Source organism: Mobula birostris, chromosome 3, assembly GCF_030028105.1.
Source record: "Mobula birostris isolate sMobBir1 chromosome 3, sMobBir1.hap1, whole genome shotgun sequence".
Lineage (NCBI taxonomy): Eukaryota > Metazoa > Chordata > Chondrichthyes > Myliobatiformes > Myliobatidae > Mobula > Mobula birostris.
The window spans coordinates 81,234,642-81,378,820 of NC_092372.1; the positions used below are offsets into that span (position 1 = coordinate 81,234,642).

General features: G+C 40.7%; 1 protein-coding gene across 2 annotated transcripts; it reads left to right on the top strand.

The window, feature by feature from the left end:
* The first annotated feature begins 6,257 nt into the window (after window positions 1-6,257).
* Window positions 6,258-107,175, top strand: LOC140195135 (coiled-coil domain-containing protein 149-like). 2 transcript variants are annotated; one of them, XM_072252950.1, is made up of 12 exons: window positions 6,258-6,448; window positions 27,872-28,033; window positions 44,016-44,054; window positions 44,983-45,090; window positions 55,028-55,144; window positions 58,242-58,414; window positions 66,829-66,901; window positions 69,385-69,469; window positions 75,555-75,699; window positions 80,971-81,047; window positions 90,038-90,139; window positions 102,973-107,175. In XM_072252950.1, exons 1-12 carry the CDS (start codon window positions 6,401-6,403, stop codon window positions 103,536-103,538), a joined length of 1,695 nt encoding a protein of 564 aa, XP_072109051.1. In that variant the 5' UTR covers window positions 6,258-6,400; the 3' UTR covers window positions 103,539-107,175. The 2 variants fall into 2 exon arrangements, with proteins under 2 accessions (XP_072109051.1, XP_072109052.1); XM_072252951.1 differs by lacking the exon at window positions 6,258-6,448 and adding an exon at window positions 8,576-8,679.
* The last annotated feature ends 37,004 nt before the right edge of the window (window positions 107,176-144,179 follow it).

Below are 144,179 nucleotides of genomic sequence, written 5' to 3' on the forward strand. Positions count from 1 at the left end.
TATCCTCTTCTATCCTGACGTCCTTCCAGGCCTATGCGGGAGCCCGAGAGTTTTGGGCTCCAAGGATTTTAGGGCACCTAAATTGGTTAGTTGTTGTTTAAAGGAAGTTGTTAATCATTTAGAGTTCATTTTGTTTTTTTCTTGAGTGACTTGCTCTTTGAAATGAAGTCACCTGTTGCTCTCTGTATAAACATGTTAAGTTTATTTTGATAGGCTCAGGGATTCCCTGTTACCTGTATTAATTAATGGACACCCAATTAGCACTAACTGTGGATTCCTAGCTTTGAGAATATTACATCTTGTGGTGTTGCTCAGCCAATGTTCTGTTGGAATGCTTATGAATAAACATTGGTCACCATCTCTGCATTGGAGTCTGTCTTTCTTCTGCACTTGGGCTCCAACATTGCCAGTGCATGTTGTAACAGAAGAACCCTGTCAAGTAATGGACCCAGTGGAGGTTGAACAGTGGTGTTTTGACATCAGTCGGCGTTAGGTGAGAATGTCATCTATTCTCAAATCCACGTTCTGAGTGTCTCTTGTCTACATTCCGAGTTTCTCAAGTCCACCTTCCGAGTCCACATTCTGACCTTTTCTTGTCAATATTTCTATTTTCTCAGGTTCATGTTTTAAGCTTCTCTAGGTTTTTTCTGGGTCTCAAGGCTTTTTCTGGTCTAAGCGTCCCCAGTTCAAGGTCCTCAAGGTTTTCCAAGTTACCGAGGTTATTTCAATGTTTCCAAGGTTTATCCAATGTTTCCAAAGTTTTTTTTTAATGTCCTCCCTGTCTTGTGGTTCCCAAGTCTCTCTTGAGGTTCCTGAGGATCCCAAGTCCATCTTGATCTTCCCTAGGTCCCTCTCAGAGTTTTCAACTCTCCTTGGGCCATCAGGTGCCAGCTATAGGGAGGAAAGGTACTGAGCTCTTTGGGCCTATGCGGGGAGCCAGAGAGCATTGGGCTCTGAGATGTTTAGAGTACCTGAATTGTTATTTAATGAGTGAGTGTTATTAATTGTTGTATTTTTTCCTCTAACGACTCACTCTTTGTTATGCAGTCTCCTGGTACTTTCTGTTTAAATTTGTGAAGATTATTTTGACAGGCTTGGAGATTCCATGTCATTTGTAGTATTTAAGTGGACACCTGTTTAGTGCTAATTGTGGGGTCCTAGTTTCGAGAATGTTATGTCTCACGGTGTTGAGCCACTGATGTTCTGTTGGAATTCTTGTGAATGAACTCTGGTCGTCGTCTCTACATTGGAGTCTGTCTTTCCTTCGCATTTGGGTTCCAACATTGCCAGAACACATCGTAACAGTCCTACCCTCACTCTAGTAATCACCTTGTTCATTACATACATAGGTGTAGAACATCTTGGCATTTTCCATAATCCTACCGACCAAAGTCTTGTCATTCTCCCTTCTAGCTCTCCAAAGTCATTCTTTAAGCTCCTTCCTGGCTACCTTATAACTTTTAAGAGCCCTGTCTGATCCTTGCTTCCTAGAGTTTAAGTTTGCTTCTTTCTTCCTCTTTACTAAATGTTCCACTTTTCTTTCAGTCATGGTTCCTTCACCCTGCAATCCTTTCTCTACTTCAATGGGATAAATCTACTCAAAATTCCATGCAAGTTTTACCTAAACAACCTCCATGTTTCCATTGTACATTTCACTAAGAACATCCGTTCCCAATTCACACTCCTAAGTTCCTGCCTCATAGCATCATCATTTGCTCTCCCACGATTAAATTCTTTTCCATACCGTCTGCTCCATCCCTGTCCAAGGCCATGCCAAAGGTCAGGTGGTTGTGCTCACTGTCTCCAAAATGCTCCTGGCACTGAGAGATCTGCCACCTGACCAAGCTTATTGCCTAATACTAGATCCTGTATGGCCTCTCCTCGACTCGGTCTTTCCACTTATTATGTCAGGAATCCCTCACAAATCACATCTCACAAATTCTGCTCCATCTAAACCCCTTTCACTACGAAGGTGCCAAACAATATTAGGGAATTGAAATCACCCACCACAACAACCCTTGTTATTTTTGTACCTTTCCAAAATCTGCCTACCAATTTGTTCCTCAGTGTCTCTGCTCCTGTTGGGGGTATGGGGGAAAAGTGAATGTAATTTCCAGATTAAGTGGAGTACAGCTCTGGACTGCCGCCAAGTCACAATTACTGGTGGCTTTTGCGTTAGGGATTGCTCCCTCCATAATCCCCTGATCTATTTGTCCCTCCCTACTAATCTCCCTCCAGGCACTTATCCAGGCAAGTGACCCAAGTGCTACACCTGCCCGTAGACCTCCTCCCTCATTTCCATTCGGGGCCCCAAACAGTCCTTCCAGGTGGAGTAACACTTCATTTGTGAATCTGCTGGGGGTTGTCCATAGTGTTCAGTACACCTATTGCAATTTCCTCTACATTGGCGAGACCTGACGTAAATTAATAGATCACTTCGTTGAGCACCCCTGCACCATCCACCACAACCAGGATTTCCCAGTGGCCAAACACTTTAATTCCAATTCCCATTCTGACGTGTTGATCAATGGACTCCTCTCGTGCCAAGATGAAGCCACCCTCAGGGCGGAGAAGCTACACCTTATGGGTTTCTTCCAACTTGATGGCACGAATATCAATTTTTCCGTTCCAGTGAAGAGAAACTCTACCTCCCCCACCCCTCTCTTACCTACTCTGACCTTTCACTTCTTCTCACCTGCCTATTACTTCTCCCAGGCCCCCTCCTCCTTCCCTTTCTCCTACAGTCCACTCTCCTCCCCTACCAGATTCTTTCTTCTCCAGCCCTTGACCTTTTTCACCCACCTGGCTTCACCTATCACCTTCCAGCTAGCCTCTTTTCCGTCCTCCATCTTCTAATTCAGGCACCTTGCTCCTTCCCTCTCTGTCCTGAAGAAGTCTTGACCAAAAACGTCAACAGTTTACTCTTTTCCATAGATGCTACCTGACCTGCTGAGCCCTCCAGCATTTTGTTTGCACTGCATAAGAAGAAATAGCTGCCCATTGATTTGATAGCCTCATTTCGGGCACGTCAAGCAGGAATCTGATAGATCTGGGTTTTAGTCCATATTTTGACAACCCCACCCCAGCTGAGGTTCTGAAATTCCTGTCATGGAAGGATATAACGTAGAATGTCACCCTGGTTTTCTGTAACATTCTGTGAAAGTGCATATTACACTCAGGACGATTAAAAACTGCCCTGGGATCTCTCAAGAAGTCATGCCTGTTAATTGGTGGATGCATGCTCAGTACTACGTTGCACAGTCGATGATTTATGGTGATCGAATAAATCAAACTGCAAAAATTTATTTTAGAATACTGTAGAAGTGTCAGTGATACTTTCTAGCTCCAGTTCTATAATTAGGTGCATACTTCCATAAAAAACTATAAATCAATGGCCAAGATTTAATAATAAAAGTGCATTCATCCATGTTGTTTTATTTTATCTCATCTTCTTAAAAACTCGGAATGCAGAGCAAACATTTTTTGATTGCAGCTATGGACAAGCTGGATTCCATTGCGAAGTAACAGAGAGGAGTTGGAATAGGCCATTCAGCCCTTCCAGTCTGCTCTACTATTCAACATAATGATGACTTACCTCATATTTTTAAGATTTACTCCCATACACTTCACATACTCCATGCTACCTTTTTAAGGATCTGTGATGAAGGAACTTGTACAGCAGGAAAAGGAAGATCAGTGATGAAATCTAGTGTTGGTAGGAACCATTAGTAGCAGGAGGCCCTTCGGGTCTTTATTGTTGGAAATCTCGGTTGATTCTATAGTTAATTTTCTGCTCAATCCTCTTATACATTGATATCTTAGTAAACAAAATATTAACTATTTCAGTTTTGAATAGTTTTAGTGATTGAGAATGCAGTTTCCTCTTGAGTACAAAAATCCAAAGATTTATAACATAAGACCACAAGACATAGGTGCGGAATTAGGTCATTTGATCCTGCTAATACCTCAGTGTAAATCCCCAATGTAATAAAATATTTCCTTATTTCATTCATAAATGGCATACTCTTTATCCTGAAATAAGACCATAAGGCAAGAATTAGGCCACTCTGCTCTTTTTTAGACTCTTTTACTGGAGGAAACACTCTCTTGCCAATTCTTCTCAGAGTTTTGTGTGTCTCCAGTTCGCATAATGGATAAAGTTGAAGCTATTGAAACATTTTCATGAAAACTCCTGAATTATCTTTGAATTCTGCTCTCCTTGTGGACCACATACCATTAACTGCTAACGTCACCTTCATGTTCACTTTCTGTATCTCATGTACCAGCACACCAAGATTCCTTTCTTGCAACGAATTTAGTATTTTCTAACTATTTTGGATGTACTCAGTTTTTTCATTCTTCCCACCAAAGTGAAGAACTTCAGATTTCCTCACACCTACTACGTTCTTCTTAACCAGTCAAAGAATACTTTTTTTAAAATCGCACCTTGAATGCTCCTCACTTTCACTTAGCTTTGCACTTTCAGCAAGCCTGGATATGTTAAATTCTGTCCCTTCCTATAAAGTGTGATATAGAGGTTCAAATGACCCAACTTATAGAAAACCAACTTTATGCCATTAACCTCCTTACATTTTAAAATATCTTTAAGTAAGTGATAATAATAATGTTTCATGGTGTCCGATAATGACTGGATGAAGTACATACTCCACTAGTTTAACTGGGGGCAATGTTGGGTGTTTATTCAATGAAATGACATAATTATGGTCACTGCATAATGTGGGTGGTTATTGAAAATGGATGTTTCAGCTTATAGAGAAATTGGTTTATAGTCAGGATCTGGGTTATTTTTGTAACCCAGGGACTGTCTGTACTGATTCACATGTCACCAACCTGCGAATCTGTAAAAGAAAACAGAATCTTAGCCCGAAACATTGACTGTTTATTTTCCTCCATGACGATGCCTGACATGCTGAGATCTTCCATCATTTTCTGCATGTTGCTGTTTAATACAACTCTATGATTTCTATAACTTGATGCTCTATCTGTGCCAATGTATTACTAGCAATAGAGTAATGCAAATCAGAACTAAGTCCTTCAGCCCATCTGGTCCATGCCACCAAGATGCTGATCTAAGTTAGTCCTATCTGCCAGTACTTGACCCATATTTGTCTAAACCAGGGGTAGCCATCTCGGGGTGCATGGACCCCTTGGTTAATGATATAAAAACAGTTGGGAATCCCTGCTCTAAACCTTCCCCATCCATGTACCTGTCCAAATGTTGCTAACGTATCTGACTCAACAACTTCCTCTGACAGTTCATTACACAATATCCTCCGAGAAGAATTGCCCCTTTTAAACTTTTCTGTCTCGTTTTTTAAACCAACACCCTCTCGTGTTTTTCCCTTCCCCATGCATTCACCTTATTTATGCCCCCCCATGATTTTATACACCTCTGTAAGATCACTTCTCAGTCTCCTTGTCACAATACTCTTGAGTCCTCATTTTATGTGACAATCCATTGTGCCCTCTGAAAATCCAGACTCACTGCTTTTAATGCGACACAGTAGCACAGCTAGCAGAGCTTCTGCCTCAAAGTACCAGAGACGGGGATTCAATCCTGGTCTTGGTCGAGTTTGCTGTCCTGTGACTGTGTGGGTTTCCACCGTGCGCTTTGGTCTCCTCCGTCATCCCAAAGGCATGTAGTTTGATGGGTTAACCGGCCACTGTAAATTGCCCGTCGGAGGTGAGTGGTAGAATCTGGAAAGGACTGATGGGAACATAAGAATATAAAAAAATAGGTTGAGTGTAAATGGGGATTGATGGTCAGCACAGACTGGGCGGGCCGAAGGTCCTGTTTCTGTGCTATATCTCTTTATGGCTATGTTATTTTTTTATGACGTTCGTTATAATCAAAACAAAATCACTAGATTTGATAACACGATTTGCCCTTCATAAAACGATGTGGACTCTTCCTAAATATATTATGATTTGCTAAATACCCTATTAACTAATCCTTGTTGATAGGTTGCAGCGTTTGTCACTAACAGCACTTGCCACATAACTAGACCACAAAACTGGATTCACATAAGACAACCAAATCAATACATTTAAGAATGGAAGGTGGGGGAAGGGCTGATTTCCTACAGTATTTAAATCAACCATTTGTTCCTCCTTTCCACATAGTGGTACTGCGATATGAGAAGAGCGGACAGTCGTGAAATTGCCAGTGTTGTTCGGCTCACTTCCTTGCTGAGTTTAACCTGGCTCGACCTGACGTCGAGCTCCGTTTACACATGGAAGTGAGGTAGTGCAGCTGGCAGGAAGCGACTGCCCGTGGCTGACTGATCCCAATCGTCACGCACATTTTCTCTTTGGTAGCTTCTGCCGGCTGTGTTTATTTAAAAAACACACACACACACATATCCAGATTGGTAATAAGATGACCTCCAAGAGGAGCGAAGGCGAATGGCAGGGGCTAGTGAACGAGGTGAGCCTGCATAAAATAAATTAATCCAAGCAAGGCTGGGGTCCGGAAGGGAAATGTCATTCAGCCATCTGGTAGGAATTATATTCAAGATATATTGGTCCTGACGGGGACAACACGGAAGCTCGAGTAATTACGCGACCGAAAGCTTCCTTTTTTAAAAAATTATTATTCATTGCTATGGTGTTAAATGTACTGGGGGTTAGACGTAAGAACTGGCGGGGCTGCGGTTCTCTTCCTGTCTCGGTTAGTCGAGAATGGGAACTACGCGCTCTGGAACCAGGGATCAGGGTTGAGCCCGAGTGTGGGGCGGCATCCGGAACTACCCCTTCAGTGTGGGACGACCCCAGAATGTATGGCAGTGTGTGGGACTGCCTCAGATTCAAATTGAACCCCATGTAGCGCCAGCGTTTCGGCCAATCCCAGAGTATGGGTCAGTGAGGAGAACGCATCCAGATTGTGATTAGGATAGTACGTGGGTCTGTGTGGAACTATTTCAGAGAGTCGGGCAAGTGTGGAGGTGTTACTGCCCTGGTGTGCGCGAACAGTGCGTGGGGCAGCATTATAGTTTAGTTCTGTATAAGCGGATCTATCCCACAGGGAAGAACCGCGGGACTGGGTTATTAACCCGGTGAGCCGGTTCCATCTTCAGCGTGATCACCACTGATCTTAATTTTCTTACCCTATCTCTATATTGCTTGTTTCCTCTATAAATAGAAATTTATTAACTACCTTTGAATGGAATCATTGAGACTTCCAAAGATTCACCACTCTCTGAATGAGGAAATGTATCCTCTTTGTCTACCCTTTATCTTGTGACTAACTCCTGGGGTTAATCCAGCCAAAGGAAATATCCACCACCATGCCCCATGCTAACCCTTCCCCATCTACCCTCTTCAGCCTGCTAATTATTTTGCATACCTCAATGAGGTCACATCTTATACTTTTGAATAGGAGCTTTCAAATTTCCTTCATTTGACAAATCCATCATCCTGGCAACCAGTCTGGTGAATCTTCACTGAACTGTCTCCACAGCTGCTATCTCTGTTAAGTGGAGACCAAACATGTACACAATGCCAGGTGCAATCTCTTTAATTATAGTAGGGTATCTTTCCTGTTGTACTCAAATCCTTTTGCAATGAAGGCCAAATAATTTGCCCTCCTGATTGCTGCACCTGTGTTAGCTTTCAGTGATTTATGTTTAAATCCTTTTGAAAAGCAACATTTCCAAAATCTCCACTATTTAAAAATACAAGCTCAGCTGTAGGGACATGTGTCATCAGCAAACCTGGAAATGCTGCATTTGCTCCACTCACCCAAAATATCGATAAAGACTGTGAATAGCTGGGACACAGACAGTAATTCCTCTGGTACCCTACGAGTCACAGCCTGCCGATGTTTATCCTTACTGTTTTGTTTTCTGTCTGTTGACCAACTCATTCCTCCAGCATTTTATGTGTATTACTCTCATCCCTTGAATGTGTTTTATCCCCATTTCTTAGACTTGTTCACCAGTCTCCACACCCGTGACTGTTAAACACCATGTATAAATTTGCCGATGATACAACTGTTGTTGGCAGAATTTCAGATGGTGACGAGGAGGTGTACGGGAGTGAGATAGATCAGCTGGTTGAGTGGTGTCACAGCAGCAACCTTGCACTCAACATCAGTGAGATCAAGGAATTAATTGGGGACTTCAGAAAAGCTGAGTCGAGGGAATACACACTAGTCCTCATTAAGGGATCAGACCCGGAAAGGGTGAGCAGTTTCAAGTTCCTGGGTGTAAACAGCTGGGGCCCAACATACTGATGCAATTTCAAAGAAGTCACTTCAGCGACTATATTTAATTAGGAGTTTGAGGAGAATTGAGGCAAAGACGCTCACAAATTTCTACAGGTGTACTGTGGAGAGTATTCTAACTAGTTGGCTCACCGTCTGGTATGGAGGGGCCACTGCACAGGATCAGGGGGGAAAAAACTGCAGAAGGTTGCCAGCTCCATCATGCTAGCCTCCCCAGCATCCACAACACCTTCAAAAGGCAATGCCTCAGAAAGGCGGCATCCATCATTAAAGGCCCCCATCACCGAGGACATGCCCTCTTCTCATTGCTGCCATCAAGGAGGAGGTGGAGGAGGTACAGGAGCCTGAAACACACTCCCAACATTTCAGGAACAGCTTCTTCCCCTCTGCTATCAGACTTCTGAATGGACAATGAACCCAGGAACACTTTCTCGGTATTTTACTTTTGCTCTCTTTTTGCACTATTTAATTTTTTAAAATATACTTCCTGTAATTTATAGTTTTTATTACTATGTATTGCAATGCCCTGCTGCTGGAAAACAACAAGTTTCACGACAGGTGCCGATGATTTTAAACCTGATTCTGATTCCGGAGTGGGGAGCTTATCTGTGGTCTCTGAACAATGTGAATGCACCACATCCATGTTCCAACACTGTGCATAGAACTGCCCCAGAATGCAGGTCCTACATGGCGCGGGCAGCGCACAAAACTATCCATAGTGCACGGCAGTGCGTGCAGCAATCCCAGATGAGAGAGCAGTCCACGGGTCTGTACCATACTGCATTGTCAGTACATATAATTACCTCAGAACGTGTTATCGATATACAGTAAGTTGGACAGTTCGTGGAACTACTTCCGGGCGTAGTGCCAGTTGATGTGGAACTGCACTTCAGGATCTCTGGGCCGGTTTGGACTGCAAATCCGGCTTTGGTTCGGATTCTCTACGTCATGGTTAGTGGTGCAGCCAGTGCGCTTGCGCGCAGCTGGGACAGGAGGGTGTGGATGGGCCCGGGGAACCGGTTGCGCTCCCTGCATTGCCGCGGTGGCCCGGCACTGGGTGCTTGTGGCAAAAAAAAATTTGACCAATTGCCTGGACGGCTTGATTAATTCACCAGCGGTTGGTTTTCAAAATCTCCTGAAGTCTAGTTGTTTCCCTTCGGTACTGGATGCAAGTTACCAAATTATTGGGAAAAAAATTAAGAAAGTGGCTTTAAATCGTAAGATGCTAGAAATACTCAACAGGTTGAGGGGCTTCGTAGAGAACACAGGAGGCTATTCAGGCCAGCTCCCAGCAGGTTAAGCTTACCATAATCTTGTCACTAATAATCAGCCGTGAAATTTGTTTTGTGGCAGCAGTACAGGCATAAGAAATTACTTTAAGTTACAATATTAAAAAAAAATACAAAGAGGAATCGTGAGATGAGTGTTCAGGGGTTAATGGACAGTTCAGAAATCTGAGGGCAGAGTGGAAGAAGTTGTTTCTAAAATGCTGAGTGTGGGCCTTCACGCTCCTGTACCTCCTCCCTGATGGTAGTGATGAGAAGGGGCATATCCTGGATGGTGAGGGTCCTTAATGATGGATGCTGCCTTCCTGAGGCACCGTCCTTTGAAGATAACCTCAGTGGTGGGACATCTTGTGCCCATGATGGAGCTGGCTGATTCTACAACCCCTAAAGCCTTTTACACTCCTGTTTATTTTGTGCCTCCATACCAGATGCGGCAGACAGAATGCTGTCCGCTGTACAGCTGTAGAAATTTGCTAGTCTTTGGTGACATATCAAAGACTCTTTGATTCTTACCGTGCTCTCTTTATTTCCATCTACCATCTGGACAACCAATCAAGTTAATGAGCAAGTGAACTAGTATAATATTTTGCAATAATCAAAATAAAGATTGATGCATGCACAAAGACGTGTGGAAGAAGCTAAAGTATCTTAGACATAAAATAACTTTTTTGCATTATTTTTCAGTTATGACAATCTATAAATGTTATTGTGATGGAATGATACAAAATTAGGGCTTCATGTCTGGAAACCCTTATGAGCACTGCATTGTTTTTAAAAGTAAAATTGCACTTCCACACAGAATTTCAGGTCAGCTATTAAGGAATGTCATGTGCTGCTGACCTTAGTGAATCCGCCCTATGATGTGGATTTCCTAGTTCTTGATTTTTGAATAATAGTCTGGTGCCTTCTCAGAGATGGGATGTAGTATCCAGCGATGGTGATTATTACTCGGTTACTGACTAAGATTGTTTAGTCATAGTTAATAACTGGCATAAAAATATTAGTTATAGCTCATTCAACAACATTTTTACTGTTTTGTTCAGAGAGATTAAATTCCCTTCACTATGCTGATCCTGTGTTGCTTGCAAATCTGAGGTCTGTAAAGCCCTTCCTGTTAGTGATTAAGCAATTTTGGATCTTCATAATTTATTGGTATAACTGCATACTCAATTTATGCCAAGAATTCTTCTTGTGTCTTAATTAATGTTGTGGTGCCGAATACAGCAAATCATCTGCTTATTCCTGGACTTGTGATCAATAATACAGAATAATAACAGGAAGCATAGAGGGTTTCACCATCATTATTAATACCTCACTTGCCTCTCCTACTGTGCTTTGAGCATTTTATTGTAGAATTAGCCTGTATGTTTAATGCAGCTGAAGGGCGTATTAGCCATTATATGCTTTCGGAATTCTATTCAATTGGAGATGGAGCCTGGAACTGTCCCAGAATGAATAAAAGTTTCTGTATGGATTACTTTTCATATTCAACAAATTGTATAACTATGGAATTATAATGATCCCTTCTAAAATAAGTTTTGTGTTATTTAATGACATAGGATGCCAGCTGGTGGTATAGTAGCTTCAGCACCGGACTTTGAGGCAAATGGTCCCAGGTTCAAATCCAGCCGGCCCCTTGCATGGTTTCCATCTGTGCTGGGTTAGCAACTCAGCCTCATAAAAAGGACGGACAAACGCTAAGGAAATGGCAAAAAAAAATGCTGCCTGATGCGCCACAAGCTGTGAAAAAGAACAATAACAATGACAAAAGATGGGTCAATAAGTATTTCAGAAACAATCCCTAATCTGTTGCTGTACTATTTCTTAATTATTCTTGTACAGCACTAGTTCATACTATGGTAGTTCAAATATGTAGTGGCTTTTGAGTAGGAGTCATTGCTAATGAGTTGAAGAAGGATAAGGTGGGGTATTCAAATTTATTTTATTGGTGATTTCATTATCATAGCATGCAGGTATTTTTGGTATCGTTTTCTATTTCATTGTGGTGGATAATTAAAATTATTTGCATTGACATAACTTTGCCTATAATATATTTCATACATAGCTACATAGAATAGTACAGCAGAGTACAGGCCCTTCGGCCCACATTGTTGTGCGGCCCCTCAAACCCTGCCTCCCATTTAACCCCCCCCCCACCTTAAATTCCTCCATATACCTGTCTAGTGTATTTCCCTTTGTGGTATTCATTTCAGATATCTAATTTCTATAAAAGTTGCCCTGTCTGTAGCTGGAAACAACTAAGTGAGTAATTCCAATTCAAATTTTGAAGTAAGTTTATTAACAAAGTACATATACGTCACCCTGAGATTCATTTTTTTCTGGGCATAGTCAAAAATCCATAAAAGAATAATAACCGTAATACAATCAATGAAAGAATGCACGAATTTGGGCATTCAACCAGTGTGCAAAAGACAACTAACTGTGGAAATACGAAAAGAAAGAAGTAATAATGATAAGTAATAAATATTGAGAACATGAGATGAAGAGTCCTTGAAAGTGAGGCCATAGGCCGAGGGAACATTTGAATGATGGAGCAAGTGAAGTTATTCCCTTTGTTTCAAGAGCCTGATGGTTGAGATAACTATTCTTGAACCTGGTAGTGTGATTCTTGAGGCTCCTGTACCTTCTTCCTGATGGCAACAGCAAGAAGCATGACCTGGGTGATGAGGATTCCTGACAATGAATCCTGCTTTCCTGTGACATGTTTTGTGTAGGTGTGCTCAGTGGTGGGGAGAGCTTTACACGTAACGGACTGGGTTGAATCCACTACTTTTTGTAGGATTTTCCATTCAAGGGTATTGGTGTTTCCATACCAGGCTGTGACGCAGCCAGTCAATATAATCTCACCACCCATCTATAGAAGTTGGTTAAAGTTTTAGGTGCCATGCCGAATTTTCGCAAACTCCTAAAGAGTGGAGTTATCTTCAGCATTTCAAAGTGTGAGATTGTTTCTGTTTATATTGGAAAAAAGCATTAGTTTGAAATAGTGGCTTTACTGACTGAAAATCATCTGAAGCAGTCATTAACTGAGCAACTGATTCCATGGTTGATGCTTTGCAGAAGCTCTACAGTGATTTACTATTCTCCTTGGATAGGCATCAGTTGAGTTTGTCTATGCCTTTACAGAGGCTCATACCAAGGGTTTGGGGGAACAGCAAATGAACCTTTTCAGAGTATAAATATTTTGATGTAAACAAACATAAACACCTCTTTTGGAGCATTATTTAGATATTTACCCATTATAAGCTGACGTATAGTTTCCAACATTTTGTTTAAAATTACCATGTTACTAAAGCCGAGGCTCTATAATGCATTGGTCAGACCGCAGTTGGAACATGGTGAGCAGGTTTTGGCCCCTTATTTAAGAAAGGATGTGCTGGCATTGCAGAGTTTCCAGAGAAAGTACACGGGAATGGTCCCAGGAATGAAAGAGTTGACGTATGAGGAGTGTTTGATGGCTCCAAGCCTGTACTCGCTGGAGTTTAGAAGAATGAGGGGTTATCTCATTGAAACCTATAGAATATTGAAAGGCCGAACAGCGTGGACATGGAGAGGATGTTTCCTATAATGGGGGAGTCTAGGACCAGAGGGCACAGCCTCAGAAAATAAGGATGTCCCATTAGAACAGAGATTAGGAGAATTTGTTTCACCAGAGGATGGTGCACCTGTGGAGTCCATTGCCACAGATGGCTGTGGAGGCCAAATCATTGGGTATATATAAAGTGGAGGTTAATAGGTTCTTTATTAGTAAGGGTGTCAAGGTATTGGGGAGAAGGTAGAAGAATGGGGTTGAGAGGAATAATCAATCAGCCATCATTGAACAACCGAGTACTCAGTGGGTTGAATGACCTAATTCTGCTCCTATGTCTTATAGTCTTATGGTCTTTTGGGTATTTTTACTAACTTGGAATTAACAAAGTATAAATAATCTTTCTGATAATGGGTGGTATGACTAAATATAAATTTGTCCTTGAAGAACAAAAGCAGGACCTCAAGGGTGGTAATCTCAGGATTGCTACCTGTGCTAGGTGCCAGTGAGGGTAGGAATAGGATGCTCTGGAGGAGGAACAAGTGGCTGAGGAACTGGTGTAGGAGGCAGGGTTTCAGATTTTTCCTGTGGAAGTGTTTTCCTGTGGTTTTTGGTCTGCAAGATGGTGTAGAATAATGTCATCACTACTTTGTTGCCAAGGTTGCAGAGCTTGTCAAAATTCTTTTGCAAACATTTTGTCAAAAATAATGTTTAGCTTGTTGTTATAGAGAATCAACAATTTTACATTGGCAATTAAGCTAAGTATTGGCAAACATCAGAAACAGTATTTCAAAGATAATTATTTGTCATTGACAAAGCTGTACAATGTCCCAGTGGTACCTGAGATAATATAAAACAAGAGGAGAAAAGAGGCTGCTGAACTTGAACTTCCCTGGCTCCCTGGAAGTAGAGCTGTTGTGGTTATGTGCTAATCCTAGAATATGAATGATTGAGGGAAGTATTGAAAATAATAATGTTTGTTAAACATTCCAACCATCAAAGTGTTCGTGGCATATTAGCTCACCATGATTCAGTCCAGCTAAATCCCAAATCATAGAATTATAGAATAGTCACAGCATATAGGAGAGGGAAGAGGAAAGGGCAGGCAGAGCAGGGTTCCCCTGTGGCCATTCCCCTCAACAACAAGTATACCGCATTGGATACTGTTGGGGGGTGGGAGGATGACTTACCTGGGACTAGCTGCAGTAGCCGGATCTCTGGCACTGAGTCTGGCTCTGCAGTGCAGAAGGGAGGGGGGAAAAAGAGGAGAGCGGTAGTGATAGGGGACTTGATAGTTAGAGGTGCAGGTAGAAGGTTCTGTGGTCGTGACAGAGAATCCAGGATGGTTTGTTGCCTCCTAGGTGCCAGGGTCAAGGATGTCTCTGATAGATTGCATGAAATTCTGAAGTGGGAGGGTGACCAGCCAGATGTCGTGGTGCACATCGGTACCAATGACGTAGCAAGGAAGAGTGAAGAGGTCCTGGACACTGAGTATAGAGAGCTTGGTAGGAAGTTGAAAAGCAGGACCTCAAGGGTGGTAATCTCAGGATTGCTACCTGTGCTAGGTGCCAGTGAGGGTAGGAATAGGATGCTCTGGAGGAGGAACAAGTGGCTGAGGAACTGGTGTAGGAGGCAGGGTTTCAGATTTCAGGATCATTGGGACCTCTTCTGGGGCAGGTGGGACCTGTACAAGAGAGACGGGTTACACTTGAACCACAGGGGGACCAATATCCTTTCAGGGACGTTTGTTAGTGCTGTTGGGGAGGCTTTAAACTAGATTTGCAGGGGGATGGGAACCAGAGTGCCAGAGCTGACAGTGTGGCTGGGGTGAAAATAAATGATGTTGAAAGTTTAAGCAAATCCGCTGATAGAAAGGTTGTGAGTGGTGGTAAAAATCTTCTGAGGTGTATATATTTCAATGCTAGGAGTATTGCGGGGAAGGCGGATGAGTTGAGGGCGTGGATTGACACGTGGAATTATGATGTTGTAGCAATTAGTGAAACTTGGCTACAGGAGGGGCAGGACTGGCAGCTTAATATTCCAGGGTTCCGATGTTTCAGATGTGATCGAGGCAGAGGAATGAAAGGTAGGGGAGTAGCATTGCTTGTTAGGGAAAATATTACAGCAGTGCTCAGGCAGGACAGATTAGAGGGCTTGTCTACTGAGTCCTTATGGGTGGAGCTGAGAAACAGGAAAGGTATGGCCACATTAGTGGGATTGTATTACAGACCACCCAATAGTCAACGAGACTTGGAAGAGCAAATCTGCAGAGAGATAGCAGGCAACTGCAGGAAACATAAAGTTGTGGTGGTAGGGGATTTTAATTTTCCATACATTGATTGGGACTCCCATACTGTTAGGGGTCTAGATTGTTTAGAGTTTGTAAAATGTGTTCAGGAAAGTTTTCTAAATCAATATATAGAGGGACCAACTAGAGGGGATGCAATATTGGATCTCCTGTTAGGAAACGAATTAGGGCAAGTGACGGAAGTCTGTGTAGGGGAGCACTTTGGTTCCAGTGATCATAACACCTTTAGTTTCAATTTGATCATGGACAAGGATAGATCTGGTCCTAGGGTTGAGGTTCTGAACTGGAAGAAGGCCAAATTTGAAGAAATGAGAAAGGATCTAAAAAGCGTGGATTGGGACAGATTGTTCTCTGGCAAAGATGTGATTGGTAGGTGGGAAGCCTTCAAAGGGGAAATTTTGAGAGTGCAGAGTTTGTATGTCCCTGTCAGGATTAAAGGCAAATTGAATAGTAATAAGGAACCTTGGTTCTCAAGGGATATTGCAACTCTGATAAAGAAGAAGAGGGAGTTGTATGAAATGTATAGGAAACGGGGGGTAAATCAGGTGCTTGAGGAGTATAAGAAGTGCAAGAAAATACTTAAGAAAGAAATCAGGAGGGCTAAAAGAAGACATGAGGTTGCCTTGGCAGTCAAAGTGAAGGATAATCCAAAGAGCTTTTACAAGTATATTAAGAGCAAAAGTATTGTAAGGGATAAAATTGGTCCTCTTGAAGATCAGAGTGGTCGGCTTTGTGCGGAGCCAAAGGAAATGGGGGAGATCTTAAATAGGTTTTTTGCGTCTGTATTTACTAAGGAAGCTGGCATGAAATCTATGGAATTGAGGGAATCAAGTAGTGAGACCATGGAAACTGTACAGATTGAAAAGGAGGAGGTGCTTGCTGTCTTGAGGAAAATTAAAGTGGATAAGTCCCCGGGACCTGACAGAGTGTTCCCTCGGACCTTGAAGGAGACTAGTGTTGAAATTGCGGGGGCCCTGGCAGAAATATTTAAAATGTCGCTGTCTACGGGTGAAGTGCCGGAGGGTTGGAGAGTGGCTCATGTTGTTCCGTTGTTTTAAAAAGGATCGAAAAGTAATCCGGGAAATTATAGGCCGGTGAGTTTAACATCAGTAGTAGGTAAATTATTGGAGGGAGTACTAAGAGACAGAATCTACAAGCATTTGGATAGACAGGGGCTTATTATCAACATGGCTTTGTGCGTGGTAGGTCATGTTTGACCAATCTGTTGGAGTTTTTCGAGGAGGTTACCAGGAAAGTGGATGAAGGGAAGGCAGTGGATATTGTCTACATGGACTTCAGTAAGGACTTTGACAAGGTCCCACATGGGAGGTTAGTTAGGAAAATTCAGTCGCTAGGTATACATGGAGAGGTGGTAATACTGGATTAGACATTGACTCGATGGAAGAAGCCAGAGAGTGGTGGTAGAGAATTGCTTCTCTGAGTGGAGGCCTGTGACTAGTGGTGTGCCACAGGGATCAGTGCTGGGTCCATTGTTATTTGTCATCTATATCAATGATCTGGATGATAATGTGGTAAATTGGATCAGCAAGTTTGCTGATGATACAAAGATTGGAGGTGTAGTAGACAGTGAGGAGGGTTTTCAGAGCCTGCAGAGGGACTTGGACCAGCTGGAAAAATGGGCTGAAAAATGGCAGATAGAGTTTAATACTGACAAGTGTGAGGTATTGCATGTTGGAAGGACAAACCAACGTAGAACATACAGGGTTAATGGTAAGGCACTGAGGAGTGCAGTGGAACAGAGGGATCTGGGAATACAGGTACAAAATTCCCTAAAAGTGTCGTCACAGGTAGATAGGGTCGTAAAGAGAGCTTTTGGTACATTGGCCTTTATTAATCAAAGTATTGAGTATAAGAGCTGGAATGTTATGATGAGGTTGTATAAGGCATTGGTGAGGCCGAATCTGGAGTATTGTGTTCAGTTTTGGTCACCAAATTACAGGAAGGGTATAAATAAGGTTGAAAGAGTGCAGAGAAGGTTTACAAGGATGTTGCCGGGACTTGAGAAACTCAGTTACAGAGAAAGGTTGAGTAGGTTAGGACTTCATTCCCTGGAGCATAGAAGAATGAGGGGAGATTTGATAGAGGTATATAAAATTATGATGGGTATAGATAGAGTGAATGCAAGCAGGCTTTTTCCACTGAGGCAAAGGGAGAAAAAAACCAGAGGACATGGGTTAAGGTTTAAAGTTTAAAGGGAACATTAGGGGGGGCTTCTTCACACAGAGAGTGGTGGGAGTATGGGATGGGCTGCCAGACGAGGTGGTAAATGCGGGTTCTTTTTTAACATTTAAGAATAAATTGGACAGATACATGGATGGGAGGTGTATGGAGGGATATGGTCCGTGTGCAGGTCAGTAGGACTAGGCAGAAAATGGTTCGGCACAGCCAAGAAGGGCCAAAGGGTCTGTTTCTGTGCTGTAGTTTCTATGGTTCTATGGTTCTATAAGGCCTATTGTGATTGCACCAATTCTCTGCCAGAGCAATTCATAAATTCCACTTCTCTGTTTTTCTCCATAACCTTGCAAATTTTCCTTTACTGTTTATTTGTGCTTTTCACCCTTGAAGTCCCAATGAAAGCTGCCTCTAGCCACACATCAGCAGACAGTCCTTTCCACTTCCCAACTCCATACTTCCTAAAAAAATCTTTTCCTCATGTCACTCTAAATTCTCTTGCTCTTTAATACCTGTGACCTCTAGTCCACAACCCTCTACAAAAGGAAATACCTTCTCAGTACCCACTCCATCCAGTCCCTTCATCATTTTAAAAACTTCCATAAAATCTCTCATCACCCTTCTCTTCCCGAAATAAAACAGCCCCTCTAATCTACTTATCCCAGGAATTATCCTCATAAATTCTTTCTGAACCATGTCCTATGTTTCACATTCTTATTATGAGGAGACAACTCAAGCCAAAACTTTAGTTCAGGGCAGACCAATATTTCATTAACATTCAACATGATTTTCCTGTTCCCCTGTTTCAGCTGATAACATCCAGACTTGTTCATCCATGTCAGAAGGTCCACTACTTCTGTGTTCCTTTGGACAAATATCCTACATCCTATACAGTTATTCTATTCTTCCTACCAGAATGCATCACCTTCCATTTCTCTGCATTAAACTTCGTCTGCTACACATCTGTTCATTCCACCAACTTGTTTATATCCTGCTGTAGCTTATCACTATTCTTTTCACAGTTTGCAATATTGCCAAGTTGTATGTCATTGGCAAATTTAGAAATTGTGGTTGATACGTTCAGTTCTAAGTCATTAATACAGATCAAGAAAATGAATGGCCCTAACTTTAATTTCTAGCAAATGCATTACTCACTTTCCCTCAGTTTGAAAAGGAACTGTTCACCACAACACTGTATTGCCTGTTACTTCGACAACTTAGTATCCATGCTACCAATGTCCATTTTAGGGCCTATGATTCAATTTTACTTGAGAAACCTGTTATGTGGCACCATATCAAAAGTACGCAGACCACATCAACTATATTAACCTCATCAACTCTTTCTGTTATATGAAATTAGTTAAACATGATTTACTCTTGATAAATCTGTGCTAGCTTGCCATAATTAATCTATTCTCCTCCATGCAACTATAAATTCTGCACTGAATCACTATTTCTGAAGCTTTCCCACCACTGAAGTTAAACTGACTGATCTGTAGTTGCTAGGTTTATTCTTGCTCACTTCTTGAACAAGAAAGTAGAACTTACTACTCTCCTGGTTACAAAGAGTATTACAATGTTGCAATTCCCTCCCATATTTCCCACAAAATCCTAGCATGCATCCCATACTCTCCTGGTAATTTACTCATCCATTTCAAATTTAACTATCTATTTCCATAGTATCAATGTTTAACACATCAAAGAACTTGAGTATATGCTCCCTGTCTATTAATTTGAAAGCATTTTCTTCCCTGCTGAAGATACAGTACTCATTTAACACCTTAATAGTGCCCTTACATTCCATGTGTATGTTCCCATTCTATCCTTAATAAGTTCCTCTTCTCCCTGCACTACCCGTTTACTATTTATATGCCTCTATAACACTTGGATTCTCATTGTTTAGCAAGTGATCTTTTCTCATATCCTCTCTTAGTCTCTCTTATTTTTGTTTTAACTTGCCCTCAACTTCTTCTGTAATCAGCCTAATTCTTGTTGGTATTTACAATCCAACAGCTGCATAAGCAATTCTTTTATTGCTTTATCTTCCTCTATTTATACTTTATACTATATTGTCGCCAAACAATTGAGACTAGAACGTACAATCATCACAGTGATATTTGATTCTGCACTTCCCACTCTCTGGATTACAAATATTAAATATTAAAAATATTAAAATAGTAAACATTAGTAAATATTAAGAATTTAAATTATAAATCATAAGTATAAAATAGAAAAATGGAAAGTAAGGTAGTGCAAAAAAACCGAGAGGCAGGTCCGGATATTTGGAGGGTACGGCCCAGATCCGGGTCAGGATCGGTTCAGCAGTCTTATCACAGTTGGAAAGAAGCTGTTCCCAAATCTGGCCGTATGAGTCTTCAGGCTCCTGAGCCTTCTCCCGGAGGGAAGAGGGACGAAAAGTGTGTTGGCTGGGTAGGTCGTGTCCTTGATTATCCTGGCAGCTGTTTGGTCATCCAGAGATGTTATTTATTGGTTGGTGTCTTAGTTGTACATAAACCATCTCTTCATGAAAGGTAGCCCAATTGTTATGCTACAGCTTTGTCTGCCAACTTTTGTTTGCCATTTGCCATTATCATCCCATTGAAATTGGCCCTCCTCCAATTAACAGCTATTATATTTATACTGATATTATAGCAGAAAAGTCCATGAGCAGATGTAGATTCGAATTTATGCTAACAGCATTATGGTTACAATTGTAATGTGCTAGAAAGACACTATGAAGATCCAACTGTTCCCTGTGGCATAGGGGAACCAGGGCTAGACCAGGATACAATAGGAAGCAATAAGCAAAGGGAGAAATAATGGAAGAAAAATCATTTTATATATAAATATATATGCAGGATTTTAATTTCATTTCCCTTTCTCCACCACATCCACCTCCCTTACTCAAGAGACTTCCTTATTGGAACATTATTCTTAGATTTCATTTATCTTCTAACAACATTTGCCTTCATCCTTCTCTTATCCAGGGATGTTGCCTTTTTTCCCCCAAGCTTAGATTTCCAAGAACTTCATATCCAGTTGCCTAGAAACTCCAGTGCACCCAACTTCAAGCCTCTTAGCTCAACACCCCATTTTAAAGATGATCTTCTTCCAACAGTGCCCAATAACTTGAGACCATGGTGCAAGTTGCCCTGCGGCAATATTTTGGCAAATGATGTTGTCACATATATCACTGACTCAGAAGCTTTGGAAGTTTTGTTTGGGTCTCACAATACTTTGTCAATTTTTTGATTGTCTAGTTTTGAGCTGGAATTGTTTGGCAGTGTGATTCACTTTGGGTGAAATCGATCTTCAGATGGGCTAAGAAGCAGCACTATAAGATACAATATTTAGGTAATAACACATATTGGTAGTGCTATAGTAAATGTGGATCTGGAGGTCAAAATATCGGCATTTTTAAACTCAAACAAGAGAAAATCTGCAGACACTGGAAGTCCAAGCAACACGCACACAATACTGGAGGAACTCAGTGAGTCAGGCGGCATTTACGGAAAAGAGTACAGTCGATATTTTGGGCTGAGACCCTTCATCAGGACGAAGTAAATCAGTAATCCCAGTAAACTACTTACTGGTATTTAAATTCAGTCTACCTTTCAAATTTGTTGTGTGATTTGTAGTGTAACATGGATCAAGTACCAAAAGATGTTAAATTGTTATTAAAGGAAATAATTCCTCCGGCTATTTTTTTGATAAATGCTGTTAAGGTATTTGTTCTGGAGCTGAAATTATTGCCAAGTATGCATAATATTTCTGATCGATCAATGCAATTTAAAACATTTGAAATCTTCCTATTGCAGGTCTATCACTTTGCAGTAAAGATATTGACTATGTATTCTCTCAAATTTGAGAAGAACAATTATATTCACTGAATTGTTCAAAGGCAATTTTATTGCTTTACAGGCTCTTTAGATAGGATGGAGCTGCTGATTCTACTGGAGGTTGTTTGAAAAAATACGTTCTCTGTAACCTTTGAGGCTGACTATCAGTGAACTATCATTTGGGTTGAGTTTTACCCTTTTGCTATAATTGCTGACCTCCTTCAAGTATGCAGGTGGAAGGAAATTTTCATGGGATGTAAATGTAGCCAAGGGCTCCCCCCCCGATCATAGATTGGTTACCAGACTAAAGGTCATCTGGCCCATTATAGCCACGGCAGCACTTTACCAGAGCAACTCTGGTGCTTTCTCTGCACCTTAGCAAACTTCTTTCCAATTTATTTTTGATCCTTACTAACCATTTACCACCATCTCCCTTTGACTCCATCCCAATTTATTCCAACGTTCCATCAGGTCATGATTGATCACGATTATTCAACGTATAACCATCTTGTCTCCAAATTTATTTTGGTAAACAAAATAAAGCCAGATTTAGATTCAACAGCAAAAATCTGGCATTTGCAAATGAGGTCCAAATTTCTTTTGACTAAACATGAATCATTGCTTGTCTCATGAAAGGGCCAGCTTTTATTTGAATGTTCTGTTGCCAGTAATAAGGTCTCTAATCAATAGTAACCATTTCTAACCATTTAGTTCCCCTTAATGATTTCACTTTTTAAAGTTCTAAATTACAAGAAGTATGACCCATGTTATATAATCACTCCTCATAATTTAATACTGTAAGACCTTATATCATTCAGGTTAACAAGACCAATATATCCTTTCTAAGGTGCAAAATCCAGAACTGCATTTAATACTAGGTGTTGCTTAACTAGAGCTTTGTATTGCAGCAGCTTAACTTCCCCTTATATTCAAGTGCTCTGTTGTAAAGACCTGCATTCCAATTAATCTAAAAGCAAAAACATGTAAATATTAGAAATCTAAAATAAATCAGAAAATACTGGGGTCATTCAGCAAGTCAGGTTTATTATGAAGAGGAAAATGGACTTAGTGTTTCAGCCTCTCATCAGAATTGGAAGAGTTGATAGATTAATTCCAACTAGACTTTTGGATTAATTTTTCTATATATTTTAAAGATCTACATACATGACTACTAAATCTGGTTGGACAGATCTTTCCCTTTCCGCATTCTGCCATTTAACCTAATTTTTCATTTTTAGTCCAAATAGATTACACTGAAGTCTGTCTTCCTTTGGCATAATCTACTGATAACCATCTGTGATGTTGTACTATCATCTACACTGCTTCCAATGTCTCATTTATTTATGCCACTACTTCAGGAATTTAAAAATATGGCAAATAATTGTAAACACAATGTAAGGCCGTACATTGCCCAGTAACCTAATCATCCCAGTAACTTAATTATCTCCTCCAGAAACTCAGTTTTCTCAGGTTAGAGATCTATTCTGTCTCTGATCAGTTGAGTATTTTCATGGTTGGTCTCTTTGGTTTTAATTATAGACTCCACTTATTTCCTAAGAACTGATTTTTAGCTGATTGATCCACGATATTCACTTCTCATCTTATTTAACTAGCAAGTAGAATGTGAAATTTTCCAATTTAAAGGGATGGAATCTGTATCAAGAGAACTTTGGATGATTATACCAAAGGTATCTTTAACTTCCTCATCTATTTCTTTGAAACCATGGGAGGAAATCACCTGGCCCAGGGCATGTGCCATTCTTGTTATTGTTAACTTGGTGAAATTTGAGATCTATTCAACATATTATTTCTTTAATTATTCATGTCCTGCAAATTTCTTTTCATAATCCTTTTCTGTGTACTTTGCCATTTGTTTTATTACCTTATACTTTTTTTGTTTCATTCTTTATAGCAGAAGACAAAAATTTGTTAAATAATCATACAAAGTAGAATTATAGAATTATGCATGACAAAAATGGGCCTTTATGACCAACCTTGTTCATGCTAATCCCATTTGACTGAATTAAGCTCATATCCCTCTCTACCCTTCCTATCTAGGTTCCTACCCAAATGCTTTCTAAACGTTGTAACTGTAAGAGCCTCTACCACCTCTTTTGGCAGTTCAGTCCAGATAGGCTTCCCCTTCTGATTTCCTTTAAATTTCTTTCATCTCACCTTATACCCTAGACTCCCCTGTTCTTAGAAAAATGCAATCTACCCTATCCTTGCCCCACATATTTTATAAACCCTGTAGATTACCACTCAGCTTCCAGTACCTCCTGATAACTACAGCCCTCTATTCCATGCAACATTCTGGTAAATCGCTTCTGCACTTTCTCTATTGTTGCTACATCCTTCCCAATGATCAGAATTGTACATGATATTCCAAACGCGGGCTAACCAATGCTTTGCTCAACTGCAACATGGCATTCCAAGTTTTATACTCAATGACTCATTCCATGCCAAATGTCTTCTTCAATACCAAATCCAGCTTTTACTGAGCTATGAATTTGCACCCCAAAGTCCTTGTGTGTATCATCGCTCCCGCCATTTATTTTATTTGTTCTACTAGAATTTAACTTCCCAAAGTGCATTACCTCAATCTTATCTGGATTAAGTTCCATCTGTCACTCTTCCACCACCTTTCCAGCTGATCTATATTCTGCTGTATCCTTCAACAACCCTTCTCACTATCTACAACTCCACCAATTTCCCTATTGCCTGCAAACTTACCAGTTGGACCTCCTGCATTCTCATTCAAGTCATTTATATATACTAAATACAACAAAGTCCCCACCATCAATCCCCACAGCACACCACTTGTTACAGATATCCAGTCAGCAAAACACCCATCCACCATTGCCTTTTGCCTCCTATCGCCAAGCTAATTCTGAAGCAAGTTTGCAAAGCTGTACTCTAACCTTCTGGACAAGCCTACCATACCCTTGTTGAAAGCCTTGAAGAGGTCAATATAAGCCACATCTATCTTTTTTCCTTCATCAAGTATCATAAGTTAGTCGGTTCCCGATTGGTCAGGGTGGCAACAGTTATGCGGAGAAGGCAGGAGAATGGGGTTGACAAGGCTGATAGATCAGCCATGGTGGAATAGTGAAGCAGACTCAATGGGCCGAATGGCCTAGTTCTGCATCTATGTCTTATGGTCAACCAAAAATCTAGTATTTTAAATAATTAGTAACAGTAGAAGTCTAAATACTGGTACCTTATAAGGGGTGACTTTAAACGTATGTATGCATTGGCTTTGTATTTCAGATTCCCCCATATTTTTGAATGGTGTCAATTGATTTAAGAGAGGAAACTTAAATATGTCAATCATGAAATTATTTTCATGAGAAAACAGACAAATATAAAATATATAGAAGAAATATTGCAATATAATATTAGAGGAAAAGAAACTAGATCTTTAAAATCTAATCATAACATAATTGTGAAGTCAGTGCAGAGTGATGAAAAAGAAACTATGCTTGACAAATTGATTGAAGATTTTTGAAGTTGTAACCAGCAAAATAGGTAAGGGGGAAACAATGGATGTAGCACAGTTGGATTTTCAAAATGCATTTGTTTTGGCTTTGTACTGGAAATTGTTATAGAAGATTAAAACTCATGGGACTGAGAATAATAGCATGGATTAAGGATTAATTAACATTCTGAAAAGTAAATTATTTTGGCATTGGCAGGTGCTAAGTAATGAGGTAGAAAATGGATCAATGTCTGGGCATCTGCTGTTTACAGTCTAAATCAATGATATTTGCATTGATAAGGAGAATTGATTGTAATGCATCCAGAAGTAGGTAGGAAAGAAAGCTCTGAGCCTGGAAAGGAATAGGGGAAAGTTAAATGAATGTGCAAGAATGTGACAGGGATAATGCAGTGTGGAGAAATATTACCTACATTAATGGAAAAATAAGAGAAGCAACGTATTTTTGAGTAGTATAAAATCTTACGTCCGGATATCCTTTTACATCAGTCACTTGAAGTTATTTTGGATGCAGCAACCACTTGGAAAGAGTTTCTTGGCACTTCACTGAAGCTTAAAAATACAGAAATTGCTTCAAATATACCAAATTTTAATAAAATTGCACTTGGAATACAATGTACAATGCTGGTATCTTTGCCTAAGGAAGGCTACATTTCCTTTAGAAGTCGTCCACTGAAGGTTCACTGGAAGTTTGGTCCAGGATAGATTTTTATCCTATAAGGAAGAATAGGACAGATTTGTGTTCTCTACAGATTAAAAGAACAGAAGGTGACAGCAGCATACAGAAGTCTCAAGGGATTTGGCAAAATAGTGGTTGAGGAGTCTGAAGCAGATTTTTCCAAACCTTTCTTTATGGCATAACTCTTCCACACTTGCCAGCTTTCCAGAAATCCTACTACTCTATATTTTATGTTTTAATATTTTAAACTATCATCTGTCTGACTCCAAAGAGGACAATCTTCCTTTCTCCTCACTACAAATCTTAACCACCTACACCTCTATTTCTCAATCCACCATTACACAATTCCTGATATCTACTCTCTGGAAATATTGAGTGTACCCTGAGAGTATATCTGGTACAATTTGGGATTTTTTGATCGAGAAGGTGTAAATATCTCATGTCAGACTAAGACATGAGATACTTAGGAAGGAGAAGAAAATATTCTCCGTTTCAAGGGCTGCATTGATGTTTGGTTGTTGGGTATGTTTCAAACCCCTCCTGAATTATTGTTTGAATACTTAGCGCATCAGGGGATGTGGGGAAAGTGAGGGAAGGAGGAAGTTGGAAGGCAAAGTTGAAATGCAAGATTGGGAGTGATTTTTATTGAATGACAAAGTATTCTCAAATGGCTGAATGAGCCACTTCTGGTTCCATTTATAGTGTTGTTATTGATCAAATAGATGACAGCTGTATTACAAAGAGTGTCAGCAGGGTACTGGAGCCATACAGTACCCCTGCATGCATCACCATATAGTATAATATCTAATCAGCCAAGCTTTGTGAGTATAGATTTTTTTTGCTGTCTTGGTCCTCGATCTAAATTAACTTTATAGCCATGCAGAAATGGTAATGAGACTCTGTTACAATGGTTGGTCACCTAAATTGATGTTCATTAAATGGAATGTTTTACTGTGTTTGAATAACGAATTATGGATATCCAAGAGCGAATGGAAAGCTGAAATCCCATCAAAGCTCTATTTATGTTTTCACGAACCAGGAGGTTGAAGCTTGAATGAGTTTCAGCAGTCATTTTGAACCCCAGTATTTTTCCATCGTCATTTTGTTGTGTTAGCTGACAACAGGTGGAAAGAGGCTGCTGAATTTTCCATCCATTGGGGGCATAGTGATTTCACACTTGAGAAAAAGGTTGCCCTGAGTTTATCAGGGGACAATCAAGAATTAGTGACTAAAGTTGAATGCATTGGACATAATGAATGAATTGAAAGAGTGACTGCGTGTCTTTCCAATTTTAATATCTGTCAACAATTTGCAATTGAAAAATCCCTTTATGAACACTGCATAACTTGAATTCATTGAAGACTCCTTTAGATCTTTCTCCTAGACCTTTGTCGGTCTCATTTGACAGTATTGAAATGAAGAGCAAATGAATATTATACGAGGAGGACATTTTAAACTAGTACACCTGAGTTTATTTAGTCCTTGGGATAAACACGGTGAAAAATCCAGCTCGCATCCACTGCATCTCCAACATGGCAGGGCCAGATATTAACCTGGAAATTAGGCTGAATTCCAACCTTGTGCTAAGGTGATGATTGTAAGATCGGTTTGATAGGTAGAATTGCAGCTGAAATCTCCCAAAAAAGGGAGGTGGAATATTAACAGAGGAGTGTACATGCCCCAAGGTGGCCAGGCTGACTTGAGTACTAGGAAAGTAAAATTAAAATGCTTGTGACATTTCACCATTCCCTGCTCCACACCAGGTGGTGGAAGGGAGCATGTGTTTTACCAAAATAAATCCTACATTGCCCAGTTCTCTTCATTACCATATTATCCATTTCAGAATTAGCATGGAAGTTCAAGCAATTTTCCCTTCATCCTGATCCCCCATGATCAGGAGAAAAAATGATTGCTTTAATGGAAAAATGGGTTTGGAACATCCCAGCATTTAGCTCAGATGAAAAATAAGCACATATCATCTGCCTCTGGATGTTTCATTGGTGTGCACTGAAGGCCTTGTTGATACTAAATGCACTTGATTTTCTGTGGCATGATTGCTTAAAAGATGCAGCAATTATTGTAGTGTTCTAATATAGTCATTTGAAGAAAACAGGGTAGATTTTTTAAATGGTAGCCTATCTTTCAGTGGATAGTGGAAGCTACCTGTGGTACTTTTGAAAGTGCTGCCTGCTTCTATTGTAAAGAACAAAGCCTAAGCTTTGATCACTTTTACTCCTTGCTTTAACCTGACTTTAAAATGTTTCTTTTGTTCCAGTATTTGATTTGCAAAAGGAAGCTGGAGAGTAAGAAGGAGGCTCTGTTGATTCTCTCCAAGGAACTTGATACATGTCAACAAGAACGGGACCAGTACAAGCTAATGGCTAACCAGTTACGGGAACGCCATCAATCACTAAAGAAAAAGTACAGGGAATTAATGGTAAGTTTCTACATAAATCTACAAAACCCTGCTCACCGGAGGAATTTTGGGAGGACGTAGGACCCCTGTGTCGATTTTATAAGCTGCTTTTTGAAGTGTTTTCCCATTTTTTGCAAACTGAAAAATGCAACTTAGCAGAGAGTATAAAGAGGTGCAAAAATTTAAACATTTTCTCATAAATCAAATAAACCTGTTTAGTACTTGAAATCATATATAGCTTTTTATGCCTGTTATATATAATCTCTAACAGTATATGTGAAATTATTAAATCTTCTACAAACCCACATCATTAGCATCATCACAGATAAATCCTCCCATGTTTTCCTCTCCATGTTTGCTGAACATATAGAGAAGCTTAATGCCTGACAGCTGAAACACAAACATCATTATAATTTCTACCTATGATTGCCTCAGTTAAGAAGCACAGAATTAATAATTATTCACATTCTTCTTACTGTGCTCATTTTTAAAAAAGTGAATAAAGATGAATTGAGGAATATCCTTCAATCCTCTTTTGCAGTCAGTAGGTTCATTACGAACTCAGATCAGTTAATCTTCTGAGATCAGTTCTCTGCTTCCGTAGGTAAAATAAGCAGAACTGCAGTGGAATATTTAATCTTATGCCCTGCGCTATATCCTCGACTAATTGTTTTCCTTGATGCATTTTTAATATCCCAGCAGTCTTGAAATTATATTCTATGCAGTATTTTGTTAACTGATCTAACATGCAAGGTATTTTTCAACTCTGTGAGGAGAAGATAATTTGTAATCTTGTCTTACTGAAGGCTTAATGTTTCAGGGTATACATACACCAGCTTTAGCATCATTAGACTTGATTTGCGAATCTCTGGTGGAGTTTGTTATATAAACCAGTTTGCAGCCTAGAGGCTTTGGAGTGATTAACACAGAAGCAATTGCAAGTAAAGCCCATTGTAGCCTATGGTTTTGTACCACCCTGCAAATGACAGACTGCATCATAAATATGGCTTGCCACAATTTATATTTAAAATACAGTACAGAAATGTCCCATCCAAGGCTTTTGCCATATCAGGGTGTAAGAGGTCATTTACAACATCAGTAGACTGGAATCAACTAGGGAGATGTTATAGATCAGAACTTCAAATGTGCAATAAATTGGGAGGAACTTGTGGACTATTTGCTTCTTGAACTATAAAGACATTCTGTCTTTATCTTCTGTTTCTTCAATCAAAACGTCAAATGCATCACACAATCTGCTCAAGAAACTCAGCGGATTGAACAGCATTTGTGGAGGGAGAGGATTTGTCAGTGTTTGAAGATGAAATCTCAGTCAGAACTCAGGGTTTTTACCCAAAATAGAGTCCCACTCAATCAGCCCCCCCACAGTAGATTGTTTCGTGCTCCAGATTCCAGCATCTGTAGTCTCTTGTATCTCCATCAAATGCATTCTGAAAAACAATTTTCATTCCAGCTTTGTCATTTTAAAAAAATTAATATTAGTGATAAGTCTTGATTTTTGCCCCAACAATTAAGTTTAGGCTAACTGGTTAAGTTGAAAGTTCATGACAGGTTCCTAATTTGAATAATTACAATTATTTAATACAGTTTTACCCATTTCCTTGTCCATACCTAGATATTCCAGTAGACCAATCTCCACTTATTTGACCAAATTAGAATTGCCAACTTTTTATTTGAGTTAATGAGAAAAAGTATGGCTTAATTTTCTATGCACAGGACACCTTTAGTATCCAACCTTGTCCATTTGATTTTTGAATAAATATGCTCCTAGGATCAAGAAACAAGATATTGATCAAAAAATTCAAGTATATTATTTTGGTTTTGGTGTCAAGTAATTAAAACTAGCTTTAGTCAAAGTGAAATGCAATAAAAATGGGTGGTTGTTTCCATTTGTTTCACATTACTCAGGAAATTCATCCAGGCGCTCTCCGAAGTTATTTACCTTCACATGATTAATGCCATTTCAGTATCAGCTTTTCCCACACCCTGATTGTCACTCCCTCATTCCCTGAACCTTAATCTTCCATGGTGATTTTATCATGGAAAGTCTACTCTTGTCTGGAGATTTCTTTTGTAACTGTTGGCCTTGACTTTAATTATGGTGTCAACTATAATTGTACTCAGTAATTACTGGAACCCATGTGTTCACTCAGTTTGAGTTTACTGATCCGATACTAAATTGCTAATACTCAGTACAATATAGGCCCTGCTTTTGTATTCTGTTATCCCTTCCTAAGAGGGAAATTACATTAACAAATTTGTTTGTCCCAGTTTTGGTTCCAGTTTGAAGGATGAAAAGCTTTTCTGATAGTCACAACATAGTTTCCTTTTGCTTCTCATACTTAAGAGAAGAGAACTCTCAGGCCAAAGAGAACTGTCACGGAACAAAGTATTTTTATGTGAAATTTACTTTATAAACACAATAATCAGACACTGGATTTGATATCATTTGTGTAGATGAGACTAGCAAACATTGAAACAGGTCTCAACCCAGGAGATAAGTTGTGCTTCAACACTCATCCCTACCTGAGCTGTCCTAGGAGTACGGTGCATCCACCTGTGTTCATGGTTACTGACCACCTCTGTCTCCCCATTGCTACTGATGCCCTCCTGCTCCCCAATTTTCTGTCCACCAAAACTCCCTCTTCATCCCCAACACCCCAGTCAAACCTCATCACCACAGAACCACAAATGGCGTGGAAGAAGCTAATTCTGTCCATTGTTGCTCTGCTGGGACTGTTTAAGAATAACCCAACTTCTACCCCTATCACAAAAGTCAAGCAAATATTTTTGTTTATTTCAGACCAGCTCTCTTTTAAACACTACAGGTGGATCTGGCAGTGCCTTCTAATCCCTGGCTACTTGCTATATTAAAAAAAAAGCTTTTCCCTCATAATACCTCTGGGGTTTTTTTGTTGTTGCCTTGACCCCTTCCAGCATTGGAAACAATTTCTCTATCTGCTCTATTTATACTGTTCAGATTTTAAATTCCTTTATCATCCCCTCCTTTCCAAGGAGGATGGTGCCAACTTTTCTGGTATATTTATTTAACCTGCATCCCTGAATTTATTTTGGTAAATCTGTTCTGTACTGTCTTGAAAGTGTGGCATCCAGTGGTTGAAGAAGTGTTTTTTTTAAATGGTTCATCAAAACTTCATTGCTCCGGTATTCATAAGAACATGAGAAATAGAAGCAGAAGTAGGATATTTGATCCATCGAACTTACACCGTTCAATAAGATATTGGTTGTTCTGTCCATAAGCTCAGCTCCACTTACCTGACTTTTTCTCACAACCCTAATTTTTTCTGCTATGTAAAAAATCTAATTGTTTTTAAATATACTTAATGAGGTAACCTTTACTGGATCCCTGGCAGAAAATTCCATAGACTCACTCCTCTCTAGGGAAAAGCAGTTTCTCCTCATTTCCGTACGAAATTTATTCCCATGAATTTTGAGGCTATGTCCCCCTAGATCTAGTCTCATTTATCAGTAAAAACAGCTTTTGTGCCTCTCTCTTATCCATCCCTTTCATAGTCTATATGCTTCTATGAGATCCCCTCACATTCTTTTGAATTTCAGTGAGCATAGCCCCAGGTGACTTAATCTCTCCTTGTAGGCTAACCCCATCATCTCTGGAATCAATCTGCTGTACCTTATCTGCACCAGCTCCAAAGCCACACATTTTATGCCTCTATTTGTAAAACTCTAGTTTTTGTATGTTATAAAATGTTAATTTTATACATAAGACCTGCCTTCTACCTTCTAAAGTAGATTTCCTTTCTAGTCTCTGCTCACTCTACTACGCTGATAGTTCATAGTTCAAGTTTAATTATCATTCAACCATACCCAAATACCCATGAATACAGCCAAACGAAACAGTGTTACTCCGGGGCCAAGGTGCAAAACACAGTAGCAATTGTCTCACATAGTAGCACAAGGCACATATAGCACATATAAGATATCAGTAAGATTCAGTCACACAAAAAATATAGTCCTAGACCCCAAGTCCATGAATGTTGCAGCAGTCTGCAGTTGAACACAATGTGGCTTGTCGTCTGCTGAGTGAACACTTGGGGGCAGCACCAACTCCAGCTTGGACGCTGTATCATGTTGCCGCCAGTGCTGTGGTGGGGCATACCGACTTCAACGCCTCTCTCCTGGAAGACTGTCATGAGGCAACACCACGGCTTGAGGTCTAGTCTGTCAATAAAGCAGTGAATCGGACTTGCAGCATTTCGTATCAACAAATTCCAAATAGGTCTTGTGAACACAAAAAAAGTGGAGAAGACTGCTGCTCGCTGTTAGATCGCAAACTGCCTTCACGCACCATCTCCTCCAACGCCTCTCTGACACAGGCGCCAGCACAGTCCCACCAAGCCCAGCTCCTTTCTTTCCTCTGCCAATGTGCAACTTGCTGATGGGGTACCTTTAAGTTCTTAATGTCCAGCAGGGCCTTGTGATCATAAAAAAGTATGTTTACAAAAGACAATAACACCTTTGGTTGGCTCCATTGAAGCCACTGGAACTGAGCACACCGCCATCTTACTGGAACTCTTCCAGCCCTTCCATTGTTTATTTTGAATTCTTTATGTTTGCTGCTGGCCTTCTCTCATAACCTGTCATTCCTCATTTTCACTTTTCCACCCACTATAACATCCCCATGAATTGCTCCTCAATACCCTTCACTTAGAACCATCCCAGCAATGTAAATACCACTCAATTGTTTCTTTACTCACAGCAAATAGATGGATTTTGGTCTTGATCATCCTTTTCATCCTCTCACTCCACCACTGTAGTATTCTCCTAAATTAATACTGCCCAGACCCTGCCCTGTCTCCCCACAAACTCCTCCTTCCTTTACCGATCTTTTCTAAACGTCAGGGATAATTTGAGCCATCGCCTACATATTTTAGCCAGGTCTTTATTGCTACCACAGTACCGTAATCCCAAGGGGTTAATTGTGTTTACAGCTCGCCATGCTTATTTAATGCACTCTTTGCAACTATATGCATGCACTGCAAATTAACATCAGGACTCTCTCATGCTTTGGTCCTATCTAATCATTTTCTGTTTCTTCATCTGGTGCTGTTTGATTTTCCAATTCCATTTGCACCCTTTCTCTGCTTGTTAGCTCCACCTTGCAGTGCTCATCCCTCATCAGTTTCAAACACATTCCCTAAACTTCAGCAAAATGTCCTAGTACCACTGACATGCAGTCTTTTCAGGTTTCGCCTTCCCCCGAAATGGCCCCAGTGCCCTGGAATGTGAATCACTCTCAACAGTTTGGCTCATCTGTTGTCCAGATATCTTTTTCCCTATTCTGGTCTCAACTCATTGCCTCCAAGGTGGCCGTCATCCACAATGCTAGGAAGGCATGGAGGCCAGGCTTTTGCTCACACTTCCTTATGATATGCCTATGCCACCCAGTGGCACTTTTGCACAATGATTAATCAAGCCTGGGGTTATTGCACATAACTCATGTAAGCCTTACAGACAAATATAACTCTCATTTTAAAAGCTGTTGCAGTTTCTGCTCTGTAACATACTGCATAGAAACATGTCATTGGGTCCACCACATCCTCGTTGACCAGTGAGCACCCGTCTGTATTAATACCATATTCTAGTACTTGACCTGTAGTCTTCTCGTGTGATTTAAGTGCTTGTCTGCCTACTTTTTAAATGCTTTCAGTGACTCTGCTTCCACCTCTCTCTCTCTGTAGCACTGAATTCCAGATAACTCAGCACTCTCTGCGTTAAACAGCCTGCCCTTAAATCCCCTGTTAATCTGTCACATCTTGTCCTATATCTACATCCCATAACTTTATCCAGTCTGATAAAGGGAAAAATTTATGCAATCTATCATATCGAGAAACATCATAATTTTATATACCTTGTAGCAGCCATTTGAGCAAACCAACGCTGCTGTCGGAGACAAAGCATGGGGAGTTATCCTGAATGGCACACCCTCTGATCCAATCCAATAATAATGTTCAAAAAGTCAAAGAAATGTATTTGATCCTTAATTATCAACTAGCAAAACATACAATCTTGAAGCAATGAAACTAAAGCCAGCAATATTAAACATACTTAAAGTTAAGTAACTTCAAGTGTAATTAAGCAATTAACAAAAGATATCACACCAGGCAGTCTGCAGCTCTGAAGCTGACTGAAACATCGCAAGGATAGGTAACTGTTCCCTTCAGTTTTATCACGTCCCACCCCCCCCCACGTAACTAACTACCGTAATAAACGCACGGCACAGAATGCATTGCAAATAGAAAACTTGGCACATGGCTTCTACATCCCTCGGTCATGCCCTATTTTAACTTCCTCTGCTCCAGGGAAAATGGACTGAGCCTCAGCACTCCCTCCTCAGAATTGAAACTTGAGCTAGCATTAGGAGTTCACAAATAGTACTTGTGGCATTGAACAGAATTGCTTTTCATCCTTATAGCTACACTTGCCCTTCCTCTCTTTATCTTTCCTTTTAATTGCATACCTTATCCTCCATTATATTTTGCTCCACCTCTCTTGGTTGTAGAGCAGTATACAGTCCAATTCTTGCCCATCCCTTTTACTTAGTAAAATTGGGTCTAATGAAGAGAAATGCACGTAAAATGCTGGAGGAACTCAGCAAATCAGGCAGTATGTATGAGGGGAAATATAGAGTCGATGTTTCATGCCACAGCCCTTCATCAGGCCTCAACCCAAGACATCAACTGTTTATTTCCCTCCATAGGTGCTGCCTGACTTGCTGAGTTCCTGCAGTACTTTGTGTGTGTATTGCTCACAATCTCCAGCATCCGCCAGATCTCTTGTGCCTTGGCCTTAATGTAAAGACAAGAAATATCTGGAAACACTCTGAAAATCAGGCAGCATCTGTGGAAAGGGGAAGTGCAAATACTTCAGATCAAAGACTCATTGTCTATTGATACTATCTGCCCTACTGAGTGTTTCCTGTTTCCAACTTCAGCAGTTTTTCAATTCTCAGGAGTAGGAATAATTTCAGAGGGTCGTTCTTTGAAGACATACCTATCCACAAACAGCCTCCAAAAAAAAGTTAGAAAGGGGAAACCACTCATATGTTTACTTGTCAGTATGATTTAGAATATAAGACATTTGGATTCAGCTTGCAGAGTAGATTAGAAATACTTTATCTAGTAAAACTAGAAGCCCTCAATTATGAGATGCTGATGCAGTGCATATAATGCACACAAATGAGTCGTATGAATTCTGGTCATGCTGCACACTGCATGCAAATATTAACTTCAGTGCTGATCATGCCATGGAAAGCTGCTTTATTCTCTTTTGAGACTGACTACACATCATACATTTTTAATATTGGACATAATCAGAATGTTGGTAATCCACGCTATTTATGCACTGACATTTAATATAATTGTGCTGCATTCGATATTAGATCAGGAAAATTGCTTCAATTGCCAGGTAAGCTAAATGATTTGTTTTTTTTCTGTCTTTAATAGTAAGATGATTAAAATTGGCTTTTTTTTTGACAAAGAAAAGTCACTGCATTGGTTTATTTTATAATAACATTTACTGTATTTCACTCTCGAGGGAGTAATTTCCACAAATGGCTTCCTTGTTCTTTTCTATTTCCCAATTCCTTCCGTGTACCTTCTATGATTTTACATGTGCTCATTCTATTTTGCAGTGGTCTTCTATGGCAATGGGGTCCTATCAGTAGTAAGAGGAGGTGGTGCTGGGATTGAGACAGTAACTTCTTAGCTTTAGGGCTGGGATTGATGTTCTTGGGATCTGTGGTAATATTGGAATGCCAGGAAGTTTGGAGAGATTTAGCTGAAATACTAGATTATCTGGAAATGTGCGAGACTTTTGGCCTAATATGGAATTGTGATTGTGGAGACTACATAAGCTCACGATGTGAGTTGTCCAAATGATACTGAAAATGGCCACAGAAAGGATGGAATGGAATGAGGAGCTTATAAAGACCTCTGATGCCCAGATGATCTCAGGTGTAGAAGGAGCCAGGGGCAGCCTGATAGGAAATGTGAGGAGAGCTTCAGAGAGAGAGAGGAGACAGGAGGCCAGGCCACATCAGAGGTGCTGAGTCGAGTAGCTGGGTGGCATATGATGGAAACATAGGGAAAATGAGGGGCAAGCAAAAACGAAGCTGATGCAATTGTTTGGGTTTAGGGTTGGCCTCCTTCAAGCTCTTTTGACCTATCACAACCTTAAGCTGAACTTTTGACCATGCATCCACATTGGCCATATACAGTATACGATTGTCATCTTCATCTGAATACTCCCAGCAGCACTATTGAGCAGCCATCCGTCTGGGGTCTGGTATATTTATGTTTTTAACCTCTGGTTTGATTATAGCCATTAGTGTCACTTGTGTCGCTTGGCACTAATAACTACAGTCAAGCCAGAGACTTAATCGCTTCAGCCCTCATGATACCTGTATCCGAGCAGGGTCTGAAGCCCAGTGTCTTCAGCTCATCCTCTACCACTTCTTCCTCAGCACTCGTTGTCTCTTGTGTGATTTGGGTTGGAGGTAATTGTCAGTGAATCTCCACCGGTGCCTGAATTGATAATGATGCCAAGAAGGAAGTGGTGATGGATAGTCCGTGGTATTATTTGTGGGAGGAGCTGGCACAGAAGGATAGGGTGGATTCTCAGGACTAGAAAGTATCACCATGTCAGACGGATGAAGGACCCCTCAGAGGCATTATAAAGATGGAGACATGTCATTCAAAGCTACTAGGAAGTAATGTAACAAACATTTTGTGGTTACAGTATCAAGAAACACAAAAGCAAGCCTTCAGCTTACCATGTCATTACCTGTCTGTACCAATTCTGATTACCATCTCTTGGTTCACAACCTATACCTTGGTAATTCCAGTACTCTCACAGTTGCTTCTCAAATGTTATGAGAGTACCTACATACGTCACCTTCTCAGACAATGCAGTCCAGTGTGCAACCACACTCTGGTTGAAACATTTCTTCAGAACCCCTCTAAACCTTTACTGCTCGCCTTAACTCAATGCCCGAATGCCATTAGGAAAAAGTTTTGTAGTATCCACACTATCTTTGCCTCACTATAATTGTGTGGACCTCTATCAGTTCCTCCTTCAGTCTTCTCTGCTTTAAAAACTAGTCCAGCCTATCCAGGCTCTCCTCATAACTGAAACATTCAATTCTGGGCAACATTCTGGTGGATCTCTAATATACCATCCCCAGTGCAATCAAATACTTCCTCTAGTGTGGCGACCAGAACTGCACATAATATACCAGAGGTGGCCTAATCAGTATGTTTTAAGGAAGAGATTTATCAGTGAATGCACAATATTCATGCATATCGAAAGGCTCCAAAAATAACTTTGAAGGTCACTCACTTTAACCAAAGCATAGCATTGAAATTATGAAAATAATTTTTATCAGTGATTTTTGATTGGATGAAACAGCTGAGTCTTCTGGATACACGTTCACACATCATGTGAAAGTGGCCTTGATGTAATTATAGATAATAAAAGTGAGCACTCATCAATTAGATTTTAATTTAGTGCATTTTCAGGGCACCCATATCCCATTCAGCTTATGTTTTAGATTCACAAGCAGATCTTCCTTTTTTTAAGCTCTTTGTCCTAGTTAGATTTACAAACGTTTGTAAATGCAAAATGAGGGAGTATTTAAAGTTCCTTTGAATCAAAATAGTGAAATGTACTAGGTTTTAATTACCATTGTGCCATCAGTGTCTCGTCACTTTCCACCAAGCATCTCTCAATGTATACGATGAAAAGGCACAATCAATACTATTTTATAGTCATTGTCTCATCATCTGAATTGTTACCTAAAGAACTGATTTAGATTTAAATGACCCTTCACTGTTTTTGGTAAGTAAATTGAAAGATAAACAATTCCACAAGCAATTATTGATGAAGTCATTTCTGTTTACTGAATCTGGCAGAACAATCAATAGGGGGGCTACATCTTCTGTGACTATGACTACCATTATTGGTTCTTGACTCTTCAGATCTACTACCAATATCCTTTTCAGCATTCTTTTCTCTACATTTAGTGACTCACATCTCTGCTGAGTCTTCGCCAATACCTTTCTTTATTCCCAGGTGATGACTGTCATCATCTCTGTTAGGAAAGTGAGGCTAGAAATGCCATTGATTGCAGAGATATCAAATAATACTGCCCTAGCATTCATTAACATCATTGATGAGCTACTGATAATATTTTTGTAATACTGCTATTGTTTGCTTCCCTGAGGTTATCAACCACCTTCTGACCTTGTCTAGATGTTCTGCTGTCTGTCCTCAGGGTTTTATCAACTTTGTGATGATGCTATCTGAAAAAGTGGAGTAAATAGAATACAGAATAAAAAGTGCACTCTCTAGTGTTATTAATAATACCAATATTTAATTAAACCTATGTCAATCTGGGGCTTCAACTTATTAAAAAACACATACAGTAATACTAGAAATTCAGTATAAAATGCGGAGGATGTTCAACAGTCAGACAGCACCTGTAGAGAGAGAAACCGTTAACATTTCAGATTGATGACCTTTCGTCAGAATCTATTTTAATAATTTTGATTTTGCTGAGTTAGATGTTATTGGATGGCGGGCTTATAAGGAACGAACTGGAGCGAAAATAGGTTGCATGGCCGTCAAACCTGCATCATTATTCAAAAAAGTTGTGAGTGATCTGATCGTGGTCTCAGCTCCACTTTCACCCCTGTTCTCCTGAATAGTTGATTCCTCTACCAACCAAAAACCTGTTTATTTCACTTTTGAATATTTTCAATGATTCAGCCTTCACAATTCCCTGGGATAATGAGATCTAAAGATTTATGACCCTTTGATGGAATGAATTTCTAATCAATCCATCTTATATGGGCAATACCCCAACCAAGGCAAGCATCCTTTCAGCTTCTACCATGTTAATTCCTCTGTGAATCTTATATGTTTCAATAAGGTTACCTCTTACTCCAATGCATATGACCCTATCTCAACAATTCCTCCTACACTAACCTCTTCATCCCATGAAACAACCCCATAAAATGTTTCTTGTCGGTAGTGCAAGGATAATCATCCTTAAATAACAGAAACCAAACTGAGCAAAGTACAAAATCTGTGATCTCACCCGTTTTGATTATGCAAGATTTCCCTATGTTTGTACTCTATACTTGTTATGATATAATCCACTTGCCTTCCTGGCTATCTGCTGCACCTTAATGTGAAACTTGTTTTGTTTCATAGGTGAGGATAAGCAGATCTCTCCATGCAATTGTACTCTGCTGTCTCCATTCAAACAGTACTCTCCTGTTATATTTTTTTAAGAAAATGTATAATGTCACATTTCCCCTTATCATGCTTCAACTGCCAGTCTTTGCATCATCAGTAAAATCAGCTACCACATACTCCATCTTTCACTGAGATCAACTTTAAATAGTTGAGGCTATTGTGCTGATCCCTATGGTACCCAGAATAATTCAGTTTACCATCCTGAAAATGATCTGTTTATTCTGACTCTATTTTTTTGTTACTTAATTGATCAACTATACCCATGATAATATATATAACACCCCTCTCCGTGTTTGTTGAAAGTAACCTTTTATGTGGCATTTTATCAAGTATCTTCTGAAAATCCAAATACGCTACTTTTACTGATTTCTGCAAGAAATCTAATAATTTCGTTTCACTAAATCATGTTAATTCTGCTCAGTTTTTCTAAACATTCTGTTTCTACATACCTTCTTGATAATAGATTCCAACATTTTCCTGATAATAGATGTCAGCCTAACTGCCTTATAGTTTTCGTCTATCTGTTGCCCTCCTTTACTGAAATACATTTATAGATTTTCAGTCAGGTGGCTTCTTTCTGGAATTTAGGGGATTTTGGAAGATCGCAATCAATTTTGCACTATCACGGCAGTCATTTTCTTTAATTCCTGAGAAGACTGACTTTTGGGTGTAGAGGACCAATTAGTCTTCAATCCCTTGGCTTCTTGAAATGCTGCACTATCATGTGCTGTGTGGTACTCCCACAGCAGGGACATCCATGTTGGAATAGGAAAGGTATAAAGAAGTGGAAAGGTTTTTAAGTGTGTCTGCATTCTCTTGATGAAGAAGTTTTGTGTTTGGGATGAGTGTTGATTCACAATTGAAAGCTTCTTGGCACAAACCTTCATTCTCCAGGTGATTATCTTTTATTTAATCTTCCCACTGCCTCAGTAAAGCAGCCAGCATAATCAGAAATCCCACCCGCCGTAGACATTCTCTCTTCTCCTCTCTCTCATTGGTCAGAAGATATAGACACCTAACAGCAGTTACCAGAAGGTTCAAGAGTAGCTTAATCCCACTGTTATCAGACTCTTAAATGGACCTTTTGTATGAAAAGATGGGCTTTTGGCCTCATAATTTACCTTGTTATGATCTCACACTTTATCATTTACCTGCACTACACTTTTCCAGTAGCTTTTACACTTTATTCTGCATTGTTACCTTATTGTAGCTCAATAGACTGAGTAATGATTTCATCTGTATAAAGAGAATGCAAGATGGCCTTTTCACTGTATCAATAATAAACCAATACCAGTACTATTTCCCCCTTTTTTTTTTCTCTCCTTTGTTCTTCAAAATGACATTAATGAATCAATCATCAACAATTGCGATCTGCTTGGTGCCCAACAAAAATGCATCAAGAATCTAAATTGAGGTCAAATCTGTAAATATAGGAAAGGATCTTAATGTCGTGGTGGTCCACTGAGGAAGAAAGCATCAAAATTGTCAAACAAGCAACCAATGCATTGTCAGAGGAATTTATTGTATGAATGGATGATAATAAACATTAATCACAGGCAGAAAGTGGCTGCTTTAAAGTTCATTTAAACAGCATCTTCAAATTTGCCACCCAATGATTCCACACGACAAATATAAATTAAAGCTTCCCAATGAAAACTCTGTGATTTTTGTCTGATATAAAATCACTCACATACATTGATGATGCTATGAAAATGGATATATGCAGCTATTAGAAACATCAACTATAGATTATATCTCCAGAGCGAACATAGGTGTATGAATAAACGGTATTACCTTATCATCCTGACAAAACTGAACATAGCCGCCATTCCTAGATATAGTCTGGCACAGGAAAGTCAAACAATTTGACTTTAGAAAACAGAATTAAGCTGAATGCATACAGAGCTACAGATGGAGGAGGCTTTGACTGAAATGATGTGGAGTGCTGTCCTTACTTCTCAAAAGTTATATATTGCATTTGTAATCCTTAATATTATCAAAACCTCTCCAAAGCAAGGGAACAAATGAATAAAATGCTAATTCTGATTCAAACTTCAATTATATAAGTAGGCTTTAAAGATACCTTTTCTGCAGTAAAATAATAAAATTAAACTAACAGCACATGTAATAAGATGTCCCTTATTCTATTATCTATTGGCCTTTGATTTTCTTTTTGTAATAATTATCAACATTCACAGTGCCTACCAAACAACTGGCCCGGTGGCAGTGAAAAGCAGAAAATGCACATATAGATTAGGCTGAGAATATCGTATTTCTAGATGTATCATTCTCCTGACTGCTACTCAAGCAGGTATTAGCAGTGTGTCCAGTACAACAAAACTGAGAATATACAGTAACTATAAAGTGTGTTTGAGATACAGTATAGGAACAGCAAGCAGCAAGGTGTTTTCAGGTAAGTTCAGTTGAATTGTGTATTTCACCTGGTGGGTATGTTGATTTGCCCAAAACCTCCTGTCCATTTCTCTTTTATTTTCATCACTATTGGGAAGGTACTAATAAACGTTGGATCTTTCACTTCATTTAGTGAAAGCTCTAAACATATCTTTGTGCATAGAAGAGTCTTCTAATGAATAACAGTAACCGGTGCAAGTTAACAACTCAATTATCGGTATCCATGTCCATGGTTCAAATTAATAACTGTATTAACATACTTACCCACTCTATTTTCTTTTCCCTTCACGTTTTCCAGAACCCTGCCAACCCCCCGGATTGGGATTTGCTATTTTGTCTTTAGACTCCAGGCTGTGTGCTATTACAGCAAGTTTACTTTTATTCTATATTTTGCTAATTATTTGTTACTTTTTAAAAGCATATAGATAAATCCACATGTAGTAACTTAGGTTATTTTGCAATGGGGACGGGCAAAATGCCAAGTACAAATGAGTGTGTTTAATTCTTGACATTGTTTGGTGCAATATTGAACAAGTACGAAAGGTTCACTTCGGATCCCTAATTTCTTACAGCAATACCTAAGCATAGAAATATGAACCAATTAGCTAACACTGTTCCTGTTCAGTTGCACTCAGGATCGACTACTTACTTCTGAATACCAGGAGGTAACAGTTTGGACTCAACTCTGGTTACGCTGTCCTCATGTTTAAATAGCCTGCTAGGTTGTCACTGAGTTGTTTTCTCACAATTGAGGAGCAGCAACTCAAGTGATTTAAATGGGGGTTGCCATTTTAAATGGGGGAACCACCACAGTACAAGCCTTAGGAACGAAGAAGACATTTTAAATCAAATGTATAAAGTGACAGAAAGAGCTGAAACTAGAAGAAACAGGCAACATGAGAGAATAAAAAGTTATAAGAAAAGAAAACATGAAAAGCAACATAGTGTATAATGTAAGTGTGAGGATGAAACAAGAGATACAGACATAAGATGCAAACAACAAGCAAAACAAAAAGAGTCAATAGTTTGATGAAGGAAAGAGGGGAGAAAATAGCTGAGGTGAGATCAAGGAATCAGTTTGTGTTAGTATTGTATCTGCATTAAAATATACTGGGGGTAAATTCATTTGGGTCCAAAAAGGAGCAGTAGGATCCAGTATGTGATTATCTCGCCCTGTTGACAGCAGTGCTAACAGACTCGTCTGGTCAGTGCTAACTAGGCTGCTGATTGGCTGTAAGCATCATTGTGGGGACCAATATCCCGAGTAGCATCTTCAGTTAAAGCTAGTCTCTGTCTATAATAGGAGATGTTGCAGACTTGGAGCATGTACTAAGGATCATTCTATGAGTAGAATACTGATGTGGGCAATGCTGAGCCACGATAGCTGGTGGGAGTGCGTGGGATCCAGTTGGCAGCATAGTGGTGCGGCTAGTACACCTGCTGTCTCACAACACCAGAAACCCAAGTTCAATCCTGAACTTTGATGCTGTTGGGGTAGAGTTTGCATGTTCTCTCTTTGACTAGGTGATCCAGTTCTCTCCCAGGTCCAGAGATACAGTATGTAGTTTAGTGGGTTAACTGTCCACTGTAAATTGCCCCTGTTTGTAGGTCTGTGGTAGACTTTGTGGGGAGTTGAAGGGTATATGGGGGATTAAAAATAAAGGATAGAACCAGCGTAGATGGGTGGGATGGGCCCAGTGGGCCAGAATGCCTGTAGCCTGCTGTACCATTCTATAATGCTGTTAGCCTGCTCCCTTTCACTTCCTCCCTTTGTCCCATCACTCAGTTACCTGCCTAGAAGCACTTAGAGCATCCTAGTTCGAAAAAAAATTAACTTTTCCAATCATAATTCTGTTCCCTGTCAATTCTGATTTTTTAAATTGAATCTTTATCTTGTATCTTAGAAAAATGATGATCATTTTGTTTCTAGAATGCCATTTGTAAATGGCTTGCTAAAAGATCTGATGGGAGTGACCCATGAACGTCATTGAAATTTGCCTTCATGGGTTCGTATATGTGCAACAGCTCAGATTGGAATTACCATACCTATGACACTGCTTTTGGTATACCTTCTTAACCGTCTTGGAACCTGTTGAGAGTCATTTGGTATTGTTGCTTTGCTTTCTCAGATGGAATAAACCCATGCTGCAAAGAACATGGAAAAATACAAATGAAAGTGCATTTCGACATTGTAACTGAAGTGTTTTATAGATGTTGCATCTAGAATAATTTGTGAAAAGAGTTGATTGTTTAAATTTCTTTTAAAACTCCTTAGGATGGCGATCCCACGCTCCCTCCAGAAAAACGGAATCAGGTAAGATGTGAGATAACGGAACTGCTTTTGACAAAATCCGGTTGATAGTGGCTGTAATCCCGTTACATAATTAGATGCTGCACCAATTCTGCAAAAGTGAATCAGACACAGCATGCATCAAATGGCAATAAGCCTTACCTAGCATTTGAAATAAATGCTAGCTGTGATCAAATTTGCTGCCAATTGAGTTCCTAGGATAAAACATGAGCACTGCCTGTTATTGAATGCCAATGAAAAAGATACTCTAGGTAGAAAATTGCAAACAAAAACTGCACAACATCTGAATTTAAATCAAGAAACAATAGAGTGAAGAATCATTCCAAGAAATATTTATTTTAGTAATAAATTAGAAGGTATTTTTAAATATAGATGCCTCCTATTTTAGTGTAAGCTGTAAACTGTGAGCATGCTTTATAGATAAAGTCTGTTGATTTACTCTGATTAAAGATCCCATCGATAAAGCATGGAGGGTGTATGTAGTTAACAATGATTCTGGCTGTTTTGCTGATGCTGAGATCTGATGACACAGCTTGTCAATAATAATACATACCTCAGACTCTGCAAACACTCCCTTACTTTTATCAAGTCCCTTTTGTCATGGTCTATGATGCAAACGGACATGACATTTCATTCTGACCTTAACTATCTTTGTTAATATTGATTTTGTAGTTAAGGTTTCAACAGCAGTAGAAAAAGCAATTCAGCATAATCTTAATACACAAGTAGTTTACATAACAGTTCATGCTATCTGTCAGTTATTTCTCTCCCCCCCACCAACACTTTCAATTAGATAAGTTATATCAGCAGTGCATTTTGTCTGTCTGTGGTGAGAAACACACCATTGAAACTGAAGATAAACAAGTTCGTGTCACAAGTGAGCAATTACAGCGTGGAAGCAAATGAACTCAAACTACATTTCATTCCCCAGGCAAACCTGGCACAACTACTGAGTAGTTCTCGAGAGCGGAATAAACAACTCACAGAGGAAATCAAAGAAATGCAGCAGAGACTGACTGAGGCTCAGGGTGATAACAAGGTATAGTTTATAAGGATGGTTGGTGATGGAGGGAAGAAAATCATGAATCTCGTCTGCCTGAAATAATTCAGAGAGAGGAAAGGAAGCCTTTAATTCACTATAACAATAGTGACAATTGGAAATAATTTCTTTTAAAGTTGCATGAGGGAAGTTCATGTGATACAAAGGATGGGAAATAAATAACTATAGCTGTGCAAGTGATTAAAATGTTCCAGTTGACTACCTCTTGTTATTAGAAGCAGTATGCACCTCAGTCCAATAAACATACTCAATTACTTGGGAACTGTCAGAAATTCACTATCAATTGCTGGAATGTTCAAATGCTTATGCTGCATGTTGTCAGTATCTCCCTTCAGGTCTGCTGAACCTTACAGCCCATTTGCTTAGTTTGGATATCTGATTGAAAGCTGCCAACAATTCTGTTGGAGCTTGCTTTTCTGATGATTGTGCAAATTTCCCTCCATCAAATAAATGATTGCAAATGACAAAATTATTAATTACTACAAGAAGCCAACAAGTACAAACTCTTTTTCTGAGTTTATGTCAAGGGCAGGTAGTCTCCTGTACTAGCAGCAAATGTGAGAAATTTGGGGATGCACTGCTCATCTGCTATCAGAAATTTGCAACCTGCTCATGCCTTCATTTTCAATGTATGTTGGCAGCATTGAAGACCCTTGTAAGAAAATTATTCCAGCTGATGTGGAAATTCATTGCTCATGTTCCTGTGAAATCCTTGGAGATGAAGGAAATTTTTGCTGAGCAAAATTTCCCTTCTCAGTTATTAATGGTCAACAGTTCATTGTCCCAGCTTGTCTCGTTATAAACTTTATTTATTATTAACATTGAGCTAATAGACTCATCATTGCCTTTTTCAATATAGTAACTACATGAATTGCAATTAAGAGAAATTTTACCAACACATAGTATTTCTTCCATAGCAAGAAGCAGCTGCCACATATTTCTTCTCTGTGCTCCTTCATTGTGCTAAAATATAAACTTACTTACTCACTTACTGTCCCTGTCTTGATGGTGGAGTTGGCCTCTCTTTTCATCACGTGCCCAATTCATCTCCAACATGTCCTCATGATGATTACAGCCATGTCCTCTTGATGACACTGAAGGAGTAGGGTGTGGTTTGAGATCTTTCTTGGCCAGAATATAAGGAGGATTTTCTGGAGGCTCATGAGTGGAATGATGGCAAGGTGGCTCTGTGTTGTGCACCAGCTTTCTGACCCATATTAGAGTGTATAGCCCAATGGTCTCTATCTGCTACCTTACCAAATAGCCTTCCAATGTTAATTCCAAAATCTTCAAGGAGTCTGAATATCATAAAGTCAATATATTAGTCATTTAGTAATTCTGCTAATGTTACGTCTACAACTTTCTCTTCATTTTCATCTGTCAAATACTCTTGTACTGTTATGTTGCTGTAAAAACTTTTGAGTGCTTACTTTGGATTTTTAGTGATTCTCGTCTCAAATGTCCTCTTTATTTCAATATCTCTTTTATCATGAAGTTTGAAGTCCCTTCCTTCAGACTTAGCTTGTGTTTTTAACAAATGTTCTCTTTTGAATTTATTCAACCAGTTCAGAGGATGTTGTAGCGATGTGCTACACACAGCACTAGAATAACCACACGGAGTCGGTGAGTTAGAGTTGCGATGAAAGAGATTTATTCAAACTTCGCGGCCCGCTTTAAAGCCTTCCCGTTCCCGCCCTCCCTGGGGCGGGACTGCTGTGGGGAATGCATATTCCCAGACCCTTTCTGCGCGCGGGATTTTCCCCCTGCTGGTGAAGATGGCCTGGCGCCCTTTTTGGGGCCGGCCCTCTGCCTGCACGCGCTGTTGTGAGCCGGTTCGTGTGTACCAGAAAGTGGGTCACCACAATGTCTATTTAATATGCATGCTTCTTCTTGACTATAAACATCTTGCAAACTTATTATTCTGAAAGTCTTTCAATTTCCTACACCAAGATAACTTTCAATAATATTCTTCAATTTATTTTCAGCTTTCATTTCAAATGTACAAAATTTTCACATTAAAAAAGATGCTGTTTTACTCTGCACTAAAGATTATGGAAGTGACTATTCAAACCTTGAACCTGTTCTGCCACTCTTTTGAGTTATGCCTGATCAGTATAGCAACATTACAAAACTTTGTCTTGTTTCCATGTTCCTCAATTAGCCAACTCTAACAAAATATTGTGTTGGAAATAACATGGTGTTCTAAAGCTCATTGTTATTTTAGATAGATCTAATGTCATCAATGTTTTGAGGAATTCCAGATTTTCATTATCCTTTGTGAGAAGATGCGCATTCTGGCATAACCACTGATAATCTAACTTTATGTTTATGCACTCTGGGTCTGGGCTTCTAATTTTCTCCAACAACTATGTAACTGCTTTAGTTATATAGAATTTGTCCTCTGATCACTCCCTGAAATTTCAAATGAAAAAGTACGTAAATGTCCCAAATCCATGTAACCTAATCTAACCCTTAACAATTTTAGCCATGTGTTATTCTGATCAAACTGTGCTACATCTTCTTGGAGACTAACATATGATTGTAGAACTCCAAGGGTGTAACCAAAGGTTTATTAGTCATTATTAATGTTGACTGCCTGATCACTTGTGATATTATTCTTGTGAGGTTTGATATTCTTTCCAACAGATGCTTTTCTGCTCACTTGATACAATTAGTGTATGAATAAGGATTTACACACAAAAAGTTCTTTAATACTGATAAAATCACAGCTCAGTTCCTGCTTCCATTCTGTTGTAACATTTCCATTTGGCCCATTGAGTGAAACCTTACTGAATGATGCCCATGCTTTGCATCATCTCCTGTGCAATTTCTGCAGCTGCACCTGTGCTTCAGATGGCTCCCGGGACAAATGGTACTTCAGGCCTCACTGCCACGAATATCTGTGATGCAGAGTGACCTACAAGTGATGATTCAGCCTCAGACAATGGATCTTGAGACTTCATTCTGACTCTCCTGATAGCCTTCGGCCTTTGCAACTGTTTGTAAATCTCTTATAATTAGACATTGAAAATTGGATAAATGAATTTAAACATTTAAATGTTATAAACTGTGTAAAAATGATAAGAAATAAAACATTTATTAAATAACATATTTCCCTGATAAACAAGCTCAACTTAAATTTTGGGTTGACCTTCAACATCTCGAACTGAGTTGAGACAAAGACAGACAAGGTTAAACGGAGCCTTGTTAATATCTAATTGTGATAACTTACATCAGTCAGGAGGCATGTCTATTTTTGGGGGTGAAATTGACTACAAAAATGCCATTATTAGTTCTTAAACCATGCCTTAAGAATGTTTTACCTCAGTGACAATACATTTTCTTCAATACTCTTCCCTTGCTGCATTGTGGTTAATTTCTCCAGTCCACGAGCATGATTGGTTTGACTTGTTTGGTGTGCTGCTGAAACGCTGAGACTGGCCTATGGAATTGGGCAGCCAGACCACAAGCCCTGGGAATGGGGGAGAAGAAGCTCAGAGGCACTGGAAATGAAAATAGGTCAGATGATCAAGCTCACTGTAGTTGAGATCCAATGTTACGGTATCTGCAAATTAGCTTCATTTATCTTCTTCCTTCAGACCAAATTCAAACAAAAGGGGCCGTGTCTCATAACGGTACCGCCAGTGGTTCAAAAATAAAAAGAATATAGCGTCCTCAGCTCAACATGACTGAATTCTATCTCAGTCTAGGTGGTCGAGTCTAGTACTTGAGTAGGAAGTCAGATGCACTGCATCTGACCTCCAGTATGTTCTTGCCTCCCTTCCTACTATGTATTGGTGTGGAAGTCATAAACACATGAAAAGGTCCTTGTTGGTGTTCTCTTCTGACCTGCCAGCAATAGATATGTATGTTTCAGACCATTAGTCAACGTAATTGTGTGCTGGAGCACTTTAATACTTCAAGGGTACAGTGAAAGGAAATATTTGTTACTTTTTACAAATCTCTTCACTTAAAAAAGGAGGTTCAGTGATAAACATTACCAGTCATTAGAAATGTTAATTAAATTCTGGTTGGAATAACACGGTTGAATTGTAGATAGAAATGGAGAGAGAACATCAACTTTCTTTCTCCAGTGTCCATTATATGAGAAATTACTCTAGTTTTCTATTATTAATGCAGAGGAAGTCATGACCTAGAACACATTGTTCAAACGGAAAATCATTTTTTCCAAGCGTAACATACATTAAAGACAAAGGCGGTGATGCAGTAATGGGAAATGATGTAGTCATTATTAACACAAGAGGTGGTGAAGGTACGTGGGTGATAGAAGCATGAAAAATGGTAGATAGAAGATCATTTTGTTATGCACTTTCAGTTTGGACTTCTTTTCCTTAGTATTTATGATTGAAGATTATTCATATTCATATTCTCATTAGATGAATTATGTTCCTCTTACACTTCTACTTCTCACTTTTTTTTATGTTGTTCAGAAAACAGTACACCTGTATCATTCTGGAAATGTTAATTGGATGTCTCCAGATTGTCCAGCATTTGAATTGCAGCTTGACTAATGAAGATGGCTTGCTCAGTTTTTAAAACGGGTCACATTTTAATGGAGAGTTCATTCGTGGAGTTGTCCTGCATATTAGCAGCCAGATTCATAGTCAAAGGCTGTTGTTAAAAGATGTTCCAAGCATAAACAGATTGGGAATTCGGTCCATCACAGTATGATAGTTGCTGCAAGCAGGTCTGACATAGACGAGGATGAACTTGTGCTTGGTTTTGGACGTCAGCTGAAGATTGATGAGCCTGGTTGATTTGAAGGTACTTGCATTGTCGTGTGGCTGCAGTTGATAGTGGAAATTTCAGCCAGCGATATAAATCCATGCGCCTTGTTGTTTTGGTCATTGTGATCACAGGGGACAGTACCTAACCCTGCAGTACTGGAAAGCAATCCATGTCTTATGCACACATTTGCATCTGTCTCTAAAACTCATGATGTCTCTAATATCATCCTGAAAGATGCTGGAGGCAAAATAAAACCTTGAGAGTGGTGGTGTTTTTGAAAGCATTAGATAGCCGTTAGGTCTTCTTAGAAGCTTCTAATCTTTGTAGTCAGTCCCAACTTCCAGAGACTAGGAAGAGGAGAAGCTGTCTCCGGAATACCTGGATGTGTAATTACACACTCTGTAATTCTGGAATACAGAATGGTGTAATACCCCTGTGATATTGATTTTTCTGTTGCTCCCTTCTCCCTCATTAATATATTTATGCTGCTTCAACAGAGGAAATCAAGTGAAAGTAACCATTCTGCCATGAATGTTGATGTTGTCAACTGCGTAAACTCTCTCAAAACAGGTACTCTCTCCAAAACAAAACACTCTCCAAAAGTAATTGAGTGGCTGTGGTTACTAAACCTTCCTTGACCACTAATTATTCCCATGAAGAACTGCTTTATCTGACTTCTTTTACTGAAGAGATTCCTAAACCTTGGAATAACCATAAAACCTAGGAGCAGAATTAGGCTATTCAGCCCATCAAGTCTACTCCACCATTCCAATATGGCTGATCCCAGATCCCACTCAATCCTATACATCTGCCTTCTCGCCATATCGTTTGATGCCCTGACCAATCAGGAAACCATCAACTTCCGCCTTAAATATACCCACGGACCTGGCCTCCACCACAGTCTGTGGCAGAGCATTCCACAGATTCACTACTCTCTGCTAAAAATAAATTCTTCCTTACCTCTGTTCTAAAGGGTCACCCCCTCAATTCTGAGGCTGTGCCATCTAGTTCTGGATACCCCCACCGTGGGAAATGTACTCTCCACACCCACCCTACCTAGTCCTTTCAACATTCAGGAAGTTTCAATGAGATCCCCACGCATTCTTCTAATTCCAGTGAGTAAAGGCCCAAAGCTTCCAAACACTCCTCATATGTTAACCTCTTCATTCCTGAAATCATCCTCGTGAACCTCCTCTGGACTCTCTCCAATGACAACACATCCTTTCTGAGATAAGGAGCCCAAAACTGTTGACAGTACTCCAAGTGCAGTCTGACTAGTGTCTCATCAAGCCTCAGCACTATCTCTTTGCTGTTATATTCTATTCCCCTTGAAATAAATGCCAACATTGCATTTGCCGCCTTTACTACAGTATCAACCTGTAAATTAACATTCTGGGAGTCCTGCACAAGGAATTCTAAGTCCCTCTGCACCTCTAATGTTTGAACCTTCTCCCCATTTAGATAGTCTACACTATTGTTCCTTTTACCAAAATGCATTATCGTATATTTCCCAACACTGTGTTCCACCTGCCACCTTTTTGCCCAATCGTATTGCTTCCTCAGCACTACCCACCCCTCCATCCATCTTTATATCATCCACAAACTTTGCCACAAAGCCATCAATTCCATTATCCAAATCATTAATGAACAATGTGAAAAGTAGCGGTCCCAATACTGATCCCTGAGGAACTGTGGTAAACCATGTATATAGGTTGTAACTGGGTTACCTGTCTGGACATGCCTGGACATGCCCCTCTGCTGGCTGCTCCTGTGGCTCCTCCCACAGACCCCTGAATAAATGCCATTGTGTCACCGCTGCTCCCACAGTCCAGAATAGACATACAGCATGGACATGGATCCATTCTTTAAAATTACTCTTAATAAAATTGATGCACTATCAATTACTCCAAAAGACTGGAAGTAGAGTAAATACTGAAAGGCTTTTATTAACAGTAAATGGACCAACGTCCATGCTGAGTATCTGTCCTGGACTGTGGGAGCAGCGGTGACACAATGGCCTTTATTCAGGGGTCTGTGGGAGGAGCCACAGGAGCAGTCAGCAGAGGGGCATGTCCAGGCATGTCCAGACAGGTAACCCAGTTACAGCCTATTTCACCCCTATCAGAAAAGACCCCCTTTATTCCCACTTGCTGCCTCCTGGCTGTCAGCCATTCCTCTATCCATGCCTGTATATTTCCTGTTATGTCATAGGATTTTATCATGTTAAGCAGCCTCATGTGTGGCACCTTATCAAATGCCTTTTGAAAATATTCTGACTGTGCAGGATTTCCAAATTCACAGGAAAGGTATCCAATTTAAATATTGTAATGAAGTACCTTGCATTCCTGGTTCAAGTGCCATGATGGTTGGAATAAAAGTGGGTGGGCCTGCATTGGGTTGGAGACAACTTTAGCAGATTCAATAACCCATTCCTTGCCTGCTTAACATGGAGAAGGGTTAGTTAAAATTTCCCAATCATTCTCATAGGCTGTACAGTTTATAATCCACCTTTTCTGTTTTACAGAGTAAGGAAAAAAATAATTTCTATTCGGTCAATTTAACATACTGGGAAAGTATTTACTAATAAATGAAAGGGTTACTGTATGAGGTCAGTCCTGGGTATGACTCTAAACTGCAACCGGTGATGAGGCTCTGATTGGGGACTTTCAGAGCTTTGGGGTAAGTGGAGTTACCCCTTAGTCATTCATTGTTCCCAGGAATGGTAGCACCTGCAAGGGTTCCTGCTCAGGATACGTGCGAAGGCCAACGGCAGATCCGGCAGGTTCAGTAACTGAACTTATGATGGAGAAGGTGGATGAGCTACGACCTCAAATGTCAACGGCTATAGTATAGGCAGATGAACATTTGGGAAGAGAAATGGCGATTTCTTTAGTTAGCCCAAAGGTAGGCGATAGCAAATCACCATTGCTATTTGCTAAGAAAACCATGGTCAAACTCACAAAATGTATCATACAACAACAGGGTCAAGAGGATCTTCAAGACAATTCTGAAGATGCTTCGCTCGGTATGGTTGATTCTGGCCAGCAGGGAATCCCCGACCGTCATCAAGCTACTGCTCATAAAATTCAAGCAACACAAAAGAAAATTATTACCACTTGGAATGTAAGAACGTTATATCAAGCAGGAAGATTGGACAATGTGATAAATGAAATGGAAAGACTAAAGATTAACATCATGGAAATTAGTGAAGTTCATTGGATAGGTGCTGGAACATGTCAGATTAGAAATAAAACACTAGTTTATTCTTGTGGAACACCCCATACTGATGGAGTACGAATTCTTATGGATGAAAACATGGCAAAAGTGTTTTAGGACATTGGGCAATATCAGAAAGAGTGCTCCTTGTTAGATTCAGAGGACGACCATTTGATTTAGCAATTATACAGGTATATGCACCAACAACAGATGGAACAAATGAAGATATAGATAAATTCTACGAAGAGCTTGAACAAGCAAAGAATGGATGCGAATCTCAAGATACTGTTATTATCATGAGAGATCTAAATGCTAAAGTAGGACAAGATGGAAATACCAGAGGAAAATTTGGACGAGGGGAAAGAAATGAAAGAGGTGAGAAATGGATAGAATGGTGCAAGATGAATAATCAGGTCATTATGAATACCTACTTTAAAAACCATCCAGGACACTTGTGGGCCTGGAAAAGTTCAGGTGATAACACTAGAAATCAAATTGACTTTATTACTATAAACCAAAGATTTAGAAACTCAGTGACTCAATGCAAAACATATCCAAGTGCAGGCTGTAATAGTGACCATAACCCAGTAGTATGTCATGTAAAAGTAAAACTTAAAAAACTAAAGAAGCAAAAACCTGAACAATCCCTTGACCACTTGCAATTAATTAAAGAAGAAAACTTAAGACAAAAATTTACAATTGAAGTAAGGAATAGATTTCCAAGTCTAGAAGTAGAATCTGTTGAAGATGATAGAAATCATGTAGAAATGAAATTTAACTCTCTAAAGGATGCCTTGGTAGAATCAGCAAAGTCAGTGATTCCTAAAAAAGAAAAAAGCACAAAGAATAAATGGATGACAGATGAAATCAAAAATCTAATAGAAGAAAGGTGACGGAAGAAAGCAAATCCTATAGAATATAAGTCCTTACGTTTATCCAGTTATGTTATATGGCTCAGAATGTTGGACAATATCTAGTAACATGAGGAAATGAATTGTAGCAACAGAGGTGTGGTTTTTGAGGGGGATGCAAAGAATATCATGGACGAAACGAATATCTAACAAGGATGTCATGAACAGAGCAAACTCAAAAAGAGAAATGGCAGTCAAAGCTCAAAGTGGGCATGGCACCTAATGATGATGGTGACCGTATGAGGAATGTCTGGCAGCTCTTGCGCTGTATTCCCTGGAGTTCAGGAAAATGAGGGGGGATCTCATAGAAACATTGCAAATGTTGAAAGGCCTGAACAGATCAGATATGGCAAAGTTACTTCCCATAGTAGGGGACTCTCGGACAAGAGGGCATGACTTCAGGATTGAAGGACGTCAGTTTAGAACAGAGATGCGGAGAAATTACTTTAGTCGGAGAAATTACTTTAGTCAGAGAGTGGTAAATCTGTGGAATTTGTTGCCACGAGCAGCTGTGGAGGCCAAGTCATAGGGTGCATTTAAGACAGAGATAGATACATTCTTGTTTAGCCAGGGCATCAAAGGGTATGGGGAGAAAGCAGGGGAGTGGGGATGACTGGGAGAATTGGATCAATCTTTGATTGAATGGCAGAGCATACTCGATGGGCCGAATTGCCTACTGTTCCTATATCTTATGGTCTTAAATGCTATCTCAAAATTAAGATTTTTAAAAATTTTTGCACATTACATCGGTGAACTACTTTAGAAAGTTCATAAATCAGTCTATGGTTAGAAGACCATTGATCTTTACAAGCAATTAATATCAAAGGTTGTAAAGTGACCAGTAATCATCCTCCTGAAAATCAAAGTGTTGCACAGACTAAAACTCTGGTTTTGATGATCAAAGCTATTAGTTTGTTTTAAATGAATAGTTAACTGAAATGCAGACTGCAGTCACCGAAATGCTGCTAAGAACTCTGCGCTCTGAAGATTGAATTGGACTTTCAAGCAGGTGATGACTCTCTATTTTCTTTTTCCTTGAGCTCCTGAGAATGACTATTGCAAAACAACGTTTAGGTGATGAAGAAGTTGGATCTCGCCATTTTCCTGCACATGAACGTGAAGATCTTGTTCAGCAGTTGGAAAAAACACATGAGCAGGTAAAAAAAAAGAAACTACGCTGTTAAGTTAAGAGAAAACTTTATTTCTCGAGAGGAAATTAATGTTGCTCAGTCTGAAATATATACTTTAAGATACAAAATGTAAGCATTGTGGTACAAAAAAATACAAAATGTGTATTAAAAAGTGAAAGCGTATACTTCTGTACTTAAGGAGGAGGAGTTGTAGGGTCTCATGGGCACAGGGAGAAAGGATCTCCTGTGGGGTTCAGTGGTGCACCTCACTGGATTCAGTCTGTTACTAAAGGTGCTCCTCTGTTTGTCCAGTATGTCACAGAGGGGTTGAGAGGGATTGTCCATAATGCTCTGTAGCTTCTGCAGCATCCTCCTCTCAGACACAACCACCAGGGAATCCAGTTCCACTCCGCAGAACGGAACCAGCCTTTCTGACGAGCTTATCGATCTTCTTGGCGTCAGCTGTTCTCACCCTGCCGCCCCAGCAGACTACAGCGTAGAATAGAATGCTGTTCAATGCTGTTACTGTAAATAAAGTTATAAACTACTATCCAGTCTCTTGTTACCTTCCTCCCTACTTCACTATCCCCTAGCAACTCAGTCTTTACCAGAGCAGCTAGCTAGTCATTACCTGTTAAGATAACTTTTAACATCCCATGTACTTTAATACGTAGGCATAAGGTTAATGTTTAGTTCTGCTCCTTCCATTTTCCAGTTTTGTTATTCCCAAACCAACTCTACAGCATTAAAATCTGGATCAAACAATTTAATGTACAGTAGATTTCACTAATATCTGCTTGCATCTGTATCTTTCTCTGCCAACTTTGCAGTAGCCACAACTTCAGTCCAAGTCATAAATATAAGCTACGGCAGTGTGCCAAATCCGACCTCTGTGATGGATCTGGCCGGCCTGTGTGTTCATACTTAAATAGTCAACATAGAGTCTTTCCGGTTGAGTGGTTCAATGAAAAATGAACAGACCTTATGGAGCCACCAAATCAGATCCAGTTTTATGGAATCTGGTTGTCTGCCAAATGGGATTATTCAGTTTAAAAATATACCCTCTCCTGAGCAATCAAAGGGATTGCAGAATCTTAAAAAGAACATGGAGAGCATGAAGTTCATTGGCAAGGTAGGTAGGAACTTTGCATGGGGTGAAAGTGGGGAGCAGAACGTGGTTGTGAGGTATTGGTTGATGCAGAGGGACAAGGTGGGAAAGTTACCACAGAAGAAAATGTGGACTGAGAAAGGAAAGGTGTCCAGCAGAGCAAGCGTTATTGGAAAAAAGGGCGGAAAATGATCACCAATGACATAAGTTCCATGAGGCTCTTTTGGAAGAATACTGCTTGCCAAAACAAAACATGTTTAACGTAAGTGGCTGACGGAAGTGTTTTGCATTGATGATTTGGTCTTCTTCACAAAAACATTGTGCACAACAGATTTAGTGTATTGCTTTGTAAGTGTGATGGTCATTTCATGCCAGCTATTCTTTCATGTGACTCTGTCATTGAATTTTTTTATGCTTCCTCATTACTTAATCATTGTCATAATGGTTAAGAGGATGAGGATGGAGGTAGTTGTGGGTGGAGGGGTGTTGGTGGGGGAACTGCAATTGCCTGTCGTGCCTATTCTGACTGTACCTTTGAATCATGCAAAGAGCAAGGGCTCCCGGCATGTGCAACTCTGACGACCTGCATGCACCCCTCCAAATTCCTCATCACTCTGATTTGGAAATGCGTCACTATCCTTTTATCATGATGAACCTCAATCCTGGAACACTGTACCCTACCACACTGTGGTAGTACCTTTGCCAGATAGACGAAGGGCTAATTTATAGTGGCTTAGCAAAAACCCTGAGCTTAAGGTCTTCCAGACTAGAGCTGCAGTCTCCGTCGAGGTCTTTGTTCAGATTTAGTTATTTCTTAGGCTTAAAGGGAAGGTTAAGGGGACAGTGAGAGGAGTTAGAGGTCAGTTTAAAGACAGGGATGTGGGGTAGTAAAGGTCAGGCCAGAGTCTAGTCCTCCACTCTGCACTTTGCATTCAAAGACCAGCAATGTGGATGTGTGATAAAGGATACCTGTGGTCAGATGTTGGGCCGGCAGACCAATGAGGATGAGGGCTGATGCCTTCACTCGCTACCCCCAATCCCAGTTATCAAGTTGATAGTGAATTCCAGGATCTGGGTTCCTTGTGGGCAGGAGGCACGAGGGTTGGTGAGCCCTTAGTTACACATCGGTGAGACTGGAGTTCAAGGCTTAGTGTTTGGGATCCCATCGTCAGGGAGTCCAGAGTTCGAGGCATGGAGCTCAGGGTCTACGTTCATTGCCATTGGCAAATTCTGGGGTTAATACTGAGGATCAAAGCCCAAAGGTTGATCAGAAGTCCAGAAGTGACACCTAGTGTCTGTGAATCCAGGAGTCTGCTGGAGGCTCAGAAACGATCTGTCCTGATGTTCAAAGACCGTTTGTATGTGTGTGTAGATGTGTGCTTGTGGGTGGGAGGGAGTTAAGGGATTTGTTTCACGGTTGTTTTTTGTGACTGTTGTTGTTACTTGTGTGTTCTGCAAACATCATGGGCAACAGAATGTGTGGCGACACTTAGATTGTATTGGTTTCTGATAGAAATGACACATTTCATTGCATCTTTCAAAGTACATGTGTTAAATGAATCTTCGTATGAATCTGAAAATTATGTTAGCCTACATGGTCATGGGAAGAACCTACAAACTCCCCTCAGAGAGCAGCTAAGATTAGGATTAAAACCTGGATCCCAAGAACTATGAACAAGCAGTGGTAGCTGCTCTGCCACAGTACCATCTATATTACTGACAAGTAATTGTGTTTCTAATTAGAAGACCAGGATCCCAATAAAATTTCCTAGTTATGCAGCTGACCACATGCATACAAATGCAAACTCGCTGTCCTGCAGCTGGACTTCGGCTGAAGGAAATTGTTGCTGAATACAGACGTGTAAGAAATTATTCGGTTTTAAAAATGGATGCTTTTATTAGAAGAGGTCTGCAATTTAAAATTTATGTACAAATCTGTTTGCAATGTTTCGGGTAAATGGTCTGACTTTGTCTTCAAGTATAGAGTAATTTGCCAATAATTTTATTTTGTTACAGATTGAACGGTTGGATCACGACTACCAAGCAGCAATGGATGAGCTTCAGGATGTTAAGGTTGAGCGCTCTTTTTACCAGGAGAAATCTGACCGTCTAAATCAAGAGATTAACCATATTCTTGGAGGACATGAAAACCGTATAATTGATGTTGATGCATTGTGCATGGAGAACAGGTGATTCTGAGCCATTCTCTTTTGTCTCATTCTTTTGGCAGCTAGGAAATGACAACTACTTCATACTATATGTGTGCTCATTGTCAGAGAATAGAAATGTATGATATATTATTATAAATGCATGAGATAACTTGTATTTTCCCTGTACAACAACTCTCTGACTTATTGTTTCCCCTCCTGAGATTGGCTGTTGTTAGCACATGGTTGCATAACATCCACTCACTGTTGGCACTTTACTTGCTGTTCATTTTTCACCCGTGAGTTTGGCCACAGAGTGCTGGATATGAAGCTTAACATATAAATTACTATGGGCAAGTCTAGTCTTGTCCTCATCAATTTACCATGTAGACTTAATTTCCAGTGGATATTGATGAGAACTGTTAAATTAGCTCCTTTCCTTTTTTTTGTCCTTAGGATATTAAGATCTCTGAAACTATCTTTACTGAGAGCTGGTCTGCTTCGCACAGACCACTGATTGATCCAGGTCCCTCAGTCAAGCTATCTCCATTTAGAGGCATTTTCATTTGGCGTCTCCTCAGGAAGAAAATGAAAGGCAGGACATGTAGTCTACAGAAAACCATCAGGGCACGCTCTGTGCTGCAATAGTGTCAGTTCTAAAAAGGAATTAAAACAGAACCATACATTGTATAGATACTCAGTGGGAAGCAAAGGAGAATTATTTCATTTATGAGAAAGGTGTCGCATATTCCTCACTCATGGAGTATATTCTTTGTTCCACATTTTCACACTGAAGATTATTTTTACTTTTGGCGCAGGCATGACCTGTACAAAAAGGACGGGTTACACTTGAATCCTAGGGGGACCAATATCCTGGCAGGGAGATTAGCGGGGGCTACTGAGGTGACTTTAAACTAGAATGGTTGGGGGGTGGGAATCAAATTAAAGAGGCTAGGCGTGAGGAGGTTAGTTCACAACAGGGGGATGGGAACCAGTGCAGAGAGACAGAGGGGTGTAAAGTGAGGGTAGAAGCAACAAGTACGAAGGAGAAAAGTAAAAGTGGCAGGCTGACAAATCCAGGGCAAGCATTAAAAAGGGCCACTTTTCAGCATAATTGTATAAGGGCTAAGAGAGTTGTAAAAGAGCACCTGAAGGCTTTGTGTGTCAATGCAAGGAGCATTCGTAATAAGGTGGATGAATTGAAAGTGCAGATTGTTATTAATGATTATGATATAGTTGGGATCACAGAGACATGGCTCCAGGGTGACCAGGGATGGGAGCTCAACGTTCAGGGATATTCAATATTCAGGAGGGATAGACATGAAGGAAGGGGAGGTGGGGTGGCGTTGCTGGTTAAAGAAGATATTAACGCAATAGAAAGGAAGGACATAAGCCGGGAAGATGTGGAATCGATATGGGTAGAGCTGCGTAACACTAAGGGGCAGAAGACGCTGGTGGGAGTTGTGTACAGGCCACCTAACAGTAGTAGTGAGGTCGGAGATGGTATTAAACAGGAAATTAGAAATGTGTGCAATAAAGGAACAGCAGTTATAATGGGTGACTTCAATCTACATGTAGATTGGGTGAACCAAATTGGTAAAGGTGCTGAGGAACAGGATTTCTTGGAATGTATGCGGGATGGTTTTTTGAACCAACATGTCGAGGAACCAACTAGAGAGCAGGCTATTCTGGACTGGGTTTTGAGCAATGAGGAAGGGTTAATTAGCAATCTTGTCCTGAGAGGTCCCTTGGGTAAGAGTGACCATAATATAGTGGAATTCTTCATTAAGATGGAGAGTGACATAGTTAATTCAGAAACAAAGGTTCTGAACTTAAAGAGGGGTAACTTTGAAGGTATGAGACGTGAATTAGCTAAGATAGACTGGCAAATGACACTTAAAGGATTGACGGTGGATATGCAATGGCAAGCATTTAAAGGTTGCATGGATGAACTACAACAATTGTTCATCCCAGTTTGGCAAAAGAATAAATCAAGGAAGGTAGTGCACCCGTGGCTGACAAGAGAAATTAGGGGTAGTATCAATTCCAAGGAAGAAGCATACAAATTAGCCAGAGAAAGTGGCTCACCTGAGGACTGGGAGAAATTCAGAGTTCAGCAGAGGAGGACAAAGGGCTTAATTAGGAAGGGGAAAAAAGATTATGAGAGAAAACTGGCAGGGAACATAAAAACGGACTGTAAAAGCTTTTATAGATATGTAAAAAGGAAAAGACTGGTAAAGACAAATGTAGGTCCTCTGCAGACAGAAACGGGTGAATTGATTATGGGGAGCAAGGACATGGCAGACCAATTGAATAATTACTTTGGTTCTGTCTTCACTAAGGAGAACATAAATAATCTTCCAGAAATAGTAGGGGACAGAGGGTCCAGTGAGATGGAGGAACTGAGCGAAATACATGTTAGTAGGGAAGTGGTGTTAGGTAAATTGAAGGGATTGAAGGCAGATAAATCCCCAGGGCCAGATGGTCTGCATCCTAGAGTGCTTAAGGAAGTAGCCCAAGAAATAGTGGATGCATTAGTGATAATTTTTCAAAACTCGTTAGATTCTGGACTAGTTCCTGAGGATTGGAGGGTGGCTAATGTAACTCCACTTTTTAAAAAAGGAGGGAGAGAGAAACCAGGGAATTATAGACCGGTTAGCCTAACGTCGGTGGTGGGGAAACTGCTGGAGTCAGTTATCAAGGATGTGATAACAGCACATTTGGGAAGCGGTGAAATGATCGGACAAAGTCAGCGTGGATTTGTGAAAGGAAAATCATGTCTGACGAATCTCATAGAATTTTTTGAGGATGTAACTAGTAGAGTGGATAGGGGAGAACCAGTGGATGTGGTACATTTGGATTTTCAAAAGGCTTTTGACAAGGTCCCACACAGGAGATTAGTGTGCAAACTTAAAGCACACGGTATTGGGGGTAAGGTATTGGTGTGGGTGGAGAATTGGTTAGCAGACAGGAAGCAAAGAGTGGGAATAAACGGGACCTTTTCAGAATGGCAGGCGGTGACTAGTGGGGTACCGCAAGGCTCAGTGCTGGGACCCCAGTTGTTTACAATATATATTAATGACTTGGATGAGGGAATTAAATGCAGCATCTCCAAGTTTGCGGATGACACGAAGCTGGGTGGCAGTGTTAGCTGTGAGGAGGATGCTAAGAGGATGCAGGGTGACTTGGATAGGTTGGGTGAGTGGGCAAGTTCATGGCAGATGCAATTTAATGTGGATAAATGTGAAGTTATCCACTTTGGTGGCAAAAATAGGAAAACAGATTATTATCTGAATGGTGGCCGATTAGGAACAGGGGAGGTGCAACGAGACCTGGGTGTCATTATACACCAGTCATTGAAAGTGGGCATGCAGGTACAGCAGGCGGTGAAAAAGGCGAATGGTATGCTGGCATTTATAGCAAGAGGATTCGAGTAGAGGAGCAGGGAGGTACTACTGCAGTTGTACAAGGCCTTGGTGAGACCACACCTGGAGTATTGTGTGCAGTTTTGGTCCCCTAATCTGAGGAAAGACATCCTTGCCATAGAGGGAGTACAAAGAAGGTTCACCAGATTGATTCCTGGGATGGCAGGACTTTCATATGAAGAGAGACTGGATGAACTGGGCTTGTACTCGTTGGAATTTAGAAGATTGAGGGGGGATCTGATTGAAACGTATAAGATCCTAAAGGGATTGGACAGGCTAGATGCAGGAAGATTATTCCCAATGTTGGGGAAGTCCAGAACGAGGGGCCACAGTTTGAGGATAGAGGGGAAGCCTTTTAGGACCGAGATTAGGAAAAACTTCTTCACACAGAGAGTGGTGAATCTGTGGAATTCTCTGCCACAGGAAACAGTTGAGGCCAGTTCATTGGCTATATTTAAGAGGGAGTTAGATATGGCCCTTGTGGCTACGGGGGTCAGGGGGTATGGAGGGAAGGCTGGGGCGGGGTTCTGAGTTGGATGATCAGCCATGATCATAATGAATGGCGGTGCAGGCTCGAAGGGCCGAATGGCCTACTCCTGCACCTATTTTCTATGTTTCTATATACTGCAGAAATAGGCACCTAATTTTTGCTGATGGGGGCATGCACAGTGAAGCACCTGAAATTTAATTCCATCCTCCTACTGATTTACATTTATCCCTTGGTGTTCTGATGTGGGATCATAAAATTCAAGCAAGGTACACTAGCAAGTTCTGTAAATGGAAATGGAAATTCCATCAGGGGCAAATTGACATGTGCAGCTGTCTGATATATTCTTTCAGTAGCAGTTAACGTTGGAATTTAAATTTACACAACTTTAAATAAAGCTAATTTAACCTGAATGCCTCAATAGGCTCAATATTATACAATAAGAAAATATGGTTCAGGATGAAATTGTCCTATTATCTAAATAGCCATGATTAAATTTTCTTCTGGTAATGCAGCTACATATGTGGTACTGGTTAATTGCCATATTTGCATTACTTGACTACAGACATTTTAACCAATGTTTATAGACAATTTTAGCACAAAATTTCTAATTTAAATGGTGACCCCCTAATCTGTGGAGATAAAGGGAAGTTACTGAGTAGTTAGACTTAAATGTCCTTTGTGCACACCCACAAAGATTAGGGTGCCTAGTGTCCTCAATGAGAACACAGAATATATTTGAAACTTTCCAAAAACCTCATAGTACCCAATTACTAAAAGAAGATGGCAGTCACCATTGTCAGTATCTTCTCCTGTTGTCCCAGTCCTTATGTTTCATTTAAGGATTTGCATTCACACCCAAGATAAAGGCCCAGTGTCCTATTTTTAAACTTAATTTTCAGATCTTGATTTTTTTTCTTTCTGTTTAAAAGGTCACATCTCACAATAAGACTCATCTTTCTTTTGACTTCCTTTTGACAGTTTCAGTCCCACTTGAATATTTCAGCCAGTGAGTGATGCTTTGTAAGAGTATAAATGTCACACTTAAATAACAAAAGTGTGAGTTTCCTGAGACGAGTGCAGTTTACACCCATCTGATTTTGAACAGGATTAATTCTAGTGTGAATCAAACAGTGCTAGTTTCACTTAGCTTAGTTTCAGAGATAACTTCCCTATCATAATTATATAGCTTCAGGAAGAATAAGTGAGGAGGCATTGCTGTTGGATATATAACAGAAAGAGAATCTACAGTCAGAAGATGCCATGTAAGGCACTTTATAAGCTTCCATTGTGTAGACATCCCACCTCTCCCGGAAGTTCCGGGAGTGTCCCACATATTAATAGTAGCTCCCTGATGCCCACAAATTATATGCAATGTCATGGAAATCAATTTTTTGAGAGCAAGTGAGAGAAGGCAAGAGAGCGCACGAGAGCGACTATGAGAGAGAGAGAGAGAGTGCACGAGCAAGAGCGAGAGAGAAAGCAAGCGAGAGCGACCACGAGAGAGAGCGCACGAGCGAGAGTGACTGTGTGAGAGAGAGAGAGAGAGAGAGAGAGAGCGAGAGTGCGCCATGACAGAGTGTTCCAAAAAAAAAAGAAAATGTAAAACGTACGTCTCCCCAGACTACCCTAAAGTGTACCCCTGCCTAATAGGGGTCAAAAGTAATGACAGTGTTGCTCACTGCACTGTTTGCAACAGTGACTTTTCTATTGCCCATGGTGGGTTAAGACTGTAAAAAACATGTTGAGGTGAGTTTAACAGGTGTCATTCGTTCATTAGCATAGCTAACATTACTTAAACTAGCTGACTAGCTGTTGAGGAGTTACTCTATTGCAGACATCCCACCTCTCCCGGAAGTTCCAGGAATCTCCCGCAAATTGATGGTGCTACCTCCCTGAAATGAGTTTTTGCAGGGTGGGATGTCTGCATTGTGGAGCAAATGTAAATGTGCGCACCAAAAAGGAAAGGTTTTAAGACTCTTTAGCTCTTAGTTTCCATTCACAAAACTCCACTGAAGTAACCTATCTACCCACTTCTCTCCCTGTTCCCTAACTTGCTTGGAAGTCAGTTTTGTAAAAGAGATCTGTTTTGTTTTGAAAACAGTCTAGTTTATAGCCTTGTCTTCAAAGTAGTCCACAGGTCAATTCATGCAATAAGCATTATCTATGGGTCTGTCTCTGAGTTAGATCTTGCATATAGATCTGTCTCGAGGATAGATTTTTTACATAGGTCTCTATCTGTAATCGATCTTATTTAAATGTCTATCTGTCTCTAAAAAGGAACTTGGCTTCACGTCTGCCTCTGTGATGGAGTTAATCTGTTTGTTAGGGTCAAGGTGATAAAGCAATTAAAACTAAAAACCCCTGCTGATTACGCTGAATGAAACTTAGTGTATCAGTTCCAATCATTCGAAAACAGGTATGGATAGTATTGTTTATTCTGATGAGAGATGAGTTGACATGTGATTGATGAAATTCCAAAGGAAGCAGAACCTCACATGAATGATCTCATGGTGGCTGTCTTCAGGCCTACAATTGTGCTAGAAAGTTGTGGTCCCTGTAGAGTTTTCTCTATTTCTGCATAAGTATGACCTAAAATGTGATCAGATCTTCATCCTAAGTCCTAAAATTAGATAAAAAGAGCCCAATTAAATAAATAACACAAAAAAAATTATACTTGTTCATTTACTTATTGAGAAAACGATCCAACACGTATTTGTTGGAAAAAGTATGTGAACCTCTGGGGTAATGCCTTCTACGAAAGCTATTTGGAGTCAGGTGTTCCAATCAATGAGATGAGATTGGAGGTGTGGGATGTAGAGGCGTCCTGCCCTATAAAAAAAATACACACAAAGTCAGGTTACTGTCAGAGCCTCCGCTTCTCAAGAAAGATTTATTTATGTGAACCCTGCCGCAATCGAAACAGCTTTAGGAAGTCCTTAGAAAAAGAATTGTAGAGAAGCTGGAAAAGGCTACAGAAGCATTTCTAAAAACCTGAATGTTCATCAGTCCACAGTAAGAGACTCTATAAATGGAGGAAGCTCAGTACTTAGCTACTGTCCCTCGGAGTGGGCATCCTGCAAAGATCACACCAAGAGCACAAGGTGCAATGCTGAAGGAGGTGAAAAAGAACCCAAGGGTAACACCAAAAGACCTGCAGAAATCTCTAGAACTTGTTAAAGTCTCTGTTCATGTGTCCACGATAAGAAAAACACCGAACAAGAGTGGCGTTCACAGAGAAAACTACTGCTCTCCAAGAAACCCATTGCTGCACATCTCAAGTTTGTAAAGTAGCACCTGGATGTTCTACAATACGTCTGGAACAATGTTCTGTGGACAGATGAGACAGAATTTGAACTTTCTGGCAGAAATGCATATTGTTATGTTTGGAGGAAAAGGGGCACTGCACTCCAACACCAAAACCTCATCCCAGCTGTGAAGCAAGGTGGAAGGAGCATCATGATTTGGAGCTGCTTTGCTGCCTCAGGGCCTGGACAGCTTGCAATCACTGAGGGAACAATGAATTCAAAATTGTATCAAGACATTTTACAGGAGAATGTCGTTAGCAGTCCATTACCTGTAGCTTAATAGAAATTGGATGATGCAACAAGATGGTAATTAGAAAGGCCAGAGTAAATCAACAACAGAATGGTTTAAAAAGAAGAAAATTTGTGTTTTGGGCCGGCTGGTGGCGCAATGACATCAGCGCTGGACCCGGGAGCAGAGGTTCCCAAGTTTAAAACCAGTCAATCCACTCCCGAGTACACTTTCCATCCGTGCCGGGTTGAGTGTCAAGATCGCAACTCGACCTCGTAAATTAAAAAGGGAAAAATACTGCGAAAATGTCTGTGTGAGGAGTGGTGCCCAACACAGTCTCTCTCTCACTCCACGCCTTGTAAAAAGCTATGAAAAAAACATCGTCATGCATGCACGCACACACACGCAAACGCACATGCACAGACTCGCACGAATGCAGGCACACGCCTAAAAAAAAGAAAATTTGTGTTTTGGAATGGGCAAGTCAAAGTCCTGACCTTAATCTGATGCAAATGTTGTGGAAGGACCTGAAGCAAGCAGTTCATGCAAGGAAGCCCACCAACATCCCAGAGTTGAAGCAGTTGTGTAAGGAGGAATGGCCTAAAATTCCTCCAGGCCGATGTGGAGGACTGATCAACGGTTACTGGAAATGCTTGATTGAAGTTATTGCTATACAAGTGGGTGGGGGAGGGGTGGTCACGCCAGTTCCTGAAAGCAAAGGTTCACATACTTTTTCCAACAAGTACATGTATTATTTGATTGTTTCTTCGATAAATAAATGAACAAGTATAATGTTTCGTGTGATTTATTTAATTGGGTTCTCTCTATCTAGTTTTTGGACTTGTGTGAAGTTCTGATCACATTTCAGGTCATATTTATGCAGAAATAGAGAAAATTCTACAGGGTTCACAAACTTCCTAGCACGACTCTACTTTGGAAGCTGGCTAGTCTGCTTTGACATAATGGAGCAAAGAAGCAAAACTATCTTATTTTTTCTCTATGTCCAGATATCTGCATGAGCATTTGAAGCAGATCCAGGAAGAAGTCAACATCCTTAAGAATAACATTTCTAAATACAAGGTATTGTTGTGGAATACTGATTAATGCATTAAATCTCATGCCAACACATTTGGAATAAGTAATAATGGATAAGATTTATAATCATTTCAAATTGTATTCTTTATTTGTGTTGTCGTTCTTTTATTATGGAAGTCATTTTGTCCCATGCTACTGAAGTTTATGGTACCGAATAACCAGCATAATACCTGACCGCATTCATCATTCCCTCTACAGTAATCCAGATTACAAAATCCTCAGGCTGCCCTGTATAAATGTGTATTCCCTTGGTGTACATACATCTAGATTAAGGACAAAATTGGAATAATAAAAAAATTGATCTTTGATAATGTAGCACATAAATTAAAAAAATCACTTCAATTTCTCTTTACTAGTTCTTGCTGTGAATTTACTTTGGTAGATTTCCATGGCTTCATAAATATGTGCCCAAGGTTGTACTTTGGTAAATTGGCTTTTTTTTTAACCTGCTGTCAGATTTTCAAATTTGTGTTTGAATCTATGGAAGTTAACTGATGCTTTCTATAAAGTGAGCATTACTGCTTCATTGAACTTCTGCATTCCTGTTTATAGAACCAAAAACCCATGTGCCTATCTTTAGAAATATATTGGGTTTCAAATGCTTGTTTTCACTCTGGTAAGGAATTATTGTTTCTTGTCCTGCTTTCATTTCTCTCTTAGCAAAGAAAATGTCGATGCCTTATAAAAACAGAAAAACATAAAATATTCAGTAGGTCAGGCATCAGCTACATAGATAAACAAGAGTTGATGTTTCAGGTCTATAATATTTTGTCAGAGCTTTTCTGGTGGAAAAGTCATCAGAGTGAAATGTCAGTCCTGTTTTGTTCTTCACAAATGTCTCACTGAGAATTTTTAGCATTTGCTGTTTTTATTAAAAAAAATTAACTTATTCCTTGCCTGACTTGCTGAATATAGTCATTATTTTCTGTTTTGGTTTCTAGATTTCTGTAAAATATGGACCATATTGCACTGGCCAGGCCAGTCAGCCCAGGATGTTGTGCCAGTCGCAATGCCAATTTGTACTAAACGTCCTTCTGTGTATCACCCATGTCCCTCTGTTCCCTTTGTCGTCTCCTTTCTATCTAAAAGCCTCTTAAACTCCACCAAACTTTCTGCTTTCTATTACCCCAGGGAGCCTATTCCAGGCACCTATCACCCCCTGCATTTTAAAAAAAAATTGCCTATCACATCACCTTTAAATTTCACCCCCCCCCCCCAACCCATAAAAGCATGTGCTCTGTTAAGACTTTTTTTGCTGGGGAAAAGATTCTGACTGTCTACCCTATCTATGCCTCTCATTTTAAAAGTTCTCTATCTGGTGTCCCACAGTCTCTGATGCTATATGGAGAACAACCCAAGTTTGTGCAACCTTTCCTTGTGGCTCATACCCTCTAAAACAAGTAGCAATCTGGTAAACCACGTCTGCACCCTCTCCACATCCTTCCCATAATGGGGCAACTAGAACTGCACACAGTTCAGTCTGGCTAATGTTTTGTGTAGCTGCAGCGTGACTTCCTTTCTTGTATACCTACCAGTGATGGCAAGCATGTCGTACTCCTCTTTACTACTATTCAAATGAACTATGGACCTGGACCCCAGTATCCCGCAGTACCTCCATACTATTAAGAGGTCTGCCATAAACTGTACTTCCTGCTTTCATTTGACCTCCCAAAATGAAACACCTCACACTTGCTCAGAATAAACTCCACCTGCCACTTCTCAGTCCATATCTTTTAACTGATCTATACCTGCTGTATTACATGATAGTCCTTTAGTCTGTCCACAACTCCAACAATCTTGATGTCATCTACAAATTTGCTAAACCACCCATCTCCATTTTCATGCAAGCCATTGATAAGCATCACAAACAACAGAGGTCCCAGCAGTGACACTTCCGGAATATCACTGATCACAGATCTTTAGCCAGAGTAACAGCCTTCCACCCCTACAGCCTGACTTCTATGGGCAAACCAGCTCAGAATCCAAACTCGTAATTCACCCTGGATCCCATGTGTCTACATCTTTCAAACCGACCTGCCATGAGGGACCTCATCAAATGCCTTAATAAAGTCCATGTAGTGACAGCCACTGCCCTGCCCTCAAAACTCCTTTGTCTGTAGTTTGATTGTTTTTAGAAATTATCTTGCCTTTGGTTGTCCAATAATATAAGCAGTCCTGAGGAATCACAGGACAACCCGGTATCTGTCCATAGTTAGGATACCTCACTAAGAATGCTTTTCCTATGTATCTGTTACTGAAATCTGTTTTGAAGATTGCTATATCTTTAATTCTCTGAGGGTAATTTGAGTTTATAATGGTAATTAAGAACAGGAATGAACTCTTGATTCATTTACATCTCAACTGAACTCTATTATTCATTTAATGGTGTAATCTGTATGTTAAGATTGGATTAAACTATTAAAATAAATGATTTCCTTACCACATTACATCATTTCTCTTTCACATAGAATGCTCTTGAACGTAAAAAGAACACAAAGTCAAATGGAAGAGGCAACAGTAGTGCCCTTACAGGGGTTCTTTCTGCCAAGCAAGGTGAGGCATGTCCAGCGTGGTCGGGATTGTTAGTGGAAATCTGAACCATTATCTACCATTACTTATTGTAAAGAAGAGCAGATTAGAAGGATTTAACCTTCAAAGGTGAATCAGAAACCCTCTACGCAGCACATGTTAGCACTCTTCAATTCAAATTCCATCTGATCCTCCTTCGAAAAATTATCCCGGCAGTTGATTTCTCCTATTTTAAGGATGCAGCAAGGGAGGACATGGACCCGCCCCTCCACACAAAGCCTTTTCCAAAGGGCCTTTAGTGAGCAGAATTCCTGATCACTTTCCCACACAGCTAATTTGAATCTGGAAAGAAAATAACAAGTGTTATTCAGTGGATTTAATGGTTTACATTTAAAATAGATTTTTCTTTTATGTTGCTCCTGAAATAAATGTAGCTCAATTTTGTATTCTCTTTCATAAAGTATTGAATAATAATGATATAATGCTCTTGGTGTCATTTGCTGTTAGTTACTCACTGAAATATCTGCTATTATTTGATCCTCACTTATGAATATTGATTATCTAATTCAGGTCATTGTTGCAGCCAAACCTGATTCCATCCACATCCAGACATTGACAAAATGCAGATGAAAACTGTGCCGTAAGATAGCGATCAGGAGCAGAAGCCGTCAGGAGCTCCCCCCAGACCTCTACTAACTAACTCAGAGCTCAGAGGATTCATTATAGAGCCTCCGTTTCAATGAGCCGTCAGTGCTGGGAATCAAATTTTGACTTGACAGATTATATTGTTCAACATTTCACTGGATAAATGTGCAGAACCATTGATAAAGCTTTAACTCCATATGTTTTTCACTCTGCTGGCCATAAATGTCAACATCTTTGAAATGTTGGTGACAGCTCTATTTTTGAGATTAGATCTGAGTTTTCTCAATGAACTTGCATACCCCTATCCTTAGAAACCTGTTTAGAAATTACAATAAGAATGAAGTTGCTGATCTATCCCAATAGAACTTTAACAATAAAATTGCCTTTCAAATCTCCTTAACACCTCACCCCTATCCACTCACAAATTTCACCCCTTCCCACCTCAGTGATGCCCTTCCCTGAAATTCCCATGCAGGATTTCTCAAACTGCAGGCAGAATACTGTATCTGCAGCATTATAGCTCCACGGTTCAGAAATTAGCACTGGTTTGTTATCATCTCAGGTACTGAGATACAGTGAAAAGCTTTTGTTTTGCATGCTATCCAAGCAGATCATGCAATGATTAACTACCTCGAGGTAGTAAAAAGAAGACAGAATGCTGACTATACTGTGATTACGAGGAAAGTGCAGTGCAGGTAAACAAATGAAGCCCATGGAAAAGACAAGGTAGACTGGGAGTGGGGGAAGGATCAAGAGTTCTGGAGTTCATCTTTTAGTGTATGAGGTTCACTTAAGAATCTAATAACAGTGAGAGAGAGCTGTCCTTGAATCTGGTAGTTAGAGTCCTCAGACGTTTATACCTTCTGCCCGATGGGTTTCATGATGGACTGAGCTGTATTCACAATTCTCCGCAATTTCTTGGACAGAGTAGTTGCCATACTAAGCTGCAATGCCTTCAGATAGTATTCTTCCTATGGGGCTTCTAAAAAATTGGTAAGAGTCGTCAGGTCACACCTCCTTATGAGTCAGTAAAAATATAGTGCTTCATCCTGTACTTCAGTTCTGAGGGTTCAGTATTGTTGGGTTTCCCTGGGTGGTTCTGTATTAAAGATGATTTCATGGGCATTCCCTATTGCTATATTGCAAGTTCTTGGAATAATCAACAGAGTCCAACAGGTGTAATTTTTCTGAAGTGAACACCTAAGGGGACCTACAGAGATACAAGAAATGTTTTTCCTGCTGCTGTTTTGATGGCAGAGGTGAGGACAGTACTCTTGAAGGGTCAGGAGGACTGAGAAGGGTTACTGAAGAACAGTGCTGCTCTTTGTGTAAGTGGGCCAGAAATGAAACCACGCACCCACTTTGCCTGTGGGCCGATGATAAATAGCTGAAGTCTCCTCTCCTTGAGTCTGGAGATCAGGTGATCTCTCTAATGCACCCGTGAGCAGCAAACTGTGAAATGGCTCGAAAATCATCAGCAACAGCCAGGAATGATCCTTACTTGAGAAAGCTGAGAGTGACTGTGGCCCTGACTTTACTGGCCAAGCAGACAAGGCACACTTGAGATTCTATTTGAGATCATGGGAGGTCTTACTAATCAAGTTTCCCTGATACTGTGGTTTGAAGGGGTCAACATTCAGACAGGGTTGACTCAGCGAGGACAAATAATGCAGTTTAATTGTTGCCACTTTAAATGCATGGCATTAGGGAAATCTGGATTAGTAAGACCAGTGTGTTCTAAGAATAAATAAGAACTGTGCTTTTTTGCACCATAAAGCTTGAAAATCCGCTTGCAGATGGAATTATTTTGTTGCACCACTGTCATTGCCATTTTATTCCAAAAAATATAGGGGCACACTGTCGCGTAACAGGTAGTAACAGTGCCAGTGACAATGATTCAATTCTGCTGCTGTTGGTAAAGAGCATGGGTTTCTTCCCACATTCAAACAAAGTACAGGTTCATAGGTTAATTGGTCACATGGGTACAACAGAGCGGCATGGGCTTGTTGGTCTGGAAGGACCCGTTACTCTGCTGTATTTCTAAGTAAATAATTTTTAAAATGTGCTTAAAACTTAAAAGGAATAGGGAATCAAATTTCCAAAAAGGCCAAGACACCTAAAAATGTGGAGAAAATTCATCTAGTGTCAGTTAACCTGAGTTTCAACATGTGAATGTCAGTTGTTTTCATTGTTATGAATACAGATTTCTCTTCCTTGCATCTGAAATAATGTCATTTTCCAATTTTCTCCATCCAACTTATTTTTAAAAAGTTGCACTGTATATCTGAGTAATTGGATACAGGTGGGTTAGGAGTTTAATTGGCTTTGGGACTGCTGAATGGCACAGTCTTATCTTGCTAATGACTTGTGTTTCTGTCCTTAATGGTTAGAGGGAATGCTATTATAGTAATAGTAATTGCTTGAAAATTAGATTTTGTGTTGTTTTATGCAAGCAGCTAACAGTAATAAGTTGTGTTTAAGAGATACGAGTTAAAGTTGTATTGATTGGTCTGTGGATAGCATTTAGTGACCAGAAACAACGGAAATAAGTTTTGGAATAAAAATGCTTTGTGATCTTGCAATAGGATAGAGTTCAGTATTTTTCCGAAGAAAATTACTTGTGCCTGTATTTAAAATTGTTAAATCAATATTGTGATTCTTCCAAAAGCATGTTATCTGCCTTTTAAGTCATACCTGAACATAGTATTGGAACATAAATCTTGCCCTAATTGCAATCTGATGGAAAATATACAGTGTTAGACTATAAGGCCATAAGATATAGGGCAGAATTTTACCATTTGGCCCATTGAGTCTGTTCTGCCATATCATCATGGCTGATCCATTATTCCTCTCAGCCCCGTCTCCTGCCTTCTCCCCATATCTCTTCTTGCCTTGACCAGTCAAGAATCTATCAACCTCTTAAATATTCATAAAGACTTGACCTCGACAGCTGCCTGTGGCAATGAATTTCAGAAATTCACCGCTCTGGCTAAAGAAATTCCTTCTCATATCTGTTCTAAAAGAACACCCCTCTATTCTGAGGCTGTGTTCTCTGGTCCTAGACTCTCCCACTATAGGAAAGATCATCTCCATTCTATCAAGACCTTACAAGATTCGATAGGTTTCAATTAAGTCACCCCTCATTCTTCTAAAATCTAATGAATATAAACCCAGAGCCATCAAATGCTCTTCTTATTACAAGCCATTTCAATGCTGGAATCATTTTCATGAACCTCCTTTAACCCTCTCCAGTGTCAGCACGCTGTAGAAATATTCTCTTCCAGTAACGTAAGTTCGTTGGAATTATTATCAATTATACAATGTGTTTTATTTTTGATATAGTTTAAGTTACTGAATAGATTGATCTTTTTGTGAATGCAACAATTTTGAATTAGCAACAAAATTCTCCATGGTGACATTCAGGCTGTGGTAACCCAGCAATTGTAATGTCTCTTAACCTGGCGTTTGCTCTGCAGGAAGCCTTATTATAATATTACGTTTTTTTATAAGAGACTATTGGAATCCATGCGACTGCTTAATAGTACCAGATGTCACCTCAAAATGAAGAAAGAAAATTAGAAATTTTAATGCAAGTGGTTGAAGGGAGACTGGGCATCCCAAGGATCTGAAGCACAGCAATAATTTTGAGATGTTCTTTATATTGTTGATTTTTTTTTCATTCTTTCTATTACTATTGCATGAGAAACATGCATGTACAGAATATACAACTATCTATGAATCTGACCCAGCCATTCCTCAAATAGTGACTTGTCATATGACTTGTCAATGTTCTATACAAAAAACAAGCTCAGGCTCTTACATTAAACTATAGTCTTGATCTGTAGGGAGGACACATTCACAAATGTCCTCTCTCTACAGTGGCAACACATGTTAGGAATACAAGAAAAGCAATCAACAGCCAGTTTTGCTATGCCATGATCTGGTCTAAATGCCTGCATAGGCTCCATGTCCTTTCATATCTTTTCAAAAGTAGATATTTGCTGATCTTGGATTTTAACATCTTGAGTTGGAAGCTATTTCTTTTGCAGGAGGCATTTCACACTTCAGCCATCTTTTCTGTATTAGCCTATTACTAAATTTCTTTTTGTAGGAGGAAGGATCAAATTTGAAAATTCAGTCCACTTGGCCTTTACCCTCTGATCAATACAAAATAGATCTTCTAACTGACCACCACATTGTAGTGCTCTGCATACGAAGACCGCTGGATATCTCTGGATCTTCATTTTTCCCAGTTTTCCACTATTTAAATAAGACTTGGATTTGTCCTTGGTGTGAATTTTTTGAAGTAAAGGTTAAAGTTACCCAATGTTGATTTATAATTTTATCTAACATGAAATCATTCCCCTCAAAAATCTGCTATGTTTAGAAGAAGGAAAATAGTCAGAACATGTAGATCTAAAATTGAAAGCAGTTTAAAATAAAACAGTATTTCTTCTTTCCACAAAAATCTGGGCATGAGTTGGAAATAGAAAAAAATGAGTCCAGCTTCTAATGACGTGAATTTGCTATCCACCACCCCCCCCCCCCCCCACCCTCACCATCTATTCTGGATGGCAAGACTGCATTAAAAATGTGAGCTATTTGATGGAAATTAAAGTTGATGTAGCATGCAGCCTCTTAAAGGCAGATTTGGAAAGTTAATTTTTTTTAACGAAAAGAATTACAACTCGTGTAACATTTTGATGAGTGACCTGATGCTAATTTATGCCAAGGGGAGTTTGTCCCAGTTGCCAAAAAAAAATTTTGTGATGTTCAATGTGGAAGTGTAGCAGGATGGTTATCCTTGAATAAGTCTATGGTGCAGCAACATCACTGAAATACATTATAAATGTGATGCAGTGAAATTTGCAGGGTTGCTTGTCTCACGTTGCTCGTGGGAAGTTGTACTCAAAGAGAATATGGTTCAGAAAAATAATTTTGTTTTTAGGCATGCCTGCAACCCATGACCCTTTTGAGCACAGCTCTTCACCAAGAATATTTGATCAGTGAATTTATTTTAACAGTTGAAGCATCTACCATGTCAGAATCAGGTTTACTATCACCGGCATGTGTTGTGAAATTTGTTAACGTAGCAGCAGCAGTACAATGTGTGGTAATATAGAAAGAGAGAAAAAAAGTAAATCAATTGCAGTAAGTATATATACTGAATAGTTAGATTAAAATAGTGCAAAAACAGAAATAATCTATATTAAAAAAGTGAGGTAGTGTTCATGGGTTCAATGTCCATTTGAGAATCGTATGGCAGAGAGGAAGAAGCTGTTCCTGTTCACCAGGAAGTTCACCTGAAATGTTACCATGTGTGCAAGATGGAAAAATCTGATTTTAAATTTACTGAGTTTATTAAGATAGGCAGGAAGAATTTCAGTCCCAAAATAGCTTTTTTTTTTTTAACCTGTATGTATCCTCAATATAATTGACAATATTTTATCCACTTTGGTTTCAGTGCAAGAGCTTTTGTCAGAAGATCATGGCTGCAGTCTGCCAGCTACACCACAGTCCATCTCAGATCTGAAATCATTGGCGACTGCTTTACTTGAGACAATTCATGACAAGAACATGGTCCTTCAACATCAACGCCAGACTAACAGGCACGTGTTTAATTCTGCTCGATAACTAGGGTTCTTTTGTGCTGCAGTTTTAAATCTGTTGATTCCATGACAGCAAAGATAACTAAATTATTATGGGTTGTTACATTTTTCCTGGAAACAAGCAGATTGAATTAAGGAATAATTGCTATGATAGCTGATGTAATACTCTGCCACGACTGAACTGAAAACCAATGACAAAGTGGTTGTCTTTTTATAGAATAAAGGGTCTTCATCAAGCAGAAGAGCCTTTCCCTGATTTTTCTAAATGAAAGTTGTCTCAGAAATAGAAACTGTTTTGGCACGGATAGTAACTTCATCTCCCTTGGAAATACATTACCTGACATTAGTAATTTATTTTGATATTTGCAAATAGGTCATAACAATCTTATTGAAGGTTTTAAAACAATACAGTGGATTCCAGTTAATTGGGACACATCATGACCAGTACACTTTGGCCCAAATAAGCAGCTGCCCCAATTAGCCAAAGTTTCATGGAAATAGTTAAAAAGGTATAAAAATGACAAATTACTGTATATCTGAGTAATTACGTATTTAAATGAAATACAGAACAAATTAGAGCACTGCCAATACTACTATAGTACTGTAAAACTGTGTATTAGTTCCTAATAGTTTTCGATGGAGCATGTTTTTCATTTCATCGACAGTAAGTGGACAAAATCAGCACAGACACTGAGTGCAGAATAAAGACTGCCTTCATAGAATGCTTTCAATGATTGCATCCTCTAAATCTTCATTTTCATTATAACATTTACGATGATTGTTAATGTCCTAAAACTCTTCATCGTTCTGAACTTGTTGAAGTGGCATTGACAATCATTATTTTTTACTTACGGTCCTTTCTGATATCTCCAAGCTGGAATGCTTGAAACTGCAGTGAGCAAAACAGTTCTGAATTGTCTTACTGCTTATTTCTTGCCAACTATCAGTAACAAAAAGCACTCCTATTTGAACACAAACACATGCAACTGACACTATTTAAAAAAAAACATTTTGCTCTCAGCATGATGTAGTCCCTAATGGCCACATAAATGCTCCCAGTTGATCCTAGTTCGAAGCTGTTCGGCAGCCGTCTCCTGCCCCAATTAATCAGCATGGTGTCCCAAATAAACAAAGGGAATCCGAACTATTTTCTCAATTAGTTTCTTTCTTTTAAAGTTGTACCAGGTAAACAGCTGCCTCGATTAACGATGACCCAATTAACTGGAATCCATGTACTTAATATTATAAATGAACAATCAACAAAAGGCTGCATTCTGAGAAAAAAATCTGTATCACTGTTTTCCAAAATGCAGACTCTTTATTCCCATTCAGTCCCATGTTGTAAATGAAGATGCATTTCTACCAGAATTTTTCTCTCTCCATAGTAATGACCCCACTGGTGTGCAGTCTCTTGGCAAGGCAATTTTGATTCTATTGTTGGCAGAAGAGAAAGGATTGTTGCTTTAATTAACTAGAATTGTATGTCACATTCTTTGATAAAGTATCATTATACAAGTTTCAGTAGATATCATCATACAAGTGCTTTGTCCGTTTCCAAAAGCAAATCTCCAAGTGGCCTCAGACTGGGAATGGATTGCTTATTTAATTATTTTTCACATAAATTCCATAAGAGCAGGTAATTTGTGAATCCTCTAAGGATTATCTGAACTACCGTTACACAGGAGTACACTGTACCATTGCCCACATTAAACTGCTACCTTGACTTCTGATGGATTGAACAAAAAAATATAGGATTCCCACGAAGTCTTCCAGCTCTTAGATGGTGGAAAATTTTTACTATGAACCACTTCTTTGTTGGTTCAAAGCAATTTTTTGCATTTTTTAAAAAGCGCTTCAATATGTTAGGAGTGTGATGCAATATAAAATTGCATCTTCTAATATGTACAACTGGAATGTCTGCTGAAAGAATGAATTGCGCTGTTAGTCTCTGCTTGGAAGTCTTTGTTTCTACTGCTTAGGCAGAGAATTATACATCAGAAATAGGCTGAACGGATTTATAGGAGCTCCTCAGTCTGAACGTTCTTTCTTTAGAAGTCTAGTTTGATGTAAGAAACACAGAGATCCATTTATGTCACTATTTCATTAAAGAACAAAAAATAAGACCAATAACTCATAAATGTTTTAACGTTTCTTGTCGTTACACGAGATACATGCAAATGTGTGCACATACATCCATGCTCGTGCACATGTAAACACACACAAAATGACTTAATCTTGAAAAAAAGTGAATGGAAATTGCATTTGATGCATATTGCCACAATATTTTAGCCTGTTTAATAAATTAAACAAGGAAGATTCCTGTTAATTCCATAGAACCTAACTACTAATATTACAGTAGCAAATGATGGTATATGTAATAATTGCTGTTACTAGTCCAAAACAAGATGGCTGGCCTTTAATAAGTCAACATGCATTAATACCTGTTGTTAATTATACTTTGTGTTCTACATATTTCCTTTTAGTACTTAGGAGCAGAATTAGGCCATCTGCCCATCATCTGTTCTGCCCTTAGGTCATAGCTGATTTATTTTCCCTCTCAATTCTATTCTCCTCCCTCCTTCCGGTAACGTTTGACACCCTTACTAATCAGGAACATATGAACTTCTGCTTTAAATTTACCTAATGACTTGGCCTCCACTGCAGTCTATGGCAATGTATTCCACAGATTTGCCAGCCTCTGGCTGAAGAAATTTCTCCTCATTTCTGTTCTAAAGGAACATCCTTATATTCTGATACAATACCCTCTGGTCCTAGATACTGCAGCTATTGAAAACATTCTCTCCATGTCCAGGCCTTTGAATATTTGATAGGCTTTAATAAGATCCTTCCCCTGCCCCCCACCCCCCCAGCCCTGAGTACAGGCCCAGAGCTAATTAAAATGCTCCTCAAATGTTAACCTTTTCATTCTGGGATCATTGTTGTAATCCTCCTCTGGACCCTCTCCAATGCCAGCACATCCTTCCCAAGACTGCTCATGTGTGCCTGCTGGTTTCCAGGTTGAAAACTGATGCAAAGTACTTCTTCAGATGGTCCATCATTTCTTTGTTCTCCATTACTACCTCTCCAGTGTTATTCTCCAGTGGTCCAATGTCCACTCTTGCCTCTCTTTTACTTTTTGTATACCTGAAAAAACTTCTGGTATCCTCTCATATGATTGAATAGCTTACCTTCTTATTTCATCTTTTCTCTTCTTATTGCGTTTTCAGTTGCCTTCTGTTGTTTTTTAAAAGTTACCCAATCCTCTAGCTTCCATTATTGTTGCTATATTGTAAGCCTTCTCTTTTGCTTTTATGGTGTCTTTAACATCCCTTGTCAGCCATGGTTGCCTCATCCTCCCTTTAGAATACTTACTCTTCTTGGGAATGAATCTATCCTGTGCCTTCCAATTTGCTCTCAGAAACTCCAGCCATTGCTGTTGTGCTGTCATCCTTGCTAGTGTCCCCTTCCAGTCAGAAACTCCAGACGTTGCTGTTGTGCTGTCATCCCTGCTAGTGTCCCCTTCCAGTCAGCTTTCCTCTATCATGCCTCCTTTGTTCCCTTTACTCCATTACAATGCTGATGCATCTGATTTTAGCTTCTCCCTCTCAAACTGCAGGATGAATCCTATCATACTATGATCACAGCCTCCGAAGTGTTCTTTTACCTTAAGCTCCCTAATCAAATCTAGTTCATTCTTAATCATAGAGAGCATCCTCACATCAGATATTACTGTCTGGTTTGATGCAGCAGCCTCTCACAATATACAAAAACTACCGTTAATTGTCAGGTCATCAGAAAAGGTTATTGGCTGCAGTCTACCATACTGCAGGACTTGTATGTGTCCAGGATAAAGAAATGGACAGAAAAAATCTTTGTAGACACTACTCACCCTGCAAACTGCCTTTTCAAAAGCTCTCTTCTGGAAAGTGCTATAGGGCTACTAAAACAAAAATTTCACATCATCTAAAAGGTTTCTTCCCCCAAGCAGTAAATCTGAACAACCATTCTAGTTGGTCCATCCCTGTACCGCTCTCTTAACCCCCATCACTGCACTTCTCTGTAAGGACTTAAAACCATTTACTATAATGCTGTTTACATAGTCAATACATGCCAGTATTAAGGAATTTATGAACATTTTATTCCATATCTGTATTTTAACCTCTAACTTTGTGTTTTAAATAGTTCTTTATAATTGTTGAATGCTGTTTTTTGCTGAATGTCGTTTTTTGCTGAATGTTGCATTAACACAGCACAGCAAATTTCTAATACGTGTAAATGAATATGGCGAATAAAATTGATTATTGATCTTTGCAACGGGACATTGTGTCTATTTCCCTGACTATGCTGTCCCCAGTTACAGCCGCATTTCTCTTCTCTTCTCTTCCCTTACCGCCCCCCCCCCACCCCAAATTGCTTGCTGAACCACGGTGCCACAGATTGGTTACTTATCCTTCCTGCAGCCCCAACTCACATCCATGGAGGCAGCAAGAATTTCACATCTATTAGACAAGCTCAAGGGCTGAGGCTCTTCCAGCACCACCTCATGGATACCTCTGTCTGTCTCACTCGCAGTCATGCTCCCTTGTCCCTGACCACAGACCACATACCTGAGGACAGCTCTCTCTGCAGTCCAGAGCTTGTACAATTACCTTGCTGCTGACAGTAAAACTCATTGCATAATTTATGATGAATTATTAATGATTGTTGTGGCCATGAACCAACTCAGTTAAATTATTGTCTGCTTTGCTAGTGTTTTGAATATATTTGTTGCAGCATATAAGATGATTGTCTTCAAGAAGGGTATGATGAATGCACTCATTATAGTCTGAATATATCATAGAAAGAACAAATAGCCTTTCAATACAGGTTGACCTTCACTAATCCGGCACCATTGGGACCTGAGGAATGCCGGATTAGTGAAAATGCCGAATTACTGAAGGATCACATTAAGCATAATCAGTGCCGGATTATCGAAGAAACCAGATTACAGGTAGTCGAATTAGTGAAGGTCGACCTGTAATAAAGGTTTAATACTATTACACCATGGTTTGTTTTCTTGTGGCAAGTTAAATGTATAAATTTATTCTCATATATGGGATTTGGATGCGAATTTGGATTTGAGAGTCAGAATCAGCCATGATCTTATTGAATGATACAACAGACTCAAGGAGTTGTAAGAGAAATTCCAACTTCTATTTTGTGCACTCTTTTGTTCTTGTTTCGAAGGCAGTTTTGTTCTCTGAAAGTCTAAAATTATTCTCATCTCTGCAGGATTCTAGGCAATCGTGTGGCTGAGCTAGAAAAAAAGCTAAGAACCCTGGAAGTTTCTGGTTTGTGGAGTCTTCCGGGTAAGTACCAGCCAGTTCAACCTTTCCTTCTCTAACGTTCATTTTTTGCAATCTTTTTCACTTATTTTCATGTTTATAAGTCTGTCTCCAAACAGTTTAGAGGTGAAATTATGTAAAAATATTACGAGCCACTAAAAGTAAATTAGATCCTGGTATGCTTGAGAATCTGACATAATAGACCCGCTTTCTCAACTGTGTTGTTGAAACTGACGTTGGAAAAAATAGCTGTTCCATGTGTTTTTTTCTGCTTATGACCTTTAAATGTATTTCTGGACTTTTGCCAATCCTTGATGTTTGTGCTTTAGGAGGTGTGTGCATTATACATGTTTGATTATGCACTGTCATCTGCCAACATTATTTTCAAGATCAGTGAATCTCTAGTGCTTAGTAAAGTTAATGATGCTTTACATTGCACAATAAGGTGTTATTTTGTGTGGAGTTAAGTGCATTGTCTCACACATTTGCAGAGTACATATTTGAAGTTTTATTTGGGCAAATTGGGTACAAACTTCCAACATGAAAAACACACATTTGAATATCTAACATTTCCTTTTAAAATTCTGCTGTCAGCTATTTTACTAGAACCATGAATAAATTTATTTTCAGAATGCTAACATTCTCGCTAGAGTGAAGCCACAGCACACCCACTGAATGATCTAATCTAATATATACTTGTATTCCAACTTCCTGCCGCTCGGCCAGCAGAATGTTACCCAAGTTTTCTGCATTTTGGATATGGACTTGGACTTTAGACTTTTTTTTCAGTCTTATAATTTTTTATATTCTGTGTTATTTGCCAGATCTTTTTCGTTTCTTCGTGTGTGAGGGGAGGAGGATTCGGAGGGGGGAGTCGATGTGCCTGTTCCATATTTGTTTTTGTGGGGGAGGAGGGTTTTGGGGTTGATGATTGTGCTGCCATTCTTTTCTTTTCTTTGGTAGTTTCATTGCTATCTGGAGAAGAAGAATTTCAGAGTTCTGTACTTTGATAATAAAATGAACCTTTTAACCTTTAATAGCTGGATCCTGGTGTTAGATGCCCAATGCATTGTAATTAAGAGTTTTTCTGGAATCTAGCTCCTGGCTGCTTGGGAAGATGCTGAGTTGGAAAATGGTGTGAGTCAACTATCTGCTATCAATGCCCTGAGAGAGAATTTTTAAAAAACCGTTTCTGTGAACTTCCTGTGACTCACATCATTCACCAAATCTGCGTCTTCTTTGGTTTAGTTCAGTATTACTTTAGTTCATTGCTGGGTTAAAGGTTGATAGAATATAGGAGTTAAGGCTGAAGTTAGAACTTGCAGGGTAGTTGGAAGGGATGGTGTGTAGGGGAGGCTCTTGGCCATCATTTGCTATTAATGATGAAATGGACCCCGATCAATTAATTTTTTTCCACCCTATGGGTACTCATGGATTTATATTTTCTAATGGGCAGGGCGGATGGGTCTTTCTCCAATGCCAGAATGGTTTGGAGATTGAAGGAGTCTTTCTTCTCGGGATGAAGAAAAGTGTGACTGAAATTGTTTGCCATAGCTAAGGGAGGAAACACATTGCCTATCTGCAAAAAGACAACTGGTCTCCTTTCTGCTTGGCAATAGTGTCCGTTTGCTAATCTACAATGGAGAATAGTCTGAACCCAAGCAGGGTATAGGTGTGTGGAGAGCCAGGTGTGGGGCTATGGGTATCGAGTTGTCAAAAATGGGAAGAACAGAAGCATGAAGATACAGAAAAGGATAATTGGAGAATCTGGATAATGGAGTGCAAGGAGAGGACAAGGGGCTGGCAGTGGTGTGGAGAAGGGCAAAACTGGGGGTTTGAGTGGGGCTGAAATTATAGCAAGAATGCTGTTACTTGTATTTTGCTTCAGGTCAGTACACTATTAGGTAGAGATGGGAAACATCTCAAAATCAGAACGTTCCAAGGCTTTACTCCTGTGTGGTATTGATGAGAGTGGGTCAACAGGCACAGGATGGACAGTATCCTACTTTAGTCTGAGATAATTTGCATAATGGGAAAAATCATTCCGGTGTGACCTGGATCAACTGAAATTATGTCTAAAAAGCTTACATTATTTATCCAGTAAAGTGGCGCCATTAAGTGGCGACTCTTTGCGTGCAGCTCTGATGGGAATTATCAAATATTCCTGTTTAGAACTGTTACAGCGGATTCCACAGTCACAGCAATGGGTACTTCTGTATGCAGTATCGATTTAAGACATTTTAAAAAAATCTATCAATACTCAAAATCGACAAACTTTGGATAGCAGATTTGGGTCATGAGTACAGTTCCCCTTTAAGAAAACTGAAGCGAGGATGCCGCACTGGTCTACAGGTATGATTGAAATACAGAGACCTTAGAATTACACTTTGAACTATCCTGCTGGTAAATATGCAGTCTCAGGAAAATAAAATTGAAGACTTCAAAGCAAAATTGCTGTCCAGAGGGACATCAGGGACTGCTGTGTATTCTACTTTATGGAAACATGGCTCACACTGGCAATTTCGGATGCAGCTCTGCAGCCCAATGGCTTCACCATTCTCTGCAAAGACAGGACAACTCAGTCTTTTAAAGGCAGAGGAAGTGGAGTATGCTTTATGATTAACTCATTGTGGTGCATGGATGTGGCTGTTCTCTCTCAATCCTGCTCATCCGACCTGGAATATCAACCAGGCCAGCCTGAAGAAATCCCTGAACAACTATCACTAACATATCACTGTGGAACCAGAGCAGCCAATGCACTTGACCACTGTTATTATCACCTTCAAGAATGCTTACCAGTGTTCATCCCACTGCCATACTTTGGAAGGTCTGATCACTTGGCTGTATTTCTACTCCCAAATTATTGGCAAAAACTAAAGACCGCAGCACCAGTGATGAGGGTTGGAAGTAACATCTCCTCCTTGCTGACGATTAACACAAGGATGCATGCTTAAGCTACTGCTTTACCCTCTCTACACCGATGATTGTGTGGCTAGGCACAGCTCAAACAACTTCTATAAATTTACCAAAGACACAACTATTGTTGGCAGGACTTCACTTGGTGATGAGGAGACATAAAGGAGTGAGGTAGTTCAGCTGGTCGCAGCAACAACCTTGCACTCAACATCAGTAAGAGCAAGGAATTGATTGTGGACTTCAGGAGGGGGAAGTTGAGGGTACACGCACCAGTCCTGATCAAGCGATCAATAGTGGAAAGAATGAGCAGTTTCAAGTTCAAATTCAGCCAAGCATTATCATGGACACTGGTCTCCCCAGCATCCAGTACACTTTCAAAAGACAATGCCTCATAAAGGCGGTATCCATCATTAAAGATCCCCAGCACCCCAGCCGTGCTCTCTTCTCATTTCTACCATTAAGGAGGAGGTACAGGAGCCTGAAGACACACACTCAACATTTCAGGAGCAGCTTCTTCCCTGTCATCGTCAGATTTCTGAATGGACAATGACTGGCTCGCTATTTTCCTTGTCCTTGTACTATTTATTTAACTTAATTAATTATGTGTGTGTGTGTGTGTGTGTAAGTATATGTATATGTGTTATTGAAATTTGTAGTTCGTATTATGTACTGCTGCAAAAAAAAAGTTTCATGACATATATGAGTAATGATCAACCTGATTCCGATATAGGTCTCTATTGTGGACTCAGAGTGGGAAGGGGACAGGGAGAAGGGAATCATGGTTAGGGAAGGGAGAGGGGAGGGAGCAGGAAGCACCAGAAAGACATTCTGTAATGATCAATAAATCAATTGTTTGGAATCAACTGTCCTTGTCTGGCGTCACAGAGTTGGGTTATGCCTGCACCTGTGCCGCCCTCACCCCTGGCACCTCATCTCTGCCACCTGTCCCACACAGTTCCCACAGCACTCCACCCTCACCATTCCCTTTGCCTCCCCTAATTTACGAATTCGCCCTCCACTCCACGTTGACAAATAAGGTACTGTGCAAAAGTCTTAGGCACCCTTGCTGTATACATGTGCCTAAGAATTTTACACAGTACTATATGCCAGTGATATGAAACCTGATTCTGAGAACTATATATTTAGAAAATTGCAGTCATTCTCGTGCATAGCATACCAAAGAGGATCTTCAGCTCTGAGGAGATGTCATGTCAATACCCGATCATAAGCCAACTGGAAAGCCTACGTTTATCTAACAGTTCTTTCCATGCAAATGATCACCTTGAGGCACTTTTCCTTTGCTTTTTTTGTTTGATTACTATTGCTTATTTATTGTACAAATGATATCACAGTATTGAGCTGAGTATCAACACTAAAATACGGGGCTATATTACATACCTGAGAAGTTCTTTACAACCCTGTCCACCGAAGGATTATTACTGACATTAAGTATTTTATTGAGAGCAATCACATTGCATAGGCTGAAACATGCAATATATATGATAAGCGCGGGAAAGTCTGTGGATGCTGGAAATCCAGAGCAACACGCACAAAATGCTGGAGGAACTCAGCAGGTCAGGTAGCGTCTATGGAAGTGAATAAACAGTTGATATTTCAGGCCAAGACTCCTCGTCAGGGCTGGTATAAATGAATGTAAATGATAACACATTTATCAGGTGTGGGATCGGAGGTTTAAGCCAGTGGCTTCAAGTAGCACTCGATTCAATTGCGAAACTAAATACTTGTTACAGGCAACACTTACCAGGTCTGCTGCCCTGAGTCCTAGTCTGGGTTGGATGGACCCTTAGGTCAGGCAAACAGTTTGGTTTCATGTATCTAACACTGTTCCATCTTATTTATAAAATTTCAGTCTTATATTTGCATTATTCATCTGGCAACAGGTGGAGTATTGTCTGCTCTATCCATTCACCATTCTTTCTGACTTACTGGATTGTATTCACCAAACAAATGTCACAGCACTATCATCACCTCACTCACAATGATGAAAATATGCCTCAGCAAGATCTGAAAGGGCCAAGAAGTAAAAATATATTATTATATATAAGCTAAAGATAACATTGCACTCTTGCTTTTTACAAGTTTTTAAATTTCTAGATAAAGTATCTACTCCAGGAAAATTATCATCAATCTCCCATGGCAATTTATCTAGCCTTCCCAAACAATGACTTACATGGCAAATACTGTAATAAACTGGATTTATTGTCCCTGTTATACATCGGTAAGTTATGCGGAGGCTCCCTAGGTTATGAATAACTCCATTTATAGAAATCCAACTTTAAACAAATTCTCTAGTACAGTTTTCAAAGCATTTTTGTCACTACTACTAATGGTATTCATTCATGACAGAATGACGTCTACTGTATTGGTTTAATTCTGGGTGGTGTTAGGATGATTATTGAATGAAGGGAAAAGGTGTAGAAAGAACATGTGGAGTGATGTGTAGCTGGATGAATGCCCCTATCCCTCACCCTGTACCATGCCAGTGAATGTTTGATGAGCCCAAATCTTCTTACTGTGTAATGACCAAATTTGACCTCAGTACTCTATGCGTGGAGGATTCAATGGGTCACCATAATTTGATCACTTTTGCAGTCTATTCCTCTGCTTATGAAACTGGGGATCCTGTATGCAACTTAACCACTTCCTCCATCTTCCCTTCCAGTTTCATAGACTTGTTCACATGTATACCTAGATCACATTTTTCTTGAGCCCCCATTTAGAATTATACCCTTGTAATGTATTGCCTTTTGTCTTTCTAAAGCAGCAGGACCTCATTATCATTGCGTTGTTCTATTTCCCAATCAAATTAACAGGGAGACTTATAATAAGGTGTGAAACCAGCAACATGGATCTCTGCGACAGACTCTGATAAATGAAAAACGTGGAGGGAGGTCATTAATTGGAGCTGAGAGCAAAGGTGACCGTCAAGCTCCATTTGACTGGGACCATGCTCACCCTCAAAGATCACTCTCAGTCCCAGATCTGTGCTGAGTTACTACAGCATGGCAGGCAACAGGGTTAGCAGGGGTTCCTGCTATGCAAGTTATTTATAAAATGTGATTGAATTTAAATGAGATTACCTCCACCAAGTGTCTCATTTCTTTCTATTCCTTTGTTAGTTTTTGTCCTACTGTGGTACAGTAATGTTACTGTTACTGGGAATTGAGGGGAATGCTGAGTTCACAGCATGAATTGTGAATCTTGCATGATTAACATTACACATATATAGAGTGCATTTTAGTTGCTTAAATAAATTACTTGAATATTTATAAATCTGTGATGTGACACAGTGAGTAAATTATGTTTATGTGCCGGTGAAGACCATTGACCCTGAGTGGAAACTGTATGAATCAAATCTGCTAAATATAAAACGTATTAAATAACTTGCATTAATGCAGTTTTTCTTTCCTCAAAGTAATGGCCATTTTTTTTTTCTCTTTCTTCGCTATCCAACAGGTCTGAGCTACAATATCTCTGTGGGATTAGGGAGTAGGTTTTGTTTGTACATACTCATTGAGACATGGAATGCTTAAAATTTAATTGTTTAATTTCATTATTGACATAAAATATCTGCCTGAAAACTTAATCTGACACTGAAAATGCAACAGCTGCGTGCAGCATTGAAATGGTCGGTGGCATTGTATAATCTCAGAAATACAATTAAAAATGTACATTTAACAGTGTGTATTAGTATCAATTATAATATGTAGATTTACATATCATGGGTAAGTAAAATATTGGACGTTAGTACATTAATGTCCCCACTCTGCAAACGAACAATGTCAGTTGTACACGGAAGACTGAAAGCTACCTATTGATCACCAATGAAAGGAAAATCTTGTGGACGCACTTGTGCCTGGCTGCCTGTCCAAGTTGCTCATGACAACATATTCACAACAGGAAGAGAAATGTAAATGAGAAGGATAATCTGTTGTTTTCCCTTGGTGTGCTGTGTGTAAGGAGGTGGGAATCTTGGAGTGCAAATACCACCCCCCCCCTTCCCTCCACCACATGATTTCCATCTAATAAATTCATTAGTTGAAAAATGCAAGACCAAATTAAACTGACTGTGGAGAAAACAGCAGTTATATATATCAACTTGTAAGATTGTCTCAATAAGCAATACAGTTAATGTTACTTTCCTTAATTACTGAACACTTCTGGTATTAGAATGTATTTTACATGGTTTTTATTGTTACCTAAACACTTTTCAAGTACTTCAATATTCTGGGAATCAGTAAGTGCTAATATAGAGTTCATTGGATCTGACTCCAAAGCCCTGGACTACATTTACAGTGAGGTACATTCTGGGCACTGATAAATGAAAATGTATTTGAATATTAAATTTGGGGTTTGTATCAATGCTATAGAGTACATAGTTGCTGTTAGTGAACCTATCATAGATTTCAGTGGGATCGTTATCAGCTGGGGATGTGGACCGAGGTGCAGCAAATGGAGTGTGAGTTAAGTGTAAGATGATGTATTTTGGAAAGTCAAAGGAGCATTGGACTATTCTGTGAATGGTAGGGCACTAGGGAACAGGGGGACTTAGTACAAATAAATAGTTCGATGAAAGTGGCATCACAGGTGGGCGGGGTGGTGAAATAAACCTTCTACCATGCTGGCCTTCGTCTGAGTATAGGAGTTAGGACAGTTTGTTGCAGTTATGCAAGTCATTGATGAGGCCACACTTGGAGAACAGAGTACTGTTTTGGTCACCCTGTGATAGAAGAGACATAGTTAAACTGGAGAGAGTGCAGAAAAGACTGATAAACTTGTTGCTAAGACTTGACTGCCTGAGTTTATTCCTTGGAACGCAGGAGAATGGGGTGGGGGAGGGGGCAATCATATAGAAATGGTTAAAATTGTAAGAGGCATTGATAAGGTGGATGGTGACAGTCTTTTCCTCAGGGTCAGTGAGTTCAAAGCCAAGGGGCATAAACAGACATCCCACCTCTCCTGGAAGATCCGGGAGTCTCCCGCATATTGATAGCGGCTCCCTGATGCCCGCAAATTATATACAATATCCCGGAAATCGATTTTTTTGAGAGTGAGTGAGAGAGAGAGAGAGAGAGAAAGAGTGCGAGGGAGAGCGAGTGAGAGCACAAGAGAGAGCGCAAGCGAGAGAAAGAGAGTGCGAGAGATAGAGCGAGCGAGAGCGCGAGAGAGAGAGCGAGCGAGAGCGCGAGAGAGAGAGCGAGCGAGAGCGCGAGAGAGAGAGCGAGCGAGAGCGCGAGAGAGAGAGCGAGCGAGAGCGCGAGAGAGAGAGCGAGCGAGAGCGCGAGAGAGAGAGAGAGAGCCATGGCAGACTGTTCCAAAAAGAGAAAATATATAAGGTACTTCACCCCAGACTACACTAAAGTGTACCCCTGCCTAATAGGGGTCAAAAATAATGACAGTGTTGCTCACTGCACTGTTTGCAACAGTGACTTTTCTATTGCCAATGGTGAGTCAACACTGTAAAAGACACATTGAAGTGAGTTTAACAAGTGTCATTCATTCACTAGCATAGCTAAAATTATTTAAAGTAGCTGGCTAGCTGCTAAGGAGCTACTGTATTGCAGACATCCCACCTCTCCCGGAAGGTCCGGGAGTCTTCCGCCAATTGATGGTGCTACCTCCCTGAAATGAGTTTTTGCAGGGTGAGATGCCTAGCATAAATTTAGGGTGAGAGGGGAAAAAAATTAAAAGGGACTTGAGGGGCAACATTTTGACGCAGAAGGAGGTGAGCTGCCAGATGAAGTGATTGAAGCATGTCCAGTAGTATCATTTCAAAAGCAACTGGATAGATACATGGAGGGGTGGGGCTTAGAGGAATATGGGCCAAACCCCAGAAGTTGGCACTAGCTTGCCGGGGGTGGGGGGGGGGGGGAAACACTGCGGACAGCATGGACTCAGTGGGCTAAAGGGTCTGTACCCATGCTCTATGCCTCTACTAGTACAATTCTAGACATTAATTTTGGTTACAACCTTTCATGAGATGTAAAAAACTGTGAATCACAGTGTGCAATACTTTAATCATCAGTAATTATATTGCAACTATTTTTTTAACCTATTACAATTTTTGACAACAACAGGAGGGAGAGAAACTATAACATTAACTGATGCTACCATTCCTGGGGATGAAGGACCAAAATCTCCTATATTTGAGGATATTCAATCACAGCTGCAGCAGAATGGTAAGTGAAGTAAAAACATGGTGTTTCATGAGCAACACAGCAGGTCAGGTTGCATCCATGGAGAGGAACAAGCAGTCAATGTTTCGGGCTGAGACCCTTCATCAGGACTGGAAAGGAAGGGAGGCAGGAGCTATCACTTTCCTGCTTATACTCCATTCCCTACCTGCCACCACCTTATTCTGGCTTCCCAATACTTTTCCCAACGTGCCTTTGGATTGCAAGTCCCATACAATGTTACCTCTTCCAGCAGGTTTCCATCTGGTGCATTAATAAAGGCTTTTTGAAAATCTGATGTAAAGCATATCAACCACAATGGCCTCATACACTCCTTATTGGCTTCCTTAAGCAAATCCCTTGGGCTTGTGAGGTAAATCGCGAGAGGTTTTCTCTTTGGAGTGATGGAGGAAGAGAGATATACAAGATGATAAGAGACACAGATCGATAGTCAGTGACTTTTCCTAAGGTGGAAATGGCTAATAGAAGGGGGCATAATTTTAAGGTGATTGGAGGGGGATGTTAGAGGTGTTTTTTTTTACACAGAGAATGGTGGGTGAATGGAACACCCTGCTAGGGGTGGTAGTAGATGCAGATACATTAGGGACATTTAAGAAGCTCTTAAATAGGCCCATGGATGATAGAAAAATGGAGGGCTTCAACCCAGTGACCACTTTATTCCTCATGCCTGAACACCACCTTGTTGATGCAAGTATCTAATCGTCCAATTGTGTGACAGCAACTCAATGCATAAAATCAGGCAGACATGGTCAAGACATTCAGTTGTTGCTCAGATTAAACATCAGAATAGAAAAGAAATGTGATCTAAGTGACTTTGTTCATAGAATGATTGTTGGCGCTAGATGGGATGGTTTGAGTATCTCAGAAACTGCTGATCTCCTGGGATTTGCACACACAACAATCTAGAGTTTACAGAGAATGGTACAAGAAACAAAAAAAAAATCCAGCGAGTGGCAATTCTGTGGGTGAAAATGCCTCGTTAATGAGAGAGGTCAGAAGAGAATGGCCAGACTGGTTCAAGCTGACAGGAAGGTGGCAGTAACTCAAATAGCCATGCGTTAACGCAGCAGTGTGCAGAAAAGCATCTCTGAATGCACAAAGCATTGAAACTTGAAGCAGATGCGCCACTTTATTAGGTACAAGAAGTGCCTAATAAAATGGCCAATGAATGTATGTAGAAGGGAAAGGTTAGATCAGGGGTTCCCAACCTTTTTATGCCATGGACCCCCTACCATTAACTGGGAGGTATATGGACCCCACGTTGGATTGAACTTAGAGTAGGTTAAAAGGTTGGCACAACATCATGGGCCAGAGGGTTATACTATGCTGTAATGTCCTAAACTCTATGATACATTTTCCTAAACAATGTTGATCATTGATCATTTCAGGTTAAATTCCTCTCTAGGTGATCATGAACAACATCCCTTGGAACAGATGTTAAAATGGCAGGTCTAATAATTGTCAGGGCTTTATCCACTTTAAATTTGGACCACACAGGCCCTCCCTAATTGACTGGAAATGATCCCCAATCTCAAACGAGCCTTTGCCTCACATACTGAATCTGCCATTTTCCCCAGTACTCAGGGATGAATTACTGTCTATAGTTACCGTGCAGCATGTTCAGTCAAAATGCTTTAATCCTGGTTTAGACCATTGCCACCTTGGCTTTTACTAAATCAATTCCAGCAACACTGTTGTCACTTTAGCATTACCTTCAGTAATGAAAACCATTGCAAATTATCCATTCAGTAATTCAGCCATATCCTGATCCTCTTATCTAACCTGCCATGCTTAATCTCTCAAAGGGCCAATGTGGTTTTTCATCATTTTCTGAGTTTGAATACAATTGAGAAAGCTTTATTATTGCTGATATTTCTGCCCTTAAATCCTTTATCAAGAACTTTTTTAGCATCTCTAATAGTGACTTAATTATCCTCCCTGTCAGTCTTCCATTGCAGCTACTTTATGCAAAAGATTTTCTTAGGATGCATGCTATATTGTTTAGCCTTTTAGCCTTCAATGTGCTGTCCACTTGCATTTTTACCTGAAGTGTATGTATTTATATATAAATAAACAGTTTCTACTGTTTTCATACTGTACTTCATTTTCCCGAATTCTGAGTAAAATCTGGTACTCAAATATCCTTCGTCTACCCACAATATCATATATCAGGAGTTCCCAACATGGCATCCACGGGGTCCATGGCATTAAAAAGGTTGGAAGCCCCTGTCATGTATCATCCTAAAATTATTCTTAAAAGCTAAGTACATCATACTGTTTTCCTTGGCATTATCCCTAATATCATAAATTTAAAAAACAATCATATTATTAAATGTTTTCCCTCCTTACTACTTGGCTGCTCTCTACTATGCAGTTAATGATTGGATAGTTGAGAATAAATCTGACAATGGTTCCATACACATTTCCTGCCTAACAAGTCACACCATCTTTCTGATCTTATTTGTCCTTTGAGGCTTGTTATGGACACCAACTTTAAATCAATTTTCTGTTCCAGCCTGTTTATATGACTCTTTTGCAGGCAAATGAAACAGGGTACAATAGGCATCTTGGTTGGCATGGACAAGTAGGGCCAACTCTATGTTTCTTTGCTTATCTGTCCTATCTGTTTCAGAATCTCTTACTTTTTCAGCTGAAGGGATATGTGTTAGATCAAGCCATTGTTTAGGAATTACAAGTGAATGCATTCACATCCATTGCTACATCCACTGGTGATTCTAAAACTTGGGTACAGAAGCCTTTTAAGAAATTCCTTCATGCCTCATGTGGCTTCTCTAATTAAATTGCCTTGTTCCTTGTAATTAGAAATAAGTTTTTAATATTTCCATCAATAGCACTTTGGTTTCCAGTCTTAAAGGAACTGCATACAGAATTAGTTTTTTATGCCTTCATCTTAATTTAGCTCAAATGCCTCTCAGACTCAGATTCCAAATTCAGAATCCAACATGGAAAATCATTTTGAACTGGTATTTTTCCTCTATTGTACCAAAAGTCAATCCTTCCCCGTACTCAGAGCTTCTATTTTTTTTATTAAGACTAACCATTCTACTTTATCTTTTTCTCTGCACTTGAGCAAAATGTTTTTATGTGATTTGAATAGTAATTGAATTTTGATTAGAATTGGAAATGCTTCCTTAAGTTGGTTTCAGAAAGTGTATGATTAAAACATGATTTTTTGCTACCTTTTCATTTATTCAATTTGCTTTTACACACATTGTGAAATAAATCAATAAATTTAATCAAAACTAACAAGTCATTTGCTGATAATACTCAGCAGAGCAGGTAGCCGGTGTAGGAAAGAATCAGAGTTAATGTTTTAGCTCTATGGTCTTTCATCAAAACCTAATAGCATACTAATGAAAGGTTATAGACCTGAAATATTATCTTGCTTTATTAATGTAACACAAACTATTTATGGTAACTTGCTAGGTTTTGTGCTCCACCTCCTTCCCTTTCTCCTATGGTCCACTCTCCTCTTATCTGCCCTTTATCTTCTATCACCTCTCAGCTTCTCACTTCACACACCATCCCCCATCCTCCCTCTTCCCCGTCACCTGGCTTCACCTATCACCTTCTAGTTTATACTCTTTCCCTTCGCGCATCTTCTTATTTTTGCTTCTTCCCACTTCCTTTCCAGTCTTGATGAAGGGTTTCAGCTCAACGTTGTCTCTTTATTCCTTTCCACAGATGCTGCCTCACCTGCTGAGTTCCTCCAGCACTTTGCATGTGTTATCAATGTCTTTTGTAGACTTTGTTATTTAAGGATGGAAAGTGCCAAATGGTGATGTGTAAACTTGTTAACAGCTAATTATGCACAATTAAGTTTGTTTTCTTATTTGTGGTAAACAATGGGTTTCAAAGTGTATAAAGCTGAATTGTTCCTTAGGGCTGTTATAGCCTGGGGGTTAGCTCGCACTCCTGGCCTTCACGTGTGGCTTAGCTACTAAACCCAGCAGAACCATTTCTACCAACAGGAGAAGGGACAAAGGCAGATCATAGTGCCTCAAAACCAGTCACTTCAGAGCAAACCCTGAGGAAAAATCTAGATCTGGAGTCCCTCGGGTAGTCCCATGTTGAGTTCAATGCTGATTTGCATCTCCTGTAATGCCACTAGGTGCCAAGCTCTATTGGTCTCTGCCATTCTTTTGGATTTATCAACTGCATGGAGAGGGGAGCCTGCTACATAGGCAACAGCTTGCTCTCCATATCATACCACCCTGGCTTACATACCACATGGACTCAATATCCATGGTGGACCCTGACCAATAGAGGGCCTCCTATAAAGCAGGATGACAAGGATATAGATGAATGTGGGAGCAAGAGGCAAAAAGAGATTGGACCAAATAAATGCACCTGTGATAAATTTTGAAAATTAGAAACAGAAGCCACCAGCAATACTACATTTTAGATTAGGCAATAAATGATTTAAAATAGTAGGAAATGGGCTTTTGGAAAAAACAGCAGGCCAAGTTAGACCAGGTTAATCTGGTAGCAGTCCATTTTAAGATTCAGCAATTAGGGTTGATTGGTCCCTACTTATATAAAGAGTAAGTCAGCAGATGTGAATGTGGCAGGCAATGGATCACAGGTGGGTGTAATGCTATTCCTAAAAGTGAATGGGGAAAGAGGCCAATCCAGGTTTAGATGCAAGCTCACAACAAAGGTAGAAAGAGAGAGGGGGCACACAGGCAGCATACTTAGTTCCTGGAGTTTGGCTGTAAAGATAACAGTTTGGCTTCTCAGTCTTTGAACCTCTTTTTGCAAGTTTCATATTGGGAACAGAGTAGAATGTATTTGCAAAAAAGACCTGAAACACAACTTGCCTAAGAGGGAAACACAAACACGAGGAAATCTGCAGATGCTGGAATTTCAAGCAACATGCATCAAAGTTGCTGGTGGATGCAGCAGGCCAGGCAGCATCTCTAGGAAGAGGTACAGTCGATGTTTCAGGCCGAGACCCTTCGTCAGGACTAACTGAAAGAAGAGCTAGTAAGAGATTTGAAAGTGGGAGGGGGAGATCTAAAATGATAGGAGAAGACAGGAGGGGGAGGGATGGAGCCAAGAGCTGGACAGGTGATAGGCAAAAGGGATATGAGAGGATCATGGGATGGGAGGCCTAGGGAGAAAGAAAGGGGGAGGGGGGAAGCCCAGAGGATGGGCAAGGAGTATAGTGAGAGGGACAGAGAGAAAAAGAATATATATAAGCAATAAATAAATAATGAATGGGGTACGAGGAGGAGGTGAGACATTAGCGGAAGTTAGAGAAGTCGATGTGCATGCCATCAGGTTGGAGGCTACCCAGTCGGAATATAAGGTGTTGTTCCTCCAACCTGAGTGTGGCTTCATCTTGACAGTAGAGAAGGCTGTGGATTGACATATCAGAATGGGAATGGGACATGGAATTAAAATGTGTGGCCACTGGGAGATCCTGCTTTCTCTGGCAGACAGAGCGTAGGTGTTCAGTGAAACAATCTTCCAGCCTGCGTCAGGTCTGGCCAATATATAGAAGGCCGCATCGGGAGCACCGGATGCAGTATATCACCCCAGCCGACTCACAGGTGAATTGTTGCCTCACCTGGAAGGACTGTCTGGGGCCCTGTCTGGTAAGGGAGGAAGTGTAAGGGCATGTGTAGCACTTGTTCCGCTTACAAGGATAAGTGCCAGGAGGGAGATCAGTCGGGAGGGATGGGGGGGGGATGAATGGACAAGGGAGTCGCATAGGGAGTGATCCCTGTGGAAATCGGTGGGGGGGGGAGGGAAAGATGTGCTAAGTGGTGGGATCCTGTTGGAGGTGGCAGAAGTTACGGAGAATTATATGCTGGACCCGGGGGCTGGTGGGGTGGTAGGTGAGGACCAGGGGAACCCTATTCCTAGTGGGGTGGTGGGAGGATGGAGTGAGAGCAGATGTACGTGAAATGGGGGAGGTGTATTTGAGAGCAGAGTTGATGGTGGAGGAAGGGAAGTCCCTTTCTTTAAAAAAGGAAGACACCTCCTTCGTTCTGGAATGAAAAACCTCATCCTGAGAGCAGATACAGTGGAGACGGAGGAATTGTGAGAAGGAGATGGCATTTTTGCAAGAGACAGTGAGAAGAGGAATAGTCCAGATAGCTGTGAGAGTCAGTAGGCTTATAGTAGACATCAGTAGATAAGCTGTCTCCAGAGACCGAGACAGTTGCTTTGCTTTTAGTTAGTTGCACGGTGGGTTTTTTTTTGGGGGGGCGGTTTTCCTTTTCTCTATTGTGTGTGAGAGAGAGAGATATATATATATATATATATATATATATATATATGTATGTATACTATTATGTTACCTTGGTATGTTATGTTTAAATTACATTGTATCTTTTTTGTATTAATATCTTCTGTAATTTTATTATATTCTAACAGTGTATGGCTTACCTTTTTGTATACTTATTCAATAAAAAGATTTAAAAAAGAAAAGAAAGAGACAGAAAGATCTAGAAAGGGGAGGTGTCAGAAATGGACCAGGTAATTTTGAGGGCAGGGTGAAAGTTGGAGGCAAAGTTAATGAAGTCAACGAGCTCAGCATGTGTGCAGTAAGCACAGCCAATGCAGTCATCAATGTAGCGAAGGAACAGTGGGGGACAGATACCAGTATCTGTCCCCCACAGCTTTATTTTCACCATGGATGTCCAGTCCCTATATACTTCCATCCCCCACCAGGAAGGTCTCAAAGCTCTCCACTTCTTTTTGGATTCTAGACCTAACCAGTTCCCCTCTACCACCACTCTGCTCCGTCCAGCAGAATTAGTCCTTACTCTTAATAATTTCTCATTTGGCTCCTCCCACTCCCTCCAAACTTAAGATGTAGCCATGGGCACCCATATGGGTCCCGGCTATGCCTGCCTTTTTGTTGGCTTTGTGGAACAATCTATGTTCCAAACCTATACTGGTATCCGTCTCCCACTTTTCCTTCGCTGCATCGACGACTGCATTGGCGCTGCCCCCTGCACGCATGCTGAGCTCGTTGACTTCATTAACTTTGCCTCCAACTTTCACCCTGCCCTCAAGTTTACCTGGTCCATTTCCGACACCTCCCTCCCTTTCTAGATCTTTCTGCCTCGATCTCTGGAGACAGCTTATCTACTGATGTCTATTATAAGCCTACGGACTCTCACAGCTATCTGGACTATTCCTCTTCTCACCCTGTCTCTTGCAAAAATGCCATCCCCTTCTTGCAATTCCTCCGTCTCCACAGCATCTGCTCTCAGGATGAGGCTTTTCATTCCAGGACGAAGGAGATGTCCTTTTTAAAATAAAGGGGCTTCCCTCTCACTCCATCCTTGCCACCCCACTAGGAATAGGATTCCCCTGGTCCTCACCTACCACCCCACCAGCCTCCGGGTCCAACATATAATTCTTCATCACTTCCGCCACCTCCAACAGGATCCCACCACTAAGCACATCTTTCCCTCCAACCCCCCCCCCGCTTTCTGCAGGGATCGCTCCCTACGCGACTCCCTTGTCCATTTGTCCCCCCCATCCCTCACCGATCTCCCTCCCTGCGCATATCCTTGTAAGCGGAACAAGTGTTACACATGCCCTTACACTTCCTCCCTCACTACCATTCAGGGCCCCAGACAGTCCTTCCAGGTGAGGTGAGACTTCACCTGTGAGTTGGCTGGGATGATATACTGCGTCCAGTGCTCCCGATGCAGCCTTCTATATATTGGCGAGACCCAACACAGACTGGGAGACCGTTTCGCTGAACACCTACGCTCTGTCCGCCAGAGAAAGCAGGATTTCCCAGCGGCTACACATTTTAATTCCACGGCTCATTCTGACATGTCTATCCACGGCCTCCTCTACTGTAAAGATGAAGCCACACTCAGGTTGGAGGAACAACACCTTATATTCCATCTGGGTAGCTTCCAACCTGATGGCATGAACATTGACTTCTCTAACTTCCGTTAATGCCCCACGTCCCCCTCATACCCCATCCGTTATTTATTTATATAGAAACCACAGAAAAACTACAGCACAGAAACAGGCCTTTTGGCCCTTCTTGGCTGTGCCAAACCATTTTCTGCCTAGTCCCACTGACTTGCACACGGACCATATCCCTCCATACACCTCCCATCCAAGTATCTGTCCAATTTATTCTTAAATGTTAAAAAAGAACCCGCACTTACCACCTCGTCTGGCAGCTCATTCCACACTCCCATCACTCTCTGTGTAAAGAAGCCCCCCCTAATGTTCCCTTTAAACTTTTCCCCCTTCATCCTTAACCCATGTCTTCTGGTTTTTTTCTCCCCTTGCCTCAGTGGAAAAAGCCTGCTTGCATTCACTCTATCTATACCCATCATAATTTTATATACCTCTATCAAATCTCCCCTCATCTTCTATGCTCCTGGGAATAAAGTCCTAACCTGTTCAACCTTTCTCTGTAACTGAGTTTCTCAAGTCCTGGCAACATCCTTGTAAACCTTCTCTGCACTCTTTCAACCTTATTAATATCCTTCCTGTAATTTGGTGACCAAAACTGAACACAGTACTCCAGATTCAGCCTCACCAATGCCTTATACAACCTCACCATAACATTCCAGCTCTTATACTCAATACTTTGATTAATAAAGGCCAATGTACCAAAAGCTCTCTTTACGACCCTATCTACCTGTGACGCCACTCTAGGGAATTTTGTATCTGTATTCCCAGATCCCTCTGTTCCACTGCACTCCTCAGTGCCTTACCATTTACCCTGTATGTTCTACCTTGATTTATCCTTCCAAAGGGCAATACCTCACACTTGTCTGTTTCAAACTCCATCTGCCATTTTTCAGCCCATTTTTCCAGCTGGTCCAAATCCCTCTACAAGCTTTGAAAACCTTCCTCACTGTCCACTACACCTCCAATCTTTGTATCATCAAATTTGCTGATCCAATTTACCACATTATCATCCAGATCATTGATAAAGATGACAAATAATAATGGACCCAACACTGATCCTTGAGGCACACCACTAGTCACAGGCCTCCACTCTGAGAAGCAATCCTCTACTATCACTCTTTGGCTTCTTCCATTGAGACAATGTTTAATCCAATTTACCACCTCTCCATGTATACCTAGTGACTGAATTTTCCTAACTAACCTCCCATGTGGGACCTTGTCAAAGGCCTTACTGAAGTCCATGTAGACAACATCCACTGCCTTCCCTTCATCCACTTTCCTGGTAACCTCCTCGAAAAACTCCAATAGATTGGTCAAACATGACCTACCACGCACAAAGCCATGTTGACTCTCCCTAATAAGTCCATCTATCCAAATGCTTGTAGATTCTGTCTCTTAGTACTCCCTCCAATAACTTACCCACTACCGACGTCAAACTTACCGGCCTGTAATTTCCCAGATTACTTTTTGATCCTTTTATTAAACAACAGAACAACATGAGCCATTCTCCAATCCTCCAGCACCTCACCTGTAGACACCGACATTTTAAATATATCTGCCAGGGCCACTGCAATTTCAATACTAGTCTCCTTAAAGGTCCAAGGGAATACCCTGTCAGGTCCTGGGGATTTATCCACTTTAATTTGCCTCAAGATAGCAAGCATCTCCTCCTTTTCAATCTGTACAGTTTCCATGATCTCACTACTTGTTTCCCTTAATTCCATAGAATTCATGCCAGTTTCCTTAGTAAATACAGATGCAAAAAACCCATTTAAGATCACCCCCATTTCTTTTGGTTCCGCACATAGCCGACTACTCGGATCTTCAAGAGGACCAATTTTATCCCTTACAATCCTTTTACTCTTAATATATCTGTAAAAACTCTTTGGATTATCCTTCACTTTGACTGCCAAGGCAACCTCGTGTCTTCTTTTATCCCTCCTGATTTACTTCTTAAGTATTTTCTTGCACTTTTTATACTCACCAAGCACCTTATTTACTCCCTGTTTCCTATACATGTCATACAGCTCTCTCTTCTTCTTTTTTAGAGTTGCAATATCCCTTGAGAACCAAGGTTTCTTATTCCTATTCACTTTGCCTTTAATCCTGACAGGAACGTACAAGCTCTGCACTCTCAAAATTTCTCCTTTGAAGGCTTCCCGCTTACCGATCACATCCTTGCCAGAGAGCAACTGTCCCAATCCACGTTTTTTAGATCCTTTCTCATTTCTTCAAATTTGGCCACCTTCCAGTTTAGAACCTCAACCCTAGGACCAGATCTAACTTTATCCATGATCAAGTTGAAACTAATGGTGTTATGATCACTGGAACCAAAGTGTTCCCCTACACACACTTCCGTCACTTGTCCTAACTCGTTTCCTAATAGGAGATCCAATATTGCATCCCCTCTAGTTGGTACCTCTATATATTGATTTAGAAAAGTTTCCTGAACACATTTTACCATCTCTAACCCATCTAGACCCCTAACAGTATGTGAGTCCCAATCAATATGTGGAAAATTAAAATCCCCTACCACCACAACTTTATGTTGCCTGCTATCTCTCTGCAGATTTGCTCCTCTAATTCTCGCTGACTATTGGGAGGTCTATAATACAACCCCACTAATGTGGCCATATCTTTCCTGTTTCTCAGCTCCACCCATAAGGACTCAGTAGACAAGCTCTCTAATCTGTCCTGCCTGAGCACTGTTGTAACATTTTCCCTGACAAGCAATGCTACCCCCACACTTCCATTCCTCTGCCTCTATCACATCTGAAACATCAGAACCTTGGAATATTAAGCTGCCAGTCCTGCCCCTCCTGTAGCCAAGTTTCACTAATTGCTATAACGTCATAATTCCACGTGTCAATCCACGCCCTCAACTCGTCCGCCTTCCCCGCAATACTCCTAGCATATACACCTCAGAAGATTTTTACCACCATTCACAACCTCTCTATTTGCGGCTTTGCTTGAACTTTTAACATTTATTTTCACCCCAGCCCCACTGTCAGCTCTGGCACTCTGGTTCCCATCCCCCTGCAAATCTAGTTTAAAGCCTCCCCAACAGCACTAACAAACCTCCCTGAAAGGATATTGGTCCCCCTGTAGTTCAAGTATAACCCGGTCTCTCTTGTACAGGTCCCACGTGCCCCAGAAGAGGTCCCAATGATCCTGAAATCTGAAACCCTGCCCCCTACACCAGTTCCTCAGTCACTTGTTCATCCTCCAGAGCATCCTATTCTTACCCTCATTGGCACGTGGCACAAATAGCAATCCTGAGATTACCACCCTTGAGGTCCTGCTTTTCAACTTACTACCAAGCTCTCTAAACTCACTCTCCAGGACCTCCTCACTCTTCCTTGCTATGTCATTGGTACCAATGTGCACCACAACATCTGGCTGATCACCCTCCCACTTCAGAATGTCATGCAAGTGATCAGAGACATCCTTGACCCTGGCACCCGGGAGGCAACAAACCATCCTGGATTCTCTGTCACGACCACAGAACCTCCTATCAGTACCTCTAATTATCAAGTCCCCTATCACTACCGCTCTCCTCTTTTTCCACCCTCCCCTCTGCACTGCAGAACCAGACTCAGTGCCAGAGATGTGGCTGCTGCAGCTTGTCCCAGGTAAGTCATCCCCCCCAACAGTATCCAATGCGGTATACTTGTTGAGGGGACTGACCACAGGGGAGCCCTGTTCTGCCTGCCCTTTCCTCTTCCCTTGCCTGACAGTGACCCAATTTCCTGTCCTCCGCTCCTTCGGTGTAACTACCTCGCTGTAGCTACTATCTATAATCTCCTCATTCTCCCGAATGATCCGCAGGTCATCCAGCTCCTGTTCCAGTTCCCTAACACGGTTTGTTAGGAGCCACAGCTGGATGCACTTCTTGCAGGTGTCGTTGTCAGGGACACCGGAGGGCTCCCTGACTTCCCACATCCTGCAAGAGGAGCATTCCAACGTCCTGTCTGGCATTCTCTCTACTCGAAACAAACTGGACAAAAAACTTACCGGAACCTTGCCCATCCTCTGGGCTTCCCCCTCCCCCTTTCTATCTCCCTAGGCCTCCCGTCCCATGATCCTCTCATATCCCTTTTGCCAATCAAATGTCCAGCTCTTGGCTCCATCCCTCCCCCTCCTGTCTTCTCCTATCATTTTAGATCTCCCCCCCTCCCCCTCCCACTTTCAAATCACTTACTCGCTCTTCCTTCAGTTAGTCCTGATGAAGGGTCTCAGCCCGAAAAGTCGACTGTACCTCTTCCTAGAGATGCTGCCTAGCCTGCTGTGTTCACCAGCAAATTTTATGTGTGTTGCTTAAGAGGGAAACAAACTAGTTCTGGAACCACAACTTGAAGTAGGAAGTATGATAGAAATTTCAGAACTTGAGTTTTCAAGTTGGCTTCAACGGTCAGTTCTGTGTCACTGTCTGGCACCTTGGTCACATTTCTCTCAAGTAGGACTAACGTAGATAAAATCATGTGAAAATTAACTGGTGAAATATATTTTCCATCTTTCATCAAGTAATTTACAATCCGCCAATTTTTAAGGAAATCCTGATCTTTCCTTATCAATAAAAATCATGATAATTAGTACACTTAAAGTTTGTTCATTTGTTTTATTTCAGAATCTAATGCCTTTTGCAGGTCAAGAAGTTTGCTTATATTGACACCATAGATTTGATCATGTTTTAAAATGCAAAACTAGCTCCATACAGAGTTTTATTTCCTCTGTTGGTAACACCAGACTGTGGAGAATAGTGAAAGAGATAACGGAATTGAGAAGTCCTGCATTAATATGTTAGGGAAATAGAGAGTTAATTGGGGTCAATAAGGTCCACTGTTATGAATATTAGGATCATAAAATGTCACTGATATTTTGTCAATTTACAGATCAATTAAAAGATCACAGGACTCCACCTCATCTTGCAGCACTAGAACTGACCAGTGAAGAGCAAAAATCCACTGGGTCTGAAGAAATGCAAGTGGAACAAGCTAATAATTGTGGAAGTCCAGTATTTTTGCCTCTAGAAACAGATGCCCAAACAGTGGACTCACCAGTATCCCAATCTCAGTCAGGAAATGAAATAACAAAAATGGCTGAAAAGTTAGTTACTACTGAATTAAGCAATGGCAGTAACAGAACAAGTGCTTCAGAAATGCAGTTTATTGAAAAATCTCACAATCATGATGGTCTTTCATCTGAATTGAAATCCTTCATTGCCAGTCCAGAATCGGCCAAACAGTCTAATTCTGAATGTGACCAGTGGAATCAAAATAAAACAACTAATGAACCATTGGATAATCTTGGAGATAACACAACTTTTGTGTCATTAAATATGACTTCCAAAAGAAATTCGGATTCTCAACAGCACAGCTTGGTGACTACAGATCCACAGTCAATATCTGAGAGTGGTACGGAAAATACTGGAGAAAATCACAGAGAACATGTGGCATAGTTCATAGTTTGTTTATTCCTATAGTTTAAGGATTATGATAAAACTTATAAATTTAATTTGAGATCAACAAGAAAAAGTAGTTTCCTTGAAAACTCTTCTGGACGTGCTGGGAAGTTTCTATATTGTGTGCAGTTATCTGAATTACACTAAGAAGGAACTCTTTCCATATTTTTTACTTCAAAATAGAATAAATAAACACAATGATTAGTAACTACTGAAAAAAAGTTAGGATAGTGTGTTAATTAAAACAATTTTCTGCTTCCTTTCTGACAGGTTTCAGTTTATAGCACTTTTTCTCTTTCACCTAAGTAAGGGAGTCATATTCTAATCATTCTATACTTTAAACTAAAAAGAATCCGTGGATAAAGTTTTAAGAGGAGTTTTATTTTTCTCTGTTCTGTTTCATAATGTTTCTCTTGCATACAAATTTGTCCAGTCACTTGAACTAAAGGTGCAATATCGAAGTTGCTATGTATTATGTGCATATGTCCTGATGTGGTTCCATTGACTTCAATAGAAGCAGAGTCCAACATGGGAACACCCCAGCATGTTCCTCTGCTTTGATTGACTTGTACCACCAGGAAATCTAACTTCTGCTTTGTTCTAACAATTGCAAATCATAAGAGAAATTTTAATTTGCAAAGTTAATGGTTTTTGAGTAGATCTTTTCTCTGAAGCACTTTCACATAAAAGAATATTCTCTCCACAGATGCTTACTAGCTGGTGCTTTTTCAGCACCTCTTTGCCTGATTTGCAGCAAGTTCTGTTTTAATTTTTGCAGTTTATGATTTCCCTGGTATATATTGCAGAGTTATATGGACTGTGATATAGGATTGTAGTGCTGATTACATAAATAAGATCATTTTTCTTGGAATAAATCAAGAGATTTGTTCCTTTCAGTTTTTCTAATTATTGCTGGTGATGTACAGTACAGTCACTAATATTAATTATTGGCAGGCAGGAGCCAATGACACCAAAATGTAAAAGTTTTATTATTCATGAGTTTAAAAACATGTATTTCATACTTCTAATTTTAAGAAAAAATGGGGACATCAACAAGAGGAAGTGGTGTTCTCAATATTGCAAAATTTCCATATTTCATTCATAATCAAGTCTATGGCATCTGGAGAATTTGATTATTGTACTAATAGGAATTATTTATTTTAATAAATTAATTTTACTAATTAACATGGATATTTTGCAACAGAAAAACTATGGAATTTTAGAGCACATATTCTGAAAGTGGTAATAAAGTAATGGGAACTACTAACTATCAAGGGCAGGGAAGTATAATGTGGGAGAAATGGAGGTCACTACCAATCACTTAAATGCAAAGAATCAGCAACAAGGCTATCACTTTATTTGGATTGGTAACTCTTAGTTAATTTTACATGGAGGTATGCGTTCATGGCATTCCAAGAATCATTAAGGCTCAAAAGCTGTGTTTTTGAAAGTAATAATGGCAAAAATAACTGGACAACTATTTTAAGGTTAGCTGTAAGTAGGTAAGGGTATAGCAATGGCTTTTTAAAGATTACCTTCTATGCCATTGATTGTATAATCAAAAGTAATAATAATCTTGCAGTAATTACACCTTGCAGCCAAATTAAGAGCAGCACTCTGCAAGATCATGGTCTGAAAAAAATTCATCATAAGTTGATTAAATCTGAGGGGAATATTTGTCTGAGTAAATGATTGTGTTTTCATGTTAGTTTGTATGTTCTTTATAACTTTATTAGTGATAAAAGTCATATTTGTCATAATATTTATTATTTTCTTCAATTTCTTTTATGTTTGATGGCTTTTCCTACAGAAAAGGACTGTGCTATTATTTTACTTGAAAGTTGATTGATTGAAGTTTTATTATTGGCTGCATGTCTTCAGGCATCTCACATTGAAAGTTCTTTTTCTGATCAACTCAAACTGAACATAGGTGGATTTTCTTCTAAATATCTTAGTCTCAAAATAAGAATCATCTTCACAGGGAATACACATCTTAAAGAGAGATTATTGCTAATTAGAATTCTTAAATAAATTTAGGTCTGGAAAGTTATTTAGAATGGCAGATAAGGTATTAATTACCAATTGCCTAAAGCCCTTTGTATTTTGTAGAACTTTAAAAAACATGTAATTTTATTATTTTTTAACATTTTTAAAAGGGATGTTACTTCAGTGTACTGGACTTGGATGTTACATTGTTTGATGAAGTATCATTGACCATATATCAAAAGAAAAGATTGTCTTGTCAGTTTCTAAAGCACATCTCAAGTGGTCTTCCTTATGAACTGGCAATCTGTAATCTTTATCTTTGATAAATTAGTTCAATTCTCTGAATATGTTTTTATTGTATTTATTTTTTTCACGCAAGCTCTGTAAGAGATCATTTTTATTTTGAATCTTAAACTTTGGTGATGATTTGTGAGTTCCAATAGGGCAGATTTCCATTACCTGAATGGTATACCCCTGTGTTACAATAGTTTTTTGTATGAAAATAAATCGCTTGTTTGAGGGGACGGCAAACTCAGCGGAAAGTTAATTTGATCTGAAGGGTGTGGGTGTGAATATTTGAATACCTTGTGAATTTCTTCCACCATTTCCTATCATCTTTATATTTGTCCTATGGCCCTCCACTGAGACTATCATGTTACCAATTCCCCTTTTTTCTCAAGTTGATCATTTTATTGCACCATTTTGGTTCCAACTTCAATTGTATTGAACAGTTTGATAAAGGGAGAGGCAATTATCACTTTCTCCTCCAGGTGGTGTTTTGTTATGTGACAAGATTCCAAAGTTCAAAGTAAATTTATCCAAGGCTACTGACAGCTCTTTCATGTGCTAATTTTTTGTGCTTAGCCATCTCTATTGCTATTAATCTATTGTTTAATTGGATTTATCTCAGTTTTGTCATGCCAGAGGGTTAAATACTGAAACACTGGAGTTACATCTGCCTTTTCTCCAAACTAGTTGTTTAATATTCTCCACTGTCCAACATTTACCTTTTAACCAACATTAGGTTCGTCATTTGTTGCATTTTGCATGCAAATTGTCTGGTCCAACTCACTTGTATTTCAGTAAATACACATAAAAATTAATTTAAAAAATCATCAGCCAAGTAGCACTTTCAAGCTTGATGAGGTTGTAAATAATTTATTTGCTTTTTGTTCATCATTTTCTCCTCTCTATATTCTGCCCAATGGCCGAGTGTGAGCACAGTTTGTCATGATGTCACGGTGACCTCACTATCAGATTGAACACAGTGTCTGTATTAATAACATTGGCGTTTCTGCACATGACAGCCTTCAAAGCGACACAAAAGAAACAATATTCATGTCAAAAACACAGGCATACATGTGAATGTGTCATATTAAATCAATTAGCAATGAATAGATTTATAGAATGGAAATAAAACATTCATTTGGTTATACCCTGCCAATGTAGGTTTCTAACACTCTGCTAATGGATGAACATATAGTGTTTGTTGGAATTGAAACTCTTGAATATAAAAGGTATATCTGGAACTTTGCAGATTCCAACCACAGGAATAGTTAATTACCTCTATGTCTTTTTATTGGGAGACTTTGAACAAAACTGTGTAAAATATGCAAACAACAGAAATTCTGCAGATGCTGGAAATTCAAGCAACATACATCAAAGTTGCTGGTGAACGCAGCAGGCTAGGCAGCACCTCTAGGAAGAGGTACAGTCGACATTTCAGGCCGAGACCCTTCGTCAGGGTCTCGGCCTCAAACGTGGACTGTACCTCTTCCTGGAGATGCTGCCTGGCCTGCTGCGTTCACTATCAACTTTGATGTGTGTTGTGTAAAATATGATATTTTTGTTAATGTTTTTTTCTGGGAAGATATTTCATTTGTCTCATTATTTGTAAAACTCTATACATTCTATCACTCAGAACACTAGCTGCCTTAGTAATTTCTAGAATGTTGGCAGTGTTGTACATCATCTTTTGTGGGCAAAAATTATTTTTTCTTCTGTGGCTTCCATTTCTACTGAACCAATAATCGATAATTATTTGGAGCTGAATTCCATCATATGAAAGATAACACCATAATGTTGCACAATTGTTTGATTTTATTTGTTTAAAAAAATTAGATTTTGCATTTTTTCCCTCTGGGCTAAATTTGGTTGATTTTTTGGATAGATTAGCCTCAAACACCAGAAGTGCATGCAGGGAATGCTGCAGGTGTCTAGGCTTGGGTTGAAGCATCTATGGACTCATCATGTTTGTAACTGCTACTGCGTTTTCCTTTTTTTTTTGCTGATAAAATCTGTGATGCAATCTTAGTTTGGCAGTTTCTGTAATTTAAAGCCTCATAAAACCATTCTGGTAAGAAAAAGTGATTGGGAGTTTAATTTCTTTGGCTGTTTAGAATAAAGTGTCGATGGGATCCTTGTCCACTTCATCATACACTACTCCTCTGGTTCAACTAAGTGATACTTCTTCAGTTTGCAATCACCTTTGCTGTTGAGCATGACTGGAGCAGGTTTTCCTAAGTTTTGCCCACATGCTTTCAAAGGAATTTAAACAGGATATCAAGCCAGTATCCACACAGGCATAAATAAGTGCCAAGTCACCTGGTTTTCCAATACTCGCTAAGTTCAGGCCTTCCTGTACACCAGATGTACACTGCTGGTTCTCTGCTAAACCATAAGTTCAAACAAATCTCACAACATTTTACTTTTTCACAACTTTGTTACAACAATTATCAATGTTGCATCAGTAGGAATGGGAACTGGGACAAGGAACAGAAAATGCCATCAGACAGTACAATTGCAAAGGTAAGGTAAATACTGGATGAAAAGAGTACTCAGACATGATGATATGGGAGGGAAGATCCTGACCCTCAAGGAACATTCCAAAGTAAAGGAAAGTTTCCCTCGGCTTCTTGCTACGTGCCACTCTACATGTATAGCATCCTTCGGAATGATGCTGCTGCGCGCAGCAATTTCTTTGTACTGTTTTTTTATATATAGTAGCTGTCTCAAACCTATTCCTTTCCTTGCTTGGAGTTGCATTACTTATGAAATCCAATTGCCACGAAATGCCACTGCCATCAAGTTTAATACATTATTTAAATAGTAAATTTTATGGATAACATTGTACTCAGTCAACCTTTTGTAGAATACTTGATACAAAATAAAGCAATTTAGTAAAAAGGACTAAGTTATCAATGCAAAAAATTCTACAGATGCTGGAAATCCAGAGCAAAACACACAAAATGCTTTAGGAACTCAGCAGGTCAGGCAGTACCTATGGAGAGGAATAAACAGTTGTCTTTCCAAGCTGAGGACCTTCCATCAGGACTGGGAAGGAAGAGGGAAGAAGCCAAAATAAAAAGGAGGAAGGGAATGAGTTCAAGCTAGCAGGTGATAGGTGAAACCAGGTGAGGAGGAAGGAGGATGAAGTAAGAAGTTGGGAGGTGATAAATGGAAGAGGAAAGGGCTGAGGAAGAAGGAGTCTGATGGAAGAGGACTGTACCATGGGAGAAAGGGAAGGAGGAGGGGTACCAGAGGAAGGTGATGAGGAGAAGTGAAGGTGATAAGGACCGCAGAGGATGCCAAGGACCGACATGTGGGAATGGGAATGAATTAAAATGGGTGGCTACAGGGAAATCCTGTCTTTTGTGATTGACGAAGTGAAGGTGTTCGATGAAGCAGTCCCCTATTCTACAGCAGATCTCATCAATGTAGAGGAGGCTGCAGTGGCAGCACCATATGCAGTAGTTGACCCCAACAGACTCACAGGTAAGTGTCACTTCACCTGGAAGTTTGGGACCCTAAGTGGCACTTGTAGGGGCACTTCTACTTACAGGGATAGGGCTTTGCAGGGACTTCAACGCAGGGAGGTCAGTGGGAAGGTACTGGCTCCCCTCTCACTCCTTCTCAACTGCCCATCTCCCTCTGGTGCCCCTCCTTCTCTTTCTTCAATGCTCCATTGTCCTCTCCTATCAGATTCTGCCTTCTTCAGCCCTTTACCTCTTCAACCAATAAACTTCCAGCTTCTTACTTCATCTCCCTCTACCACTCACCCACCTTCCACCTCACCTGGTTTCACCCTACATTCTCTCTTACCCCACCCACCACCTTATTCTGGCATCTTTCCCTTTCCTTTCCAGTCCTGATGAAGGGTCTTGACCGAAAACATCAACATTTTATTCCTCTCCATAGATACTGCCTAACCTGCTGAGTTCCTCCAGCATTTTGTGTGTTTTGCTTCTTTTATTACTGACTGTTTTCTTTGAGCCTCACCTGAAAAATACCTGGGGTGATTTTTTAATGTGGTCCCACCAGGTGGATAGATCTTTCCAAGATAAAATCATGAATCAGTTTATTACTTTACATTACCTATTCACATCTTGGCCCATTTCTCTTCTTTTAAATGTGGCACAACTTCTATATTTTCTTACAAGTGTTTGCAACTCATAGAGCAACTAATTTTCCTTCATCAGTTCTACCCCCATCCCTAATAGCTTTCCTCAGTTGGTTCAAAATGCAAGCAGTTAAGGATCTTACTAAAATGTAAAATTCAGTGTGTTCCAAAGCAATTACAGCAAATAAAGAACTATTTTATTAGATGTGATCCCTGTTGTAGCAGTGGGTAAATTGCACACATCTTGTTAAGAGGCAGGTCATGCTGGAGCAGAGCTTCGGACAGGGCTATTGGCTCCAGAGTGCCTCACTGTGACTTTCTCGACTAAATGTAGAAGCACCATTTTACTGGCCAAGAGCTTTCGGAGGCAATCTTCAGACATCTGCTCCGAGAGTCCCACAAACACAGCATGTGAACATGCAGAATAGTTCAGCCAGCTCCATAGACATCCTTCCAGTTGATCGCAAAGGCTTTGCTGAAATGATGAAGAAGGAAGGGTCCACAACTTAAATCAGAGATGTGAAATGTTTGCCTAAGGAAGGTTTTTAGCAATTTTTGCCCGTCATCTTTCTATCAAGTCTAAATGAATTGTTAATAATAAAAATAACAATAATAACATGAGTGGGAGGAGCTAAAGATGGCACCAGAGGTTCTTGCAGAGCTGAGCGATTTCTTCGGGTTCATCTGGGAAACAGCATTTTAATGGTCTATGGGTGGAAGTGGGGGGGGGCAAATGCTTTCTACTGGGACAAGGTGGGGGGAAGGTTGATGCTTTGTCGCTGCTTGTGCATGGGAGGAGGGAGGGGGGCTTTTGGGTTCTAACATTTTTCTGTCATTTGTTCCCTGGGTTCTTTTTCTCTCTGCTTTGTGGATGTCTGCAAAGAGTAAGGACTTCAGGTTGTATACTGTGTACATTCTCTGACATTAAATTTAAATAATATATTTATGTGTTGGCGCATGGCCAAGTGGTTAAGGCATCGGTCTAGTGATCTGAAGGGCACTAGTTTGAGTCTCAGCTGAGGCAACGTGTTGTGTCCTTGAGCAAGGGACTTAACCACACATTGCTCTGCGATGACACCAGTGCCAAGCTGTATGGGTCCTAGTGGCCTTCCCTTGGACAACATCGGTGGTGTGGAGAGGGGAGACTCGCAGCATAGGCAACTGCCAGTATCCATACAACCTTGCCCAGGCCTGTGCCCTGGAAACCTTCCAAGGGGCAAATCCATGGTCTCACGAGACTAACAGATATCTATATAATTTATTTACAGAGCACTTTTCAAACTAACAATGTAATTCAAAGTACTTCACAACAGGATAAAGAGAAAATTTACAAAGATGTTGCCAGGACCTGAGTTATGATAGGGTAAATTCCTTTTCCACTCAGGTTTGGTGAGACTAGAACTAGAGGTCATTAGGTTAAGGGTGAAAGGTAAAGTGTTTCAGGGGAACATGAGGGAGAACATCTTCAATCAGGGTGGTGAGTGTGTGGAACAAGCTGCCTACAGAAGTGGTGGACGTGGGTTCCCTTTCAACATGTTAAGAGAAACTTGGATAGGTAAGTGAGTGGCAGGGGTATGGAGGGCTGTGGTCCAGGTGCAGGTTGACGGCACTAAGCAGGTTAATAGTTTGGCACAGACTAGATAGGTGGAAAGGCCTATTTCTGTACTTCAGTGCTCCATGACTCTAGGACTAAAAGACAAGCAGGTGTTAAAAGCAAAATTAAATAAATAGGTTTTGAGCTAGTATTTAAAAGTGTCAGCTGAGTCTGTATTCCTTATAGTTATTGGTACTGAGTTCCACAGTTTAGGAGCATTGTTCAAATCAGCTGACCTGCCGATGAACTTTTGAGGGAGATTGGTTAAATTTAAGAGACTGGCGGAAGAAGATCTGAGAACTTGAGCAGGATTATAAACCGAAAGCGACTCTGTGATGTACTCCAGTGCCAGACAACTGAGAGCTTTAAAATCTGATAAAAGAACTTTAAAATTCAATTCTAAAAGGTACAGAAGCCAATGCAGAGTAGTTAGGATGAAAGTGATATGCTCCCTCAAACTGGTTTTAGGTAAAAGTCTCGCAGCGGCATTCTGAATGACTTGAGGTTTGCCAATAGACGTCAAGGGCAGTAAAAAGTGCATTACAGTAATCTGGTCTATTCAATATAAAGGCATGAATTAGTTTTTCAGTGTCATTAAGTGATAGAAATGGACGTACCTTGACAATATTTCTTAAGTGTAGAAATACTGCACTGGTCACTTTTTTTTATGAGGGATTTAAGTTTCGAATCTGAATCAAGGACAGCAGCCGGGATTGTTACTTCTGATTTTACAAGAGGAGCCAAGTTTATCAAGAAGTTTATCTCTTTTGGCTTTGGGACCAGCTAAAAGCATTTCAGCTTTATCTTCACTTAGCTTTAGGAAATTATTGCTCAATCATTTGTTTTTTGCAGCCACACCAGAAGTTAGAGACAGGGTTTTATCATCATCAGGCTCAACCAAGATAAACAATTGTGCGTCATCTACATAACTGTGAAGTTCAAGTTTATGTTCTATAACGATATCTACTAAGGTAAGCAGGTATAAGCAGAAGGGTGAGAGACCAAGACGGTTTCCCTGAGCAACACCAATAGGTATGTTGTATCCCTCAGAAAACTGGTCTCTAAGACAGACACAAAAATTCTCTCTAAGATAGACTGTATGAACAAAACCAATTAAGGCACTACCAGAGAGGCCAACCTACTTCTCAATGCGATTTTGGAGAGTGTTGTAGTCAATTCAATTGCGTTGAAGGATGCACTTAGATCTAGGAGAATTAGGAAATCACTGACAAATTTGCTATGGGATGTCTCGAGCTGTGGTTTGCTCTAAAACCTGTCTGAAACTTTTCTCAAATATTGTTCTAAAAAGTTGTTGAGTTGGTTGAAAATCACTTCCTCAAGAATCTTGCCCAGGAAGGAAAGATTTGATATAGGTCTGTAGTTAGCTCGTTAGTACCTCACTATCAGAGGTGATTGCTGATTGCGTCGCCTCTGTTCTGGGCCGACATTTATGTGCCGAGCGGCCTAATTAATTAGCTTGTTTATTTTGGCTTTTTTCTTAAAGATGTGCTGGGTGCATTCCGGCCACTGCTGCACCCCTGCATTCTTCGCGGCCCGGTATTGGTCCGCAGCCCGGAGGTTGGGGACCACAGTTCTACATGTTTCCACAAGTATATTCCTTGTATTTGGTGTGTTAATATTTGTGTCTTTCTGAGAATTCTGATCAGCAAATTTATTTCTACATCTGCCGGCTCCCTTGGTTTACTGACAGGTGACGCGTCACAGCTATTGTTTGGAGCTTGTGGTCAGAGGTCCACATGGTTCCTTGTTCATTCTGGATCTGGTAGGAAGGTGGAGCAATTTCCTCTTGCACATATCCTTTCATGGATCATGTGCTGGAAACGTCATCTCGGATTCGCATGCAATTTCCTGGCTTCAGGACTGGTAGCCTTTTCAGTCTTGTCATGATACTGTGTTTGTTTTTTTTCCTCTTTTACTTTAGCCAATTTGACCTTGTGTACTCCTTTAGGTGTCAACAAGATTTTGTGCCCTGGAAGTTTAGTACGTATGCGTCAACACATCAGCATTTGGGCTAGTGAAAGGCCATTCTGCAATGGCGCACTTCTATAAATCATCAGACTTTTGTGGAAATTCTTTCGTCCGTCATGAGGCCTTCACTACCTTGACTGAACTCTCTGCTCGGCCATTAGATTTGGGCGATGTGGGCTATTATGTCCAATTCCCCAATTACTGGCAAAGCATTCATATTCACAGCTTAAAAAATGTGGACTATTGTCTGATACATGGAACTCAATGCCTCACAAACGCAGCTTTCAGGAAGTTGATGACTGCTTTGCTGGATGCTGATTGGAGTGTTGCAACCACTGGGTAACTGGAAAAGTAGCCTGTTACAACAATGTGACTCTTCCCATTACATACAAACAAATCCAATGCAACTTTGAAATACAGCCTATCTGGTACAGCAGGGATCCCCAACCTTTTATGCAGTGCGGACCGGTTTCATGTTGACAATATTCTTACGGACCGGCACACCGCCCGACCGGGGGGGGCGGATGGTTGCCAACGCACAAGAGTAGCAGTCAAATACGTTGCGTTTACCCAGCGAAAGACTACAATGACCATGAGGCCTTGCGCGGGCACCAGTGCACATGTGTGCACATGCCTATCATTTTTCTACAAATCGTTTTTGGCGATTCTGTTCGGAGGGGGGTGTTAATCACGACCGGAATATAGGTGATAAGTGGCTAATACACGCAATTTCGTTTCTAAAAGGCTTTATCTAACGAATTTAATATTAAACACACAGCGCATTTTCCTCGCATGAATATAGCGATAAGTCAATTATCAGGGGAGCTTGAAGTAAGCGTTGAACAAACTTCCAGTAGAAGTGTCAGAAGCAGGTTCGATATTATCATTTAAAGAAAAATTGGATAGGTATATGGACAGGAAAGTAATGGAGGGTTATGGGCTGAGTGCAGGTCGGTGGGACGAGGTGAGAGTAGCGTTCGGCACGAACTAGAAGGGCGGAGATGGCCTGTTTCCGTGCTGTAATTGTTATATGGTTATATAAGTCAATAGCATCATAACATTTTAAGTAACGTTTGGATATTAAACACAGCGCATATTTTCCCCGTATGAACGTATAAAATCATTGCAACACACCAATATCGCTGAATCAGTGGGAGCCATGGTCTTGCTTTCCTGTAACAAGACGGTCCTATCGAGGGGTGATGGGGGACAGTGATACTCGAACGCGGTTCCTTATGTCCAGTCTATTCTGCAATTTAGTTTTTGTTACATTCATCGCAGAGATATGTTAGAAATGGAAGCAACGTTTTCGGTGCTTCCGTGGCTATCTCAGGATATTGAGCCTTGACTTTGATCCAGAATGCCGGCAGAAATGTTATGTTAAACAGACTTTTCAGCCCGCCGTCATTTGCAAGCTCGAGGAGTTAATCTCCTTCCCGTGCTGAAATGGATGACGCGTGGGTAATGGCTCAACAGTGCGTGACAGGGAATGAGAAAAGGTGCAGCGGACTCATATCGCCAAATCATATCGTTTCCTTGCGGCCCGGTAACGCATGCTCTGCGGCCCGGTGGTTGGGGATCGCTGTACAGGATGTGGTATGAACGGTTCTGCTTGCTGCTTTGGTCTGTAGCTAAAACATATTTCACATGAAGCAGTGGTCTGGCTGATGTCTTGGTTCATTCTTGACCTGTACATTACTTCACAAGCTATTTGTTTATGTTTTCCCTCACTAAGATGCCCTTCATCTGAAGCATTTCCTTGCATGGAGACACTGGAATCACAAACCTGTTCTCTTTGATGACCATATCTTCCACTGCTGACAATTCAGCTCTGCCTGCTCAATAACCCTGAATACGCATTGGACAGTCATCCTCAGTTACTGGGCTATCCTTTCTGTGATGTCTCTTTGAGTACTTTCATTGTTTTATCTGTCCCTACAACTGTCCTAATCTTCTCTGTACTATCAGGAGATACTGGAATGGGGGTGAAAATCATGCAGGTACATCTAAATGAATCTCTTGGTCACTCTTTTCCTCCTTGTTGACTGCTCGAGGCAGTGCATCAGCAGCAAACATATATTTTCCTGGTCTGTTTCTACCTCAAAAGCTTGTCCATAGGTATACTGATGGAAACTTTTCACATGCACATGCACTGGTGAAAGGCTGTTTCTCCATTGTACAGAGTTGACTTCCACACTTGTTAAAGCTCTTGATGTATGGGCCGCAGGTTGGCATGTGCCATCATGCTGCTACAGTAGTACTGTTCCAAGACCGTAATGGGACACATCAGCTGAGGTCCTAGTACACCTTTCCAGATCGTAAAACTTCAGCATGGGCTCTTCAGTTAGGACTTTTTTCAGCCTCTGGAAACAGCCTTCTTGCTCGTGAGACCAAATCCACTCGTCAGGCTGCTCAAGGAGTGACCTAAGTGGTGCTGACACAGTAGACAGTCGAGAGATGAAATAGCCAGGTAAGTCACCATCCCCAGGAAATGTCTCACTTCCATTTTGTTTTGGGACCTCTCCATGTTTTCAATAGCTGACGTCTTTCTTGGGTCAGGCTTCACTCCCTCTTCCGATATGACATCTATGAAAGTCAGTGTCTTAACACCAAACTCATATTTCTCATTATTTAATTTCAAATTGACATTCTATGGCACATCAAGCACTTGTCTCAGGTGTGCATCATGTTAATCCTTGGTTGCCCGCCAGATGATGACGTTATCCATCCTGGCCTCAACACCAGGTATGCCCTCAAAGATCATGTGGATGGTTTTATGGTAGATTTCTGGTGTGGACAGGACCCCATACAGTAGCCAAAGAAAGTGATATCTTCCCTGTGGTTTGTTAAAAGTACACAGTCTTGAACTTGCCTCATCCAACTTCATCTGCCAAAACCAAGACGACACTAAACCACTTGGCACCTGCCAACTGGAGCATGATCTCCCCCTGTGCTGGCAATTTAAAATGCTCTCTCAATGGCTTTATTGAGATTTCTTGAGTCTAGACATCCACAATTCTCCATTTCTCTTTTGCACAATGACTAATGACCCAATCTGTTGGTTCTTCAATTTTCTGTATGATATTTATCCATTCCATGCGTGCTAGTTCTTGTTTAAGTTTGTCTCTAAATGCAAATGCAATATTCCTGCACACATAGACAACAGGAGCTACTGTCTCATCTAGATAAATTTTGTGTACACCAGGTAAGCATCTGAGACCCACAAAAACATCGGCATACTCTTCCGTGAGGGAAGTGTGGCACCTTTGGTCTGTGAAGCCACTACAAAAACATTTTTCACTAGGTTGAGCTTTTCACATGCACTCAGACCTAATATTGGCTGTACTCTCTTTACTACAAACAGTAGCTGTGCCTTTAGGTGCTGCCCCTTGTGCATGAAGGTCACTATACAACCTACAGCCCCTTTTTACTGGAATGTTCTCACCAGTATAGCCTGTCACTTTTATCTTCACTGGTTAAATCTTGTTCTTTACTTTGAGAGTCTTGTAATCATCCATGGATAACAGATTTATCTGGGTTCCAGTGTCAGGCTTGAATGGAATTGCTGTCACATTCACAGTCATTGGAACAATCCATTCTGTTTTACCAGTACCAGCAGCCTGTAGAGAATCAACAAGGACTTCCTTCATTTCCTCAGCAACCATATGCACCTTTCTCTTGGTAGCTCCAGCTTTGCAGCACTTTACAAAATGATTTTTCTTCCCACAATTATTGCAGGACTTTCCATAAGCAGGACACGACTTTGGAATGTGCATACCTTCATCCACATTTGCTGCATTTACTCTTTGAGCCCAGCACCTTGCTTTGCTGTTACTTTGTGAAACTTCTTGTATACTGCTCCTCTGTTTTCACAGCATGCACTGTTGTTTCTGCTCTGTGCAGATCCTTGGCTTGTGCTTGTGTGATCTCCACTGCCATGCACATACTCACAGCCTTTTCTTGTGCCAAATCTTTTTCATGGAGCAATCTTTCCCTGAGCTCAATATCTGGACCCATTAGAGACAATTTTATCTCTAAATAATGAGTCTCTCAAACCTAAACTCACAGGACGTACTCAGTGTGTGAAGCTCAGGTAAGTATTGGTCAAAGCTCAAACCCTGTTTCTGGTCACAGGAAAAAAAACTTGTATCTCTCAAAAACATTGTTTTTACTTGGGACAAAATACTCATTAAATTTTGTCATCAGGGTGTCTGATGTGAAGGCAGTCTCATTGATTTGAAACCGTTATTGATGTCCACAGCATCTTTGCCAATTACATGCTGAAAAATAAACACTTTCCACTTTTCATCAGCTCCTCCCACTGCACTAGCCACTAAATATACATTGAATCGCTGTTTGGAGCGTTTCCAATTATCAGTTAGATTGCTGGTAAACTGCAGAGGTGTCGGAGGACGTAGGTTATCCATGATGGGAAATTTGTTGGCCTTTCTCTCACCTGAATTTCTCTTGGTGAATTCAGGATCAACGTGGTTTGTTGCCTCGCTGGTTGGTTTTTCTGTCCGTTTACTAACTTCTTTTCCTTAGTCACGCACGGTATACATTTATGCTGCGTGTTTAGACCTGACACCACATTATGTTTGTTCTTAGTGAAGACAAACAGCATGGGTAAAACGCTAGGACATTTTTAATTTACAAAATGGCTTTAGTTCAACTCAGTCAGCGTGTGCAACTAGCTCACCAATGTCATTTCCAGTTCTGCCCACATAGCCACTGGAAACTGAAGTTCTTCATTACATACACACGTTATAACACAGTTTTCCACTGCTGTGCTGCTGATGTAAAGGAGGGTGTGAGTGGTGTGAGTTCTCCTGAAGTCGATAACCATCTCCTTTGTCTTGCTGACATTAAGAGGTTATTCGCCTGGCACCAGGCCTCCAGCTGTTTCATGTCCTCTCTGTAGGCCATCGCATTGTTATTAGCAATGAGCCTCACCACTGTCATCTCATTGGCAAACTTGGTGATGCATTTACTCAGATATTTAGCTGTGCAGTTATGTTTGAGCAGAGTGTACAGTAATGGGCTCAGCACAAGGCCCTGGTGGGCACCCATGGTTGTGCATCCTGACTAGCTGTGGTCTTTTGGTTAGAAAATCCAAACCCATTTGCAGAGTGGTGTATTTAAACCGAGTAGTAGGTGTTTGTTCACCAAAGTCTGTGGGACAAAATGTTGGATGCCGAACTGAAATCCAGAAACAGCATTCTGACAAGTGTCCTTGTTTTTAGGTGTGTCAGGGCTAGGTGCATGATAGATGCTATGGCATCTGTCACAGAGTGGCTCTGACAGTCAGCATATTGATGAGTATCCAATGTGGCAGGAATGGATTTTTTGATCTGTGCCATTATCAGCCACTCAAAGCACTTCATGAGGATTGGTGCAAGTTCCACCAGGCGGTGGATGTTTAGTTCTGAAAGTTTAGACTTCTTTGGTACAGGGGTAATGGGGACTAAATTGAAGAATGTGGGGGACAGCAGCCTGGGTGAGTGAAGTGTTGAAGATGTCCGCGGGACCTTGTCTGATCTGGCCACCTCAAGGGGATTGACTCTCTGCAGAGTCCTTCTCACAACTGCAGCTGCTCACCTCGGAGGGGGATAGCCTTCGTGGTCGTTGTTGAGTTGCATGCCTTGAAGCATGCATAAAGGTTGTTTTGATCACATTTGAGAGATCTTTAATATGAATATTGAAGTCACCAGTGATGACAATCCTGTCGTAGTTTAGTATAGTAGAGGATAAGTCAGCGGGAGGAGAAGATGGCGACACGACGCAGCTCACAGCAGCCACTCCAGTGATGAATATCTGTTATCTGTCAAGCAGGGTGGCGTGCACAATCCTGATTTGATGGAGACGGACGTGAGAGCACGGAGGAACATCTGGTGAAACTTCTGAAATGCCTGCTTCACTGCCGCTGCTACTGTGTGATCCAGAATCTCCAGAGGAGAAGGCCCCGAGTCCTCAGCTTTGCTTGTTGCTCAGCGGCCGAGGCGGGGTCGAAGCGGTCGGCAGAGGATGGTGCTCGGAGAGGCTGTGTCGGAAGGGCTGGTCGGAGGCTCGAAGTTTTCGGATGGACTCAGAGTCCACTGCAGTCTGGTGCTTCCAATGCTGCTGCATCGGTGAGTTGGCGGCACTTGGAGACTCATGGCAGGGAGAGTTTCTCCCTTCTGCCGCCTGCGTGAGATGATGAGTCTATCGGGACCTTGACACTTTTTTTTTTACCATGCCCATGGTCTGCTTTTTATCAAATTATGGTATTGCTTTGCACTGTTTTAACTATATGTTATAATTATGTGGTTTTGTCAGTTTTAGTCTTGGTTTGTCCCGTGTTTTCTTGTGATATCATTCTGGAGGAACGTTGTATCATTTTTTAATGCATGCATTTCTAAATGATAATAAACGAGGACTGAATGTCCTCATAATCTAATCTAATCTAAATCTAAAGTATTCTGAGAATTCCAAAAGAAAGCAGGCATTGGATTTAGGAGGGCAATAAATAATAAAGCAGAGGACAGGATTTGTACCACAAATTTTAAAACATATAGTACTGTGGTAAAATCATAGGCACATACATATTGCTAGAATGACTAACACTTTTGCACCGTACTGAGACTTGCGTATTAAACTGTACTGCTGCCACAAAAACAAATCATGACATATGTGAGTGATGATAAACCTGATTCTGATATGGGTCTCTATTGTGCACTGAGAGTGGGAAGGGGGCAGGGAGAGGGGAATCATGGTTGGGAAAAGGGGAAAGCTGAGGGGAAGGAGCGGGAAGCACCAGAGAGACACTCCATAATGACCAATTAACCAATTGTTTGGAATCTCGACGCTAGGTGTGTCTGCACATGTGCCACACCCCCAACCCTGGCACTTCTCCTCTGCCACACCCCTCCCACAGTACTCACCCTCTCCGTGCTCACATCCTTTGACTGCCGGATTTACAAACTCATTTCACCTGGACTGATACAATACTGTGCAAAGGTATATATATGTCTAAGACTTTTGCACAGTAGTGCATGCACCTCAAAACTTGAAAAATTATTGACAGGCAGCAGATTGCACCCGAAATGCTTTTGCAAGACCTCCATCTCGGCCATTGGGCCTTGGTACGCTAAAACTGTCATAGTTGTGGGGGGGTACATAGTTCAGATCTAGGTCTCAGTTAAGAACATAGAATTAAGTTCTGTAAAAGTAATAACATAATTTAAGATAAAAGTCTTATTTGAAAGGAGGGGTCAAGGTCTTTCTCCCCAGGGTAGAAATATTAAATATGGGAGGCCATAGCTTTGTGCTGAGAGGAGAAAAGTTTAAAGGAAATTTACGAGGTGATTTTTTTTTCACACAGAGGATGGTATGTGCCTGGAAAGCATTGCCAAGGGAAGTGATAGAAGCAGATTTAATAGCAAGGTTTAAGTGACATTGAGAGAAACACGAGAAAAGGCATGAAATAAAGGATGCAAACCATATGCTGGCAGATGGAAATTGTTTAGATCAACTTCATGGTCAACATATACTGTACATGATGGACCAAAGGAATTTGTCCCTGATCTGCACTGTTCTGTTTTCTAAGATCCACACTCCTCATGATACCCTGACACTTCCAGAATCGTCTTTCTGGGCTTTTTTTTTATTTTGGAGGGAGTGCAGAGAAGTTTTGATACTATGAAACTGAAAATATAAGGACTTACATTGAATGGAAGGAGGAACAAAGCAGGTATCCTTTCTTCTGAGAAAAAGCTGAGAGATTGACCTAAGCGAGCTGTTTAAAAGTATGAAATGTTTTGATCGAGTAGATACAGAGAGAACAGCAGTAACCACGAATGAGTCCTTGTTGTTCCAGATACAGTAAGCTCATGCAGCATTCAGTTTTATTATTCTTGAAGTTTTCCTCTTAAGATTTCAGAATCAAATGAATCAAAACTTGCTCACATGCACTTTGAAACTACACGTGCTTAAGTTCTTCATATTGATGATATTGAAGGGAGGCTTGTCTTTCACTTGGCTAGATGGATTATTTTGAGGTGTAATTGGGGATTGGTCTAGACGAGGACTTGGCCATTGTTGTGATCTGTACACTATTGATCAGGCATGTGGTAGGACACAAATATTTGCACAAAGGATGAGGATGAGGTCAATTGATGTCTGTGTCTTGAGCAACATTTTTATTTACATGTTTTACCAGTAAAACTGATGTTTGGAAACATTATCGCATAAGAGGGACAAAGATCAAAAATATTGGCCATTTTCCTTGAAGCTGGGTATGGCACATTGCTCAATGATGAGATCCCTTCCTCAGCCACACAATAATTGAAATCATTCAGTTTTTACTGATGTTTCCTTCCTGTTAAGGATTAATTTATATTCTGTTAGATTGTGTTTATCCATAGATGGATAGGAAATTTAAGGTTCCTGAGTTTGTTCATATCCAGCTCTATTAATTTTCATTGGATGGATATAATACAGGTATATGTTTGATAGAAGATGCTGTGTATCCTTGAGTCTAATTTCCCAAACCAGCAAAAGTGGCAGTTACTTCATTAACTGATCAAGTTTCCATATTAATAATGTCCATTTCCCTGTCAATTACATACATTTTACATGGTTCATAGTTTTACAGCCCATAGTCATTGTTCTATCAAATAATGATTAGTTTACAAATTGGGATGAAGTAGTTGGTTAGGGGTTCTTCTAAGACCAGCTTTCTCAGATACCTGTCATTCAAATTCCCCTTTCCATTCCTATACTGACCCGCATGAGTTTGGCCTTCTCCCCTGCAAGAGTGAGGCCCAATGCAAACTAAGAGAGTGATGTCTCATAGTCCACCTGGGTAGTCTACATCCCAATAGTAAGAACATTGAATTTTCTAATTTCAGGTAACACTCACCTCCATTGTGTTCTTATCCCAATTCTGCCTTCCATTCCAATCTTCCTCTGGTCCTTACATTCTTGTCCCCTTTCACATTCCCTCCATTCCCCATCACCCATTTTCATCCCTCCCCCTTCCTAGTTCCATCAACTTAGTGCCTATGCATTCCTGCCACCCTCTCCCCCTCACTCCCCTATTTGATTTTTGTTCCATTTGACCTTCACCTCTCCCCTAATGGGTTCCATTATCAACTTCTTTACTCATTAGATTTCTACACTGGTAGCTTTTGCATTTCTGCTTATCACTGCCTGAGCTGTCTTCACTTTCATCCATCCCTACCCACCTGAACTCCATCTGCTTTATTTTTCTGCCTGCCTCCATATAGCATCCAGCTGCCTCTGTCTCCAATCTCCAGCTTTCCAGGATTTTGACCTGAAATGTCAACAGTTCTTTTCCCCACACAGACGCTGCCCAACCTGCCAAGTTTCTCCAGCAGATTGCTTGTTGCTCCACTTTTCTGAGACCTTATCCATAAATGGAGAATCAAGCTACCCTTAAAAAAGAATATGATTGAATGGAGGGGATGCAGTGGAGGTATTGCCCGGAATGCAGAACTTCCACTATAAGGAGAGATTGGGTAGGTTGAGTTTGTCTACTTTTGAACACAGAAGGCTGTGTAGTGATCTGATTAAGAAAGGCACAGAGAGAGTAGATAAAAAATGTTCTCCATAGCAGTGGTGGTTATAATCAGAAGACATAGGATTAATGTAAGAGGCAGGACAGTTAAGGGGGAATTGAGGATTTTTTCACCCAGATGGTGACTGAAATGGTAGAGGCAGTAACTGTCACACCATTTATGAAGTATTTTAAAGTGTACTTGAAACACTGAGGCATAGAAGGCTTCAAGTGAGTGGTAGAAATGGGATTGGTATAGATAGTTGGTCCATCGGTTCAGTCTTGCTCTTCATCATGGACATCATGGATCAAGAGGCCTGTTATATGCTGTGTCGGTGACCCCAGGGCTCCTGTTGCCTCAGAAGCCACTGCCCAGTGCCAGCTTCCTTCAGCACCCCACAAGGATGATGATCACCATTGTGTACACTCAGACAGAACAAAGAGGGAAAGTTCTATTATATACCATCTACTTCTCTCACCTGAGACCATGGAACTTAATTCAGGACAAGACAAAGGCCCACTTGTCCAGACACACAATGCTCTTAGCCAGAATGTCACCTCAAATGGAAGGAAAAGCCCACCATATTGCACTGGCAAACATTGCTACACAAACTGATCCCAGTCATGTAGATGCCACTCGTCAGCATGGTTCTGGAATCAGCTTTTCTCAAGACATTTCCTTCCTTACAGAATTCTCTACCCCACCATTAGGTATAGGGACAAGACTACTGCCACGAGGCATGGACAGCACAGTTATACAATCGGAAGTATAGAATTCTCAACACTGCTCCACCTGTCATTGATGAATGCAGCACTGACGAGACTGCTTATCAGACCTTCATATTCAGCCACATAGAATAAATGTACTGAGCCTTTGGAAAAACAAATTTGTATTGCATAAAAATCATCTCGACTTATGCTATTTCAAACAGCATTATGAATTTTGGAAGTGAGAGTACAGATGGCTGCTTCTAAAACACTGGCAATGATGTTGATCGAATCTACAACTAATTAGAGATCAGCGATGCAATACAGGAACAGTAAATGACTGAATGCATCTTTGGTACTTCTATTCTCTTTGGTGATAAGTTTGGATAACTAGTATAATTTTTCCCATCTTTCATTATCCTCTATTTTCCCTCCAAATCAGTATAATCCACTCTTGAGCAGATAGTATACAGTTACAATTTTCATTACAAAGTTGTTGTCTAAACCATCACCAAAATTACGAACACAAGAGGTTTCACAATCACTGGAAATTGCCCCATACATAACCAGCAGCATTTACTGGTGGCCAACTATTTTAATTCCACTCCCCATTCCCATTCCAACATGTCAGTCCATGGCCTCCTCTACTGCCACGATGAGGCCATTCTCAGTTGGGAGAGCAACATTTCATAATCCATTTGGGTGGCCTCCGAACTGAAGGCATGAACATTAATTTACCTAACTTCTGGTAATTTTGCCCCTGCCTTCTTTTCTCTTTTTAGATTTCTCATGCTGGCTCCCTCCTTGCCCTTCTCTTCTCCTCACCTACCTATCACCTCCCCCAATGCCCCTCCTTCTTCCCTTTCTCCCATCATCCACTCTCCTCTCCTCAGAATCCTTCTTCTTCACCCCTTTACCTTTTCCACTCAACCCCTCCCAGTTTCTCACTTCATCCTCCCTCCCCTGCCCAGCTACCTTCCTCCTCACGTGGCTTCACTTATCTCCTCCTAACTTGTACTCCTTCCCCTCCTCCCCATCTTCTTATTCTGACTCTGTTCCAGTTCTGATGAAGGGTCTCAGCCTGAAATGTTGACTGTTTATTTCTTTCCATAGGTGCTGAGTTCTTCCATATTCCGTGTTACCAAAACAATGAAGGGGTTTTTATCCAAACAGTAAGGAGTATTCTTGGTGAAATGAAACTTGATTTTAGCAAGTAAGTTTGTTGCTTTTAACCAATAAACTATTCTGTAATTTTTCAATTATTTAAAGTTGAATAAAGATAAGAAGCTGCAAAAGATCACAAGGCTAAATATATGTTTCTGATGTTCTTCACCGAACATCTACGCTCCACCCGCCAGAACAAGCAGGATCTCCCAGTGGCCGTCCATTTTAATTCCTCTTCCCATTCCTATTCCGATATGTCCATCCATGGCCTCCTCCACTGCCATGATGAGGCCACACTTAGGTTGGTGGAACAACACCTTATATTCCGCTTGAGTAGCCTCCAACCTGATGGCATGAACATCGCTTTCTCAAACTTCCAGTAATGCCCCACCCCGCTTCACCATTTCCCATCCCCTATTCCCTCCCTCACCGTATCTTCTTGCCCACCCATTGCCTCCCTCTGATAGTCTCCCCCCCCCCACTTTTTCCTTCTACCAATGCTTTCTGTCTCTTTCATCAATCAACTTTCCAGCCTCCCCTTCCCCCTCCAGGTTTCACCTATCACCTGGTGTTTCTCTTTCCCCTCTCCTCACCTCTTAAATCTACTCCTCAGCGTTTTTTCTCCAGTCCTGCCGAAGAGTTTCGGCCCGAAACATTGACTGTGCTTTTTTCCATAGATGCTGCCTGGCCTGCTGAGTTCCTCCAGCATTTTGTGTGTGTTGCTCAGATTACCAGCATCTGCAGATTTTCTCTTGGTTGTGATTCTCATCATATCCCTCAGTTTCTATCTCTCATCTCCACACTCAGGGTGTCCTGGCGATGCAATTCACTTTGTATGCAGTTTGTTTTGTATAAACATCACTTCCTTTATGTCATTTTATATCATTTCCTGTGTGGGTTAATTTGGATTTCAACTTGAAGCACACAATGAAATGATATCCATCTTCATTTGCTCTTAGTTTTCCCTTGAATCAGCAAAATCTGTGTGTCTTTACCTTTGTTAGTATTGGTAAACAGTTAGAAGATATATGTTGAAGTAAGTATTAAGTTTATCACTTATTGTTACTAAGATATCGTTGCGCCATGAGTTTACTGTTGTTTGCACAGCATAGTTTTGGGATGTTGCATGTGTCTATTACCTTGATTAACACTGATTGCGAGAATTATCAGCAGTATTACTATATTCAGGCATGCAATGTTTCTGTATTGAATTTAATGCGTATTTTACTTAATTTCCTGCAGTTTCACAAGTAACATCTCATTAAAAACCCTGAAGGCAGTTTCCATCTCGGATGATTTTCGTGAAAGTGCTTAACTCCCTGCAGAGCTTTGTGTATCCACACTGTGAGGGCAGTAGAGTGAAAAGATAACTCGTCTTCAAAGGCATTGCCTGCGGACTGGAGATACGTTTGAATGCCATACATGACAATGTCAGCTTCTGGCCCCAGCAATGTTGATCACTGCGACCTGGAGGTCAGGTCAGAATGTGGCACATCGAATATACTCGCTGTATGATTAGCGTAGCTGCAGCACGAACTCACACTGGAACTGATACAGGAAGAATGAGAGAACACTCGCAAAGACATGGAGAGAGCACAGGTAGAGAATACATTAAGAGCACACAAGGAAGAGCGTGAAGCTTAAGTTGCTTTAGCAGAGGCAAAGGTGTATGCAGCAGCAGCTGACTTGGACAGCAGAGAGTCTACACCAGAATCAGTCATGCTTTGGCATCACAACAGTCAATGCAGTTTGCTAAAGAATATGTCCAAACACATTTTGGCTGTGAAAATAGACAGTGCGTCAGCCCTACGAGTAGAAGCTATCCACACCACGCAGCCAACATGCCTTTCATATAATCCAGTTATTGACAGTCAAAGTCTACAGCAGCAATGACCCATAACACCCTCTTCTGTAATTTTGTTACAGCAAGGACTTCAGTCAAGAGTTGCTACTGATACCAAACCTATTTGCACACATGGACAGACTCAGCTTTTATCTATCCTAAGACACACATTTGACAAACCATTCTCCACAATGCCCTGATTTGGGAGCCGCAGGTGTATTGGCATGATATTTCAGACATCCCACCCTGCAAAAACTCATTTCAGGGAGGTAGCACCATCAATCTTCGGAGACTCCCAGAACTTCCGGGAGAGGTGGGATGTTTGCAACAGAGGAGCTCCTTAGCAGCTAGCTAGCTAGTTTAAATAACGTTAGCTATGCTAATGAATGAATGACACCTGTTAAACTCACCTCAACATGTCTTTTATAGTCTTAACCCACCATGGGCTATAGAAAAGTCACTGTTGGTGCGCTCTCGCTCGCTCGCTCTGTCTCTCTCTCCCTTGTGGTCGCTCTCGCTTGCTTGCTCTCATGCTCTCGCTTGCTTTCTGTCTCGCTCTCTCACTTGCTTGCTCTGGCTCTTTCTTTCATGGTCTCTCTCGTGGTCGCTCTCGCACTTTCTCACTCGCTCGCTCTCAAAAAACTTGATTTCCATGATATTGTGTATAATTTGGGGGCATCAGGGAGCCACTATTAATATGCGGGAGACTCCCGGAACTTCCGGGAGAGGTGGGATGTTTGATATCTGGCTCGTCGAGATCTAGTCACAGCAGGACTAAATGTCTTCAATAACAAGTCTGCCAGTTATCTGCTCTGGAAGTCAAGCTTTTGCAATGCTATGGAAGGACTAAGCCTCAAACTTAGCAATTTGGGGTCACTGCAACATGTAAAAAGGGTTAGGGCAGTTCCCATTAATAATTCACCTGCAGGTCTACAAATGCTGTGGCAGAGGCTGGACAAATGTTGTGTCTCTCCAGAGGCAATTGAAGAATCTCTCTTCAGCAGACTCTATAACTTCCCAAGGCTCTCACACAGAGAACCATGGAAGCTCCCTGAGCTTGCAAATCTGTTGTTGGAACTTCAAGCCACAAAAAAATGAGGATTACCTACTAGAACTGAGTTTCTTGGACACTGGAAAAGGAACAAACCCTATAGTGAAGAAACTACCAAGCAACATGCAAGAAGAATAGATATCCAAAGGCTTCAAATATATCTGTCATTTTCCATCTTTGTGAAATTCATGTGCCTCCAAGCAGAATTGCAAAATAACCCTAGTTTAATGCTTTCAACTTCTGGTAATGCGGCATTCTATGAGAGGTCTCCAGCAAAACCATGGGAAACCAAAACCTCAATCACAGTGAACAAAACTAAAGTAGGGAACACTATTACAAACTCTGATAGATAGTGCCCTGACCATGAGGAACCTCACCCCTCAAGGACATACAGAGGGTGAAGAGGAAAACCAGAGGTGTTTTCTAAAGGAGTATTCAATATGTTTCAAATGAAGTACTACAATAGAGCATCAAGTAAAAGACTGTGAAGCTATCATGCACTGCATTAAGTGCAATGGTGGGCAACACATAAAAGCACTTCATTCAGGGCCAGGTCCTTGGGCTACTATTTGTTCCAGCACACCCACAGCAGAGCCTGGTGGGGAACCAGCTGAGCACCCATCAGATGTGACTACTTCCTCATGCACAGAAGTATACAGGAAAGGGTTCCAAGGCAAATCTTGCTCAAAAATCCTGCATCTACCCGAAAAGACGTACTAAGCAAAAAATAAAGACATTTGTGATATTGGATGATCAGACCAATGTGTCATTTGTAAAATCAGCATTTTTTGAAATATCCAGTATTCAAAGTTCTGTTTCCCCCATGCACTCTATTCTGGATTAGCCGGAAGAAGAGTCAGTGGATTTGTCATGGAATCAATAGAAGGGGAAGTCTGCTTACTCTTGCCCACTCTCATTGACTGCAACCATATTCCCAACAAAAGGGATGAAATCCCAACTCCTGAAGCTGCATGCGGTCATTCAGATCTTAAGGATGTAGCTGAGAAGAATACCCTACTTGACTCTTCTGCTGAGATTTACTATTGCTTGGCGGAGGCACCATCCATGCATATAAGCTGGCACAATGGTCAGCACGATGCACGTCATGCCCAACAGCCGAAGCTGGGTCGGGTCATAGTGGGTGAAGTCTGCCTTGATGGTGCTCATCAACCCACTGAGAATGGGTGTCCAAGTCACTTCTGGCCCTGTGACAGTAGAATCTGTATGAAAGAAAAGACTGTAGGTAAGGAAACCAAACTTACTTACTTCTGCCTAACCGCATTAGGCAAGCTGGTCTTCTCTCACTCAGAAGATGATTACAAGCCGACAACTTCCATCAAAGATGAGGACTTCCTTCAAATCATGAACAAAGAGTTTAAACAGTTGGGTAGCTCCCCTTACTTTCCACTCTGCACCATCACTTCCTACCAAACTACCCAGCCCTTAGTTGACTCTTATCCCATAGCTGCACATTGAGAAGGAAACCAGAAATGAAAGATCATTATGTGGAATTCATGGAGAGAGTCTTCAGGAACAGTCATGCTGAGTTAGTGACTCCACCAGATCCCAACAAAGAAAGATGGTATTTGCCCCAACTTCGGTGTTTACCATTCTCAGAAACCTGCACAAATAAAAATTGTCTTTGATTCAGGTGCATGGTTCAAAGGCATATCATTGAACAATGACCTCAATAGCAGTCTGCTTGTGGTCCCCATGCCCTTCAGAACTGAGTCCATCACTGTCATGGCAGACATCAAACAAACGTTCTGCAGCTTCTGAATGAGAGTGGATCATTGAGACCACCGCTGATTCTTGTAGCTTCATGACCATCAACTGGACAACAAGATTCTGGAGAACTGCGTTAGAATTCACGTAATTGGTAACTGCCCCTCACCAGCTGTGGCTACCTAGAGCCTTAAAAGAACAGATATTGAGGGAGAAAGGAATTTTGGACTGAAGCACAGAAATACAGTACATAGAGAGGCATTTCAATGTTGATGGTCTTAAATCCTTTCTGAGTGCAGAAGAAGCAGTCAGCGTGCTGAAAGCAGTGCCAGACATGTTGGCTCTGTCTAATTAGAGACCATAAGATTGCATCCAACAGTACTGTGGTCATGCAACCTTTCTCATATGATGATCTGGCCAAAGCTCTACAGAATCTTAATCTTGACAGGACCTCTGTCCTATGCAGTGCAGTCTGAGCCTTGGATGGGACCGACAGCAAGGTTGTGCTCAGTTATATATTTAATTAAACAAGGAGGTTCTACGTTTATGTACATAATAGGATCCAATGTATCAGGCAGTCAGCTCAGAAGTGCCAATGGAACAATGTTCCTACTGATCTCAACCCGGCTGATCGTGCCTCAAGAGGGCTCCAAGCTGATCAGTTCACCCTATCCTCACGGTTAACTGGTCCTGCATTTCTTGTTGATCCCCACCAGGAACAACGTGAAGGACAGTGTTTAAAAAGTGAGAATGGTTAGACTGTGTAGTAAGATTGTTTTCAAGACCAGTATCTGAGACTATCTTTCTTTTACCAAAGACTGGGTGAAATGATCATTTGACTTTTGTTTCAATAGTTAAGTTTAACAGCCTATGGCTGCCAGGTGGCGTGTTCTCACCTCGAGAGATACAGTTCATTTTGGATGAACATCGCTTCCTGTAGGTAAACTTTCTTTAATATCATTTCCTGTCCAGGTTGATTTGGATTTCAACTTGAAGTACACAGTGGAAAGTCACCCATCTCCATCTGTTCTTTATTTGCCCTTGAAACTGCAATATCTGTGTGCCATAAGCTTTGTTAATATTGGCAAACATTTAGTAGATATATTTTGAAGTAAGTATTATGTTTATTGCTCATAGCTACTGCTCCTCCACAATCTCCATCAGCACAGATGCACCACGAGGCTGTGTGCTTAGCCCCCTGCTCTACTTGCTTTACACTTGTGACTGTGCAGCTAAGCACAGTTCCAACATCATATTCAAATTTGCTGATGATACCACTGTCATTGGCCAAATTAAAGATGGTGATAAATTAGCAAAAAGGAAGGAAATTAAAAAGCTGGCTAACTGATGTCATAACAACTGCCTCTTAATCAGAAGCTGATTATAGACTTCAGGAGCAAGACACCGGAGGTCCATGAGCCAGTCCTCATCAGAGGATGAGAAGTGGAGAGGGTCAGCAACATTAAGTTGCCCAGTGTTATTATTTCAGAGGACCTGTCCTGGGCCCAGCACGAACGGGCAATTATGAAGAAAGCATGGCAGTGCCTCTACTTACTGAATTGAATTGAATCTACTTTATTTCTTATATCCTTCACATACATGAGGAGTAAAAATCATTACGTTATGTCTCTGTCTAAATGTGCAATATGCAATCAGAGTAATTTGTAATAATTTATAATAAATAGAGCAGACAATGTAATATAGAATACACTCAAATCAGCATGAGTTAATCAGTCTGATGGCCTGGTGGAAGAAGCTGTCCCAGAGCCTACTTGTCCTGGCTTTTATGCTGCAGTAAGAGTTTGCAGAGAGTTGGCATGACATCTAAAACTTTGACAAGCTTCTATAGATGTGTAGTGGAGAGGATATTGACTGGTGGCATCACATCCTAGTATGGAATCACCAATGCCCTTGAGTGACAAATTCTGCAAGAAGTGGTGGATATGGCCCAGTCTATTATGGGTAAAGCTCTCCCAACCATTGAGCACATTTACATGTAACACTGTTAGTGGAAAGCAGCATCCATCATCATGGATCCCCACCATCCAGGACATACTCTCTTCCCGCTGCTGCTATCAGAAAGAAGGTACAGGAATCTCAGGACTCACATCACCAGGTTCAGGAAAAGTTACTGCCCTCAACCATCAGGCTCTTGAACCAAAGGGGATAACAACATTCAGTTTCACTTGGCTTATCATTGAAATGTTCCCACAACCAATGGACTCACTTTCAAAGACTCTTCATCTCATGTTCTCTTTTTTATTGCTTATTTGTTTATTATTATTATTTCTTCTTTTTGTATTTGCTCAGTGTGTCTTCTGCACTCTGGTTGAATGCTTTAATTGAGCAGTCTTTCATTGATTCTGTTATGGTTATTATTCTATAGAGTATTTGAGTATGCTGTTTGATATTGTTGCACCATGAGTTTACTCTTGTTTACATGGCAGAGTTTTGGAGTGCCGTGTGTGTGTATTGCCTTGATTAATACTGATTAGAGAATTAATATTGTGATGCTCTGGGCAGTTGGGGGGGGGCACGGGTGTGGTCGATAGCCTGCCCCTGCATTTCTGATGACCAGTACTGTCCATTGTTCTTGTGTTACAATGCTTTTGTGGGATTATGGTGGGAAGTTCCAGTTCATTTATTGTTACATTTTAGCTTGGGTTATACGGTTATTTGCTTGTGTATTTGTGGGTCAGTCTAACTAACTGGGGTGTGTGATGGTCACCTACCCCGTCTGTATGAGACTGGCGGGGTTCACTCTCCGGGTCATGGTGCCTAGTCAGTTTTGTGTTCATTACAATAAAACAGTCATTGAATTAATGAGCTTCCTCATCTGTCATTATGGACCAAACGCTCGCCACAATATATTCAGGCATGCAATGATTCTGTATTGAACTTAATAAGTATTTTACATAACTTTCTGCAGTTTCACAAGTAAAATCTCATTTAAAACCCTGAAGAAAGCTTCCATCACAGGTAACTTTTGAGAAGGTGCTTAACTCACTGAATAGCTTTGTACATCCGCACTGCGAGGGCAGTAGAAGGGGCAATTTAGAATGGCCAACCCACAGACCTTAAGAATGTAGAATAAAGCCAGAGTATCCCAAGGAAACCCATACAGTCACAGGGAGAATATGCGAGCTCCATGCAAACAGCGCCCAAATTCAGTATTGAACCTGGGTCTCTGGGACTGTGACCCATTACTCTACTATGTGTTCCACCATACCATTCCTTGCTATTCTATTGTAATAAACAGCATAATCTAATTTATCAATACTGAAGGTTAAGATATAATACAAAAGTTAAGAAAACTTGGTTTCTTAGAAAAATGCTGCGTCCACATGGTTAAAATCCTTTTAAGCTATGCGGAATAAGTCACTGGTAAAGTGAAGCAGACAAAATATGAAACCAGTTGTTAATTCACTGCCAACCCAAGACAAATTTCGTCTCAAATAATTGCAGTAATAGTTTGCAGTTTAAACTGAAGCCTGTATGAAATACAGAAAGAAATTGTTTTGTTTTTGAAAGATTTTTAACTCTCTAAAATTAGAGAATATAAATTAAAGCCTATTTTCCATAAGATGTTTCAGCAGTCAAACAGACAATTAGACTGAGGACATATATTCTGCATTTGGACATAATGTATATTTGTTTCAGTGCAGCACATTCTAATCAATCACAAGACTTTTATTCACAAACTAAGTGATGCAGTGGATGCAAAATTGGCTTTTTTGCTTTTTGGACCAATGATTCAAATCCAGTACAGATTGATGAGATGAAAGTTTAATCTGTTTTTGCCTGCCTTGACCAATGTAAAGTCTGTTTATCTATTCTCAATTAACATAATTTCACTATATTAACGTGCCTGGAATTGAACTGATAGTAGAATTAAAGATACACTTGGAAGGATGGTATGAAATATCTGTATAATATTTATAGAATAGCTACAGAATGTTCCCTAATTAGTACTACAATGTACCTTAACTGTATGCAAATTGAATTTTACAGCTGTGTTGTAATATGAACATATCAGTGCTACCAGTAACACTTGCCCACCCCATAGCTATAAATCTCAGGCGTTGCTGGTACCACTAATATCTCCAATTTTTAAAAAAATGTTGTTTGCCATTACTGATTTTGTTCACTTTGAGCATAGGCTCCAATTTAGAAAAAAAAAATCAATTTTGCTCTCAGAATCTGCGTTTGATTTTTCATGAAATACTATAAACTGAATTGACAATAATAATGTGAGAGGAATCATCCTGGAATATTTGTGTACTCATCATCCACCCTATTGCATCAAGGATTCTTAATTGATGGCAATCTGCTAACTCTGGTTTATGAACAATCTAAAGAACTGCAGCTTCTGTACAATTTTTTCAATATACCACTATATGTTAGTTGGGTTGAAATTAAACTGACATTAATACATAAATCAGTCAATCTGCAGAATGGACAGTAGTACTTCTGCTCTGAATCCTAAAGGCAAGTGATGATCACGAGCATTTTTATTCATCCTTGTAGAGTAGTTCTTGTGTGCTTTCTTTCCTGCTTGATTTCTTCTGTAGTCATAGATACCTGAAACAGCAATGTCAAGCAACAAATCAGAATGTCATAAAATAGTCAGAATCAAGTTTAATATCACTGGCAAATGTCATGAAATTTGTTGTTACATGGCAGCAGAACTTTGCAATACATAATAAAAACTGTAAATTGCAGTTTTAAAGTTTAAACCAAATAAAGAGTACAAAAAATGAGGAAAAAAGTAGTGGGGTGGTGTTCATAGGTTCAATGTCCATTCAGAAATCTGATGGCAGAAGGGAAGAAGCTGTTCTGGAATGTAGAGTGGGTGCCTTCAGGCTCCAGTACCTCCTCCCTGATGGTGGCAGTGAGAAGAGGGCACGTCCTGGGTGACTGGGGTCTTTAATGACGGATGTCACCTTTTTGAGACATCATTCCTTGAGGATATCCTGGATGCTGGGGAAGCTAGTGCCCATGATGGAGCTGACTGAGTTCAGAACTTTCTGCAGCTTCTTTTAATTCTGTGCAGTGCATCCGCACCCCCTCCCCAATACCAGATGGTGATGCAGCCTGTTAGAAAGCTCCCAACAGCACATCTATAGAAATTTGTGAGTGTCTTTGGTGACACACCAAATCTCCTCAAACTCCAAATGAAATACAGATGATATCGTGCCTTCTTTGTAACTGCATCAATATGCTGGGCCCAGGATAAATCCTCAGAGATGTTGGCACCGGGGAACTTGAATTTGCTCGGTCTTACCACTTCTGATCCCTCAATGAGGACTGATGTGTTTGTCCTTGTCTTACGTTTCTGAAGTCCACAGTCAATTTTTTGGTCTTATTGCCGTTGAGTGCCAGGATGTTGCTGTGTCACCACTCATTCAGCTGATCTATCTCACTCCTGTACACCTCCTCATCACCATCTGAAAGTTTGCCAGTCAGCAGTTGTGTCATCAGCAAGTGCATAGATGGCATTTGAGCTGTGCCTAGCCACACAGTCATGGACGTAGAGAGAGAAGAGCCGTGGCCTAAGCGCGCATCCTTGAGGTGCACCATCGTTGATTAGCAATAAGGTAGAGATGTTATTTCTATTCTACACAGACTGGTCTTCCAGTGTGGAAGGCAAGGATCCAGCTGCAAAGGGAGGTACAGAGGCCCAGGTTTTGGAGCTTTTTGATCAGAACTGTAGGAATGATTGTGTTAAGCACTGAGCTGTAGTCAATGAATAGCAGTCTGATGTAAGAATTAGTATTGTCCAGATGACTCAAGGCCACATGACGAGCCAATGAGATTGCACTCACTGTAGACTTATTGTGGTGATAGGGAAATTGCAGTAAGTCCAGGTTCTTACTTAAGCACTAGTTGATTCTGGCCATAACCAACCTCTCAAGGCACTTCATCACCGTAGATGTGAGTGCTACTGGATGATAGTCATTGAGGCAGCTCATCATGCTCTTGGACGCTGGTATAATTGCTGAGCTTTTGAAGCAGGTGAGAACTTCCGACTGTCACAATGAGAGATTGAAAATGTCTTTGAACACACACACCAGTTGGTTGGCACAGGTTTTCAGAGGCCTACCAGGTACACCACTGGGGACTGTTGCCTTGCGAGGGTTCACCTTCTTGGAAAGACGTTCTGATGTCAGCCTCCAAGACAGAGATCATTGAGTCACCAGATGCTGTCAGGATCCTCACTGCTGTAAGTTTTATTCTCCCTTTCAAAGTGTACACAACTGGGGAAGCATCTGCTTTGAATACTCCCACCAAATTCATTTTAACTCAATTTAGATCAAGGTGATGAACACTGAAGATCACAAACAAACAAGGACATTATTGTAATAATACTTCTGTTGTGGTGTTGAATGCACTCTATTTTTTCAGCAATACCAAGCATTTTCAGACCACCCGCTCTTAATGCAGACATTGGTAATTTATGTTAGACTACTGTGACAAAATACCTGGAAATGAACACTGGAGGAATATTCTCTAAACATATTATATCCACTGTATGTCAGCCATGGCTCAAATTGGTAGTACTCATGCCTGTATCAAAGGTTTAAGTCCGTTCCAAAAACTTGACACAAGAATCTGTGCCAATAGTTCAGTGCAAAACAGAGAGAAGTTGAACTGTTTGAAGTTCAACAAAATCTCCATCGGACCTTTAATGATCATAGAAAATCTGATACCATTACTTTGAAGAAAAGAAATCTTGGTCATTATTTAACTCCTGAGGTACAATACGTCTGATCATTAACACCTTGGCTCTCAATAACCTACCCTACATGTTAATGCTCAGACTTCAAAACAACTGCATTCACGTAATATTCCTCTGGAATACCGAAAGGTTAGGAAAGGCTCTATACTAATGCATTTCATTATGCTTTCCTATTTTTTTGTGAGTTCTGAGCAGGTACAGATTGGATCTGTAAAATTCAATCTGCAAGTAAATTCTGTGTATCCTGATGCAGGGTTTTGACCCAAAATAGTTACAATTCCTTCCTCCCCACAGATCTGCTGACTTCCTCCAGCAGACTGGTTGTTCTTCCAGATTCCGGCATCTGCGGTCTCTTGGACCTCCAAATTCTGTAAACACAGTGATCATTGGGTCATGCAGCCAGAATAAAAGTCTATAAATGAGATTGTATAGCACTACTTATTTCAATGCTGTATGTTTGGAAATGACAAGTTGATAACCTTTTCTGGGTCATTTTTAGAGGTGCATTCGGTTCCTGATGTAGGTCAAGCTGGTGTGTTTGATGTAACTTCCCATATAATACCCTATTTGGAGCCTTGTAGTAGAACTTACACTGAGATATCCTGGGAGTAACTGTCATTGTGTACTCCCAGTTCACTGTCAGAATAAGGTCCATCTCACTAAGTTAATTCCCATGCTTACCTTTTATTCTCCTGCCCCTACCCCATCATCCAACCTCTCCTTGTCAACTAATGTCCTTACTGGACTCAGCTATAGTTCATTATCCATTCACCAATCTCCCTATCAACTATTCAAATGGCCCAGTCATCAACAACCCCCCTCCTCATGGCTTCCAGTACAATGTACATGATCAGCAGCTTGTCACAGGCCTTTTTCAGGTCTATAAACTGCATGTCATTCTTCTTTCCACTTCCTCCAAACTCTGTCCTTGGAGAACACAGTCAATTCTTTGTCTATTCTTGTCCTTTGTCCGTGGAGAACACAACACTCTTTGAAAAGCATTTGAGCTCTGTAGCCTTAGGCACCACTGAAGTTCAAAGTGGTGAGGTCTTGATTAAAGTACTCACTGGTATGCCACTGATACTGCTGAGTCCATCAGACGTATCCATCAGCGTGCACTAGAACTTCTAGGCCTGTGGAGGATGGCGGACAATAGTTGTACCTTGAAAAATACATAAAATTAAAAATTTCTTACTTAATTTGAAGTAATACAATTAACTTCATATAATCTGCAATCAAATGTTAATACTGACAATATATGTTACCACGCTGATTGACAGCAATGTAAATCCTTAGGAATAGTTGCTCTTTGATATACATTATTTAATCACTATTGATGGTAGTTGCATAATTTATCTGCAGTGGGTTATAATCTAGGTCATTAGTGTGTTGATAAATGTGTCATTTTAGCCTTTATATCGTGTTTTTCATCAATTCTGCTTTTGAACATATTGTTTGCGTTACCATGCTATACCATGAAGGCATTAAAGAGAATTTTTGTCTAGGTCAATGAGCAAGCATTGCAAAAAATCAAATTGCATCCTGATATACATTACAGGTAACTCTAATAAGCTAATTTCACATTTCATTAATTGGAGAGTATCTATCTTAAATTTCTATTTTTTCCTCAGCAGCACACAGAAAATGCTGGAGGAACTCAGCAGGTCAGGCACTATTGATGGAATGAATAGATAGTCAGCATTTTAGGCTGAGACCCTTCTATTTTTTCCTTGTTTCTTCCATCCTCTTTAGAACATGTGGTTGCCTCCAGTCAACTGATGCAGTTAGCATAACAAATCAAGTGGGTCTGAGGCGTAAAAATACTAAATGTATTTAATGCACACAATGGCACTTAAAGCAGATAAAAGGCTCCCTTTCACACTGAAACATATTCAAGCATAGAACACATCATTGGGTTGTGAATATTTATTAAGCTACCTCATTTTGGGTTGTCGGGTTGATGTGAGTGTACAAAGGAAATAGTCTTGAAAGTCAACAATGCACTGGTTGCATTCGACTGGGTGTAATTTCTTTCATTGCAGCTGGTACCCTGGGAAAGGGCCCAAACACTCTTCAGCTGGAATTGATGAAATAGTGGAAGATTATAGTCAAATATATGCATGGAGACAAGTGAAAGTTCTGCAGCAATAATCTGTTTAATGAAGCCTGACCCCAGATTGACTGACTGCGCGTTTTATGTGATGTCAGCAATCCGAGCGTCATGCCAGGGATTCAATGCATGATTTTCGATATTAATGAATTACAGCTTGCATTTCCCTTCAGTGAAATTTCCCTTCTAAACACAAAAAAGTGGTGAAGCACTAAGTAAATTTATTATCAAAGTATATACGAGGGGTGATTGATGAGTTTGTGGCCTAAGGAATCAATTTTAGAAAACCTACCACATTTATTTTTCAACATAGTCCCCTCCTACATGTACACACTTAGTCCAGCGGTTGTGGAGCATATGGATCCCTTCTTTGTAGAAGTGGTCCACAGCAGGGGTGATTGATAAGTTTGTGGCCTAAGGTAGAAGGAGATGAGTTATACAGCTCTCGTTACATGCACGTGCAGTTCAACTCTTTGTGTGAAAATGCAAAAAAAATTAAAGTTAATAACTCATCTCCTTCTACCTTGGGCCACGAACATCAATCACCCCTGCTGTGGACCACTTTCTGGAGGTCCAAGACGCCAACTTCTACAAAGAAGGGATTCATATGCTCCATGACCACTGGACTAAGTGTGTAAATGTAGGAAAAATAAATGTGCTAGGTTTCCTAAATTGACTGCTTCTACCTTAGGCCACGAACTTATCAATCACCCCTCGTATATGCCACCATAAACAACCCTGAGACTCATTTTGTTGTGGGCATACTCCATAAATCCATAATCGAATAATAGCCATAACAGAAACAATGAAAGACCGCACCAACTTGGGTATTTAACCAGTGTGCAAAAGACAACAAACTGTGAAAAGACAAAAGGAAATAATAATAATAATGCATAAATAAGTAATAAACATCGAGAACATGAGTTGAAGTGTTCTTGGAACTGAGTCCACAGGATGTGGGACATTTCAATGAAGGGTTAGTGAAGTTGAGAGAAGTGATCCCCTTTGGTTAAAGAGCCTGATGGTTGAGGGGTAATAACTAGTACTGAACCTAGTGCTAGAGCCTAGAGGCTCCTGTACCTTCTTCCTGATGGTAGCAGCGAGAAGAGAGCACGTCCTGGGTGGTGGAGGTCGTTGACGACAGATGCTGCTTTCCTGCGACATTTCATGTAGATGTGCTCAGTGGTGGGGAGAGCTTTACTGTAATGGATTGGGCCGTATCCACTACTTTTCGTAGGATTTTCCATTCAAGGGCATTGGTGTTTCCATACCAGGACATGATGCATCCAGTCAATATACTCTCCACTACAATGAATCCTGGAAAATCCAGCTCAATACAATTCAAATATCTAACAATGAATGTCTAATTTTCAAATCTACATACATAACTAACAAGATGCCATACACTTTAGGGAATAAGGACTACGCAAAAATAAAATAGCGTGGAAGTAGAAAGGCAATACGTTTACAAATATACAGTTGTTCTGAAATGCTGGGTGGGTTCTGCAAGTCTTCTGTGGACATTGCAACAAGGGACTAGTACTAGGTCCCTTGCAGACTTGGGTGTGTGTGTGGCCTCCGTCGGTCATGGTCGACCATGGGTACTGTGCATCTGGTAGTCACTGGTTTGTCGAGCAGCATCGACTGTGGCTATTGAGGTCGATCCTGGAATGGCAGACTCTGCCACAGTTACTACATGTGTAGGGTGTCATGGAATTATTGTCCGCTGTGCTCTCCGTTTAACTCTCCTCAAACTGACTCAGCATCACTCTTTCGCCTTGCTCTATGTGTTGCTGAAGAGTACCTCGCCATTTGTTGTGGTCATCTGCTGTATCCTCCCAGCACTTTGTGTTGATTTTTAAGGCTTTCATGTCACGCTTGCAGAGATCCTTGAAGTGAAGCTGGGGTCTACCAATGTTCCTCTTGCCTGTTGCTAGTTCTCTGTAGAGGATGTCCTTTGGCAGTCTACCATCCTTCATACGACGGGCGTGGCTCAGCCAGCGCAGTCTGCGTTGTCTTAAAAGCGTGAACATTGTGGGAAGTCCAGTGCGGGAGAGGACCTCGGAGTTTAGGACTTTGTCTCTCCAGGTGATGCCAAGGATACGGCGAAGGCTGCGCAGGTGAAAACTATTGAGTTTCCTCTCCTGTTTGGAGTAGATGGTCCAAGTCTCGCTACCATACAGTAGGGTGCTGATAACGCATGCATTGTACACGGCAGTCTTGGGTCTTTGTAGCAAGTTTTGGATTCTCCCAGACCCGCAAGGAATGTCAGGCAAGGATTGATGCTGCTTTGCTGATACACCTATTGATTTCAGCATTGAGGGAGAGAATGTCGCTAATGGTCCACCCCAAGTATGTGAACTCATGGACCACTTCTAGATCATAATTATCAATGGTAATGACTGGTGTCTCCACCACGTTCTGGGCAAGGGCATTTGTTTTCTTTAGGCTGATGGTAAGCCCAAAGTCCTTGCATGCCTTAGAGAAGCGGTCCATGAGAGTTTGTAGTTGCTGTTTGGTGTGCGAGGTTATAGCAGCATCATCAGCAAACAGCATGTCACGCATTAAGGTCCTTGTTCTTGCTCTCAGGCACGCAGGGTTGAACAGCCGCCCATTAGAACTGGTGTGCATGTAGATGCCTTCTGTCTACGTCCCAAATGCATGCTTCAATAGCAGAGAGAAGAAGATGCCGAATAATGTTGGGGCCAACACGCATCCTTGTTTGACTCCACTACCAATAGCGAAGGGGTCTGATGAGCTGCCATCGTACTGAACAGTAGCCCTCATGTCGTCATGGAATGACTTGATGATATCTTGGAGTTTCGAGGGACAGACGATCTTGAGGAGAATCTGAAAGAGCCCATCCCTGCTGACAAGGTCGAATGCCTTGGTCAAGTTGATAAAAGCGACATAGAGGGGTTTCCGTTGCTCCCTGCTCTTCTCCTGGAGTTTACGGAGTAAGTAAATCATGTCAACAGTTGACCTCCTTGCACGAAAACCACACTGGGACTCAGGATGGACCCGTTCTGCCAGAGTTTGTAGACGTGCCGGAATTACACAAGCAAAGATTTGCCGACAATACTCAGGAGGGAGATACCCCTGCAGTTGTTGCAGTCGCTCCAATCACCCTTGTTCTTGTACAAAGTGACAATTTTGGAGTCGCACATATCCTCTGGTACGGCTCCTTCCTTCCAGGACCTTGTGTAAAGGTTGGAGAAGTGAGTTCTTGCAGTGTTTGATCAGGTCTGGAGGAATCCCATCATTGCCAGGAACTTTCCCTGGGGCCAGACTGTCAATTGCCTTGCTGAGGTCTTCAATGGTTGGTTCGGAGTCAAGTTCATTCATGACTGGTAGACAATCGATGGAATTAATGGCTGAATTAACAACAACATTTTCCCTCGAGTAGAGCTCAGAGTAGTGTTCTGCCCAGCGTTCTATCTGCTTGCTTTTATTGGTGATTATTTCACTGCTGGATGACTTCAAGGATGCTGTCTTGCTCCACGATAGGCCAAGGGCCTTCTTGATACATCGATCTGATGATGCCTGTCACAGCTGCTGTCTGAATGTCCTCACTGAGCTGGAGCCAGTACTCATTTGTACACTGCCTTGCAGTCTGTTGCACTTTGCTTCTAGCAGCTCGAAGTGCCTGGAGTGTTTGGTCGGATGGTGAGCGCTTGTACCCTGTGAGAGCTGCACGTTTGGCTTCGATGACAGGAGTCATGATGTTGGGCTTTGCCTCAAGCCAGTCACTGCTCTTTGTGGTCTTTCTTCCAAAGATAGAGAGTGCTGATTCGCAGATGGTGTCGTGAAGGTATGACCATTGTTCTGTTGCAGTATCTCCTTGTGAGGAGGTAGTCATAGCACCCTGTACTGACTTGGCAAACTGGTCAACCTTTTCTGACTGTTTCATCTCCGTTGTGTTGATGCAAAGTTTTCCAGTTTGTTTGGAGTGGTGGATTTTCTTTGGACGTAGTTCGATCTTGCAGCATATTAAAGCATGATATGTATTGCAGTCCGCACTGCAGTATGAGCGAGTGATTAGTACAGAGTTGACAAAGGAGCACCTGGTGATGATCATGTCTAGTTGGTGCCAGTGTTTAGACCGTGGATGTCGCCATGAGACCTAGTGCTGCGACTTCGTCTGAAAATAGGAGTTAGTTACACACAGGCCGTGATAGGAGCTGAACTCCACGAGACATTGTCCATTGTCCTTTATTTTGCCAGTTCCAAAGTGGCCAAGACAAGTTGGCCAGGAATCGTTATCAGCTCCCACTCTGGTGTTGAAGTCACCAAGGAGAACGAGGTGCTCATAACTGGGAATATTCCTGACAACAGCTTCTAATTTGTCATAGAACATGTCTTTTGCCTCAGAGGTGGAGTTCAAGGTAGGGGCATACACACTGACGAGAGATACTGGACCATGACTGGTGTGTAGGCGGAGAGTCATAAGTCATTCTGATTCATTTTCTGGTGGCTCCACCATTTGCAACAAGGAGTTCCTAATGGCAAAACCCACTCCATGCTCACGAGGCTCGCCTTGGTTCTTTCCCTGCCTGAAAAATGTGTAATCCCTTTCCTTCAGTGTACCTGAATCCGCCAAACGTGTTTCTTGTAGGGCAGCTATATCTACCTTGAGCCTTAGTAGCTCGTTGTTAATGACTGCTGTTTTTCGTGCATCATCGATATCCTTGAGGTTTTGGTCAAGTCCAGTCATCATTGTGCGGACATTCCAACATCCCAGTTTGAGGGGTGTTGTCTTATTCAATTTGTTTTCTTTCTTGTCTGGTGCAGTACTTACAGTCAGCTGTTCGTGGAATAATCCATTAACCCCAACACTCAATGAGGAAGACTGACTGTGGAGAGACAGCACTTCTTTGGCTGGGGGCTGCCCAGCTTGAGGTGGGTGGCAGCTGTCCAGTGAAACGCGATGGTCTCTCCCACCGTCGGAAGCAACACCCGGCGCCATGCTCTACGCTAATCAAGCATTATGACTTATAACCGGTAACTGCTGCTTCCCGTGTTTGTCCAACTCCATAAAGCGATGCTGGAGTGGCCTCTCCAGGGCAGAGTTGATATGGAGATCCGTCTGTTGCCCGTGCAGTGGGACCCCCCTCTCCATGCCGATGACAGGTTCAAAGGAACAACGAACGTCGGTACGGTTTGGTGCCAGCAGCATCGCAGGAGTTGCCGTGCCAGTGCTGGGTACAGCAGTCAGCCGCCTTCGGGACTCCGACTCCAGACTTTTCCTCGGGGTTTACTCCCAAAGCCTTTCCCGTGAGCAGGTATAACCACAAGGCAGCGGAGGTTTGAAATTGGAGTCTTCCCTCTCCTAGATGAGCTACCATCCGTGGTTAACGAGCCCCATCTGCCCGGAGCAACTGGATTTAAGTCACCAGTGGCCGGCCTTTGCCCCTTCTCCTGTCAGTGAGAACAGCTCCACCAGGCATAAGAGCTATGCTACATGTGAAGACCAGGAGTTGGACTTGGCTGTCAGAGGCTGTTTGAGACTCACGCCATGAAGAGCATTTGTTTAGCAGCGGGAGCTCGTCCCCACTACCACCCTTCGGCTATGACTACCTTTGGGACTTGGGTAATACTGTGAATAACTGCCAGATATTGTGATTTTAAAAACTCATGAAAAATTAACAAAACCAAAACAGAGCTCATTTTGTATATTGTCTGTTTACAAGAAAATTCCACAATGCATTCCATTTCCTATAGTGCCCTGTCTTTCTCTGCATCAAATTTAGTCCAGTTTCCCCTGAACTTTACAG

Bases quoted from the DNA above. Each gene is read 5' to 3' on its own strand.
- LOC140195135 (XM_072252950.1), top strand. From the start codon at position 6,401: ATGACCTCCAAGAGGAGCGAAGGCGAATGGCAGGGGCTAGTGAACGAG. The intron at 28,034-44,015 runs GTAAGTTTCTAC...AAAACTCCTTAG, and splicing joins AAAAGTACAGGGAATTAATG to GATGGCGATCCCACGCTCCC. The intron at 44,055-44,982 runs GTAAGATGTGAG...TTCATTCCCCAG, and splicing joins CTCCAGAAAAACGGAATCAG to GCAAACCTGGCACAACTACT.